This window comes from Pogonomyrmex barbatus, unplaced genomic scaffold, assembly GCF_055798465.1.
Source record: "Pogonomyrmex barbatus isolate J1 unplaced genomic scaffold, ASM5579846v1 scaffold12, whole genome shotgun sequence".
Classification (NCBI taxonomy): Eukaryota; Metazoa; Arthropoda; class Insecta; order Hymenoptera; family Formicidae; genus Pogonomyrmex; species Pogonomyrmex barbatus.
In genome coordinates this window covers 7392527-7536705 of record NW_028297108.1, presented here as the reverse complement: position 1 = coordinate 7536705, position 144179 = coordinate 7392527, and the positions used below count along the sequence as shown (strand labels likewise).

Genomic DNA, 144179 nt, shown 5'->3' with positions numbered 1-144179 from the left:
CCATGATCTAGGGTACCATCGCGTAACGTCCATCTTAACTCAACGCATGGGTGCAGACGCCAATAGGCACTCTCCGAGCGTTGCGGTGCGCGCGCACGAGATATCCGTCGTTAGATTTGATTCGGCGGACCATCTCAGGAGAGTAGGAGAGAGCCGAGTGCGTCGGCGCCGCCGTCAGAATCGCTCTCTATTGGTTCCTCTCTTCTAGGAAAGAGGCGAGGTTCCCGTTTCTCGCCCGCCGTATCCTAGACGCGAGAACGCGAGAAGTTTGGGGCTCTCCGCGACGACCTTGGGCTTAAACGCAGGGATAATCGCTGATGCCGATGTTGTCGCTGTTACAGCCATCAACCCCAGAATTATTGGATGTAGGTCAAGATTGTATCGCCACTTGTCAATCGACATGGCGCGTTCTTTCTTCTTTTCATATATATATATATATATATATATATATATATATATATATATATTTATTTTATATAAGAGTCAAACGGATTGTTTACTTCGGTTTACGTTGTTTAATCTACTATCTACTGCGAAAAAGATTGCGAGCAAAATATTATTTTCGTCTTAATCAACCGATTATATCAAACGTAGTGTAGTAATTTCTGTAGATTGAATTTCTAGGTCATTATGAAGCAGACGATACGACATAGAACGAAGATCAGTAAGAAATTAAATGTGTAATAATCGGGAACGCGCGTGTGCCGGAGTACTTTAATTACTCTACCTCGGCGATATGGCAAAAAGTGCCGTAATTGTCGTGCCACTGTCTGTGGATGCAATTTTACGCGGCAGAAAATTATGATGACTTCGAAAAGTGGACTCATTATTTTCGCAATTCTGGATCATTAGACAGCTCATCAGAAGCTTTTGAAAGTCATGACTGTTTAAAAAGATTAATCACCGTTAGCTAACGGCTAATGTTGGTCATATCGTGTGCAGTTGATCTAGTTATTGCTGAATATTGGAAGACTTTTAAAATATTCAACATCTTCAAGGTTTCATTAATCTCTATCGGTCCTGAATAATGCTCAACATATCTCGAGATTTCGATCGCATGTTTATATCAAAGATTTGACGCCCCTCCAGCTCGCGATGAAGCTTCCAAGACGCCATATATTTGCATTTCGCAACGACATTTTTGCATATATTTGGGGCGTATCATCCAGGATGATTTACGTATTGCACACCTTGCGGAGATAACGTTTGCGATTAGCTTATGGTGAGTTTCCGAATGAGTGCGGTTAATCACGATCGACCGATCGAGTCATCAACTGCACAAGAGCTCTCATTAGCCACTTCGTTATCGTCACTTTCGCCTTGTTATACATACGAATAGATAATTTGTGAAGCATCTCGATATAATTTGTGATGCACAACGTGCAATATAAAATTGACAAGGCAGATTGCAAATCGTATTAAATGCGTCGGCTTAACAAGCTGAAAATATGGCGATTTATTGTCACGAAAATAATCACAAAAATTTCTTTCAAGACGTATTATATTTTTAATACAAAGAAAGAAAATAAATTATAGAAAAAAACGTAGTATAATTGTACACAATTGTTAAGCAAAGATTATTTATAAAAATTTATAAATAATCTTTGCTTAACAATTGTGGGGCCTAAAGGAAATGTGTGTAAATTTTTTTGGAGCATTTTAATCAACTGAGAAACAGCAGTTATTATCGAATTCCAGTTGATTCAATTAAATTCGATTGACTGTTTACCATGATCACATTCTCGTGATACAAACACGAAGTTAGTTCGCCTGGTGACGTAAATCATCACATAGATCACGATCGAGACATTATTATTCCTCTCGTTTATTGTTCCTTTCCCCTCCGCGTTTCCCGACTCACCGCGACGAACGTATGCGCGTATATCGTCGCACAATGCAGACAAAATTAGCATCGCAATGTGTCGGCTGTTGTTGCTGGAAAACTGGGTAAACAGCTGTGTGAACAATGCGAACGCTACGACTTCCTTTACCCTGCCTCGCTCTTCCCTCTTCATTTTCTTCATTTCGCTCTCCGCGTCTCCCCGATCACCTGCACTATGAGGTCTGCATGACGACGATTACATCGAGGTTACAAGTGTAGCTTGAAAAGCAGATCGTTTTTATTCACGTAGAGAACTTGAATTTTCTGCAAGGGATTTCAGGAATAATCAAGAATTATCGATAATTTGTCACTTTAATTTCTTATTAATTATAAAGTTATGCATGAAAAATTGCATGAATGTTGTAAGCTTTCTAATATACATTTCTTGCTTTGTTCAAACGACTCTGAGCTATTGCAGAAAGATAAAAATATCGCATAGTAATAAAATTGATAAAATACTCGTTACTGGTCGCGATATAGTGCAATTTGTAGCAAGACGATAATTATAGATATAATGATATATGAGAAATTTGCAATTAGATAGTTCTGCAAATAGAGTCAAAGTGACTACTTATTATTTAAATAAAAGGTCCCATAATGCATTACTTTTTCCTTAAGGTGATTAGAAGATTAAATTGTTTAAATTTTGTATTTTTGCCAATTTTTTTATTTAAACTGAAAGGATATATAAAAATAAAATTTAGATAATATATGTATATCAGATGTACATCATATGGAAAAATCTTTTTTATTGTAAAATTATTAAGTTATAAGCATAGAAAATATAGCAAAGAAAAATCCATTTTTTAAATCATTTTGAAGAAATAACTTAACCTTCTTTTGTCTGATGTTTACAAATTTTATTGTAAAATATGCAAAATATTTTGTAGTTATCATATAAATATCTATGTAAAATAGAATAAATAAAAATTAATAAAATAGCGCCTATTATTAATAAAACTTGATTTTTTTAACATTTCTCAGACTAAAAGATTAATATCTCAAAATGAAAAGTTGTGATAGAGTTTTCCGTGATTTAAGGTGAAAATCAAATGTATAAACAATATTTAGCTTTAACATTTCAATATAATTTGATATTAATACTTATGCTTTCAAAATATTATTGCAAACAATTGAAAGATTAAGAAAGAGTGTGAATAAGAAAGAGTGAATTTTAAAATATTATCTTTTAGAGTATTAATTTTCAGTTAAAGTTATTAGAATATGACTGAATTACTTTTTAATATGTACAGCTTTTTATCGATTTATTGGTTTACTAAATATACATTTGATTAAAATATACATTTGAAGCCAGCGCTTTTATTTTTATTAAACTGTAACTCCAGAGCATTTAAACTACTTATAATAAACTGTAATAGTTGGCCGATGGAAGCAAACAGTGGTACAACTCAATTTGCATCTTCAATTTGCAATAAATTAGCTAGAAGAAACTGTTAATCAAGGAAGGTGCTAACGAAACAATTTTGTCACACACAGGTGCGGAAGCTACTTGAATATTAACATTAGTTATTCGAGAAACACGTGAATAATATCTTAATTATCAGAGAATGGAGAAAAATGTATATGGCATATTAATAATATAATTGTCTTTATAACAACTGAAGTATAAGGATGCAATTGCAATTGAGTGTCTCGTGATAAATAAATAAATATACGAGGGCACGCTTAATTACGCGCTTATGAGAAATCGTGATTCCTTTCAGTATCGTGCAAGGCCATAGAATGGCTTTAGTCCAAATTGGATCGCGATAAGATGCGCTAATTATAATTTGCAATTAACGCTGCGTCCTTCGTCAATCGTATTCAGATACGACTTAATTTAGCGTGCACAATTCCTGAGAATTGAAATAATAAGTTCATTCAAATTAATATTGTGTCAGATGTATCGCGTTAATTGTTGTATTTTGAAGGGGAAACGCAACTGCAAGAAATATTGTTGTAATTGCAACTTGGAATCGCAATTGTCTCATATCACCTGCGGCAGAAGAGAGGTTTCAGACTTTCTAATAATATAAAAAGATATGAATATCGAATATGCGGGTTTTTGACAATGCGCGATGTTCATTTAGTCACGGCGCGATTAAATGAAGCAGCAAAAATATTTATTTAATATTAATTACAAAAGATAATCCCCATAATATAAAAGAAGCTTAGACGCAAGATGTACACAAAGGCTGCATAATTTTTTTATTAAGAAAATACGCAAGTCAGAAGACAAAGAATATATTTCCGGTTAACGGAACAATACAATATATAAACACACATGCGTATAACACAATGAATATAAAGTAAAGCGAAGACTGTTGTGGAATCGCTCATGGTAGAAGAGAGATCATGGAGGAAGAGGCCGAGAGGTTAAAGTAACGAATATCATCCTGATCCGTTAGGAAAACGGGTAACGATCATTCGCAAAATTTCTCTTCACACGATCGTCCCGTTATCGCGTCCCGTTCTCACTTCGAACATCCGCACAATGTGCAAATAGTTCGCCATTCATATCTGCGAAGTGACAACTACCGGGAATGATGTTCGGAAGGAAGAAGGCGTCTCCTCGATGGGAAGTATCGACGAAGTGACGGGAAAGTGATGTCAAGTGTCGGGCCGCGGGAAATTTCGGGAGACGCCCACTCCTTTAAGAGGACACCATCGTTGCAACATTCTCCTTCTCCTAAAGAAGAAAAAAATAAAAACAGAAATAACATGTCTCTGTCACGTTAACCAATATCAATGCGACTGTCCGTCTTTGTGACGACGCGGAAGCATGAATGAAGGTCCACGCCGCAGACTTTCCCGCCATATCGGTCGACGAGGATGCGCGAAATCTCTCTCCTCGGAAACCTCGAAAGAAATCCGAAATCGAAAGAACGAAAGCGGGCAAAATTGCACGCGATCCCGCGATCTCGGGTACAGTGAATTGAAGAAGTGAGAAATTCGTTGTGGCAAATAGGCTTGCCGTGATGATCGGTTTTTGCTTTAACGTCGTCTCGATTATTTCATTATTACGTAACGCTCATATCGGGATAGGAAGTTATTATGCAAAGTTTTCTTTTTATTATGTGATTTTAAGGAATACTATTTATTTTTCTTAAGAATAAAAAAGATGTTGAAGGACAAATGTATGATATTTCTGTTGATACATTAAAGAGTATGTTATTATAGAATATGAATTGAAAATTTAAGTACAACATTAAACATTAAGATTTCATTTATACGATGACACTTTGCCTTGTTTTAAAATAAAATTTATAATTTCTTTTACACGACGTTTACCGTGACAACCATGTTTGTCGTACAAAGAATCTGATATAATCTATTTCTTTGTAACGATTCACTTTGCTTTTCTGTCGCTTGCTCTTGCAGAGTCCATTTGTTAGGGATACGAAAAGACTATCCCCTTCAGAAATATTTAAAAACGTTCTTGGGCTGGAGTGTACGCGACCTGTCTTTTTCAACCTGGAGGACGAGGACGTCCTTTGTTGCGCGTAAGTGCCGGTACTTGCGGCCTGATGCGTGATGCGTGATCTTCTCGCGTCAATGGCAAAGCGACGACGCAGCCGGATCGCATCCACGTTCCATGCCGTTGCGAATCCACATCGCTTTCGCAACTCACGGGAAGTTTCGCAATTTCACCATTGCCCAGACGAGCCAGAACGATTTGAGCTACGCCCATCGCGCCAATTTCGGACGCCCTCGTTTCCCTCGTGTGTGAACGGAAATCTTAAGGGGAGCGTCTCCTCTTTGCTTTCCCAAGATGAGATGTATCTCGGATAGGGGAGAGATTATTCGCGATTGTTCGCCGGCTTTGCACGTCGTGTTCGATTTTACGCGGTTTCTGCGGTTTCGCTCTCGATAGGCTCTCGAGATGTAAAGCGAAGCCTTTGGCAAATTGGGTTACTCGTCCAAAATTCATCGTCGACACGTCTTATCGAATTGCAAATTATTAAATATGCTTTCTAAAAAGTTTATATTTACATGGAGCGTATCTCAGAATTGATAGTACAAGGAGGAAAGAGATAAAATTCTGTAAAAAAAGAAATAGATCGAAAATGTAGAATGAAACTTTTACACGAAACCTTGTTTTCCAAAAAAAAAAAAAAAAAGAGAAAAATAATTTTGAATATTTGTGCGTGTGAATCTAATACAAATTTGTATCTACAAACATTTTCAAAAGGCAAAATGTATTTCTCAAAATCTTATTTTATTATCTTAAGAATTATTTAAGCCGTTGAGGAATATCAATTGCATTAATTTTTTATCTTCATATTATTTCTTTTTTTTTTTAATTATTAATTCTGACAATTTTTTATTTTGATTTTATGTAATTGCGTCATTAGCAAATATATATGTATTTCAGATTCGATAAGTTAATCAGCTTATTGTGGAGGTGGAGGTTTATTAATTAATTTCTTTGGAAAGCATAACAGCGGCGTTCGGGCCGGTCTTGCGAAAAGAAGCGCAACGAACGGACCGGACAGCGATTCCGATGATAATTGCCGCTCGTTAACGCAACGGCATTCCGTAATAAAATTTCGTGGCCCGGCGCAGATCGAGATTTGTCTCGGGTTGTAGTCCTTAATCTCTCTCGTCGCGATCCGCTGGATTGCTCTGGGACGAAACTCCCGTTGCAGGTGCAAAAGGGGAATGGAATAACAAGCCCGGCGGGCGGTAGCGGGGTGAAAATGCCAAGCGGTAGGGGAATAATTAACAAGTGCGGCATAATTATCGATCACGCGCGCTCCGCGCGTGTTCGTAACGTCCAGTTTCAATTTCTCAATTAATTTAATCTGATGGATTATATCGCGCGTAATTGCAATTCGACGAATTCTCGTCCCTTTGAGGGCAACGCCTTGCTTTTGAATATGCTAATACGACGAGCATATGTAATAAATCCGTGGGAAAATTTAAATTGATTATGGAACTAGCAAACAGAGGCGTATGGCATACGTATGATTTATATCTAATAATTTCTTATTAATTTGATTTTTATCAATTTAATAATTTGATTTTATTAATTTATTAATTTGATGTTAAACAATAAAATTAAAATTATATTAACGATATTATTATTAAATTATATTAAAAAAGTATATTATACAAACATTAGCATTAAATGAAAGTTTGAACGACATATCTTTGTCATAAAATATTAGCAACAATTATTGAATACAAACATGTTAATTTATATGAGTGAGTAAAAAGATATATATTTGTATCCTTTATTCGTTATAGGATAATTTTGTACAAAAGAGAACGTCTTGCCAAAATAATTGATTATTTGACACATTATTAACTATAATAAAAATAAAAATAATAATAATTTTGATGAAAATATTTTGATGACAATATCTTCCTGCTTCGTATAAAATTATTCCATGCAAGTTTGAGTGAAATATTTTTTTATTCGCTATACATTTCTTCCATATTCCGTGGTGCTAAATTAGTTTATGATACATATTTATGTAATTTTATAATTTGAATATCCTCAAAAATGTGCAATAACGATTAAAGTATCGAAAATATGTATAATCATGAGATTGTTGAGTGCTATAATTGCGGCGCTAAAATCACAAATAAAATTTATCATTACGTTTTACGACATAACAACCGTTAATTCCCAAAACGGAGGATGTAACCATCGGTAATGACTGGTTTCCCGTTCGGTCATCACGGAAGAGAAGCCGCTATCGTGAATTTCAATTCTTATCCTTTGTCGTACGAAGCGTCTCAAAGTACAAATTACATTCCCGTTCTTATCTCGGCGTTACACGTTTACTATAAACGCGAGGGAACGGCATTTTTATAGCAGGTGTATATTAAATCATACGTCATATATACGGTCAGTGGAAGATTTAAGGGGAAAATAAGGGAGGGAAGGCCGCGAGGACGGAGTGAGGCAGCAATTAACCAGATATGAGTAATTACGAGGATACGCGGAACGAGGGATGAGGGCATGAGGGAGACGTAAGGGGGGAAGGGTGAAACAGAATACCGATACGTGTGTCCAGAACGTACGGATGACACGCTGTAGTTCGGTGTGTCGTCTCGTCGATTCCCGTTAGCTTCCAGGACCTGCTCAGGAGTTAACTCAACCTCGTCGCACTGCTTGTCGCGTGTCTACCCGTACGTACACGCGCAAGGTTGCAAGGCGAGGCAGTTGCAGATTTCGCATGTTCCTCTGACAAGCTCCTCCCGACAAAGCGTTCTGCCGCATGCGATATGAAATTTGATCGCGCGAAGAGCAGGTTTCGCTCTTCCGCTCTTTCGCTCGCAACCAGCGCTAGCATCATAATTTTTGTTTCTCATTCTTTTTTGTAAAGTAGATATATATTTGATATGTATTATGTAATTATACCAATGTTTTTAAACACAAACACAAGTTAGTAATTATATTACTTATTATCCTTATTTATCTAGTGTTACATACAAGTACAAATAATGATACAGATCTGTGTCAGTTTGTGTCTCTTGTTGTGTCACTCTATATTGATATATGAAAATCGCGTATATTTCTCGAGTTACAAATGTAGATTAATTCTATGATGAAAAATATTTATACAGAGAAGAAACATCTTACTAAAATGTGTATTTTATTCGATACATTATATTATTAAGTAATAAGAATAAAGCATTTTGGTGAAAATATTTTGTAATATCTTTCGACTTTGTATACAATTATTCCATATAAGATTGAGTATAAAATATTTTTTTTATTTATTAAATAAGTCTTCCATATTCTAATATTAAATTAATTTGATACATATTTATATAATTTTATAATTTGAATATTCTCATGTTAAAAATATACAATAATGATTAAAGTAATGTATGTAACTTTAATTGAAATTTGCATAGAAATTAATTAAGCTAAAAAGTGCAGCGTTATATTTCACTAAAATTAAATATAAATTGTAATAAATTGTAATAATTTATTATATCATAAAATTTATTAATCATCCAATTATTCGTCGCACTGGTAAATTAGAGAAACATTATAATATTCCAAATTGTCTGATAAAAAATTAGAGTGATTTATAAACACAAAATGAAACGGCATAAGCTATAAAATAACGATTTTAGCGTATTGCGGGTTTCGAATTCGCGTACACGGTTCATAAAGGGATGAACCAATCGTAGGATTCGTTGCCGATAAAATGCCTCCCTCTCTCATTTGAATTTGTAATCTTGTATTCGCGCACGAAACCAACGGGGGCTGCGCCACCTGCGCTCATCATTTGCCGTCAAGATTAAGTAAGTGGTTTCGTTACGCTTAAAGAGTCGTGCAACGCGCAAAATTGTCGAAAGAATGTAGAGTGTTGATAATTTAGACGAAATCTTTCTTTATGAAAAGAAAATTCAACAAAAGGATTTGTAAATGTTTTTTTGTTAAACTTTTACGAATATCTGGAAAGCTCGAAATGAAAGAAATTTCAGTTCAGTTCAGGATATGTTAATTACAGGATATGTAGAGAAGATGATCTGATCGATCACCTTTTAGATTCACCGAAAGAATAGATGATTCGAGTTGTTCTTGAAATCCACTAGTCACGCTCGGTCAAAGACGCGTGCACGAAGGATGCACCCAAGGATGCACCAACCGGAACGAACACCCGACATACGTTCGCGCGCGAACACAACCGACTTCCCTTCCCTCCGAACAAAAAAGGTAAGCGGATCCGTCATTGGCGTACGATTAATAATTTTCTACACGACAATAATATAATGTAAATTCTAAAGAATTATTGAGTATTATGACGAGTAATTTTGCTAAAAAAATTTTAATAGTCCTTTAAAGCCGTTCTTTTAATATGTTCTTTTTGTTAAAAAAATGTTTATAGTTTTTTTTCTTAATAAGATTTTATTTCTGATGTACATGATAAATTCAACTTTAATGAAATAAAATTATACAATAATTTATAAAAATATTATTAGAATATATATATTCGAATATTAAAATTATATATCGAGAGAAATGTTACGGAAAACCATTTGTAGAAGTATTTAATTGTAAAAAGATGAATTGTTTCAAGAAAGAGACATGTAAAAAGAAAAATGACGTGATATTATGTAATAATTCTACTATTTATTGCAATCAAAAGGGTTTGTATTAACAACAAGGAATTTTACCTGTGTATCGGAATAAGAGATGATTACGCCAATGTTTGGTGAGCACGTGACTCGGGCACACGCCGGCACGCGCCACGTTTCTCACGGAGAGCACGCGCCTCTCACTTACTTCGCATCTCGCTTCCTTCTTCGATTTCTTACTCCCGCACTTCGTTTCTTTCCTCTCCCTCTCATTCTTCTTTCTCTTTCTTTCTCACACAATTTTTTTCGTTCTTACGTTTCTTTCTATTAAGTTTATGTGTATCTTGCTCTTATTCGCTTCTATTTTGCATTTCTCTCTCTCTCTCTCTCTCTCTCTCTCTCTCTCTCTCTGTCAATATGATTATTAAAATTATTTTAATAAATAAGATGCGTAATCATTATAAACAATAGTGGCAAAACGATGATAAATAAAATGTTTGAGAGAAAGCAATGCTCGAGATAAAAATGTTAAACCCCGGAAAGAGTGAACAATAAGTCGCCTTATAAATGACATCAAAAATGATACGTAAAAATGCGCTACAGGTTCTAACGAACGCTTGTCGGATTCGATACAGGAGTGTCATTGTCATATGAAAATCCTCGCCTTGCGGCATGCATTATTCAATAGGCGGATTCGCGAGAGACGCGCGTGACTTGGTTTTCATACCACTTACACATATGACGGTACCTGCCGAGTGTATGCAGAATTTTTAAAAGAGACATTTTTAATCAATCTTCTTTACAGAATTAGTGGATTAACGGTACAATATATTAACATTCATCCAATTTTGAAAACTCGTATGCATATTTGTTTATCAATACATGTTTATAAATATAAATGAGCTGAGTTAATTACAACTTGATCAAGCTAACATGCAAACTTATAAAATCTGTTTTCTGCTATTTCAGGCTCTAAAAGTGTCAAAAATTTAAATTTTAAATTATGCATATTAATCATATATGTAATAAATATAAATACATATTATATTACATATTTACATTATTAGGTATTATTATATCTATAAAAAATATTATATTATATCTAAAAAATTATACGTAAGATATTACGTTTTGTAAATTTATTTAAGATTATTGAAATGGAAAACGCTTGATGCTAGCTTAGTAAACCGATTTTTACGGGTTCTCTATGTAGAACGGTTTATATTGCTTTGACGTCACGATGTCGTATACACGTACACTTGTATGCGTGTGCGAAGCGAAGAAGCAGCTGCGCCAACGGTCGTACGCCCGCACACGCTTCGCGTGGAATGGCGATTAAATAAAACGAAAAGCGGAAAACGAGAAAGAACGGAGTGTGAAGGCGGGTTAATGTCTTCCCGGCAGCCCGGAAGCTCCTCACGATATGCTACATCTTACGATACTTTGATACAATGTCAAAACATCTATATTGTACTTTCGACGCCGAGTACTTTAAAGATTAATGTTTTATGTCTTTGCTGGATATCGATATATCGCGGTGCAAAAATTTGTACAAAAATTATTTGTATATAACAAATGTACATATTCACATGATAAAATAACGTTTGTTTCGAAAATAAAAGTGTTCTCTGTGAATGATGCTTTTGATCGATTAAAATGTTGCCTTTAAGAATCTTTTACTTAGAATGTGAGAGAAATTATTTTCTGGCTACATATGATATATTTTTTAATATTATAAATTGAAAAACGCATGCTTGTGGGATATGTCATACAATCGCGAAAACAATCGGACGGATTCAAACGGGCTGAAAGTCTGTCGAGTTAAACCACTTACATCAGGACGAGAGAGCCAGTTAAAAGTCGATGCGTCGTATTCGGAAACACCTGGTTTAGGGACTGTTATAGGTGGAGGTCTGTGAGCGCGTGTATGGTGGCCATTCATCCCCTGCAGGGTGATTAAATGAAGTAACACGATTCATGAAGGAAACCAACCATGAAACGCTGTTGCGCCCTTACACCGCGTCCAGAAACTTTAGACAAAGGGCAGGTTGCTCTGTCAGGTCGGGGAGTTAATCGCCCAAGTAAATAATAACATCGCATCCTTTAGGAATAAGTACATCGTTATTCAACTGAGAAATGTGTTCATTTGTGTGATCTAAGAAGAAAATTACGTATAGAAAATTTTATATATACGTATATATATACACACACACACACACATATATATATATATATATATATATATTATATATATATATATTATATATATTATATATTATATATATTATATATATATATATATTATATATATATATATATATATATTATATATAATATATGAATTTTATATTTATATATATATATATATATATATATATATATATATATAAAATTCAAAAAAATGAAAAGCTAAATGAGAAGTTTGAAGACAAACTTGAAAACATTTTGTATGCGTTAATGAATGCAATTTAAGTAATCAACGCGTGTAATTACATCGTGGATTAACGTAGTTAAGCAAGCGAGCGAGATATGACGGTATCAAGGTGACGAGTTTTAACGCATCAATATTAATCTGAATAATTGTTAGAAAAATTGTATGAGATCCACGCGAGGCTATAAAAGAGTAATTATCATCTGGGCATCACTTTTGCTTACTTGGCAGAGCCAAGTTCTTCATATACGTGTGTCATCACTTTATGGCCGGTCTCGCTAAAATATGATATTATCTTTACATTTGTCCACCCGTGGCCCGAGTGGCTTTATTGCCACTAGAAAACGCCAGCCTCGAGGAACAATATAACGTGTACACACATTGAATGATTTGTGCCTCGTAAACCGTGTGTCTACTCTTAACATTTACACCTGCGCCGGCATCTACATCGTACATCGTACATTTGTTAACATTCGTTAAATCAAGCGTGTATCGCACATTTAAAATTAATTGATAATGATTTTCATTATTTTAGCAGTAAAACTAAAAGTTTCAAAGTCAACATTATAAATATATACAGCATTTAATGTTTAAATTTTTTTGGATTGTAATTGTTAAAAATCAAAACAGATAAATATTAATTTGGTCTCGTTTAAAATTAGATTGCTCTTTATAAGATTACAGAATAATAAAAATGAAGAATTATGTTTTTCATCCTAAAGTAAAAGGGTCAAGTAGATTAATATATATACGTTAATATTTTGCTTGCGAGAAATTTACGATTAATTTATTTCTTTGAATAACCGCGATACATTAATACTTCTCCAAATAAATATCAACAAAATTCCGATCGTCCGACTAATTTTTTGGTTGCCAGTAATCTTAATCGCCTTCTCGAAATCCCGCAAAGTTTCGCTCGTTTTTCGCGGAGTAGCCCAGATTCCAAGCCGTGGACTGAAGCAAACGAGTACAAATACGTGATAAGAAAGATGATTCCCCCCCCCCTCTCTCTCTCTCTCTCTCTCTCTCTCTCTCTCGATTTGCAAAAAAGTGTAATTATAGCGTTTAATAACGAAATGACATACGAGGCGCGGTATTCGGGCTGTATCATCGACATACTCGCGTTTTGCACGCGCACACAAACGCGCGCGGGCTGGCTCCGAATTTACGAGCGCGTGCTGTCGCCAGATCCAGAAGGGAAAATTAGTCACCGGTGGCCACCCGGTCAGGGTGAGGAGAGGTCCGTCGTGCCCGTCGTAATTAATGTCCACCTTCACTTTTTGCGCGATCTGCGCTCTCGTTTTGCGTAACTTCTCCTCTCGTTGTTGTAATGTATCTCTACAACGTGTACGCACCGCACGTGTTGATTTTATGTTTGTGCGACACAGACGAGATAGATTGATGCTTCAATCCGTGCTTCAGATCCCAAGTGGAGATCCCAAGTGCAGCGACATGCCTTTTAATTAGTAAAGACATTCGCCACCGGAATATCTGGAGCCGAAAATTTACTACCGGGCCTTTCCTGCGACATTGTCGGTTTTGAATTATTCCATTCTGCATGCGCCATTACTTTGTCTCGCAGCCACTTTATTCACATGTGACAAGACACATTACTAAGAAAAAGACTGATGAGTTTGATATTAAAAATATTTTCCTTGGGATGGGATGTAATAAAATTGAGGGGTGCACGCGGATGGAATTCATTATAATAACGGAGCGATAGAGAGCGATCGAGAAAATCCCGAAAGGGTGAATCCCGGAATGCCCATCAGGGGCACGCGACTGGCACACGACGGGCCAACAAGGGGGTGCGCATAAGGTACCCTCTTTTTTCGGACCGCCCTTTGCGTATGCGTGCCTGTGTGCTTGGTGTGTGTTCGGCCACGCTCGAGGAACCGTGGTGGATCCGGAGAGTGGTTACTCGATGTCATCTGGCAAGCAGAGGAGCCGGCGGACCTCGAAAACACATGGATGTTTCGCGTCGTCGTGTGCGCTCCTACTTATAGCGCCCGTGCACGCCGACATAACGGTCGGATCGGTCGATTCGAGCCAATACAGCCGGTGTACAGATCTGCGTGGCAGACAGAACGTTACGAATGCGAAGGAGATTCCGTCCACGCCGCAGTTTAAATTTAACTGGATTTTGACTCGCGCGTTAATTGCGAGTCCGCTCGATGCGTCGTCCGACCGACGAGTTTTGACAGGTCAATTTAAAATTGTCATCGTGGATTTCGTTGCATCGTTAAGATTAACGTCGAGGACTTTGAGAAACAACACGATACTTCGTGGTTTGATGTTACCTACGTTAATTAAAAAAAAATAGTTAACTCTCTTTTAAGTAAAATATATAATTACTTTTAATTATTGTACTTTTAATTACAACGGTAATTTTCCATAAATTATCAAGCATGCACTTTTTTTATATACATATTTTTTTTGGACAATGGACATTTTTTTACAAACATTATTTGTGATTATCAAGATAACATATTGTACGTTCGCGATATGATTTGCTTCGCCAATATGGAACGGTTAATCAATTACCGCACACATATACGAGCACAAACCGAAACGCCCAATGGTTTTTAATGCCCTAATTGAAAGAAGCTGATGAGCCACAGCATTCTCGACCAGGGAATTGGGATAATCATATAACCTGCCGAAACGATGAAAAAGGTACAAATGAGGAAACGAAATGGCCAGCATGGAACCTCATTTCATTTGACTGCATTCGATTTAACTTTTTTTAATTAACATTGCCATATGTTGTACTCTGATTCAGACATGCGTGATTGTTGGCTGCGATTTTAAAGCATGTGCCCAAAGTAATTAGCACTTAATTTAAGTTGTAATATTATTCAATTTTAGTATGTATATTTATTTTGTACATATTTTGTATATATTATATACATATAAAACAAAAAATATTTAAAACTATTAGAACTATTTTCCTTTTCCATTGTTTTTTTTTTCTATATACTACGTTTTAGTATTATAATTTTCAATTGATGTTGATATTTCAAATGTATGGGTAAAAAATAATATTTTTACCAATTATTATAAAATCTTTTTTACAAAAGTCTATCTTAAAAAAAATTTTCTTTACAAAAATCTACATCTTAAAGAAAATTACCAAAATTTGACATACATTTTACTATATAATATGTGTTTTATATCAAATTTCTTTTTGCAAGACCCACCACAAATTAACAATAATATAAGATAAAATAAAAAATGAGCACACACACACACACACACACACACACACACACACACACACACACACACACACACACACACACACACACACACACATTAAGGTGGGAAAAAGAAATAAAGATATGCGTTTGGCAGGTTGAAAAAAGGAAATTGAAAAGACATACGCCGATATAAATACGGAAGTCTGACGTTGCCACTCAGGAAACGATATTAAGGATTCGATTATGCTTTCTCTTTGCCTCTCTTTTCTTCTCTTTTCTTTTCTTCTCTTCTCTCTCTCTCTCTCTCTCTCTCTCTCTCTCTCTCTCTCTCTCTCTCTCGTCGATCTGCCGCGTCGTGGGTGGTTCTGCAGCTTCCACGCAACATACGCATATAATACATCGTATACGTACACATATATACGACCAGCAATATGTCTAGATGCATGTGTATGTTCTAGATTTATCAGATTGTCTTTCAACCATTGTATTCTTTGACCGTTTTCAAAGCGAAAAGAATTCATCTCGAAAAGAATTTGATAGAGGTTTGAGGCTTTTTATCTTCCGCCACTAATCATCGTAATAATTTAGCGTTAGATTGAATTTTTATTTGAAGAAAATATATATGACGAAATAATAAGAGACAAGATTTCGCGGTATATGTGTATTGTATTTGGCGCAATTTTTAATATAAAGTAATTATATAATTATATAATTATATTATTTTTTGCAATTTTGATAAAATCGATAAGATTAAACAAATTTTATTGATTAATTTTTAACTTTAATATTCGCAATAGAGTATCCGTTGCGTAAATTAATAAACCTTAAAGGCCGCTTTAAGTTCGCGCACACTCGCCATGTATGACAATGATTATACAATATTGAGGACCAGTTTTTCATCGGTGTGACTTTCGCGATACCAAGCGCGACTTATATTTTTCACAAAAAATTCTCGTACCTTAATTGGATACAATCGTTTCGTTTCACGATGTTGCGGCGGTTAATGAGCACATGAGCACATTGAAGGAAGTATGTTGCGCTTCAAATGCAATAACTCAATAAACAATGTCGAATCATCTGTAAATGTCTTGATGAAATCTTGGCGACGTTACTGGAATTAAAGATGCGAGAAACAGTTTACAGTCTTTGCTAATTTTAACATTTATAAACTAAGGACAAAGTTAAGATAGTTATAATTAAATTTAAATGATAATATATTCTCAAAATTAATTTGAGTGAAAAATTCTCATAGCATAAAACATAAAAAAGTCATGATAATTGATTTGAGTTATACATTGGTTGAATGAGACAGAGTTGTCGCTTACATTTTCCGCTCATGGATATGTTTATGGAAGCCATTCTATTTGACAACAGAAACAAATTTGGCAAGGAATAAATGTGAAGAGAACTATTTGAAGTGAAAAGTGGGTAAAATATATAAACGGTTTTTATCTTAAATGTTAGAAAAATCCCAAAATAATTGATATCTTTTTACGAATATATCATGCGTCTTTAGCTTCAAGAGCTAAATTACATAATGGCTAGGCATTTTAATTGTATGCAGTTGTAAAATAAGTTTTCTCTTTTAAACAAAATATTTTTCTCAGTAATGTAAATTTAACAAAAACTTTTTACTCTCGAAGATACCGAAACATTCTCTACGGCTTTAATTATGAGAATAATTGATTTATTTCCGATTGGTCCGGGAAGCGCGATTTATAATAAAATTTACGAGTGTGTAAGATCGTCATTTATCACTTCTCCGCAACACCTGCTACACGCCATTTTTACATATAGCATAATAATCGGCCGCTATATGGTCTGGCATGACGACGATACGTTCGCTTTATTTGGACGTAAATCAGCGAGAAGAGTGAAAGGACAGCGATCAAGAGAACGGTTTTGCGATGCAAATCGCGTTTGCGTCGCCGCTTTTAATTTGACATCTGCGCGAAATTAAATGGAGACATCTCCGTAACGATGTCATCTCGTTTCCATATGTTTGAATGGTTATTCGATTGAGAGAATCGAGAGAAAGGTACTCACCCAGAAAAATTGCGTAAAAATAACATTTTCCGCTTATTCGCATGTTTTTCTGGCGTTACATAAGTTAATTTAATTTTGTCACACACACACACACACACACACACACACACGCACACACACACACACACACACACACACACACACACACAAACACGATGACATTTGCGATGACAAATATAATTGTCCGTTTCTTTATTAAATAACCTGATGTAATATCTCGTCTCATTTTTTCCCTGTTTTACATTATAATTTTTACATTATAATTTACTCAAATAAGCAAAAAAAAATTCTAATATTTAATGCATAGAGAAGGACTTTAGTAATATCCAAATAAAACGATCTTTATCAGTTTTGTCGTTCATTTCGCTTGCTCACATTCCATGGTATCCGGATGGCGCACGTACGTAAACGGCAAAATTATTATATCTGGCCAGTTTTTCGCTGCGTACGTATATATATATATATATATATATATATATATATATATATATATATATATATACATATATCGAATCTTGGACGCGCGAGTGCGCAAATACATGGTTTGAAATTATATGGAAATTGGCCAGCCACATCGGAGTGTTGCGACGGTGTTCCCGGTGCCGATGCCGATGATCGGCGCGAGACCATCGGGAAGGCACTGGGAACACGCCCGAGGACCACACCGGGTATCATTTGCCATTCCGCGCCATTACGTCGACCGAAAACGCGGAAACCGCGTTGCACGGACGTCTACTTAAGTGATTTCACCGGCGATTAAAGCCGCGCGTCCCTTCGGCCGATCGCCGGTGCCGGTACCGTTTCCTCGTGTTTCGTCAGAGGCGAAATTAGAAATTCCAAAATTCCCGGCCTCTCGGAACATTTTTCTTATTCGCCGCGAGAAGAGGAGTAAGGGAAACACGACCGTTTTTCAGACTTTTTGGAGATTTTTTCGGGATTTGCACCATTGTCATCGATATTCGGATATTGGTATCGATATCGGATTTGCGTGCAATTATAATGTAATTTCGTTGTAATTTTGGTGTTATACGCGACTAAAATTATTGGGATTTTGTAACTTACTCTCGCGCGATTATTCAGTAGACGTAACTCGAGCCATACGGAATAATTAATCAATTGTTAGATTGTCTATTATTTGTTGTATATCTTTTTAATTGAGATAGTCGCAAATATTTCATTGACGTTTCGTTCTGTTTCGAACTATTAAAATCTCGGAATTTTCTTTTAAAAGGAAGAGTAAGAAAAAGCTTAATGGCATATTGAAGGATAAGAGGAAAATAGGAGGAAGCGAAGGAGGAAGCGAAGGAGAAGTAAAGGTATAATATTGCCAGCTGCATGCCCATGCTCTTCGTGGTTGCACCTGACCATTGAGCTTCTTTTCCAAGCACGAGCGGACACTCCATCCATGCGGTTCTGATAGAGGGGTTGTTGTAATAAGGCGCTTCCCAGCTCTAATAAGAGGTTTTCCTTTTTCGTTCAGGGTTACGGGTAGATTGTGATCTATGCCGTATGCAGATATTGAGATATGAGTAAGCAAGAAAGTCATGTACATGTCTATGTGCAAACTTAACTCTGAAAGGCGTCACAATTCATATTTATGACAAAATCGATATTATATCGCGCCTCGCGCGATTGTTACTGTCGTTTGTAAAATATACTTCCAAACATTCCATTTTTAGCAACCGTGAATATGAGTAACGTATGGATTTTATCTTCTGGATACACGTTCGTTCGTGCTTGTTTGTTAATTTTTTATTCATTATTGAGACAAATGTGAAATAATACAAAACTAAAACAATTGCATTCTAAATTTTGATTACATTAAATTAAGACTAAAATATTAAAATATAAAAATAATATTGTTGCTTTATTAATCACTGAACTTGATGTAAAAGTTGATACACGTAAAATTGTTTAATAATAATATTAATAAAACAGAAATTCTATAAGAAAGAAATTGTTATAAAATTAATATTAAAATTCTTATAATAAAAAACAATAATTGACAATGATTGATTGACAAATTTCTATTCTTAAAGATATTTAATAAAATATTGTAATTAAGTATGTTTAATCAAAACATCTATATGTATATCCAAATAAATTTATTAATGAGTACAAAGATATTTATAATTAATGAATACAAAGATATTTACAAGGTAAATAATATATAATTATTGACAGATAATTATATATTATATAATTTAAATTATTGTCATATACAAAATCATCTAAGAATAACTAAGAAATTTAAACAACATATTTTTGTTATATATCTTTATATATATAATTTTAAATTTTGTTGGATACGGTATTATTTAACACAGTATTATTCAAAACTTACAGTTTTGAGTTTCTATATTTTAATGTAGGAATATTCAGAATTGGTAATTTTGAGATTAAAATTGATATTGTTGATACTTATTTCTCATTTTACATAGTTACATAGTTATTTCATAGTTATCTTTTTGTAGCTTGAGATGATCTCAGAACTGAAATTAATAAAAAATTGATAGGATATTTGACGTGTATATATGTATATTTAAACATATATATAAAATACTTTTAATTACTTTTATACGTATTATCAAACATACTTCTAATAACTATTCTAAAATACATTATATGTAAAGCTAATAGTTTATAATAACAATAATAATGTATTTTTAAATACGAATATTGATATATATATATATATATATATATATGTGTCAAAAATATTTAACAATTATGTAATCTAGTCTTGCCTTAGAGATCGATCATCAATGTCTCGTTACAAAAAGATAGCAACGAAGTGAATAGAAAAAAGAAAATAATAGGAAAGATGAGGACATAAATAACCGATAAGTATCAATTTTAAACGCAAAATTATAATTTTAGACAATACTATTAATACCAGTAGATATCTGTTATTTGATTGATTTAAATTAAGAAAAAAAGAAACTCTATATATATGCATATGTATTAGCGTAAGAAGATATGTGATTCTTGATTTCAAGCGAGCGTAAGTTTATTTTCTCTTCAATATCATTAAAAAAATTAACCATCAAATATAATGAAGAGTCGTTTTGTAGCCATTCTGTTATCTACAAAATTAGTATTAGCAATATTAAATACATCTTATAGAATCATTAATTTTTGAATAAAAAATTATAAATGTAATATTAAATAATTTCGTTATGATATTACATTATGTAAATTTGTTTATATGTGTACTTTTATAGAATGTCTAACAATTATTGGCATAGCTTTCGTGTGTAGAATAAATAAAAATATTTATATGAATTTATGTAAATTTGGCAATTACTTGAGAATTATAAATTAATAAAAATTTACAAATGAGCATTCATGCAAAGAGACAGTCTGCTGTTATACGTATTTACAATTGTTGAAAACAAAAGAAATTTGAAGATTTAATTTATAAATGATAGATTACTCGCTACTTATAGTAGCATCTTCAAACATCTCGACATGCTCTTAGGAGTTGCCTATAAAATTGGGTTGCCTCTTTGTATGGATTTATATTAATTCGCTATTTTATTATAATTAAGTCATTATAATTAAGTCATCTGAGAAACATGCGAAATAATATAAGAATTTTCTTTACAGTTTTTGTTTATTTTATCTGTATAAAAAACGTTATATTTATAGTTATCAGAGTTTCTGTATATCATAAACAGAATTACATAAACTTATAAAAAAATTTTGTTATTCGATTGTTCTTTCTGAATGAAATAATTTCTTTGAATTTGTATAGGTACATTGCTTGTCATAAATATTAATATACATTCATAACACACGTCCAAATTAATTTTAAAAATAAATAATCTTATTGTTTCTTATCGTTATCTTCTCTATATAACTTTCAGATAAAATATTATATGTTTAATTTATATATTTGTGTTCTTTATATATAATATTTTGTTTCTAGCGTTATTGAAATATTTCTAATATGACAATATGCAACATATAATAAAAAAGGATGAGAAAGTTTAATAAGAAAATAAGAAAATAACAAAAAATATTACGTTTGAAGAAATTTACCTGAACAAGGGACTGATCAGAATAGACGTTATTTATGATACAAACTAATGCTACAAGTGTATCAATTATTCTAAAAAATGCAAAATATATAATTTTTAATAAAATAATACAACAAATATCTGATTGTATACAAGTTAAAGATATTAATGAAAACACATTATTACCTGGGTTTGATGGAGTCAATATTAGTTAATATCAGGTGAATTGAATCATTTGCATGTCTCTGAACAAAATTAAAGAATATACTAATGTGATTTCTAATATAATTCGTTCGTGAAGCATATTCTGAAAATCTAGAATTACTAATAAGAAAATCTAGATGTTTTAGATCTTTTGTATCTGTTACACCGATAAGGAAAGATATCATGCTAGATGTTTTATTAGAGCAAGATAAAAATTCTGGTAATTTGGTATCTTTGGTGATTAAAATTTTGTCAAATTTATGGTCTAAAACACCATCTGCTATCGACAAACCATTACAATAGGTCCATTTTCTCCACCATGGTAAAAGTTTATAATTTCTGAAAAATTTGATTATAATAATATCCAATTATATCTTTTTATACATTTTAATTCTAAGATATATCAAGTTTTGCAAAAACTACAAAAATACATTAGAACTTTATACAAATAATTACGTCTGATCTTCTAAATGCCATTTCAAGTTATCTAAAGCTTTCTTCTTGCATTCGTCGTCGCCAAGAAGGCATGCCCATTTTGCAGCTTCTTGCCTTAAACATTTAGTAAAATCGTTCTCGTCAGGATCTTCCCTGTATCCAATTTTTTGAAGAAGTGAACGTAGTGGCTTCAGTATATTCTAATAACATAAATTTTGTACTAATTAGTTGATTAGAAAATTTTATTATTTGATTTCTTGAGCAAATATCATTCTTTAAATTATTTAAACAATTATTAAAAATGTAGTTAATGTTTTGAATGCATTGTCAAAAATTTCTTTATCAAAGTCACTTTTACCTTGAAATTAATGTTTACGAAAGAGCCATGAAATGGTATAATATATGACATGCGTTCAATAGCTTTAAACATAGGATACCATGCTACATAGTCTGTTTCCTGCGACAGATAGCTTATAAGTTCCCGAAATACAGAAGATTGTAGTTGATCTGATGTCACGAAATGAAACGCGTCATCGATGATTTGAGCACGATTGAGAACAGGAATTTTTGTATAGTTCTCGGACTTCAGATAGCGTGCGATTCTTAACCAATTTTCTTTATTATAATTTACACGGTAATATCCTATGATACAGTAAACAAATATTATTTACCACTAAATAGTTATTACATATGAAGTAAAATGTTTTTAAACGTTTTTTCGTTATTTTATATTATGAACATGAGAAGTACTTTTAGTAAATAACATTCATATCAAATAATAAGAAATATATAAATTGATATTTATAAAATAAGTAATTTTGAATTTTGAAGTTAATGTCGTGAATGTCATTGACATGGCCATTTACAATTTTAAAATATTTTTTTCAAATTTTTTACAAGATTATTATTTATTTATATATAATATTGACATCGCAATAAAAGTAATGTCAAACAACTGAATCATATACAAGTTATCTGATTGGAAATAGCTGTGTACAGTTCGCTTGCCCGATTATTTTCAAGATTCAAGAAGGGAAGATGCGTCCACTATGAAAAACGATCTAAAGTTGCATAGTCCGTTAAGCGCTGACATAAAGCAAGCAAATTAATGTAATCTATTTTAAAGAAATATTTAATTTTATCATTTACCAGTCTGTAGTAGATTGACTATTATCCACATAGTTTCCAAATCATCTTTATTAAGTTCAGTTAAACCTTTGATATCCGATCGCTTGTCTAGCCAAAACTGTGGTTGATAGTATGAGTAATTAAACCTGTTCTCAAAATGTGATATAATATATGTCACAGGTATATTCCATTTCTTTCTATCTCTTTCTATTTTAAATTGGAGAAATTTCAATTTGTAATTTATAGTCACGTTAATAACAGGATATTGTTCTTCTTCTATCCAAGAATCCATCTTGTATTTCACATTCATTGCCTTACTTTTCAATGTTATTTTTGATTCATACGTTAATTGTATAACATCCCAGAAATCATTCAGATCACCTGTCCTACAGAGAATTATAAAAATTAATTTTATTGTAAGCATGGTGTAAGTAATTTATTCAATTACAAAAGGCCTACTAATGTTTCAACGACAAGTTCGCGCATAATTAAGTTCGTACGGAATATCAGAGGAATGTTCATGGCTCAACGCGATAAGGAAGTCATATTTTTCATAGTCATAGATTTCAGCAACAGCTGAAATAATTGAGTTCTGAGTTCAATCGATAGAAGATATTTAATTTTTAATAACAATGATATTTTCTCTATCCTGTAAACGAAGCTATCGCTATAAACGTAATACCAAATACGTATATTTTTAATATAAAATTTAGATTTTTTTTGGTTGTTCAATTATTATGATTACAGGTATAATGTCAGCGATATAACATCATCAAAGAATGAAATTCTTAAAAAATTATTAGTTTAAAAAAAGCAGAAAAGAAAAATAAAAAAAAAAATAGAAAAATATGGTACTTACTGTTTTCTCAAGTATTCAAAAATACTCTCTTGAAAAATTTGTTCGCCTAATACATGCTGTAGCATACGCAATATACAAGGTGCTATAAAAATGTGAGCAATGTGAGTTATGTATCAACATAAATTAATAGTCATAATAAATTTGCCGAAATTTTCAGGAATACTGTTAAGATACTATTTGTTCAAAAGAATTACGATTCTTAATTTTATTTATATACTTATTATATTTAAATTTTTTTTAGTGAATTAGGAAAAGAAAATACAATAAAATAAAATTTATTTTTTTAAAACAGAATCTAAATAATTTTACAATTGTATTAATATTGCATCCAGTATTGCATACCTTTCATGTAATAGGCAAAAGAGAAGTGGACATAACTTATGTCATTTCTTGTTATTTCTTGAAGAGAAGATATAATATGTTGATCGTCAAAACGGAGAGATTCTTGTTGAATTTGAACCACAAACAAATCTAACGGTCGAGCATTTGGAAGAGTCTAGATGTTAAAAATATGCAATATATAATAAATTTGTTTCATTAAAGAGAATATCATAATAAAACTAATAGAGCACAAGAATTATATTAATTTAAAATATTATAAACACTATTGGGTTTTAAAATAATGTATGCGTAATGATATTATTTAGTTACAATATTAAATTATTATATTATTATTATAGTTATACATTAACCCTCCAATGATTCATTTAAAATATTATTTTTTTAATAAAAACTAATTTTTTTTCCTGTAGAAAACGGAAATATTAACGGAATCGAATCAGAATTCGAACTCGGATTTTTCATTTACAAATCGCGACTTTAGTCTGCATGATCGCAACGGCTCCGAGTCTTTATATCCCGAATCACCTTCGCACTTAAAGACCGCTTAATTGCTTGCATTCCCTTTTATTATCTTTTCTTCTATTTTTTTATAAAATTGCTAATTTTCCGCTTACCTAAATAATATAATTTAATAATTATAGTTTTTTAAAGCAGGTATCATTACACTACTTTTTCTCGTAAGTGCTAAAGTCACGACTATTTAAAGCTAAAAGGATTTTCTTTGTGCACGTATAAAGAAATTATAAATTTTTTATTGCAGCATTACATTTTATGTCTATCTTAAATTCGGATTTGTACAAATAAAATAAAAAGAACGTAAAATAACTGTCAAAATAACTGTACAATCGTTGAAAAAGTATCACAATTTCTTCAGATTTTTAGAGTTCAAAAACCTTTTGAAAAATATAACCGCTCTCAGTAATCCAGTTGTGCCGCATAAAACAATGAAAAACATGTTGTATCTCGGAGGGTCAAATAACATAGGTTAAATGTTAAAATAAAATACATTTGTTTTTCTCGTATCTCTTAAATATTGTAAATATTTGATCTGTTTAAATCATTTAAACAGATCACAACGGACATGAGGAAATACCTTATTGAGCATATACATTCCAAATAGCATAGCAAGACCGTTGTTTATCCACATGTAAGCCCAACTTGATGGATTGATCTTACTGAAGAATTTACTAACTATTTTACGTCCTATTAAACGCGATATTTCCATTTTATGCGCAACGGGATCTATCTTTTTATTATAAATGATATCTTCTTCTCTGAAAAACCGTTTATAAACATCGTCATTACATGTCCAACATTTATGTTACAAATGTGCACAGTTTACCATCTTCTACTACTAATTATTTACTAATTATTTGTATATTACATTATTTAATAGCTTTTTCTATTCTGTGACGACAATTTTACTGTAAAAATATTGACATTTATTTTTTTAATTACGTATACTACCTGTGAATTACAACATCGAATTTATCCACACCATCACTTTTCAAACCTGGGATCGCAAAGTGAATTCCTGATAAAGATCCTTGTTGTAGTTGCGATTGCTTCTCAATGCTATATGTAATATTGTTAATTAAATTAAATGCAAAAGTTTGATCTGTTATCACCCGTCTCCTACTCAACAATTTGAATTGGCTGTCTGGAGAACAAATAAAGAAATAGTCGTTCATATCGAATAAGATAATTGTTATGAGGTAAGGGGCTATTTCAAAAGTTGTCTCAAAGTGTGACTCGATTATATCCATGTGTTCATTTAATGTAGATGTAGGAGAATAAGCCATATTAGAAAAAGCTTTGTAATTTTTTTTATGCTTTATGGTAATGCTAAAATTAGCCTTTTGTCCTGGCTTATCCCAACATGGAAATAGGCGTCGTATTCCAGTCGCCGAGTTATGTGTTGTGATAAACCATCTAAAACATTTTCACAATTTTAATAGTATAATATTTAATAGTAAATTTTTAATGTGTATGATTATTTAAAATTGATATAAAAACTGTAGAAAAAATATTTTAATGAAAACCTTTCTCTTCGATCTTTACATTTATTGGTGCAAGTCTTATTTTGTTTTTCTTTCTGTTTTATTACAATATTTATAATTAAATATTTATTTTATTAGCTACTGATGACTATAAGATATAAGTAACATATATATTTAAAAATAGGCATTTTTTAATACAATCAAGTTAAATTTTTTCTTATGTTCTCTAAATTATTATAAAATACTTCTATACTTTCTATATATTTAACGAAATTTTATTGCATATTATGCAACGTATGAGTCATTAATTTTGAGTAGTTAATGGTTCTAGTTTATTAATTTATTTAAAGTATTACTACTTATACGAATATAATGTAATGAATATGTTTCTACTCACTTTTTATCTCCTTCTTCATTTTGATATGGGATTTTGACAAAGCCTCCGATGTCATTGTCGATATTAGCAATGTCACCTTTAAATGTTATGTATAAAATATAATCACTAGGTAATAATATATAATTATGGAAAAATATATATAGTTTCTTCATAGTTCTTAGAAGATTATATGAAGCATCACGTATCACATATATTTTTGAATAATCATCAATGGTAATCAGTTGAATTGATTCTATATTTAAATTCATTGAATGCAATTTTATTTCTTGTATTATTTTATGAACTGTAATGCTAATATTACATATTCCATAAAAAATATTTCTTTCTGTATCTAATGTTAGCTCAACAGAGTATTTTGTTGGCACTACTTTAGGTAAAGAGTGATTAGACTTAAGATCGATTATATGTTCATCATACGTAATGTAGAACGTCGAGTTTTTATCTCCATCAAACGAAAAAGTCAAATCGAAATTAAATATTAGATTTCCATAAAATAGCAATATAATGAATTTTATGACACGCATCTTGTTCACGGGCAAAAGGAAAGAATTGAAAATGAAAAGACTTGAGCCGACGACTTTCAGCCTCGACGATGGTATGTCTTACACTGACACAGGCGAACGAGTTAAAAGAAAAAAAAGAAAAGAAAAACAGTCACGCGGAGTGTATCCCCATATATCAAATCAGCACAACAAATCACGCAAATCGCACGACTCAGCCTGCCAATCGGACGACCCAAACTTCACCGAGCACGCGAGAAGCCCAGAATCGCAAACGCGCGAAACTAGAATTTGCCACTCGCGATTCAACACATCTAAATAGATATTTGGATTTTCTAAATTTATATAAATATATGTTTGATAAGAAGTAGAAACATGAGATCAAATTCTATCGCACAAACTCGATTTCTTAAGAAAATTAAGAAACAAAAAATTGTAAATTCTTTTATTGAAAGCTTAATAACCGTAAGAAAAAATAGAATTTTTCATTATGACTGTGGAAACATATTTTTTAATTTTTATTATATAGTAAATATTTTTATATTGCGATATTAAATTTAAATATTTAATATTGCAACATCTAGTGTAATAAACTGAAATTTCTTAAAAAATATTTTTAACGTTAAAATTAATTTTAAAAGGAGTATTATAAAGAAATATTTATAAATTACTCTTGCGTTCTATGTATTTATTTATATGTTCAAAGATTTATTTACATGTTATATAATAGTATATATAGGTCTAGTTTTTAGTGATTAAATTTGTATATTGATATTTAAAAATGATAATCCATGAGCGAGCATGGCATAGTAGACAGTGCATTGGTCTTGCCATCAAATCGTACATTCATCGTATAGTATCGGGTTAACTATTGCTGTAAATTTCACTTAGTCATAAACCACACTGTTTTAAAATAATTTATTCTCTCGTTAGAATGGCTCTTAATTAAAGCTTTATGCATATCGTCGCCCGTTGTTTCTTATCGCCGCTATGTCTCTCTCGCCCGCTTACCGATAAAGTTAAAATGTGATTTATAAGCTGCCTGCGTCGTGCAGCTCTCAGCTTTCCATCATATCGCCCTATGCGGGTTATTAATCGCGGAAAGTCAGAATCACATCTAGCAACCGATGTGATCACATTATTATTATAGTATATGAATCATCATATAATTTAATCCCCCATCATCGCGTTCGTCATTTATTCGCTCTCATACATTTTTTTTTCAAACTTTATTCATTGAAAAAGATTCTATTGTTTATCTCACAATTCTTTAGTTTCATAGATGTATTTTTGAACAAAATAGTTAAAAAAAATTTTTTTTTTAAATGTATCTGTGATCGATAAAAACAAAATGTCCAATGAATGATACTAAATGAATACTTACATGTTGCGTATAAATAAATTATTTTATGGATTGTTTAATTACGTACATCTTTGCAAATATAAAAGTGAATTTATTATAACATGCATAGAAAACAAGATTGTCAAGATAATTTAAAAATTAATCTATTGTTTTCTTTTCAATTTATTAAATAAGTTTGCTTTCCACTAAAGCAATTAAGAAGTTAATAAAAGGGACAATTCACGATGGCGACGGCGAGTGAAATTACAGACCGGTTTTCTCCGAAGAGGATAATTGAAAGGGCGAGAAGTAACCCGTTGCCTTAGGGTTGAATGAAGAGGGTAAAAGGAGGAAACAACTCATGCTTCCGTTTATGGTACCTTAAGGTACTGTAAGGATATGAATGAGCTTGTAGAAGACCCTTCCCTCTCTTTTGGCCAATGAATGAAGTCGCAAAACTTTTCGACCCCTGACATGGAGACACGTTTCTCTTCAATGGACGATGAAAGGTGATTATCGCTAGCACGAGCTAGCACGAACATTTTATTTATTCGATCGATTATCGCTCTCAAGAAACAACGTGAAAGAATCACAACAACTCTAAATAAATCGCGTCGCGATAATAAATCTCCGCGGGAAGCCGTTTGGCGGTCAAGAATGATAATAAGGGACGGTGCTTTTATTAATAGAGGAATGCGGGAACCAGGGCTATTAACCCCTCCTCCTTCCCCTTACTTGGGTTGGATCAGCTGTTCTTCGGGGTCCTTCCTGATGGTTGCGCGTACACGCCCCTTTAAATCTCAGTGGAGAACCGTAAAAGCTGAGACCGCAAGATACGACAATGAGCCGCAGGCCCGTTAATGTATCGTCGGTCTTATGTTCTTAAAAATAAAACATTATGAGTGTCGCTAACGTTTTCACAATTTAAATGCATCTCAAAAACATTTAGTGACAAAAACGTGACTGCACATTGCTTTGCGATTTAAATCCCTTTAAATTCTTTTTTTGGAAAATTTAATCGTATAAATGTTGAAGTGATTGCATATTATTTAAAATCAAGAATTCTGAAAAGTTCTGAAGAATTTTAAATTCTTCCGCAAAAGTATCTGAATATTTGAAACTTTTAAAGATAAAATTGAGACAGTCTTTAATTATATTGTCTTTTAGTAATGACACTCTTAATTTGCTCTGTTAAATATAATATTTTTAATTTTATTGGTAGCAATAATAATAAAAAAATTATTTTAAATATATGTATATATACAATAAATATTTCAAAGCATGAAATAAGCTTAAGTAAGTAATGAGAAGTAACGGTGATCGAATCAGATCGTCGTAAAACCGAGGCAAATCTGGTAAACGCGCAATAACGATATGCGCGATCGTTTCGCGAGAGGATCAAAACGAAATTGCTCCCGATCGTCTCGTCTGATCTTTTTGATCACCGCGCGATACAGCGCGGTATCCTTTACGATCGAGATCGTCCCGAAAGTGGGAAGGCGCGCATACCGGTAACAAAGCAGCGGGAACAGAATTTAGGTTGGGCCCGCGGTTAAAAGGCATGGTTACGATCGCGAAGAGCCCAGACGCGTAATTGAATGCAGCGAGGCGTATGATTTTGCCGATTTATCCCCCGGGGGCGCGAGTAAGCTGCGCTTAATTTAAACTAAATGCCGGCGGTAAATGCCGCGCGCGCGGGCGCGCTGATAAGCTCCCTTGATTTAAGCCGGCCGTATGTATATATATATATATATATATATATATATATATATACACTCGCAGGCCCTCTCTGTACTTTAGTGTCGTTAAGAGAAATAATTAAATTGCCGCAACGGCCACCATCGTCGACCGGGAGACTTTTTCGAATTCCCGAGACACGAGGGAGAGACGATGCGCACTCCTATGACTAATTATTAACTCGCGTATCCATTCGATGTGCATTCGCGCTTATGCTTCGCGGATAATTATCCGCAAAAATATTATCCAACATATATTGTTAGGTTAAAAGGTAAAATATGAAGTCTGGGTTAATTATGCATTCATGAACGTGTAGGAAACAAATTACACCATTAAAGATTTTCAGATTCTGCAGAGAATGGGTAATTAAATTTATGTTCATCTCAATCTTTATTTGTTTCTTTTCTTTTTATGCTATTTTTCATATCATCAGTGCGAGTGTTTATTCTTGTTTTCCTTCGAGGATTTTTTACTAAATTTTAACGCGAAATAAAGTCGCGAAATACTTATTCCGTTTTTTTTTTTGGAGATTAAGAGAAAAGTAATACTTTATTACATTCGGTTAAGCAGAAACGAAAAAGAAAAAGGGTCGGACGGGATTCGCACGCGAAATTAATGGCACGCCCGAATTGTATACGGGAATCAAGTTACGTAAGCACCGCCGAAATTTTAGGGAGGGAAGCCAATTTTCTGACATCTTGCAACGTATCTGCGCGCGGAAGTGGTATAAGATGATAAAGGGCGTGCACTCATCTTAAGAGGAGCATAAAATCACTAAGCATGTAACGGGGCATTCAGATGCGAAGCCAAATTGCGATCGTGTTACGAGCATGTAAGAAAAACAGCTGCCAACTCGCTCGATTCCTCCTTCTGGAAGCTTAATTGTCATTTGATCGCCTTAACCGCGCACCCAAGAAGCCAGTGCGCGTTGCCAATATTTCATTTAACATTAGGTAGTAAGATATAAAAACACAAGAAATCTTTTTTATATTCCCTTAACAAAGCGCAAAATTTAAGTAAGATCGTAAAAAGCAGTACGTTTATTTCTGAGGATTGTAAGACTAAAACCTTTGTAAAAGTTTTGTAATACATATTATACAATAAAATGTTGTAGCAAAAATACTAAATGATATTTATCACAAATTAAATAATACCTTGTAATCTCGAAAAATCGTAAAAAGTAAAATTTGAAATATTACGCAATTGCAATTTATTCGCACAAAATTGGAATCTACAAGAGTATTAGATTAATGTTTTACTAATTTGTTTTTATTTTAAAATACATCATATTATTAAACTTTACATTAATTATCAGATCGATACAGATCTTCTGTTTATTCGACGAAGAGAAAAGAAGTTGATTAAGACATCAATATAATTATAGAGAAAGTTTATCAATTTTCTCATATTTTGTATGCTAATTTTTCCTGTCTGTAGAGTATTGTTTTATCTCTGCAAAATTACACGTATATTACACGACATACTGGATTCGTATACCGTAATTAACGAGTTGTTGACGTGATCTTACCATAAAAGTGGCCATGAATCTCTTGTGGATCATCAGCTATGAGAAATTTCAGCCTTAAATGTATTTCATTATTCGACACGATTATGTGGGCCAATAAGGACCACCGGTGCATAAATATATTATCTCTCGTGTCCAGTTTATCGCTTAAAGATCTTCAGTTTACCAATGACATGCTAATTTTCATTAATGTATATTCCTCATTAACTTTCATTAATGACAAGATCATGTAGCTTAGAATTAATCGATACGAAATACCTCGACGAAATCTTTTAATGCTCAAGTGAACGGCGCGCAAATTATTAAATGTAAATGTAAATTTGCAAGAAAGCGTCGCGTCCTAATTCGACGCTGAGAAGTTCGTGTTTCAGCTTTCTTTATGTGTATCATATAAATTAAACGTACAACCAGGTCGAACATTTATAAATGTTACTACGTGCAGGTACAAGGTGACGCGTGTTTGCAAGAAACGTAACACTGTACAGCAATTTAATGGTACCGGGCGTGCGAGCCTCTGCTTTCACAAGATGCGAGAACAAGGTGTGTGAATGTTGAAGGTCAACATGCAGTTCTCCTCATTCAATTATCGATTACGTAAATACTTTTCGCGAAACCAGCGCCCACTTACAAAACTCTCGTCCTTCCGCATTTATTTGCAATTTTAATTTTTGGCGACTCCCACGCAGCTTTGTTTGATACAATTTTATGTTTTAAAAAATGTTAATTGTTGTTGATTACATTTAACATGCTTTTAATTATTAATATAATTTATATTATTAGTGTAATTAAACGATAAATTTATGTAATTTATGTAATTTATGTTTTTATTGAAATTGTGCAAATACGTTACGTTAAAACGAATTTATTATGAGATTTGTTAATTTTGGATATTTTATTTTCCCATTTTTAATATTTTTCATATATTGGAACTCTCTTTCTACAGAGATAAAAAATTTACCATCGTTATTTGCAGTTATAATTTATATAAAGATCCACCACCAACATTTGCAATCAAACATAGTCCATTGTGTCTCCTATAATTTGCATTACAAATGTATATAAATCTCTCTACAATTTATCATCCAATTTGAGGCATAGACGTTCACAATTATCTTTACGTTGCAAAACTCGCCATTCTGTATTGACGAGTAACAAGATGACTTTTTTCTCACAAATATTCGCGTGCTCTCTTTGAATTGAGTAAAATTCGATTTTGTTTTGTTCTCACAAGAGACACAACTAAAGAATAATACAACCTTGTATATTTATTTTCAAATTATAAAACGGCATCTCTTTCCGACAGGTGGAACATAGTGCTTTATCGCGATTTTAATCCTGGTCGCATCATCACTACCGCGACCGCTGCCATCGCCGCTGACCGACCTCGTTCTTAATTTGACATTAATCTCCGAACCGGTACTGTTTACGATAATTAATATTCAAAAGCCCGATTGTCGCTCGCGGCGCATGTTTTTTTTCTCTCGACGCAATGTTTCGTCGCAACGTTTCGACGCTCGTGGATAATCCTTTTACAGGATTACGCTACGATTTCTCTCGCGCAAAGCAAATGTTCGTAATTGTCAACAAGATACAATTTTACAAGTGCAAGTATAATTATATCGTGAACGGTAAAGTGCAGTATTACAGTTAATCATCGTGAATACTAACATGTATAATTTTCCCCAGAAAGTCTTTTCAGAAGAAACGCATCGTCGTATGTCTCCCCCCTCTCCCTCTTCTCCGTGATACGTTGGATATCGCAAGTAATCAGAAGTAATTGCCGAGTTAGTAATTGCGTAAGCAGCTTTTGTCGTGCGCTCACGTAGTAGTTTGGTGATGCGAATAATAATGATGATTGCCTCCCGTTTTACATGCTCTGTTCTTACGAACTGTCGCTTATTAAATACGAGAAGTCGTACGTCTGAATGAGACATACTGTCCCGGTGAAACGTAATTATAACTTGCGATTAATTGCAAGTAAATGAGAAATGTGATGTGTATTTAATACAAGGATTAAATTATAACTTTTCTCTCCTCCTTGCGCTGTACCTACCTTTTCATGATTCTTTTTTTTTAAATTTTTTTCTCTCTAGCTTTTGGTATATAATTTTTTGGCAACTAAATAACGTGCAGTTTTATTGTGTAAATAAATGAAATAATTCTCTTGGCTTTCGGTCGTCGTAATTCAACAAAAGCGTGCATAATATCCGATACATCTTACGAGACGAACGAATAACGGATCCTTACAATCTATTTTTAGGTAACGTCATTTTTTTGCCGTTCGGGCGTGAACGAGAGACGACAGTGACAAAAGAGGATTACACAAACCCCGAAACCTAGTAGAAACCCCCGTAATCCCCGATCGAGAAAGAAAAGAGGAGGAAAAGAATAAATTGGTCAGTTAATCCCCGCGCCGCGTTTCTCTGGCGAACGGCTGTTCGTTCGTTTCCTTCTCCTTCTCTTCCTGCTTACACACGTGCGCAGAAGCGCATCCTGGAGTTTCGATGTGCCAGATGATAACATTACGGATAGTAAAGGCAAATATTGTTGAAGATATCGCATAACGCTGTGAAATTAATATCATCGAACGAAGTTTCAAAATTTTGCAAAGCGCGACTTTTTAAGCGAGAAATTTCAATTCGCGGATTTTCGCGATTATTATCATTATAAATAATAATAAATAATGTATAATAAGTAATACCAAACAATATAATTAATAGAAATAGCAAAGCAATAATAAACAATAGTATAGCATAAAACTTTTGTAAGCTTTTTACTACATTATACAAAATAGCATTTGTAACTGAATTATTTTTTACACACACGCACACAACACTTTATTAAAAAAAAAAAAAAAAAAAAGAAAAAAATTTCAGACATCTATCCAATTACTTCTTAATTTTGATAAAAAACGAAAAGATTCATGAATACGGGAGATACGAAACGATGTATGTCGCAACCGACGACTGGTACCATTTGGCCGAATCGCCGATCGCGAGGTCCTCATTTAAATTTGAACATCGGTGAATTATCTTGCTGTTTAATGCTTAGATGGGACCGAAACAAAACGAAGCGGATTATGTTGAAGGTTCTCTACACCTGGAAGTGACTGCCGGTTAGGATCACCCTGAAGGTCCATTCGAGAGTTTGCCATCTTCGTGGTGGAATGTACCAGGTTGAGTTACGAGATAGCAGAATGGAGGGAGGGGGAGGGAGAAGGGGGCACCTGTGCGGCAGGTGACCGCTCTACCACGTAGAATACAACGAAACTCCAATACTCACGCAGTACATTCGCGGCGCACACGCGTACAATCAGGTCAAATGTCTATATATATGAGATTCATATCGCCTACTTTTATCGACGTTCATCTAAACTGTCGACGGGCCAAGTTAAAACATTGTATCCCCGCCATGAAAGAATCGTTTGGTATTCGCGTACTTCGCGTTTTCATTAAAGTTATTGTGAGTTTTTTATTAATATTATTAATATCTAAACATTTTAAAACGACAGTAACAGGAATAATATAAATAAAAATAATTATTTTCATGTATGTGCATGTGTCGTATGTACTTTCTAAAGAAATTTTCGAAATTTCTTTAGAATAAAGTAATATTATAACATAATATAATCCTTTTTTTAATAGAATGAAGTAAAATGTCTCACAATTATATTAATTAAATTTGTTATAATTCAATTCAATTCTTTAAAAATTTTACATGTAAAAAATCGAACTTAATTTTAGTTTTATTATCAAAATTAAATTATATTTTTAATAGTTTACTTTATATCTTAATATATATATATATACATAATTTATTACATTTATTATTTAATTTATATGTATTAATATATACATATATATTAATTTATTATTAATTTACAATTTTCTTATTTAATTTTTATAATTGCGCGAAGATTTATAATAAAAATTAATAGCAAAGAAAACACTTTTACATAATAATTATGACATATTAAGTATGAAGTGTAGTTTACAAAATGGATTTACCACAATATCCATAAAAAGCACCATCGACTTTACCGCAAATTGAATCGTTTCTTTCCCTTGATCCATTCGTAATGTCCAAAAAATGGTCGTTTCATTTATGAACAAACTTACGACCATTTGAACTCTTCTTTATAACTGAATTTATAAAACTGACTATTCGAGCGATATTTTATAGTGGCAAAATCGATGTATCATAATTAATTGACGATTCATTTCATTCTAAAATTTTATATTTAGCCCATCATTTGATAAATAATCTTGCAAATAAATATACTGAAATTTTTCGATGATTATACTCTTATATAATGCTTTAATTTTTTGTCAAGATCAAGAAATTGTAATAAGAAATTGTAGGAAAAAATTAGAGGAAAAGAGAACGAGTTAAATATATTTATTATATTTATTCTGAGATGTTATCAGGAAAAACATACTACAAAATAATATAAATATTAAAATAAGACAATTAATTAAGTTGATCAATCGTCTTATTAATATTGTTATTTAAATTATTACATACATCATATCTTTCTGGTATGATTTTTGGTATGATTTATTATTCTCTTCTCAATATTCTATATACTCTATATATATTTATATCTCTACATATTTTCCATTGATTTTTAAGAGTGCAACTTTAGTAAGTGTGAAATTTACTGAGCGACGATTGCGAAGGATTCACACGCTGCGATTCAACGGAAGCAATCGTGACGACGAAGTGCCTCATGTATTTCGATCAAATATCAATTACGGCACGCTGAGAGGGCAATAAACGGCGCATCCGTACTAATTAGAAGGCGCGGCAGTGGCCGCTTATGTTTCGATCCCAACGAATCCGCGCGTAATTTAGCGGCGCAGTACGGTGGAGCAATTAAAAAAAAAAAAGAACGATCGGTCGATCGGGAAAGGCGAACCTGGTCAGATATACAAAAGGGCTTTCGCCGACTGCGTTCTGTTCGTTAAGGGCGCCGTGATTGGCTTCGTGACGGGACAGGTGCATATCGTGAAACGAAGGGAGACTCCACTCGCTCTCTCAATCTCTATCGATATTACGGCCTTTTGTTACGCAAAGTACCTCAAATCTTTTATACATGTATACAGTCGTATTTGTGCAAGTCAAGTTACTTTATTCTCCTTTTTCGTTATAAAATAAACTAACGAAAAGACGTGGTGTGCTGCAAAGCAGCCTCATTTTCCATTCGCAGTTGTTTGATTAATGGACGAACGTGGAAAAAAATGATTAATATCGTTCGCTCTTGATATATATCGTAAGCGATATATTAAATCCCAATTTACAAGCGAGATTATCAGGGAACGGACGAACGACGCATCCAAATTGGATGAAAGCAGGGAAAAAATGAATGAAGATGAACAGCGCGTTTTTGCGACACGCAAATGCGCCGTGTAAACACGACGTGTGATTAAATTTTCAAATATCAGTCCAGATGCCTCTGAATTCTCATGAATATTGAAATTTCTTATGTTGGTACTATGCATGTAAAATAAAAAATTTTTATCGAAATTATTCAATTATTGCAACATCTAGGTGTTTACTCATTTTTTATTCAAATCGCTATTAAAGCCACCCATATTAAAAAGATTATTTATTAAATAATAAATTCTATAAATGATTTTTTGTCTTATTAAATTTCCATTTTTATTATATATCGAGACATTTAAAAAAATTTTTAAATAATTAATAATATACATATATAATAACATTTTTAATCAAATTTTTGTTTATCCTTAAAAATAAATGTGTGCATTTATATGTTTTTAATTAAAAAAGAATGCAACAATAATATAATATTAAAATATTTGATACATAATTGCTGCCATAAATCGCTTTTTTAATGAACGCCTATGTATTATTTACATATATAATATTATTCCAATTGTGTGTGTTCGGAAATCAAGTCCGTGTAGCGCATTTGCATATCAGTAGAAAATTCTCAACAAATAGTGCTCTCATTGCAGGTAATCGTCGGATTAACGAGCGGACGACAAGCGAAGTGGCGATGTTTTGATCGCAAATTGTACGCACGAGCAGGAGAGAATCGTCGTCATAAAATACAAAAGAAAGAAGAACGCTGGCTGGTATTTGACATTAACTGGCGCGTAACAAGTTAACGTACAATTTCGTGACATGTATATTTTCATACTAAACTAAAGCTGAACTGTTTTAATCGATAACTGTACATCACGATGTATGAGCATATAAACGAGACATTATGTGACGAAAAATACTTTCTCTTTCGCAGTTTACAAAAATTGAAATTTCGAGATCTTCAACTTAATCTAAATTATTCGTACACTCGGAATTCCGGATGTAACAAGACGTCCGATCAGAATATTATTAACGAACAGATATATACTTTTTACGTAAAAAATAAAAAATTAAGAATCGAAGAGATAAAGAGGTCTACGTGCGGCGAGATTCATATATCATCCCGACGAAAACGGTGTGCGACGTCCGAGATTGCAAATTGGCTAATTAAAAGAAGCGCAGGAGAGGCAAACGCGATGCCGGATATCTGATGGGAAGGACAAGAGTTAGGAATAACTTAAGAGGACATAGGAAAAGAGGCAGCGTGAAGCCGAGCCCGCATGTTTGACCGATGTTACGAAATGTTTCGACGTGGTGTGTCTTGTGTGTTTAATTACGAATCAAGAAATATAATCATCTAATCGTGCTCGATCTATACGAAAAATTGGTTGTCCATGCGGACGCAATTCTGGCCTTGATTCTGGCACACGAAATTAGCACTGTGTTCCGCAAACTCGCGATTTGCATAGCTAATGTGTGATATAATTAAAGCTAAAGCACGTTTCTTTCACGAAGAATATAAATTAAGGCTGTGCGTCTTGCTACGAAAGAAAGTTAAATAGTGTAACACTTTAATAGGATAATAAAAATAACACTTGACGATATGTGACGTGATTATTATAAAAATAAAAAAATAAAAAACGAAGAGAAGAATCTTAGACTCTGAAGAAATGTAACCTTCCAACAAGAAAGAAATATAAGGACGAAGTAAAGATTAATGTACTTTATTAATATCGTTTCTTAAAAATCATCATTTCTTACTCTTGATTTATGACCGTTGGTGAACGTTTGTAAATGCAATGGTTTTTCAAATCGTCTTCCAGAGAGATGACTTTCTGCGCACCCGGTGTGCAGACATCATCTGCGGACAAACATGTGGATCGAAAATCTCGTGTGCCGAAAGCCGGATGGTACGTGAGCCTTGACTTCGTCTTCCCTCCCTTTATCTCTTCACATTTTTTTTTTCGCCTCGCCGCGCTTCGCGGTCGATATCCGGTGCCCGAAGTCTGCCATCCTTCGATCTTCATTCGCGCAGAAGCGCTTTCGGAACATTAACCGCGCAACTGCTGTTTAAACTCGCTCATCGGGTCCGACGCGATCGAATCTCGCTCGCTCGCTCGCCTCCTACCTTCCCTCCCCCCCCTCCCCCTCCTCCCCCTCCCCCTTCCCCCGGCTCGATTAATCATCCAATTTATGAGCCTTGATAGAAAGCAGTGTCGATTCGTCGACGGCGCGCCGACGATGAACACGTATACACTTCCGATGATCGGACGTGCATAGAGAGATTTGGGCGCCGATCGCTCGCGATAATGAAACGTGCATTCCGACACACACACACACACACACACACACACACACACACACACACACACACACACACACACACACACATACACACACGCGCGCGCGCGCGCGCGTGGATACGTCACGTACAGACTCGTGTTTCGTATCTTGTAATTTTCGAGATAAGCTCCCGTCGTCGAAAGGTTCAAAGTGCACGATTTCTCATCTCCTCCGTTTCTCCATTCGGACGCACCAATCACGTCGGCGTTAACAAACATTAACAAGACAAATAACATCGTATCTTTAAATCTTGCGGACGATTTAAAAAGAAAGGATTCTCGTGTATACTCTTGTTTCCTTTGAAATTAAAGGACAGCTACATAGTACACACGTACGACGTACGAAACGCGTGTAATTCATTTCTGTACAACAATCTTCCTTTTCCATAAGACCATAAGACCTAAGACATCGCATCTGTATACGGCGCACGTCGGCGTTGATGATTACACCATCACGGATGAACGGGTCAGGTACATATGATAAAAGGGGCGTGTAACTAATCCGGTGTCGACGACATCATTACCAGCCTGACGCGGTGCGCGCCTCGAGCGTGTAATTAATATACACAGCTCGCTCGTAACTCAATCAACAAGAATCCCCCTGTCCCGCCTCTCTCTCTCTCTCTCTCTCTCTCTCTCTCTCTCTCTCTCTTCCTCTTCTCTACGTATCCCTTCGCAACTCACTTTCTCTCTCATTCGCTCACGCTCTCTCTCTCCCTCTTTTTCTCTCTCTTTTTCCTTCCCGTGCGTTGCACTTTCCGCCTTCTATGGCTGCCTCGATCGTTGCGGCTGCGAGAAGATATCGCCTCTCGATTCCTCTGCCGACGCGATACCGAACGTGATATAAAGCGCAACCGAACACCACCGGAGCCGCTCTGGGCCTGGCACGCGCCGAAAGCCGATTCGTCCACGTTTCCACGGCCGGTTGCTCGGCAATTTGCCGGCTCGCTACCCCCCTGCAAAAAAATTACACTCGGAGGCCCCACCTTGTACCTCGTACGGCTTTACTTTACTTTACTTTACTTTCTTCGCAACGGCGGTTTTTGCGCGCGCGAAAGCAAACCCGCGTTCCCGATACAGACCGCTCATGACAGACGCGGGAGATACAGCGGAAGTCGGAATTCCTCTTCAAGAATTTGTTTTTACATTACGACGAACGATCGCATTGTGAACATCACAGTGTCACAGAAATTATCACGAAATATTTAGAAAAATACATCTACCGTGTCTTTGTACTTAATCATCTTTACAAATTTATTGAACGGAGTGGCATACGTGTCTCTCTGACTCGCGGCGACAATTCTGATAATTAAGGAATCATGTAATTTTAATTTAAAAACAAACCACTAGCGCGTAGTAACATCAATTTCGTACTTTCTCCGAGAGATCGGTACAGTTCCTTTTATTGCGAAAAGATGCCCGACAACCTTTTCAAACAGGTTGATTAATTCTTTTATAAACCTTACAAATACATTCGCCATGCGGTACATTAAGCGAACGTTACGCAGCGATGCGCGACCTCGGTGAAGAGTAATGTGCAAACGTATTACGGAAGTAATTCGATACGCGAGTATTTTTAAACGAGGATAGGAGGGGAGGGAGGGGTCTTTTAAACGCGAGTATCTCGGCCATCGCCATTGCCACCGTCACCACGCCAAGATAATTAATCGGTCGCGGCGCTGATAAATCAAAAATGCGTATACGAGAGGTTCGCAGCGTTAAGTACGCGCGAATCCTTTTCGTCCGCGTATGGGGAAGGAACTGATTCGAGATACGAATCCAAGTACCGTTACGCACGCAGACATCAAATGATGATCCGGTTCATAAAGTGCGCGCGACGCTCTATAAATCGATGCAACTTTAATAAATGAGAGTGCAGCGCCGCGTTTATCGATCATTTCCGGTCTGTCGATTGGATTATTTTGCCGAAGACAGGCACATGTACACATTTACATCGCGATGATAATTTTTCGCTTTTAACTTTTTTAACGATCAAAGTATGCATATATGCAATAATTTTGATCATGTGGCATATTAATTTTTCAATCGCTAATTTCTTCAAAGTCAATTTTTTCTCACGAAAGATTCCAAGGAAAATAAATTTCTCGTTTACAGATTTATGATTTTCCATATTAAATAATTGTTCTACATTTACAATTATGTGCAAGTAATTATTTTTTAAGAGAAAAATGAGCTATATATGTCTAGAATAATTTATTAGAAATTCGAGTGCGCAGATTAAATATTTTAATAATAGTTTTAATATTAATAATTTTTTGCATATATATATATATATAAAAATGACTAATAAATCTATATATATATATATATATATATATATATATATATAAATTTTCAAAATTGACTGTGATATATATATATATATATATATATATATATATCACAGTCAATTTTGAAAATTTTATCGACAAATTAATATCAGAGTTCAAGTAGCCTAATATAAGAGAAAATTTCCAAGAAATCTGCTTGAATTAAATTATGAGTTCAATTATGAAGTAACTTTCGCATGGTTCTGAGGATTAATTTTGTACGATGTCTTTGGTGACAATAATATATGTACGCTAATGACACAGACACTACTTCTCTTGATGGGTTTGATAGTACTTTTGAAATTTCCAATATTGTACTTGTATAAATAAATTATAATTTGTATTTGGAAAAATATTTTATAATTTTTAAATATATACACAGATACTAGATATATACAGATTACAATTAAGATTCATTATTTTAAAAATAATTTATTTTTTTTTAATAAATGTGAGAAATATCTACCACTATATACAATAACAATTTTATCTGCGTTTTTAAGTATACAAAAATCGATGAAAGATATATAAAATGAAGAAACGCTTCTCCATATATTTCCTTCAAACAACTTTTTTGTTTGAGATTTACAAAATCAGTGCAATTATTGATCAATTAATTAAATCTGATAAATATTTCATGAAGTATCAAACTTTCCATACTTTTTGTAGCATTGGCACACTGTGAAATCGTGAAATCACATAAAAAGTAGCAGGATACGACGAATGAATATTAAGCTTCGTCGTAATGCAATTTAAAGAGTGCAAGTTTTTTTTTTCGTTGCTGATCAGTGATTGATCAGCGACGTGATACTAAAATGGCGATATTAAGAAAGAGACGATTCAGTGTTATACAACACTGTCCTGTTTAGATGAATTTAAGCGTGAAATTTGAATCTGACGCACCTGTCTTTCGAAGGAATTTCTTGTTGGAAATTTTCTCATTTGCATGAAATACCTTTATCTAAGATTAACAATTATTCGACGATTTCGTGGATAATCGTTAATTTTAAGCATTTAAAAAGCAAAGTTTAATCTTTATATTAAGTTTGCTCGACATTCTTTACAGATTAATTTCCTTTAATAACAAAATTAATAATAAATTGTATCGAACGAATACTCTTAATTTTCCTTACGTTTTATCAGAGTTATTTATTGAATTGTTCTCATGCGTGGTACGTAGAGGTTAGAAGGCTGATTTCTGATTGGTTATATCGATGGCTGAATATTGAATACGCGATTGCTTCTCCATTAGGCGGAACGATACGTTTTTCAAGGAGACACGTGTAGCCTTCAGGTGGCATATGGGTCCCCATCCTACTAAGCCGGACCATCCCGCGCGACTTTACAGCTTATTCAAAGCAGCGGTCAAATTTTACGTTCTATTAATCTTCGCGTTGAATTTTTAAGGAATCGCTGGAGCCGACCATATGACACGGCAACCTGGTGATCTCTCATCGTGTAAGACTTGGCGCGTCAAACATGACTTCGAGTCAAACGTGCGAAATATGTATAAATTGTAAAATGCATGTTAACGGAACATTTTCGAATCGAAAAGAAATTAAATGATCGATTTCTTCAAATAAAAGATTGTAATTGAATCTACCTCCGTTAATTCGAATTCAAAAGATTTTTTTAAATTTTAAGATAGATTTACAATTACGTCGCTGCAAAATGCATTTATTGTTACTACTTTTTTGTGGATATATAAGAAGAAAGATTATAATGTTACAGTTTAACAAAAGATGTATAGATGTATAGATGTATCTTGAGCAAAGCACGAGGAATTATATGAGGTAATAATCAATCCAATCACAAGGCACCTGCCATGAAACATGACTGATTTTTATTATTGCGATTCATTCACTTCTTCGCTCCTGAGTAATTGCATCCATAAAAATGTACACAGTGGTATTTCCTACTCGCGACATGGCAATTAAAATCGGTTAGTTAATAAGTCCGTGAGTTAATAAAAGTTAAAGTAACGAATATATATCAAAATAATCATAAAAGCGAGTTATTGCTTTGCTTTATGACTGTGTGCTATACGAACATAATTAAATACGCTAACATAATTAAATAATTTATATAATTAATAAGCATAAAAGAACAAATGTATCTTTACGCATTCGTAAAGTGCTTAATCCATTCAATTCTTACATTTAAAATGCTTACTTTATGTTACTTTTGTAAATAGATATATTTTATTGCATAAATTGTAATATTAAAGTTATAATTATCTAAAGTTTTGTGTATCACCTACCATTTTTGTTTATTCGAAAAAATAATATTCAATGAAGTATTGGGAAGGAAGAAGAAAGAAGGAATGCGGTAGAGAATATTGTAGAATTGATTGACTCATTTTCTCGCAGATGAAAGCACAGGCCAAATTACGTAACTTAATTTGCGAAGCTCCGAGTGTCAGAATTATTGTGCACAAATTAATCCGACGTCGTCATTATTCTTGATCAAACGATGCCGTCGCGCATCAACAACATAATTTTCATCATCGTACATTAATTTGTGCCTTTTTTACAATTAACTAAATTTCAATTCGTTAAAAATTCGTTTTTCTAAACAAAAAAAATTTAATTCAAATCAATAATACTTTTTTTTCTAACTTTGTTATATGTGAAAACATCCATGCGATTATATGAATGAATATGAATAAGAAAAGTCATAAAGTATCTATCTCTCGTAATTATAATATATAATGCAAAATATGAGGAATAATGTCCATTTCTTCGCCATGTCGACACGACGTGCGCCGAATACAGAGAAAAACACTGCGCGATGTAGGTTAATAAAAGAGACGCGAGAAGAAACGTCAGTAAATTTTCGAAAATCGAGTATAGGACGTTAACGCGCTCTCACCATGATTAACACTCACCATGATTAACATTAGTGTTGTATCAGCGTGCCCTGTGCGGATCCCGCGAGGAATAATAAAAAGCGCAAATCGCGCAGGGTACAGTTTTAAGTGCTCGTTAGCGATGTGAGTGTTGGAGGTAGGCCCTCCTTACTTCGTATAAGTAAGGCCCCCGCGAGCCGAGCGAGTGGTTCACTAATTACGTGACGGAGTTGAAATTGCTAATTATGGTCGGATGCGATGGATCGATCCGAATGCGTATGGTTCACCGGAAATTTTCACGAGCGAAGAGAGGAGACGTGAAGACGTGAGGAGATTGCACAATCGTAAACGCATAGCCGATTCGAGTCAATCGTTTCGCCGATTTAACGCTCTACATTCTCTCGTCGGCGGTGCAGCATTTCGTGCGCATCGCGCGATAACCGCTCGTAACGGTTTTTGGTTAGCGTGTATAATTATATCATACGTATAAAAAGTTAGAAATATATCTGGAAATCGTGAAACCGACGAAAAAAGGTGCACACAAATACTGAGATTATGATAGCTATTTCTAACAGTATCAGACTTGCTTCGCGAAGGTTTAATTAATTATGCTGTTGGATGAACGTCGTTCAGCAGCATGCGGAACATTAATTCAGAAATTCGGATCGGATTATGCGAGGCGAGAAGGCACTCACGTGAGGCAGCTCATGGCAGGAAGCATAGATTATGGCCTCATCTAATTCGGAACAGGATGCTTGTATTTGCATGCGATTACTTTTTAAATCCGACAAGCCGGATCCACGATCGAATGTAGAATGCGATGATGGTAGAAAAATAGTAATTAAAAAATCGTAAAAGAAATAATTAAAAAGTAATACTTTCTTAAAACGGAAACACGTCTTTAGCCACTTATCGTTGTGAAATAGTACGGCACTGCGTTAAGAAATATCTTACTGGGAGAAATCAATTAGTGGCACACTTATTTTAATTAATAAATAATTCATTAGATTGCTGAAAACGGTCGTGTGCGCCAAAAAATATTGCCAAATCACATAAATTACAATATATCTTTTGTTCTAAACACGCGTTATTGTTCTGACACGATGAAATGTAAATGTCTTACCCTTACGAAAGAAAGAACGAAAGCTAGTTTTCGTTTGTGAAGAATTGTGACAATTGTGATATCTCTCTTCCACTGTATCTGTCTTCTCGACAGATCTCCGTTATGCCGCCCGTCATAATTTTCACCAAAGGTGCAAAAAAACGCGAGCATCTCCTCTGCGGCATCCGGACGCGGGCATCTGGATACGTCGCCGATATAAAACGCGAGTTTCGCTGGAGACTAATGCGGGAAGGTGGGGAACGGCGATGCGAGATGAAAGAGGCGCGGCGGCAATTATCCTGCGAGTTATTCTCTTCGCGGTGGCATTGTAAGAATCGCTGCCAGAACAGCAGCTGCTCGCGCGCGGTTGGTTGCATTCCCGGCTTCAGTTCCTGCTCGCGTGTGGCAACGTGCTCACGCGCGAAGACGCGCGTGAAAGAGAGACGACGAGTACGAGGAAAAAAGAAGAAAGAGGAACAGAGAGAGAGAGAGCGCATAGGTGGATGCGAGAAGAAAAGTTTGATGTGCGGCAACATCAATCACGGCATCATCGCGCTCGCTTACGCACGTATCCACGCATACGCGTTCTCCACGACCAAATTCCCGGCACAACACGGCGCGTACGCGTCGTAATTTGTCGAGCATCGCGTCCCGTGTTTTGAGTTTTTTCTTTGCGGGGTATAAGCCCGATATAATATTTTCCCCCTCGCGGAGAGCAGAGCGGCGTCGACGTAATAAGTCTTCCCGGACGAAACGACGAGATAATTTATCGTTAAGTCCTCCAGCCTTCTTCTAATTATCACGTCGCGCGCGTAGTTCGTCTCGAGAGGGCTTGATGGCGAAGGGGAGATATTTTTTAATGGACTCTTGCTCATTACAATTGCAATGTCATTTGCGCACGATTAATCTTTATGTTAATTATTTTTTTTGTTTTTTTTTTTTTTTTTTTTTTTTTTTTTCAATATTTCGATAGGGTGCGAGGAAAAAAATTGGGAGAAAAGTACCGGTCTCGTAAATTATTGCCGAGAGATGTTAATCCTATATTTATCAAAGAGTCTGTGAAAAGAAAAAAAAAATGAAACGCACAACGTCTCGTGCGGTCATCGGTTAATAATATACGGTTTGATCCATCATCTCCAATATTGAATGAGAAGTTCATCGTCGCCAAGAGAGTTTCACGACTGATTTAAGATAACCGGCGGGAATTGACGCAAAAAAAGACAGATTATGAGGACAGATCGAGGGACGTTCTCTCGTTGCTCGCGGTCTCTCCGTTATGTTCGCCTTTTCGAGTGAAACGAAAAAAATTGATGGTCCGCAGTTTTCAGGTGGGTCCGCCCGAAAAACGGTCGTCGCGAGTCGCGCTTGCGGCGCGGTCCTGCGCGGCGCCGTAATCTCAACGAAATCTTCCTCCGTTCATCCATCACTGTCACCGACGGTTACCGTCCGCGATCGTGCATGAATTTCACAGGTATGGACAGCTTCTCCCGAACGGCAAAACATGTCCGCCGGACTGACCGGTCGAGGCGATATACGTTAATCGTGAATGACGACTAAATGCAAACGCAGCCGCGGGTTAAAACGTGCGTCTTCATCTTGACGAGCTACTTGAGAAAAACGTGCGATGATGCGTGTTAAAATATCTCTCGCCACAAATCTCCATACCGTTGCGCTGAAACGTCGTAAACAGAAGCACGATTGCAACAAACATGCGTTCTTGCTCCGGTCAAATGCATTCTTCTTTCGATTTCCACATCTTCATATATGTACAATATTATTAATGTTGAGATATTTCTTTGTTAAATATTCCAGGAGTAAGGACACGTTATACTTTTTTAATATTTAATAATATTTAAATAATATTTTTTTATACATCATTTTTAATTGCATTCTAAAAATTTGTATATCATTTCTTAATTTCCTTATTCATTTTAATTTAACTTATTATTATTACGAATATTATTAATTCTAGACGAATGTCCACTGCTCGATAAAAATTCTACGAGACATGCATGTCAAGTTATACATTGTAACTATAATTCCATTTTGCCGATGGCACACATAAGATGTATCACGTCGCGCTGGATGTTGCCGAGCTCCCGCTAGGGGCGATCGATGAGATTCGCGGCACGATGTTATTCGGCAGCCCCGCTGCGTTTTTCACAAGATACATATGCAGGAGATGTGGTATCTCCGGTACACGCGATGCATCCCCGTTAGCGACCGATAATCGGCGGCTTCGTAAATTCGATAGAAAGTGAAACTCACCCAGCAGCAGTGGCGGCGGCGGCGGCGGCGGCGGCGATCATCGCGACGGCAACGAACAGTTATGGCCGACAAACGGGGATTGTGGGTGGAGAACGCTGTCTTCAGGAACGATGATTACCGGGTTAATTCCCTTCGTTAGCCGGAAGACTGACCCATATCCTCGGGGTTTATGCTTTCGGAGAAGATGACTGGAGTCGGAACCACAGTTGGGTGGGGTCCATGATTTTAAACTGCATCCTAAACTGTGTTCCGATTCGGGAATACCTCGAGCGATGCACCGAAACCTGCATCGGTCGGTTCTTCGGGACGTTAGCTTTAAAAAATATAGTATATTTTGTTTATCGTATAGTTATATAAAAAAAAAAATTTTAGTTTCGTTTATCGCGCGTTCAACCGTCAGTCAATTAACGTAATGTAACATACGCTATACTAGGCTATCTCAAACTTGTATCTCACTTTTTAACATATTTTACCATCCATTCTTTTTAATTCATCTTAACGTCTTCTCGTTTGAGTAACGCAACGAAAGCGCATTATTGGCTCATTCGAGAAATATCCCACTTGACGAACGAGAAATTTGTAGCTTCTTCTCTTACATCTTAATCATCTACAAGTATACAAAATTACTATACTTATGCTATACGTACATGCATTTTGCATCGCATCACGTAAAGCAGTGCGAACGAACGCGCAATCCGGCAACAGCTTTCATTAATAACATTCCCACCCTATTATGATATAAATATATAGAATAAAGGATAAGGAGAGAGAGAGAGAGAGAGAGAGAGAGAGAGAGAGAGAGAAAGAGAGTATTATACGCGGATTAAAATGCCATCAGCGTCGGACATCTGAGAACCCCTCTTTATCAATTATTGCGTGCTTATCGTGGAAATGTGGACATAAAGACATTGCCGTTAATTGCGCATTAAGTATATCGGGGCTGCAACATACGCCGTAAAGGAAACGTTATGGGGACCCGGGTTTGTGAAACTGGCCAACGAGATCGCACGTTCTTTCCCGCGGCGGTCAATATGCGGTAGAAATTTCACTGCAATATGCGCGGAAAGAGCGAGGTGGATCGCAGTCGATTATCGGAGCTAACGAACGACCGGCTTTAACGAACTCGCACACACGGTCGAAAATCGATAAAAATTTGCCGTTCCTCGGCTGCGATCGGACGAATAATATTCCGTAGCCGGAATAGTTGGCCCGAGGCGACGTGCCGCATATTTACGGGCGGTGACGATGCGCGAGCATGCTTACTAATTGACACGTAAAAGTTGGACGCTATCGTAATAAAATTGGGCGACAAAAATCGGGAAAACAGTTGAGCAAACGGATCGCGTCCGCAAGTGCGAGAGTCATAAAAACTTTGGCGTTTCCAATTCCGGGCAATTCCAATTATATAACGTAAGCAAATGGCAGCGGTTACAAATATTTGCGCACGAATGCGTAGTGACCATTTTTTTAATGATGACAATTTATTTTGTTTACGTTCCCTAAATTTGCATAAGCTACAAACTAAATATAACACAAACAAATGATTTTAAATTGCATTTTATCGATACGTTTTTATATATAGGACCAATTTTTCTTTAATACACATTCAAGCGAATCTCTTTCTAAGTAATTCTTCTTAAGAAGAAAAATTTATCTCAAAGTAACAAGGAATGAACGAAAATTATAATGATCCCATTCGATGTGCCCCAGAGCGTGTTTGATTATCGTGTAGCTTCGCAATGTACGTATTTTTTATGTAATTGGGCAATCGGCAGCTGGGTGCAAAGTTAGCACGCGTGTGACACAGGCCAGTGGGTAGCGTGGTGTGGTGTATCGCGATCGCGAGCACCTTAAACGCAACGTTAATGAATTCCATCCACACCCCCGGAGGAGCGGCAACAGCGGCCACGCCGCGTGCACGCGCCGCTTCGTACACCGGCGCAATTCCGATTTCTCCTCTCGGCGCGATGTCGCGAAAAACGCCTGACACTTTCACGGCGCGCGGTGGGTATGCGTGTGCGTGCAGCTGTCGCAGCGGCGAAAGAGGCAAAGTGGTAGGTACTCGTTACACCCGATTCGCATCGCGACGGAGAGGGATTCGATTCGCGTGTGTTGCCGCCGCCGCGGGCAATGGGAGACGCGGATATCGAGTCTCGATATCCGAGCGCGTTTCGCTACTCGCTACTCGTGATGCGCGCAACGCGGTCTCGCTCGATGTAAATTACGCATTAAAATTAATGCGCGCGCTAAATATACTCGCGCGCGCGATTTTTTTCTTTTCGAAAATCGTCGGATTTCGGAAGCGATTTAACGGAACGTCCGTCCCTGCGGATTTCCCCTTACCGCTCTCGCCGGACCGCTCACGTCAATTAAGGCGTCGATAATTTTGTTAATGTTTAATTTACGAGCGCGACTCCGGCACGTAAAGATTATACGAGCGATCGTAATAACAATAAACGTGCGAATTTAATACTCGCGCGACTCGGCGGACCATGGCGTTTTCGACTCGGATTAATCTCGGACAGTTTCTCGCTCTCGTAAGTTTCGTCGGCGTGTTAATGTTTTCCATGATGTTATACGGAGATGGCTTTTACTTCCGGTGACGACCATTTTATGATTTTTATACGCGATATCCGTGTGTGATATGTGTCGAACATAAATTCTCGACAACATATGATAAATTCGGTCATAGTTTTGCGTTTGCATGGTTTACGAACCTCCCGACGCCTTTCACCATGTTTAATAGATAGGAGAAAAGTATCTATACGGGCTTTACGGTATATTTGCGATTATCGCTATTTATATGTTGCGTATATTACCTGCTTGTATTCCCCTTTCTAAATCTATGTGTACAAGATAATTGATCTCTATATACGAGCATAAAATATAAATTTTATAATTCTATAACTTATGCTTTGCATTTGTTTATTCTTATATACATATAAGTTGTATTTTTATTTTACATCTAAATAATGCAACAAATGCACCGTATCAAGATGCTGGTGTTAAAGGAAATTGTATTATTTCTTTTTTAATAGAATTGATAAATAAATTTGAGATTCTGTCCTTTTTTGAAGTTTTCTTAACATTAAATTTATGAACAAATAAAAGTTTCTCTTTATCTTTGTACTAAAAAAACCCTTGACATGGTCCCGATCGCGCATCTTATAAATGCAACATATTATATTATTATTTCACAGATGTGGATTTTCAATTTGTTACATTCCGCAAAAGTAGGTCACAGCCATTTGCATTTTATTTTCCACCTGTTCATAATTCGTTTTATCGTTTCTGATAATTTTTCACATTTCCCTTAAGTGCGAATTAGCACTCCGCCGCTTAGAGCAGAGGAAAACAGGAACTCGCGATTTTTTTTTTCAGCCTCTCCGTTGATGTTATTATCATTAGTTATCGTTGATTCTCGATCTTTTTCACGGCAATCAAGCGTATAGCGATGTATAGTTTCCGAGACTCGATATCATCGGCACTTTGCAACGTAATTCGCCATTCTTACATGTTTCTCGTATTACGAGTTTCACGGCACGCGCGAGTCCGGGCACGTAAACGGCATTAGCCTAATTGCGTCGTTGCGCGCGAAGGCGATAAATCGTTGCGCCGCGCGAATATAAAGGCGGCTACATCTGAATAATGAGGTTATCACAATTATCGGCCGCGCATCGACATTATTACGAGAGAGTCCGAGCGCGATTCGAAAAAAAAAAAAAAAAAAAAAAACGGTTTTCTTCTTTCCCTTTTCCTTTCCTTTCCTTCCCTTTCTTCTTTTTTTTTTTTCCCCCTTTTCATCCGGGAGACTCGCCAAAAGAGAAAATGAGCCCGCAGCTACGAGGACAACCACGCGTGTAACCGCGTTTCGAGAGAGCTTTTGAGGCGCGATCGAGCCGCCTGACAATTTGTGAGCAAATAATGTTGCAAACTCGAGCCCGAGAACGGGGCAGGCCTCGGCGGATCTGCCTCGCGGGACGCTGAGGCAGCCGAGGAGAAAATCTGCTCGGAGCTATGGAATCGCGTGCGGAGAGCGAGTGGCGTTCGCCGAATCGGCGGCGCATGTGCTCCACGCCGTGGTCGCGGCGTGCAACTCCCCGGCTTGTCTACCCGCAACTCGCATCTGCGGGCGCGAGTTGCGCGAGTTGCGGTGGAACACACATGGCCAGAAAATATTATTCGACGCGTTGCCCGACAAAGTTGCGCAACGCGTATTCCGCGATACCATCGATTACCGACCGACGTGGTCTCAAGGTGGCCACAAGCCACACGATTGCGAAACGCGTATTAAATACCGCGCGTATATCATAGGAGCGTTGAAGTCACTCTTCTCGCATCTCGTTACATACGCGATACGTCCGCAAGGTGCACGTTATATCGCACGTTGGGATCGATATTTCAGTTGTAGAAAAAAAATACAACTTTCTCTTTATTTCTCGAATACGGATATATTTATTTAATTTAGCTCCTACAAAATATGTTTGTATGTATCTGTTGTTGAATGATAAAGAGAGCCGCGGAATAATAAATTTTGCTCGCCATGCAACTCTAAAAGAGTATTATCTTTATTTTTGGTTTTTATTTTAATTTATAATAACATCAAGAATTGATCATAATTAAATATCATAATAGCGTACCTCTCCAGGCACAAAGGTACGACTTTAAAAGGAAAGCTTGCACTTTTCTCACCAAGATCAAATGGAAAGTCCGAGCAAAGTGTTACACCGTAAGCGAGCAAGGTGTCCCATTCTTTATAAGCTTTATATGCGAGTCGCGAATCGAAAGTGGATAGCAGGTCCGATTGAAACAAGAAAAAAAAGAGAGGCAGATGGGAAGAGGGGCATGAAATAGATTGGAAAAAAACGAGAATGAATTCCGCGTCATGCGAACGCGACGCGCATGTACACGCGTATGTACGATCGCGCGAATACGTTCGATAGATATATCGCTTCATTAAAAAAGAGCATGCCTCGAAATCGCGTGTATCGAAAGAGAAATTTCAACGACGGCAGCAACGGCTGCTGCATCGTGGCGCGTGCGTAAGTGCGCGTGCAACAAGTGGCGCACGCGGTAACAGTGCACGCGCGTGCCGATAGTAATCTCACCCACTTTAATGGTCTCTCGTGAAGGAGAAGGATGTTTAAGAGAAAGAAATTCGGGAGACCCGTGAAAGATAGACTTGCGTGATTGACGGCAGCCGAACGACCGAATAACGCTCGTATTGTATTGTAACTGCGCGTTCGTCCATTCGTTTCACTTGGCCCGATACAGGAGAGGGTTGTCAAATGCGTGCTACTTAAACTACTTTTTATTATATTTTTTATTCGTCATAAGCTTTTTTGCGAAAACATTTTGCGAAAAGTATGATTTAGATGATGTACGTAGATCTTTTAAATTGTATCTTCTTTAAAAGTATCGTATTTATGAACGAAAATAATTACAAAAATAAGATTAATAGAAGAAATCGTTAACTAATATCTATTCCAATAATAAAAAAATGAATGAATATTTAAGAATAATGTTGTAAATTTATAACTTTATAGAAAGATTAATATATATATATATATATATATATATACACTTAAATATTAAATATATAATTAATATCATTATTAATCAATCATTAATTTGGAATAGTTATTCTCTTGTCTAAATATGATGTAGTGATAAATATACAAGTTTGCAGTACAGTTACACAATAATAAATTGTTCTCTGATATCAAATCTTTGCATTCTTATTTAAAGATTGAATTGCTCAGATACGAGGATCCAACTGCGATCCACGAATCATCGCATAGCGATCACGCGGTGCAAACAATTTAGAGTGTTGTTAACGTCATCCGTCAATCGGCGAGGAAGCGGGTCATCGCGTGGCAATCGTTACAAGTACGGCACGTGTTTCTCGACGTCCTCGGAAGCCGGGCGAGGGTACAAGACGAATCGAAGTGGGCGGCACTCGTGCCTCCACGGCGGCAGCTGTCTCTCGATTCGCGCGCGACCAACCTTCTCCTTATTAATTAAACCGGTACACACGCGAGCGTGTGGTATCGGTACCGGCGCGGTTAACGCGGTTAAGCCGCTCCCCCTGGCTTACGATCGGCAGCCCCGCATCTAATTAGGAGTCGTCCTCGCGGAGACCGAAGGCCGCAGAGACGATTTCTGCGTCTCGCCGCAGAAAAGCGACGTAACCGAAGTACCGACTTCGCCGTCTGCTTCTGCAACGCGATCATCAGCGTTTTGGATTAACCGCTGCCAATCGCGAACCGGTGCCAGGTTTGCGTGTTACGCGCGTCGCGCTTTAATTCGATTGGCGTAACGGTAATGGAGAGAACGTTACGGGCCTTTTATTCGTCTCGCATCTGCATAATCCGCTCGTAAATTACCGCCCGTGTACGCGCGAGTCTCGTTTGTCAGGCTGCCGCGAAAGATGGCATTGTCATTAAGAATGAGAGACGTTGAAACAATGATACGCCGAAAGAGACAGCGAGGCGAATGTATAAAAATTATGCACTCAGCTGATATTCAATCGGTATTATCGATCAATCTTTTTGGACTTTGTAAAAAAATTATAAAATTATAATCGTTCACGAGTTACAAAGGTATATTTTATAGAAAATCGTCTGGAAAGATAAAGAAATATAAAGATATTCCGGACTTATATTTTCAAAAGAAGAGAAAAGACTTGACATTCCCCCATATAAGAATTCAAGATTTCGCAAAAAATTAATCGCGGTAATTTCTGATCGGTCAACGTTCTTTTAAGAGTTACGAAAAGATACAATCCTCGTGGCACATATAGGCCCGGACGTAATATAGAAAAGTCGGCTTGTTTATACATCGTTACAACATAAAGAAGTAGGGAAGAAGAGAGGTATAAATCGGCCGAATAATCGGCGTTGTTCGTCAAAAGTGGACACGACGTTGTCGTTGTCTTGTAAAAACATGTACCACGTGCTGTAGCGGAGGAGCCGTAAATGGCATTACAGCTGCAAGTGCGTGCTACGGATGCACGAGAGAAAAGGAAAGAAAAAGAGGAGGAAGAAGAAGCCACGAAGGTTCAAGTCGCAAATCAGATATTTCTCGGTTGCTCGATTGGTCGATTCGACTCTCGAGTCGCTTTTGGACATACTTTAGCACCGACCCAATCGGAATCGCGAGTCTTTTACGTCGTCGGTTCTCGGAATATCCGAACGTAATTAAACGTTTCGTCAGTGTCTCTTAAATATTAATTGTACGAACGGTTGAAATTGGTGCTCATTTGTAGTTTAATTTATTATATGTAATTTTTTTTTAATAATTTATTTATGCAATAAAATAATTATATTTTATACGCTATTATCGTACACTCTGTGGCGTTTAACATTGAATATAAAATTCAGCTTGACGAAAAGTGCATCTTTCACTTGAAATAATCGTCCGCGGTAAGTCTCGGAGAGACGTTTACTTTATTAATTTGGAGAAAACACGCACAAAACGTTTGACATTCGTGAGTAAGTCGGAAGCAATGCGATAAAATGCGAGCGCAAAAAACGCTCGTTACACACGAAATTATCGGCACACAAGATATCTCTGCGATCAACACCTCGCACAAATTGTAATAATTCGAGAGTATTAGCGCAATTGGGATTTCCTTAAATTTCTCTCGTCCTTGAAATTGCGAAAATTGCACGCGACGGTGGCGTAACTATACCTGACAATTATTACCGAATGCCATTGCTGATCATGGCTCGCTTGTGTGACGATTACGGAGTTATCTGAATCGAAAGGGGGTCGGAAAGATGGAGCGGGGGCGGGAGAGAGGACCGTCGGAAAGATTGCCTGGAGCAGCCGGAAATCAGAGAATCATCGAATGCGTAGGTATTATTTAGTCCGAGTCCCCGTAAAGCTGTTATTACGTGCAAGTTGTGACCGCGCGCGATTCGGTGCCTTCGATTTTCAGGTGAGAAAGTGTCCACCCAAGAGAGTTAATAATAATTTTTTTCCCTTCGTGAGACACATATAGCTTGGCGGAGAGTATGTCGATTGCGACTGTAACAAATTGCTGGAACGACGAGCGAAATTTGCTCGATAACGGGTGTCGCTGATTTCGCTCCGGTTAATTATCGTCGAGGTTGGAATTCTCGATACAAACAGAGAAATTACAACGGTAGAAATTACAACGTCAATTTCTACGTTTTGATTACACTGTAGGAACGAGAAATAATTTTTCATCATGTACATTCGATAAAAGTTCAAATTCTACGTTTGATAAAAATGTAAAAAGATGTTAAGATTTCATTAATGATATACAGAAGAATAATTTGCAAATGTGACAAAATTTTTATAATATCATACACTCTGATTTTATTTCTCATCTTACAAAGAGAAAGAAAATTCTTTTTATTCAAGGAGCGTTCCGAAACTTTAATACTTCCTAATTCAAACACAATTTTTATAGAATATTTTGTATTATATAAAAAGAAGATTTCCAATAGAAAGAGATAATTAAATAAACGCGCTCCAAAAGAAGTGTGTTTTCGAAATGAATAATATTCATCGTGCAAGGTTTCCATCTTGGAACTTGAGGAGCTTTCTCGGAGCTGTTTCTTGTTTAAAAATGCATTTTGCAAGTCTCAATGCATTTGTGTTCTCCGCCTGAACGGTTGCATTGTACTATATCACGAGAGTGACAGTTTCGAATTAAGGCAACATCGCTGGAGATGTTATCGACGCATCTTCACTGACCCGGAAACGTTATTCTGCCGATCGAAGAGTCAGGCCTGAGTAGTAAGTTTTATCGGCTCGCGCGGTCCGTGCCTGCGAGCAAAATGGAGCAGGGGAGTGAGTAATTGTAACTGAGCGAGCTCGATATTGCTCTCACGAGAGAGCGATTTCGGGAGCACCTGTTGATGCCTCGTCCCAGTTAGAGGCTGGATATGTTGTACATGGAATGCTCTCTCAAAATCGTCCTCATCAATTTATCGATTATTATTCTTGCATTGTTGCACAAAATCGGAATTGCATTAAGAAAGTTTTCTTTCGATCGGTACATTCGATGTATTTCGAGCTGACCGAAAGCGATGACAGCGATGTTAGAATATTAGCATGTAATTATAATATACGGAATATCTAGTTTTTTTTTATCAAGGAGTCAAGGAAAAAGAAGATTAGAAAGAGAGATATATAATTTACGCAAACTCTATTAATTTTATGTAGGATTTTATAAGAGCAATTTGCATTTGTCTCCTGATATAATATATCGGAGATTTCTTTCTTATTCTTTCGCGGGGGGTTAATTAGGTATGGATACAGATACTTGAAATATTACAACTTCTTTTCGGCTCTCAGCATGTATGCCTCGGATACCCTGCCGCGCGTGATTTCCTCTTTTTGTTGTCGAGCGGAGTTTTCGGATGCCCGAAATTTTAATTTGTCTTCCGTAATTTCGCTTTAATTTATCCCACCGCACACATACGGCAAACGGAAAGATAATGACAACTCATTGCTCGCACATGTTCATTTCGCTCGCGAATGATACGGGTAAGAGCAACGGCAGATCGCCGAATAATAAATGATTCCTACTGCGCGCCGCCATGTCGAGAAATAGGCTGGCAACAGTTGAGGAGTCAGCCAGCTGCGACTCATCAATTTCTATCAAAAGGAAGCCCACCAGGAAGTTGACGCCGAATTTCCAACGCATATTTTTACAGTCATGCGCGAAGGACGGGGTTGTCGCGAAGAGATTCAGCGCCGATCCTTCATTCCGCTTTGGCAAACACACGCGAAATCCACATCCGAGAAATACTCTCTCTCTCTCTCTCTCTCTTTCTCTCTTGCCATAATATGGCGTATATATACGCAAAATATATGATTATGATTATCTTACGACCGGTAAACTCGTACGCAGAGTAAATTATCAGTCGATGATTGAAACAGTAAAATTTACGATGGCGTAATAAATTTACGATGGCGATATAAATTAATTCGTACAATCATTTCCCCTATGTTGCGTTTTGAATCATTAGTTAACTGTCCACGGGAGCGAGGTACGTAATTTAAGAATTGTACGATCGTGGTTTAGATATACCCCGGGGAATCGATGGAAACGATTGATTGTCGTTAAGAGCTCGTTAAGGACTTTTGTGCGGGCCGATGATCCTTGAAACCGGAAACTCCTAGGCGCTCTCACGTGTACTCGTGTCTTAAGCCCAAGTCGCAGGTGCTTATTCTTAAGAGACTAAGGGTGATGACTTCTTTCCCGAGCACGTGCGCGATGAAAATTTCCTGTCAAAGTCTCGGTTTATTTCTTTAAACACGTCCTTGATGTTACTCGCAAAGGAAGAAAGGGGATGAACCACCTGTAATGCAAACGGATGCGGGAAGAAGAGTCGTAACGTATTTTTGGTGCAATATCGAGCCTCAGGTGATACGTCTGCGTGGATAGTTCGATATACCTGATGATTAATATTCGGACGGTTACTTCTCGTTCCGTGGAGGAAAAATAATATATGCTGGAAACGCGAACGCATAACATCACTCAATATAGATCGTCTTGTCAGAAGTACTGAAAGTTCACAATTTTGTAATGCAGATTACTTATTACAATATATATATATATATATATATATATATATATATATACTCATTTCCTGGGATTATTTAATTTTTACACTTTGCAATCACAATAATTGTAACTTTGTACTTCGTATTGCGCTAAAATCCGTAAGGCGTGCTACGGTAAGGCTTTTATGTCGTAGTAAAGCTAATTTTTTACGATTTATCTCGGAAACACAGATCGGTATACATTGTCAATCTACATTGTAACGTTCGGGCTTTTATGTTTCATGCCCCGTATCTAACATTAAGTAGTTAGCTTAATTCCAAGGCAAACGTCGCGATCGTCGAGAGAATAAATTATTGAAGTCGGAGGAAGGAAGGAAAACGGCGACGTTTGAGAACAGGAAACGACGCCGACTACTATCGGCGCCATCGTCCGCCCCATTGGACAACCTGCATACGTACCGGAATACGATGGTACTCCGCACAAGTGACGCGGTACAAAGCGGTTGAGTACCGAAGAGTATTCAACGACAACGATCTATTTAATTACATGTGAGGCTCCGCAGGTGTACCCTTCGTGGGGCTACTCCCCCTTGTCTCTCGCTGCCTCCTTGTCTTTTTCCTCATTTTAATTCGCCGCCTCACATATCACATCCGTATGGTCGATCGTGCGTGAGAACTGTTCCTGGAAACGATATATCGAGGCGGAAAAGAAATGTCGCCGAAGTGCCCGCATCAAGGACTCTTGCTAATTCACTGTGGGAACAATAATCAAGTATATCACATGCACAAAGTATTCCGCTGAGAAACGCGCGCGATCGACCGTGTGAAATGCCGATCGTCTCTTTGTGATAAGTCCTTCCATTAGAATTGAGTCATTCGATATGAGATATTGATGATTTGTAGAGAGCGAGCGATTTACTATTAAAAAAATAAAATGCCTTCATTCGGATTAATTAGAATTATATTATTTGCATTTATTTATAGAACGATCTAACAAAATTTTAACATCGTTATGGCTTATATGAAAAATGTTTGTTGATTCGAAGGAACATTTTGGCGAATTCTTTTTCATGCGGCGAGTTACGTTTTTTTTACATTCTATAGAGTCCTAAACACTGTCGTCGCGACTGTTCGAGATATGAGATAACCCAGTTAATTCATTCAATGGTGGAACCGAAATGGTTGAATTTTCATACGGAGCATATGTCGCGCGTGCTTGAGTAACAACCGGCAGCCTCGAAAGGCGTTAATACGGAAAGAAATATTAGAGTTATCCGAACTACGGGCAGGAAAGAGAACTGATACAATACGCATGAAAGGAACCGAAGGAACCGAACGATCGACGAGAAACCGCATTGGGCGCGACAGGTGGTCTTACATTGTAATACGTCGAATTGCAACAATGTATGATAATTATTGCCTTGCATGCAATAGGAAGGCGTAGAAAGGTAACGAATAAGAAGGGTTATTATCCGCCAATATTGTCCGCGAAATTGGATGGTGGGGTAAGAAAGTCCTCTCGTCACGGAAGAGGGTTGCTTGTTGCTCAATCACACATGCCCGCCTGTTCGAAAGGAAGTTCGATTTTTTTTTTTCGAGCATTTCCACCGGCGAATCGCGTAAAAAGTTGGAGTGAAAAACGAGGATAGAGACGATAAGGTGAAACTTACACTTGATAATGTATTCAACGTGATAACCGTATGATATCAAATTTATATTTTGGAAAAGAAGAAATATTTTTAAAGCTTAAGTGATAGCGCCACTCATAATTTCTTCATTTTATTACCTTCATTATATTCTTCGTTTACTTTACACTTTACTTTCTGCTGTTGAGTCCTGTTGTGAATAATTTTTAATAAATTAAACCGGCTTGCTTCAGGCTGAGATGCCGAACAAAAGTATATCATAGGATATTCGTAAATTAAATAAATAAAACTAAAGGTGATTATTCAGTCAAGCGGGGAAATCCTCCCTCAGAATTGTGTAAAGATACTTGGGAACTTTAATTATGCGTATTTTGCGTATATTATAGAATGACAAATACCATCGATATACGAGTTCACTGGCAGATGGTCTGGACTCCTGCGAAAAAATTAATCATTCGAAACGATAAAAGGGTATCGGATAAAGAAATACAGAGAGAGAGAGAGAGAGAGAGAGAGAGAGAGAGAGAGAGAGAGAGGAAGGAGGCGGGGCGAGAGGAGGGAATAGGATGGTCAGAGACAGTAAGAAACGATATTCTTGCAAAATCTTGCCGCACGCACGACCGCAAACCGGCACACGCGGTAAAGTGACGCGCGCGGCACGAGGTACCGCGACGGTTGCCCGCATTTTTATTTCTCCCTCGTCTTGCCACCCTTCCTCCCTCTCCATCTTCTTCCCTCTCCCTCCGCTTACTTTTACGCGCCGCGCGACCGTTTTAGAGAACGGTGCAAATAAAGCAGGTAAAAACGAGAGAATGGAATGAGGAGGGCGAATGGAACGAGAGATGAGGCAGGGAAGACGGTGGAAGAAAAAGGTGGGGTGTAGCACGAGCCATTCGCCCCCTGCACCATCTGTTGCACCGTTGCATCGAAGACGTTGCGCCCGGGCTTCGCAGGGACACCATATGCTTGCTGTATGCCGCGCCGATATTACAGGAGACTACGGCGTTTTTATTGTTTTAAATATCGTACCTCGTCGCGCGTGCTGATTACAATCCGAACGTAAACGATCTCTTCTCCGAGCGTAGATAGTAATTCCATCCAGGTCGACCGATATGCAGATGATCTGAGAATGTATATGAAAGATAAAATATTAGAGGATGCATTCGTGACGGATTAGATATCAAAATACAGTTGAGGGTTGAAGTTAAGAGTCGTAAAATATCATCGACATTAGAGATTTGATTTTGTTTACTTCGAGTTTTAAAAACGTACAAACTCAGGTTTTACAAAATCAAATTGCTTCGTTAGTACATTATCGAGCACCTGATGAATCGCGTTACGGGACGTAAAAAGCCTGTGACCTCATTTTTTTCGAAAAACCAACTGTTCAGCTTTTATCCTCGTTTGACACGACACCGCGGCAATCATGCACGTTAACGGAGAACATAATGAATATTTATAAATGAAAGATGCAAGATCGGTATCGTGTTGTTCCACATAGAAACCATGTTTTCTTTGAAGGGGAAGTCAATTACGCATATGTGTAATTATTCAAAATAAAATCCAATTGATTATCTTATCGATTCCCTCATTATGTTGCAAGTTGGATAAATATGTAGCACAATTTATATAAAATAAAGTTTGTAATATCTAACGAAAACTACAATCTTTCATTTTTATTTGACCTTATGCTGACTTATCATTTTATAATGTTTTTATTATATTAAGGTTATTTTATTCTAAAATAATTACATTTATACTAAATCAATAAATAAAATATCAATCAATAGAAAGTTAATGAGAAATAATACAAAGTAAATAATGTGTGTGTGTGTGTGTGTGTGTGTGTGTGTGTGTGTGTGTGTGTGTGTGTGTGTGTGTGTGTGCGTGCGTGCGTGCGTGTGTGTGTGTGTGTACACAACTACGGTTTTTTTCTTACTTATATTGTACGTATTACGCTTATTTTTAATACTACATTTATTTTTAGCCTTGGACTGTACGAAAAGTAATCAAAGCAGATAAGTAAAAATCCGTAGCACAGATGTATGGAATAATTACGATCGTACGAAACGCCTGCTCCTTCGTTCCTTCTTAGAGAGACTTAAATTGGAAGCGGATCATCGCAGGTAATCTCACGAAATGAGTTTGTGAAATCGCATTCCTATTCGCGTCATGGAACGACGCGCGTCGACATCAAAGGCGTCGCTGTTCGTTCCGCGGAGCGGAACGAGGACGTTGATAAACGCATACGTGGCACACGCACGAGTCTACGCACGAGCGAGTCCGAGGATGGCTTTTAACTTCCCTCCGTCCATTTCTTTCCCTCTCTTTTTTCTCCCCTTTTTTTTTTACCTGTGCCACGTGGCGACGCGTGCTGACTCCGGGGGACAGTTGCGAGGGCTCATCGGCCGCTGCATCGTTCATCGTGTGTGATTCAGAGCTACCTTTTGGACAAAGGAGGAGAAGATAAAAAAGAAAGGAGAGCTGCTTATCGACGAGAGAATCTCGCGAATTTCCAGCAGAACGAGATCGCCACTTCGATGACGCCCTTCTTTTTTATCCTCGACTGTAGCTAAGGATCGCGGCCGTTGATCCATGGATCTTCGGGAAACACGATTTAGCCATATGGGCTTATCTTTTTAATCTTCTTTCTTTGCATCTTATTAACACGCTGTCTCGAATCTTCCTCTTTGCCACAAATGTCAGATAATTGAAAGTTCCTTTTTTGAAAGTATAACAAAAGTATAACAAATTATCTAGGATATATATATATATGAAAAATCTATATTCTATTAATTATGAATAACTCAATAATTTTATGCGGAATGGGAGAAAATACTTTAACTGAAGCGCTGAAAAACAATATAAAATTAACGTTCTATGATCGACCATCTGCCCCGTATATATTGGTTTTAAAATCGTACATCTAACCCCATATAACCAGTCACGTGTTTCCTCCGATGTTTTATAATACCATTTGGTATTTGCTGTGGATCGCGTGCATGGGAACTCATAACAAGAAAGATACTCACACTCTTTTTATATCAATCATGAAATACGATCTGTGTCCTGATCATTCTTCAGTGCCCGAAATGTATCCTTCTTCATGCGTCTTTTACAGTTATAATAATATGTTACATTATATTATTATAATATGTTAATTAATTCTTTTAGATCATTTACAAAATAACTTAAACACGTACTGATTATTATATATATATTTTTTTAAATATTTTGATTAACTGTATCTGTCTAATTTTTAGTAAAATGATATCACGAGATAAACGTGTAACCGTACGTGAAAACCGTACAAAGACCGTTAGAGAGAGAATCATCGTACCGGAAACGTTTAACTTTATATGATCCTATCCAATTAATCCCTGGAAAATCGACTCTATTCCTCCGAGGTGTGAAATTTCGTTAGCCACATGGCACGCGTGTGTGTATTTACGTGAGCTATTCGAGACATGGACATTGCAAACTGCTAATTTTATGTCTGGTGGCCTTCTCCTAAAAAATATTTAGAAAAATTTTAGTAGTTATAGATTAATTGTATAAATATATTTAAAAATATGAAAAGAAAATTATAGCTTACATACAGACGTTATAAAATACTTTCCTTTCATTATTTAAATATGAATCATTCTCGGTGAGAGCATCTCGAATTCGAAAAATCGCAGGGAACAGCAGACGTTGGTGATCGACACCGTCCCCGTAAGGGTGGATTTAGTGATTAGCAATTAACTTTGACCCTCCTGCTGGCCACCGATGTCCGAGCGAGTGCCTCTTCTCCTCAACTATTTTTCTACCCTCGACTCACCGGCCGCCGATTTCCGTTCGTCGGAAACGTCATGTGGCACATTAATTGGATCCGCGTAGAATAAAAGGAGGCTCCTACACAACGGATCTAAAAACGAACTGTTCTCATTGAGATATAAATAGCGAGAACATGATAGTGACTGACATCGATAAATGGAACTTCAAAAGTCAGCGTGTGTACATTTTCATGTGTTGTAATTAAAATATGAAAATATTGTGTGTGTGTGTGTGTGTGTGTGTGTGTGTGTGTGTGTGTGTGTGTGTGTGTGTGTGTGTGTAGATATTATAGAATTATTTATTGCATTGCAACTGCGTAATCACTAAATTAATAATACAAGATATTTTCATAATGCGATATATTGGTGACGTTAATTGATGCAATATACAAATCCATGATCTTGATAACGCTATCAGTTCGAAAAATTATTTTCTCTAAATGAATAATTAAAGTGATATCATCGGCAAATGCAACAATATTGTTTACAATATTGTTACATTGTCTATTGCCTTTATTTTATCTTCATTTATATATAAAGCTAAATATTAAACGGTATATTTTCCAAACTTTTGCAATTTTTTAAGAAAAATATTAAATTTTTTAATTATTCTATTATATTTTTCAAATTTATTTTCTGATTTCTATTTTTCGCTTAAATAAACTTAAATTTAATAAATTTAAGTTTCCTCCATACTAAATTTATAAATAATAATAAGCTTTATTTCGTTAACAAGATCTAGAATATATTATGTGTTTTCTTTCATCTCATCATACATGTTGAAAAAAAAAGTTATAATTGATTATATATTAAATCGCAGTGTCGTGTCATATTATCGTTAATCTTTCAACGGTACGTGATTAACCGAACGATTGATGAATTTGGAAACTTTGAAAAGACATAATGGAGAGATGTAATGCCAACGTGTCAGAAAAGAAGACAGAGAAAGTTGGTACTCCTTTATCTTCTCTGACGATGGCAGTGTGGTGACAAATTAAAATGGCTGAGAGAAGCAGGTGATATCAACTTGGTAGCCCATTTATCACGTTGGTCAGTTTTTAAATGTGGTTGCGCGAGACTTCAACGCGTGAGCATGAGTAAAGCCGATACTTTGTTCTTATTTGATGGAAATTCTGCGATATTATAATAAATATGATGTATACATGTAATAAGAGATACATCGTTTCAATATGAAAGTGCTGCCTTCGCTTCGTCTTTATCCCGTTTCACCATTTTTGACATATCTTTAACAGTTTCATTTTCTTGACATTCACATTTTCTAAATAATTCTAATAGTATATAATATGATATTAAAAACAAGAGAATGCGTAATAAGATAATTTTGAATCACAATGTTTTATATATTTTGTTTTCGACTACACGCATTAAAATTAATAACGATGGAATAATTGAAATTAGCGATTGCATATGTTTTTTCGGATAAAAAATATAAATATAGTTTTATCTATTTTATATATCTACATACATAAAAATAAGTATAGATAATAGCCACTTACTTACGTGTTATATTCTAATTAAATATTAGTTATAAAATGAAATATTAAATAAAATAATATAATAAAAATATACGTAACATCGATGCTAAGAAATTAATCAATTTTTTCCGATTGCATTATCATTATTATCGCATCAATTCAGATTCGCATTAAGCAACGCATATGCCTGGGAACCAAAGCAATCATCGACAACATTGCTACAATAACAGCCGTCCAGATCGTCCGAAGATTCACCCGTGTTCGCGTTAGCAGAGGGTGAATCACCCCAGGGATTTGGGTGGTGTTTAGCACGCTTCGGCGAATCGAGGCGTCGCCGTGGTTGAAACGAGAAATTCCGGCAATATCCAAAAGTTGAAGAGAGATGGATCAAAGGTGGAGGACCAACGGTGCGTGACCCCCTCTAGAAGGGTCAAGTACCGGAAGTAGGCACCGAACGCAATGCCCCCCGAAAGCAGTGGGTCACGTGGATGAACAACAAATTAACCGGCGTCGAAGCATCGCGGCTCGTCTGCCCCACCAACGGCCAAAAACCTATCCACCCCTCTGATAGGCATCCCTCAACATCCCCCGACTTGCATATTCTGCCGCCATATGCTGCGCAGGTGAAGAGACTGTTCAGGCTGACATGATGGCGGAACGACTCTGCTATATTATCGGAATCCTTGATATTGCCTCGAAATAACAACACGTGCGTGATACGGTGATTTCAAATAACATTGACAAATGTCATCAACTAAGTTTGCAATGATCTATCTGTTATATCTTCCTAACGAATTAGATATCGTTTTTTTTTTTCTGTCGTTAGAGCTTTCGATATCTGGTTGCATAAATTAAATTAAAAGTTGTATCATAAAGTACAATTCATGTAAAATCAATAAGAAAAACAAAATGAAAAGATTCGTTTATGATTTAATATTCAATTTAAGATTAATTATTTTAACTTCAAATGTATGTGTTTTTATATCATGCATGGCTTTCTCATTTTCTTTTTCTTTTTAAATAAAACTTTAACTTATCTACGATGTTCGGTAAGGATAATTGACCAGGAAGATAAATCACAACAAACAACAAAGATTTAAGATATAAAAGAGAAATAAAAGAGAATTTACATAATCGCTGACCAGATCCGCACATCTGATTTACGTTACATATCTTCGTTTATCATTCTGGTGCATTAATTCAGTGTCCCTTCGTGTCCTGTTCCATTTCGATAATACTAAATATTCGCTTCTGTATGCAGGAATCTATTTATGCCTCCTATCGCATCTACGAAACAAGGACTTTGAATAAATTTCTATATTGGTATTAGGAGGCGTGTGGAGTGCGTGTCATCGTGGGAAGTTTAATTTGAACGGCTTTGTTCGAACGGTTGATACAGCTGCGGGGAGGACGAGCCCCGTGTGTGATTAGATCGAGAATTACGTCCGAAAGGAGGAAACTTTTCGTTACGCGGCCGCCGTTTACGGCCGAATTTGTAACGCCCGATGTGCAGAATGATGCGGCCTGGGTTTACGTGCTCTTTGACAAATCTCTTACGGGGGAGGGGGGGGGAAGTAAACGCGAGACACCGCGCGCCACGTCAATCGAGTACGCGGAAACCCATTTGTAATCCCGGTCCATTCGACCGACAACGCGTCGCGTTCCGCTTCTTATGCAAATGAACCCACATGCACGTCGTCGCTATGGGCCGTATGAATACATACCTGCGACGAGGTCACGGAGGAGCCGGTAAAATACTCAGTGAAAAAGAAATACACCGCGCTTCATCAAGGCTGAATTAACAAGGCGGAAATACACTTTAATATCGTAGATTTTCAAGAAGCGTGCGTACCAATCAATTTGATTGATTGATTCTTATCATACGCCGCAGAGAATCACCGTATATATATATATATATATATATATATATATAATGTAATGTAAAAATGAAAGAGATAATAAGTATCCTAACGTCAAAATATTAATAATGTTGTAAGTGAGGTGTTAGTGAATTTTTTTTCTAATCGTTAATTCGTCGAAAATAATCTTATAAATATACGATATGATACTTCAATTTCTGAGCGTTATATGTGATACCTATTATTTAAATGCTAATACGAATCAATATTATTTCAAACAAGAAATTTATAAAATCTGTCTTAAAATAAGAAATTTTTTTCACACATGTGTGAAGAGCATTCGACAACTTACCATATGCTATTAATTAACATATGGTGCAAATATATCGGCAAAAGGATATCGAATGTTCCCACGCGATAAATCAATACCTCTTTGTAATAATCTGCTCATTTAGTGACGTAAGCAAAGACAGATGGCTCGTACTTGTGTCATCGCGAGGCTTTCGATAAAAGAAATTAGTTTGCTTTTCACCGAATATGCCAGATTACCGGCGCAAATCACATCGTATCACATTTTTATAGCGAATCGCACATCGTTACATTTCTTCAAACGCAATCGTAATACATGCGTTATAAAAAAAATATCACGTAAGAATTGTTCGTAAATGTTTAAACATATGTAATAATTTTACATAAATATTTAATCCGGTCTTATAATGTATATAACTGATGAAAAATAATTATTCTCAGGCCAAATAAACTTACAAGTTGCTTTTTTCTAATGATTGATATCTCTTTTATTTAATTAAAAGATAATCTGTCCTGATCGATTTTATTCATAAGAGTGACGATATAGAAGGCGATTCACAAATGTTACAACTGTAAAATGTGAACTGTTACCGACGACATCCGTAATGTTCGTTCAAAAGTTTTTTTCTGCGGGACCGCAACGGGAAAGTATGTGAAGATGAAACGCACCGCACAGGTGGCACTGCAAAAGAACCACCTGCATTTACCGCGACTATGTACAGAGCAAACGCGTTTATGTGTACATTTATAATGCTACAATAATAAATAACACAAATTTATTGAAATTTGCTAAATCTATCGACAAATTTTAATGCTTTTTACAATGAATGACTAGATTGGAAAACCGAACTTTTACAAGAGATAATGATTACAAAAATGACTGGATTATAGTCAATCTATAATAAACCGATAAATAACAATATCGAATATATTGTTGCACAATTGAATATCGTTAATTTAATTCAATGTAATAAGTCGAGAAGATGTGTATAAAAGAATACAGTAAGTAACAATATTTGATAGGATCACAGACGCCAAATAATTTAAATTCTCTTTTAAATTTTTTTAATATATATGCAACATAAAATTTAAAATATAGTATATGCTACTTTTATAAACAGCACCATATACATTTTTTTATTTACTACACATGATAATTATTTTATGATAAAAATACGAAAAATATACGAAAAATTGCCTTCTTCTTTCTGTAATTTTATTTAATATCGTTTTCCTAAAATTTTATTTTACAAATAATTACAAAAAAGTTTTATAATAAACATTGTTTGATCTAATGAACAACTATATTAATAAATTTATGATCAATAATGATGATATAAAAAATTAATTTTATTCACCATAGCTTTCAGTGCATAAACCGACATCTATTGGCAATTTTCGAAAATGTTTACTGCGATCTCGATTAACGACTAATGTTTACTTATGCTATCACTAGCATACGCTTTTTAAATATTTATTGCAATGCTACGTCTTAAAATTTTTTATTTTACAACGTATATTTTAATCTTCCCATAAATTGCATGTACTGCTGTTTGATTTCTTATCACCCTTTGCTGCACAGATGATATTCTGATTTTATGACGCTTGCGCAGAATGATAGCAAATAAGAAACGGGCACAGTAATATGGCGAATTTTACTTCCGCTTCCTCCCACACTGGCTTCCCCCCCGATATGCTTGGTCCCTGTATTTTCCTATGCCTATGATCGTGCCGTAGTAGGAAAACACATAGAGCGACACTGTGTTACACCGTGTCAACTGTGTTGCTGGGAAGCACCACAGCAATTAGTGATCGCAACCGGAAATAGTACTTTGTAACTAGTAGTCGCTGATAGTCGCCATCTTTCGCAACTAGTGATGGGAGTTTGCAGCGCATTGTAGAATGGCAACCAAATATAAATTATGAAAACATTTCCCTTCTGATAAAATGCTATCTAATTTTTGGAAAATAATGATCGAATTAATTTAATTAATTAACTTGTCCAAAAATTAATAAGAGATCCTAATGTTCTAGAACGTGATCTATGATGCGAGCGTTGGAAAAATGAGAAAAGCGAGTGTAGGAAGTGTACTGCGACGTCATAACCCAGACGAAAGCCCACTGCAATCGAAAGCGTTATTAATTTTGAACATTTTTACGAATAACAGATTGCGAATTACCGATTACATATAGCAGCCACGGAAAGCCGAACATATCCGAATGCTTACGAAAACAATCGAAAATCAGATGAATGCCTCTCTTACAATAATTATCAGCTACTTCTCGTGCAAAAGCTCGGTCTACGTATTTCATATCTATAGTTTGTACCCTGTGGTAACTCGACTTGAATTTGTAAGTTCATGAACGGTTGAGGTATACTCGGGGTATATACTCGTGTCGTGATGTGACAATCACCACGGAAAACCGTCAAAATGAGAGCACCCTCATGATAGCTCGCAGTGCAATGCGCAAGTGTGCGATAGCGTTTTAGCTACGACAGAAAGCGTAAACAGTAACCATCGATGTTCGGATGTTATGCCATGTTATTCGATAGGACAATCGCACTGATGCTATAACGCTACGTCAAGTCAGAATCGCGTTCGCGCGAGCACAGCTTTCTGACAAGTCTCCTTTTCTCTTTTTCTCATTGATATTGCCTGGCGGTTACGAGGAAAGCGAACGAAAGTGAGTATTATAAATTGTCGATCAGCTGCGTATTCTTTGCAGACGAAATGTGTGTTCCTGCGATTTATTTATTATCTATTCCTTATACCTGCGTGCCTCGTGATTTTGTTTATGACAAGGTGCGAGAGTACTCCTACGATATTGCATGAAGTTTGTGTTGATATTTACAAGCTATTCGCAGCTTGCTCCAATTATGATCGCGACATAATTTAATCTCTCACACATTGTTGTCTATTTTTTCTGGGATTTTAATTCTGGGAAGATCCACATCTTTCTTTATATTTGTTGAAGTTTGAATGTGTAGAGTTAATATATGCTTGGAAATATATATAATATGTTAAAAGCACAAAAAAGTGATAAGACAGCAAGGTTCTGTTTGTTGGTATATTATAAAGAATCTCTTTTTACTCATTTTTAAAAATTTATATCTGATTTATTTACTTAAAAATGTATATTTCATATGACATTACTTATAAATCATGTTGTTACTATAGGAAGATCACAACATTAGGGGATCTGCAGGCACATTTGAGACCTGCAGTGGTTGGTGAATGGTGTTGCAGATAGATTCCGTGTGGGGCTGGGCGTCACCCCCATTGCGCCTCCAGCTAGCTGGGGGGACCAGGGGCGCCTCGGGGAGAGTGGCTACAGGTGCCCCATCCTCGCAGAGGATGGGTGAAATAGTTGTAGAACGTGCACCATCCCCGGCACGTCTTAGTCATACCTCTGAGAAGCATCCTCGTGCAACACTAACTGAGCTTAATGTTCTTCGCCGTCATCGGGAACTGTGCGATGTTGTTCTCAATGTTGGTTCCAGAAAAATATTCGCGCATCGTGTCATCCTTTCAGCATGTAGTCCATATTTCAGGTATAATTACATGATTATTTTTAACTTAAATATCATACAATTGTATTAGCTTACAAATAAATTCTATGTTCTTTCAGGGCAATGTTTACTGGGGAGCTGGCGGAATCTAGACAGACTGAAGTAACGATACGTGACATAGATGAAATGGCTATGGAGTTACTTATAGACTTTTGTTATACTTCTCACATTATTGTCGAAGAAGCAAATGTTCAAACTCTCCTTCCAGCAGCGTGCCTTCTTCAATTAGCAGAAATTCAAGATATATGTTGCGAATTTCTCAAACGCCAATTAGATCCATCAAATTGCTTGGGTATCCGAGCATTCGCAGATACCCATTCGTGCCGCGAACTTTTGCGTATCGCTGATAAATTTACTCAACATAATTTCCAAGAGGTATATTCAATGAGAAATAAATTAACTAACTTTTCGATTTAACATTTATTATTTTTATTTTACTTAATTCTCATAGGTTTATTTTAATTTTCATAGGTAATGGAGAGCGAGGAATTTTTGTTATTACCCGTCAGCCAACTAGTAGACATTATTTCATCAGATGAGTTAAATGTACGTACGGAAGAGCAGGTTTTTAGCGCCGTGATGAATTGGGTAAAATATAATGTCACGGAAAGGCGACAACATCTGGCTCAAGTTCTACAACATGTTCGACTGCCGTTACTTAGTCCAAAATTTTTAGTTGGTACTGTCGGATCGGATCTGTTGGTTCGTTCTGACGACGCTTGCAGAGATCTTGTGGATGAAGCCAAGAATTATTTACTTTTGCCACAAGAGAGACCATTGATGCAGGGACCTAGAACGAGACCCAGGAAACCCACGAGACGAGGAGAAGTATTGTTTGCCGTTGGTGGGTGGTGTTCGGGTGACGCTATCGCTAGTGTCGAGAGATTTGATCCTAACACTGCTGATTGGAAAATGGTTGCGCCGATGAGCAAACGGAGATGTGGAGTAGGTGTAGCAGTGTTAAATGATTTATTATACGCGGTTGGCGGACACGATGGACAAAGCTATTTGAATAGTATCGAGCGATATGATCCACAAACAAATCAGTGGTCTTGCGATGTTGCTCCTACTACTTCCTGCAGGACTAGTGTAGGTGTAGCTGTGCTGGATGGATTTCTATATGCGGTTGGTGGTCAGGATGGAGTACAATGCCTTAATCATGTGGAAAGGCAAGCATATTAATAATTTTCCGATAAATATAGTACTAATATAAATAATTTGCTTATAGCATAACGTTACACGTATAACTCCACAGATATGATCCAAAAGAAAATAAATGGTCTAAAGTGTCGCCAATGACTACTAGAAGATTGGGAGTAGCGGTTGCTGTGCTTGGAGGTTATTTATATGCCATCGGCGGGTCTGATGGACAGTCACCTCTCAATACGGTAGAAAGATACGATCCAAGACAGAACAAATGGTCTCAAGTGTCCCCAATGTCTACAAGACGTAAACATCTAGGCTGTGCTGTATTTAATAATCTAATTTATGCTGTGGGAGGACGAGACGATTGTATGGAACTCTCCAGTGCAGAACGTTATAATCCCCATACAAATTCTTGGAGTCCTATAGTAGCGATGACATCTAGGAGAAGTGGAGTAAGTTTGTTTCTTTTTTTGTGGGGATTGTGGGAGGGGGGGAGAGATGCGCGAATTATATGAAAAATAATATAAATTGAAAAATTTTTCTGCATGTAAATAAATTATTAATACTTAAGTCATTTCATAATTTAAATGTAATTATAATGCTGAATTCTCAGATCATTGATTTAATTATTGATTATTATATTAATTATCGATAATAATTATAGTCATGAATTTCAGGTAGGTCTAGCAGTAGTAAACGGTCAGTTATATGCTGTAGGTGGATTTGATGGAACCGCGTATCTGAAGACAATTGAAGTATACGATCCAGAACAAAATCAATGGAAGCTCTGTGGTTGCATGAATTATAGGAGGCTTGGCGGAGGCGTGGGAGTGATGCGAGCTCCACAAACTGAAAATTACATTTGGTAGCTCAGGCCCCCCTCTTCAGCTCAAATGGCTGAAACTTCTCTAACTCCTCTTACACCGGTGACGCCAGTTACACCCGTAACCCCTCCCGCTCCCGTATCAGCTCCTATTATAACTAATACTAGAAAACGTTACCGCCGATCTATGAGCATTATATAATCAATGTGCATTTTGTGTAAGTGTAAAGACTTTGCCTTTCTTTGAAATTCCATGAGAGTATCCTACTCTGATCTTTAATATTTAATTTATTAACGATTTTTTCAAATATGTTTCCTCGTTCAATTTAGTGCACAGATCATGTTATAAATTGCGCTAAAAAGAAAAAAGATGCGATTATTCTACCGCTTTACTGCCATTATTTTATATTTTTATTATATAATATTTTATAAGGTTCTTCATCAACATTATTTATATTTTATTTATATATGAACTGCAGCTGTCTTAGATTTAAATATTTATATAAAGCATTTTTAAAGAAATGCTTCATTATTATGTATTATATATACGAAGTTTAAAATAGCGTCTTTTTTATTATAAAAAAGAAAGGCAAATGCTAATGATATTCTTTAAGAAAAAAAAAAAAAAACATTTTCTTTTAAGGATATAAAAAGAATATTAAAAAAATTATAGCGTAACATAATAAAATAAAAAAGATCATATTGTAATTTTGTATTCCAATACAATCTTTCCTATTTTTTGAATCAAAGGTACTGCGGGTAGAGAATTCATGTTTGGGAAGTTCTAAAAATTCCCTATTCCTGAACCAATCAATAGATTCCACATATGGCAGATGATAATACTATTGCAAATCGCATAAGCAACTCTCAGGCATCACGCACACAAGCATTGCTCGAGTATTCAAATTCGTTTTGATATTGTGAGCAGTTGTAAGTTGCTTTCCATTTTTACTTTTAATGTGAATTAATAAGACTTATCAAAGTATATAGTCTTGAGCGTGTGCAAATTGTAGGTTAAAACTCAGTTCAATCTTCAAACTTGTCGAAATGAAAAGAAACATGCATTCAACTGAGATATGACATTACAAATAACAATTATCTGAGTTTCTAGGTAAATGGAAAGCAACGATTGTTACAGAATTATTGCCGGTTGCATTATATGACATGGTGTATCTTTAGTGACATTCCAGTGATTCCATAATCAATTGATAGACTTCTTTTATTTGACATATAAGCTACGATGCTGCCAGTGACTCGTGCTATTTTATTAAATTTATTGTTGGCGTATTTTGCTTTCGGTGGTCCCGAAGAGGAACAAGGAGTGAAGTACGCTGATAAATGCGAAGGTAATTAATTTGGAATAACATACGAATTTTAAGATGGAAATGTAGAAAAATTTAGAACCATCTTAGAATCTCGTGCAGAAAGTTTTGTATAATAATTTTAAATATTAATGGAGATTCCTCTAATATTAACAATAAATCTGTTACAGTGTGTAAAGTTTTAGCTACAGAACTTGAGGCCAGGTTAGATGAGACAGGAAAAACACGTGATGTGTTAGAGATTGGATATTCAGTAGACGATATCATGCCAAAGAAGAAGAAAGAATATAGGAAGTCGTAAGTATCATATTACGACAGTATATGAGGTTCTTCTGATGAAGTTAATGTAATTCTTATTTTTCCAGAGAGCTGCGATTAGTAGAATCTATGGAAAATGTTTGTGAACGCATATTAGAATATAATATACATAAAGAACGTACGGACAGTACAAGATTTGCAAAAGGAATGAGTCAAACATTCAAAACATTACATAATCTTGTGTAAGATATGCTTTTAATAATGCAATATCATACACTATATGTAATATTCTGAAAATTAACAAAATATATTTGTAATTATAGAGATAGAGGAGTTAACGTAGATTTAGGTATTCCCTATGAGTTGTGGGATAAGCCTTCTGTAGAGATAACTACTCTAAAAACACAATGTGAAGATTTGCTGGAAAATCATGAAGCTGACATTGAAAATTGGTATCATAATTATCAGGGAAAGATTTCTTTAATTAAGTAAGCATTCCAGGATGTATTTATGTCAACTGTATTAATATTATTTTCGAAATTAATATCAATTTTTGTAATTTATTATCTAGATATTTATGTACTGAACGCGCATTAAAAGGGCAAAATGATTCCTGCCTGTATGAAAAGATTGACACTAGCAAAGATAATAAGAAACAAGAAAAAAAGAAATTGTCCAAAGACGATGTAAATAATAAAAAAAATACGAAGATTAATCCTCAAAATGTGAAGCAAGAATTATAAAACTATTAGGAATAAACGAATAAATTCTCATACTTTTTATTAATTGATTAAACGAAATGTGATCCTATATCATATAGCAATATATGCAACAAACTTCCAATATTGTATGTACAAGTAATTTGTAAATATTAGTAATATTATCTTGTAATATTATCTTTAATACATACTTGGATATATATTAAATGCCATATCTATTGTATTGTTAGAAATTTTGTAATAAAACTTATTTTATATATAAGATTCGTTTATGTGTTTAGAATAAAAGTATCATAAGTTCATATGTTAATCTGTATTAAAATATGTTAAAAAGTTTGTAATATTTGTAATGTTAATATTAATCTAATCTAACAAATCTATCATTTAGAAAAAGTATGTGGAGATATCATTTTTAGAAGTGAAAAAAAATCATGTATCATGAAAAGGGAGAATACTTAATTCCATTAAGCTGCATGATTTATAGTATATTTGTTATTTACAAATTAAAATATATTCTTTAAATTTATCATACTTATTCAAATTCAAATATAGATGAATTCTAGGATGTATTGTTTGAATCCTTGGATTTGTTTCTAAAAGGAGGTGGTATCCATTTGACTTTACCACGAAGTTCTCGCAAACGCTGGTATTCCTCTTTAAAATCTTTATGTTCATCCCTGAAGAGACCGTAATCACGCAAGTATGTCATCAGCTTTTCCGTCTCTTTGTATCTCGGATAATATTCTACGATCTCCGGCCGTTTGTTCACCGGCTTCTCACTGAATAGCTTCACAACTTTCATCGATTTCTGATTAGTCGTCCTGACTACTTCACCAAAGATTCGGTTACTCAAACGATTCATGCGTATGGCATAATTAGTGCCTACATTTGCCAAGTTCACATATTTATTCATATTGATTAAACGATATTAGTCCTCTCTACTAATTAAATTTGCTATAAAAAAAAAGAAAAGTAAGGTTAGAACTAGCTTTAAGTTAACGTGAAACTTTATACATTTAAAACTAATGAATTCTGAAAAAAATCTAACACCGTTTACATACTTATCTTTTTTACTTTGTAAAATTACAGATTAAATTATTTAACTTCAATCTGCAGAGATAATAATATCGTCGTTAATTTTGAGATCGTACACATAGATCATCACAGCTGATTGCATATACTATACAATAAACACGTATCTTCTTTCTACATATCAATAAAGTTATGATACCTAAAATTAATTTTATTGAATCTTAATAATAACTAATAATATTAAATCGCTGCTTAGCAATTGCAAAAATCTCATATTACCTCTATTGAATGTAGTCAATAAACAAATTGTCAACTGCATGAGTTTTAGCGGTAAATTCAAACATTAAATTATTATTCAAATCTATACCGCCAGTACAAAATAGAAACCATTTCTTTACTATCTGATTATTTAAATTTATTCTTTGTATATGTTTGACTATCTGAGAGATGTTTTCCAATAAATCATGTTTTAATTTAACGATATTAAAATCGAGACCTGTAACTTACAATAGATCAAGATAAAATTTCTTTTTTATAACTTTATGTGCACTATATTTTAATGGACGTGTTTATATCTATTTTTGAATATAATCTTTATTCTTTATATATTTTTATACATTATTATAAAAAATATAAAAGAATTCCATTCTGAATTTTGATATAAATAAATCATTTAAATATGAAAATAAGTGGCCCAAAGTAATCTGGAATATTAATTTTTATATCTTAATATATAAAAAAATCACGCAAAAATAATTATTTATATTAGTATACATAACTGAGATTTCTTAATAATTTTCTCCATAAACGACATTTTTAATTCAATAATTATGTTTTAATCCTACATGAAAGTAAAAGTCGGATATTGGAGATAAACGCATTTCTCCTAGATTAAGTTCAATTCGCATTCGTGAGTGATTGCAAATAGACGCATCAGCTAATGATTGAAGATATTGGCGAATATATTGGTGAAATTATCGGTAAATTAGATTGCCCGGATTTGCCGAGGCTTCCATAAGCAAATCGCGAAGCCTGCTAAAAGACACGTTGTTGCAGAATTCCAACGTTCTTCGACCAGGTAAGTACTATACTTGAATTCGTTTTCCACAATAAGTATCTTATAAATTTTAATAGATCAACTAGCACTTGCAAACCGATCGGAGTATAAAAATGATTATTATTATTATTTAACGAAGAGATTTTGATTAATAGCGTAAAAATTAAAAATATCTTTTTTATATTCAGAAGTGTAAAAATTTTATAATTAAATTATAGAGTACAAAACTTTTATTATTATAATTTGCATGTTACAATAACATTTAAATTTTCAGTCTAAAATGCTACATTTTCTCTCAAGATTCTTGTGTGTTAAGTTAAATTCATGTTTCGTTACATTTACGTTTTGAGGAAGATTCGTCCGATTTAGCAACTATCTCATTGCAACTGTAACATCTATTAATAGTGGCAGAACAAAGTTTTTGTTTGGAAATTTTTAGAAATTTGCATTTATACGTTAATTTAAATTTATTCGTTCAAATCTTTAATCTTATGAAAATTAATTTAAAATTTTGAAGATTAATTTTAAAACATGAAAATAAAGAATTGTTTTTGTATTACAAAAATCGTATATTGGATCAATTAGACAATTTAATTTGTGTTACATTTAGCAACATTTATGAGTTACATTTACGAGTAATTTATATGATATTTTGTACAATATATTTTATAATTAATGATTCTAAATTAATGGTGTTATGATAATGATATGTTTATAGGATGGAAATCCCAGTGAGAATTCTGGTTTTTTTTTTGTGATAATTTGATTCAGATAAGTTATTTCCGATTGATAAACCTAATAATAAAGCTCACAAGAATATAAAATTTAAAAGAATTTATCATTATCGTTTATTTAGAATATTTTATGCGAGTATTTTTTATTTAGCCAAAGAAATTTCTATCTGCAAATTTGTAAATATTTTATACACACATATATATATATATATGTACATATAATATATATATATATATATATATATGTACATATTATATATTATGCGCGCGCGGTGTGTGTGTGGTGTGTGTGTGTGTGTGTGTGTGTGTGTGTGTGTGTGTGTGTGTGTGTGTGTGTGTGTGTGTGTGTGTACATATTGAATTTTATAATACAGGATGTTCTCAAAAAGGTGGGCTGGTATATAGAATATGTACAAATTTTTTTGTTTGCATTGATATATTCTACATGATTACATCATAATTATGTCTATCTTTTTGGAAACTCTCTGTATATTAATGTGATATACACAGCATCTTATCAAGGAGACAATGAGAAAATACATCTTCATTATGTGGGTGTAATATCTTATCATCAATTCCTTATCACGTAATATAAATAAGTGTCGAACGTCATTCGTAATATTTGACTCCGAAAATTTATGTTGTTAACATATTAATATAATAATCATGTTGCAATACATATTTGTTGTGTTTTTATATACAATAACATATTGTGCGACATTGGAAAATGCAGATAGTGATACAGTGATTACTGGACTGACAGGTAAAAAAGATTGATAAAAAACTAATTACAATATGTATTTTACTTTGATAATTTAATTGAAATTTAAAAATAGAGACAAATATTTATTATACATTTTAATCGTTATTTTGAATATTAAATTAAGTGTCTCTCAAACATTATGTTAAAATGTTTTAATGTTAAATATTCTCTTTCGTGATAATTATAAAGAGAAATATTTCAATTTATAAAATTTCCTGCTACTTTAGGCAAGACGAATGAAAATTTAAATCCAGTACAACGGATTATTTACATTTACGAACCGCGTCAATGGAAAATGCAAGACACTAACAATCTCATAGAAAAAATAGGAAACGATTACCTTATTACACCTGGCGTGGGTGCTCATAAACTTCATGTCCGTAAGTTGTCGTGGAATAAAGCTCGCAGATCTTGCATTCAGGAAGGTGGTGAGTAGTTCTTAATGATGATTTTGAAATTCTTTGTCATATTTCTTCGAGTAATAACGTGAATTCTATTTGAAAATTTTCTTTAATATTAACGGCAACAAAACTAAAAGTGTTAATGGATATATCTTATTCAATTGATTTGAGTGTTACATTATCAGCCACAAACGAGTTAAATAATAGCAAAGTAACATAACTTCATCGAATTAACGCAAATCTACCTCATCGACACAGGTCGTTTGGCCATCATTAACTCTCAAGCAGAGGAAAAATTGTTGATGCACATCTTAGAAGAGAATAAAGTAAGCCAAGCGTGGCTTGGCGTACACGATCTATATGAAGAGGGCGATTGGAACACGATTATGGACGAATCGTTAGAAGCTACAGGTTACTCAAAATGGACTTCAAAAATTGCAAATCTGCCCGACAACTATAATGGAAAACAGCATTGCGGAGTTCTTCTAAAAGACGGCGGAATGGATGATCTGGAGTGCACCCTGGCACTCGCTTTCTTTTGCGAAATTATGTTCTCGGATCAGCGAATCCTCATAAATCATACGAACGCGAGATCATAATCAGATATCGTAATGTGCGATTTATCAAAAATAATTAAACAATCATTCTAAGATGTGCTGTTAAGATCGAATTAACAATGTCAATAATAATGCAAGTATAGTATCACAATCAATAGGGTCTATAAATCAATATTATGGTGAAGTCAATTATAGGTCGTAAATTCTATTTTTGTACTAACGATTATCTTTAATAACATTGAATAGCCATACCATGAAAAATGCATAAGGTATATTAGAAAGCGACATAAGAAGGTCATTTTCTTTTTATAAAATATAAAAACGATGCTTTAAAATCACTTTGTGTCCTTGTTCTATAAGCAAAGCAGAAAAAGAATATATAAAGACGATTGAGAAAAATAATAATATGAACGCGAAATAAAAGTTAAATTATTATTTATTCCTTCTAGATTAATTATAATATATAGATAAAATTAGGGAAAGATATAAAATGACTCGAATTATAATTATCTCATTGTCTCCTCGTTATTGGAAATACCAAAATTGGAAGATAGAGTGAATTAGGCTCCAAAGATTAAATGACACTTGTATTCGGTCGCAATTGTGCCGGATGAGTAAACAATGTATCCAAAGAGCATATTTAACATTTTCTCAGATCGGTTTGCATATATCATGTTTCACGAAAATGATTCTCTCTCGCCGAGCATCGGTGACTCATTATGAAAGATTTCGAATGTTATTTACTCGCGAGGTCGAGTCTTCTTTTTTTCCTCTCGTTCTCGATGAGAACATTCGCGTTATGGGATGGCGTCCGATAGCTACTCCTCTCAAGCCACCCTTATTGATTTTCCCGTGTAGGCGCACGCGCCATCCCGTTCCCGATTTGCGACAAGGGGGGTGCGGCTATCACCATGGATCCCAGTGTACTCGCCACCATGGACAAGGACGCACTGAAGAAGCAGATAGAGAACATGAAATACCAGGCGTCCATGGAACGGTGGCCCCTGTCGAAGAGCATTGCGGCGTAAGTGCTTCGTGGTGCCAACCTAATCATCAATCTCGACGTCATCGTCATCGTCGTGCACCCGCTAGCTGCTTGTCATTTTTCCTCTTTACCCGCGTATTATTCGTATATACGTCTGTGGACCCGAAGACTGTCGCTTTCACGCACACAAATGCCCCAGAAATTCCACAATTTCCGTCAATCATAGATTTATTAGCAAATTTTTAAAGCGGAGTTTTCCTTGGAGTGTGAGAATTGAATTGAAACTCCTTATTTTTTGTGACTTATTTATTTATTATTAATTAATATCATTCGAGTCTTAATTTTGTAAATTTTTATTAAAATTTATGTAAACACTAATTGCTTACATGTCATACGTATGAATTACATATGTCTATTTCAACATAAATTTAATGTGTTATTTTTTTGTATCGATACCCAATAAAGGAGTGACCATTGATGCACAGATATTGAACAGTCGCCATTTTTCATTTAAAGTTTCATGACCTGTGCGTAATTTCTGGGACACACTCTGCGCGAAAATTTATTTAATATTCTCTTTTATTTAAAACTAGAAAGTCTAAGAAACTAGTTTCTGTTTTTCTCAAATTTCTGCTTCGTCCGAAAATATGTAACTTTTTTCAGCGTCTGTTGTGTGAGAAAGTATAATTGAAGAAAATTGAAAATTTATTTTAACCAGTTGATATTACCAAATTTATACCAGATTTATTTTAACCAGTATCACCTTAAACATATGTGGAGAAAAATGTCTGATTGAAAATGGACAAACAGAAGATTTTGATCATATTAATTAAAATTCTGATTATCTCAACTAAAATTTTAATAGATTTAAAAAGAAAATTCTGATTTGTACATTTCCAATTAATTCAACCAAACATTTTTCTCAGTGTGTATTAATCCTTTTCAGATACGTTAGTTAGTATTGCAATAAGTTGTAGAAATGAATAATTCATTTTGAACTCATTTGTTTTTAAATGAAAGTGATTGAAGTAGAATATAACCACCTACATTTATTTTTTATTTATTATAATTTTATATTTGCTGATGTCATATGTGTATATGTATACGTATGTATTCCTTCTTTATGTGAGTATTTGAGTACTTTTAGATGATACATAACTCAATTTTTCTCCACTTTTTAGCATATTTTCTACTTATTTTGATCTCTCAATCATTGTTTATTTTTAATACAATTGAAGTACACTTACATAAACAATAAACAAAAAGCATGATATTAGGTCTTGTGATCTCGAGTACGTTTAGTTTTTATGACAGGGACTGTGTCTACTTTGTTATAGGGTTTTATACGAATACTTCAGATATCCTTTACATTCCATACACAAGACACATTATATGAAGGCTGTTTAACGGTAATAGCTGTAGTTCCTAGTTCTTTAATAATATAATTTTACAATATAATTTTCTCTGGTGCGTAATCATAGAGTGCTTTTCCAGATGAATTGGTTCGCGCATAAATCTACGTAATATCGTAGCCACGCAGATTGTTGTCGTTCAAGGTTCACTTGTCCCCTTCGGTTTCTGAAGGATAACGTTATTAAAAATAAAGAAAAGTAATAATTTTTATTTGTAATTATTAACTATAATTGCTAATGCGCAAATAGTTTTTCTCGTTTGAGAAAGTACGACAAAAAGAAAGGAAGAAAGATAAAGCACACGATCTATTTAAAATTTACAAATAAGCGATTTTATTAATCACATAACTAAAAAGAGCATGAAAGAGCTAATTGGCGTAACCATTTAAATACATATGTTTAAAACATACGTTTCCCAAATTTATTTAAAAAAATTGAAGTCCTAATCGATATTACATTTTCAGAAAAGGATTGATCGCTGTTTGATTAGGGATTACGTCACGCGTGACAGTTGCAGCTTGGAGAATTTACTCGTAGTGCGCGAAATATGGAAATGTGGAATTGAGTTTTCGCCACGTGTTAAACGGAACAAGTAACGAAAAAAGTAACGTAAGGCCGAAACGCACTGGTCCGCGATCGACCAGGCGTAGGTGTGTTCCGGTGTTTCCGATTCCGGCGTTTTCCTCGCCTCGAAACGAATGAGGCGGCGCCTTTTCCCAAGATAAGTCATCTCGCGCGAGACCATAAAGCGAGACCATGGTGCAGCTCGCGCGCAGACTGCTGGGCACAGTCAAGGCTGAATTGTACACAACGTCCCGGTGTTACGTGGAGGGACAGGATCTCCTTGGACGGCGGTGCGTGTTCGCGTTAATCGCGTTTTCGCGGCGCACGATCACTTTCAGGGAACGCGCGTTATTCGAATACGAGCGAGTACGAATAAACGACAACGAGCGAGACGCGAGACGCGAGAGAATCTTTCATGAGAAATCCTGAATCGACGCGAGCGGCGATTACGATGACTCAATGATCGGACGCGATGATCGGCGATCTAATTAGGCCGCGGTTCCGATTGCGGTGACCGTCGTCTCTCGACTTGCGGCGATTTCGTCACGCGCAAACGAAAGGGATCGGCGCGAGGATTATCCTCGTGTTCCTTCGCGGCTCGTTCGGCCCGAGATAATTATATCCCTCGCGTGTCGCGCTCTCCCTAATGATCGAGCGCGGTGGCTGAGTTATTGCGAGATTAAACCCGCGCAAAACGCGATCGGCTCCATGAATTTAACTCACGTTTCTGCCGATTTAATGGCAGCGTTAACGATCTCTTGCGAATAAAAATGCAGAGAAAATGTTGTTGCATTATAAATTACATTGAGACAACTGCACGGATTACAAAAGTATTTTTTTTTCTTTTAGTATAATCTTTAATCTTTATTTTCAATTGTATATTAATATATAACTTAAATAAATATAAAAATTCTTTTATTATAAAATATAACATTTACACAGTATGGATAAATACATTGTTATTGGCGCGTAAAAGTGATTCGATTTCTGAGAATAAATTTTATCTCTCAGTTTGTGTTATTTTTTTTTTTTTCGTCTAATGCTCATGTGAGTGTGTAATTTATTTTGAATATTTTAATATGCAAATATTTATTTCAATATATATATATATATATATATATATATATATATATATATATGAGATAAAGTAAGGTTTATAGACATATTTTAAAAAGATTCTTTTTTATTTTTATAAGATTCTTGTTTATTTTTATCAATTTATTTGTTTATTTTTATCACTTATTTGAAATACTAGTAATTACTAGTAGTCAAATTTCAATAGTTATTGTCGAACAAACCAAGTTGTATCGACAATTTGTCAAGAGCATCCTGGATCACCTGCTGCGCGGCATTTCGCAAGGTCCGCTATTGCGTCAATATCGCGCGTGACGAAGGGAAAACGGAGGAATCAGGAAACGGGCGTGGAAACGCGGTATCGTCGCGGTATTATCGGGGCACGAGATTAGGCCGATCGCGGCAAGGGATAAAAAGAAAAAAAAAAAGAAGAGAGAGAAAAAAGGGGGTGACGCGCGGAACGGAGGGGATGGAAGCGGGTGCTCTGCCGCCTTTCACCGTTCGAGAAGTCTCGCGAGACCGCGGGAATTTTTTTGCTTTCGCGCGCCTCGGTACTCGCCTCGAAAATTGCCGCGAGAAACGACCGTCGCCGATCTAAACGCGCGCGGTTCCGCGTCGTTCCGCATGCGGGAACACGCGGAAGACCGCGACGTGTGACTTCTCGCCCGCCGGATCGGATCCATTAGCGCCCCACGAAAGGTTTCGCGATTTAATTTCGATTTAATTAACAGAGGCGGATCATGGTGATACGCGACAAATCGAAATCGCTAAACGCGAAATATCAACGTTGGCGGCCGCCGATGTCGCGTCTCAGTTCCTGAATTTAGGATGACCTCCTTTAAACTCGGCTGAACCCGACGCCACTCGCCTGTTGCATTCATCGGAACGCAATGTGGGTCGTGCTCTTCCGATACGCTCTCATTTTCACAACATGCCGAGGACGTCCCACTATTCGCGATATCTTAGCACTGTTATTAATAAATTGTTATTAATAAATGATTTTTATTAATCAATAATCAGGTAAAATTTATTCACAAAATATTTTCGAGAAATTGTGCTATTACGCCTACAGAAAAATTAAATAATATATATAAATTTCTGTATCTATAACATAAAACAGTTTAGTCTCGAAAAATCTCTCTTTCTATCTCCTCGTTTGATTTTTCTTTTAATTTCTTTAAAAAAATTGGTTTATAGGTTCAGTGTGTTTTGTATATTACATTTACTGAAAGTGAGCTCTCTCTTTTTCTTTTTTTTTAAATTAATCTCACGAAATATACCGTTAACGCGCATATTTCTCTTAAATTTTGCGGCCTTTTTCCTCTGAAATAAATTCCGGTAGTGCGCGAGTGTTTAGTGAAACTGGAAATACTGGAAATATCCTCGATATTTTTGTCAACCGATAGTTTCACTCGATCTTCGTGCCTTGAACTGCGACTTCCATCCGCCAGGCCGTAAACATAGACAACACGAAAGTGAGACAAACCGTGAATTCGAGCGTGAAGTGGACAGAATCGCATTCATTTCGTTTCTATAACAGATCCGCTTGACGACTCCGCTTTGACATCGCGGTTCGAGAATTACTCCGATTTCGACGATTGCCGCTCATTATATAAACGATGGCCGCTAAATAATAGACAGTCGTCAGAAACGTGAATCGATAACATTACGACACGGGTATCGGAGAAGGTCGTTCACCCTCACTTAAAAATTGCACGACGGACTCTGATAAGTGAAAGTTCGCGATTCCTACACGAACTCTAATAAATCAATATCGATCAAGCGCGAAGTGCGATTATTGTTGACCAAATAAAATTTAAACCCGTAACAATATAAGAATTAGAGAATACGATATAAAAAAATTCTTTATTTTACATTTTATTTTATTTTTTTTTTTACTTTACAATTTGTAATAAAATAATCACGTGTGTTTCTTTCCCGCACTGTAATTGCCTAATTTTTCTACTTGAATTTAAAACATTTATTATTAAATGACGATTTTATTTGGATCGATATAAAAGAACTTATATCCTCGGGTTATTTATCGAAAAATACCTCGAATTCCTTCGCGCAGCTGTAAAATATAACTGTTATACATTTACTTCGCCACTCATGCGTATAAACGCTGCTGCTGTCACTTAAAACAAAATACTGCATACTTATTCAAGTACGCGAGATACTGGAAGAGGCTTAAATAACAATACCAGACAGAATTTTCGGTCGTCGCTCGTCGCAACGAGACGCCGTGAAACCGCGCGCGTGCACAGCCGACCGTCTCTTGTATCCCGCGGGAAGGAATTCCACGGACATTTCGCATTTGGCGAACGCCTAGCGGCAACAAAGTCCGAAAGCTTCTCGACATGTTGCCGTTGCCGTTGTCGCTTGCGCGCGACTCTCCTTGAACGCAAAATCGGCCGCGCGAGCGAGAAACCGAGAACCGGGAGTTTCCTTTCACCGACTTCCTCGCGAAACGAACGTTCGGCCGACCGGTCGGTCGGCGGCTCGCATCGGCCGCGAGCTGTCCGTTGCTCTACATCGCGGAGGCGCGAACTTATCTCTATCGATCTACTAAATCCGGGGGTGGCATAATATATCGTAGCGCGCATAAACGCCTCGCGGGACATTCTCCGGGAGGTCTTGGAAAACGCTCGTCGGATCTGTCGCCTCCGGCGAGTTTCCGCGCGCGAGCGGGGCGCCGGCCGTCGCCGGGAAAAATGCAAGATTGAGAATGAAAATAGGTGATTTTATCGAGAGCGAAATGTAATATCGACAATCTGACGTGTTTTTTTTTATTCTCCGAATAAAAAAATGCTCTTTTTTAGAACGGTCATACGCAAACGTTACAAGTTGATGAATAAAAAGAATATTATTTTTCTAAGTTAAACGCCCATTAAATATTTTATATGTGTACACAATTTATATTACTTGCACGATAATACGACGACGAGATTAGTCTGACTTACTCCATGAAAGCGTATTTCATTTACTGGAAACCGGATTTATCTTTTCTCTTGTATCTGCATGTGTCATAATGTGAAATAAAAAGTACGAGTTTACAAAGAGATAAAGGGTCGCGTAATGAAGAATTAATTCCACTAGAACGAATCACAATCGCACGTTTATTACGCCATAGGTATCTTAGGTAAGCTGTGCGCCGGAGTAGTAACGCCAGGTTGCCAGGTTGCAATTTCAGCATTACGCGAGATTGGCGCACCGAGTTTGACCCTCTTATTCTTCTTCTCGGCAGGATGCGGGAATACGTGGAAGAGAACGAGAAGAATGACCCACTGATACACGCGCCCGACAAGAAGAACAATCCCTGGGCCGAGAAAGGCAAGTGCATAATCATGTAATCGGGGCCGGAGCGGTGGAAGGGCAACGGAAGAAGAAGGAAGCGTGCATTCGAACCGAGAAGGAGAGGAGTCGGTCGTTCATCCGCGGCAAAAGGAATCTCAGGCGGAGATCGGGCAGCGAAGAGAGGAGGTGGAGGAGGAGATGATGGAGAAGGAAGAGGAAGAGACGCCGGTAGACGTTCGAGTTGAGTTGCGGTTCGATCGGTTCGCGGTTCGCGGATCTACCCGGATCGTGGAAATACCGGCACCGCCGAAAATAGGAATACGTGCGTACGATCGATCCCGTACGGTAGATCGGAGATCTGGACTGAAACAAATCGTTTGCCGGACCGTTCCGTTTCCTTCGGGGCTATTCTACGATCGCGCGCGGCATGCGGTTTCGCTGGCCCAAATCCCAATTCGCGTCGTCTCGTGAGGTATATATATATATATATATATATATATATATCGTTATCTTTCGCTGATCGTGCCACTTGAAACGTAATCGAAAAACATCCTGTAGTAACTCGAAATCTGCACATCAAGCGAAGCTAAAAAAAAAAAGCTATTATGAGATACAAACGAAAGGAAGATACGAAAACGACATCGTTATTCGCGCGATCGATTTTATGAAGAAATCACCATTAACAATTTGCGTCGAACTTAAACATTCTTCGTTCGGCAAAGTACCAAGGGAGAAAACACAGACGAGAGACGAGAGAAAAGGAAAAGGAAAAGGAGGAAACTCGGAAAAATCTATAAACCATCCCCTGGATCGAACGACGTTAAATGGACCGCCGCATGCCGCGCGATGTCACCTTCTGCACATCTCATTCGCCGATGGCGCACTTGCCGTGTAAAACTCTCTCCATTCACCGAATCAACCTATAAACGCAATTTATTCTCAACGTCACGTGTATACATAAATATCGTATATATATATATATATACGAGAACATACAATTACTACTGTAATAATTATAATTACTCTTGTATTTATCTCTGCGTGAATTTCTTACGAAAATATATAACATGCGACCAGCGACTGAAATCCTAATCCTGTCTTCTACATTTGTTATTCGTCTCAGGGAAATGCACGTACGTCAACATACGTTACATTCAATTCGATTCGAATTCTCAATTTAATGGAATCATCTCAAACACGACTGAAATCGCTCTGCCACGGCATGCCATTCTCTCTCTTTCTCTTGTTCTCCTTCGTTGTTGTCTGATTAGTTACTAGTCGTTTCTACTGACACGATGCGCGTGCGAGATTCTGGAATTGCTACACTCTCCGATCTAATTTCTAATTAACTTGCTTATTAAGATATAACGAGATATTCCACCACTGACATTCATAATGTGCGCGTGATGCGTAATGAGATTCTTAAATTGCTTGAAATTTCTCACAACATTTTAAAGTCTCTCTCTCTCATTTATATATAACTTATTAGTAAATGATGAAGTGTCCGCATTATATTGTCGCATTTTTATATATAACACTGTATAAATATGTTTGACTTAATATTTAGTCACTGTTATAAAAAAAGAAAAACGATAAATGCAATATTCTAATTTATAAAAGTGTTATAAATTTGTGAGGCAATTTGTAAAGAGAATGCATATAATACTATATTTGTAAAAATCTTGAATTTTATTGATATTTTTTAAGTGAGAAAAATAAAATGTGATATATGACGTAATACTGCAAAAATAAAACTGATTGGAATGCAAATGTAAAAACTAACAAACGTTTGACTCACATAATTTTTTATATTAAAAAAAAAAAATTTAACTCTTTTGAAATTATTTAAGTAAAATTATTTTATTTATTTATAAATAATATACACATATATATATATATATAAATGTTTAGAAATTCGTGTTTTATAAATTTTTAATTAAATATTTTTTTTGTGTAAAAGAGTTCTATAGAATTTGATATTTTTCCAAGCTCGCCGTTCAGCGTGTTTTGTTACTGGTTCCAATTTCGTAACACAATATTCAATAGGGTAATAATTTTAAACAAACCATGCTACGACTGCTCTTGTTTCACACGACGCAAAACCTAAGTGTAAATGAGAGCTACGTGAAATCACGGACAAAACCGCGCGCTATGAGAGTTTACGGACTTTAGAGACGGACACTTGATACATTCGGTTTTGTCCGGTTGCGTTCGACTGTCTTGAGAGGCTGTCGAAATTATCTTATATAAAATCTCATTTAAACGATAGAAGAAGCCTTCAATTTGTTGCGCACTATGATAGCATTAGATACTTGAAGTCGAGGGTTTCCAGTCACGAGAGTATTGAGTAATTCGACACGCGGAAAAGAACACGGAGGAATATAACGTATAACAAATAAACCCCTCCTCCCCCCCTCTCCCCCTCCTCTGCGGAGAGGCAATTTTCGAAATCCGATAGAGTCGCGTTTGTTATAAACCGCGAACGGCGAGGGTTCGAGGGAAAAAGGTTAACGACCGTTTCGATAAATTACAGCACGCGCGAGAGTTGCTGTCCGAGCAACTTTTCTGTAACGTTAATTATGCAGATACTTAGATTATCGTTAGGGCGGCGGAGAGAAAGGAAACGGGGAAGGTATTTTCATAGCGACATAGATGTATTAAAATTCCTATCCGTAAACAGCAAAGAGGATTGGAAAAGGTAAGAAAGGTAATGAAGAGCGAGAGATATCCGCGAAGGAAGAATCGCGAGAGTCACTTTCGCCTGTTAAATGAACGAGAAGGTCTAAAAACGGACGGACGTCTGCGTGACGATTACGAAGCGAATTAGGATTCTTCTTAGGTTCTCCGGTGTCCTCTTGTCAGGAGTCATCGTGTGTGAAATGATTTAACGCGAAGGCAGGCTCGTTATAGCCGCGGGTGTTATAGCGTGTATAATTAAATTCATCGTTTGATCGAAGTGTAAGTGATTAAGTGTCAGATCTTGGATTGTTTGCGTTTAAAGTACGTAATTGATTATTAGCATTACGATACCGATTTGTAGATCATAGATCAAGATCACAAAGGAAATAGCACAGGTTTTTTAGGTTGATGGAATATTTAAAGTGGTTCATTTACAAAGGTAGCAAAGATTCTATAGAACGTCTGGGAAAAATGGCATTTAAGAAAGAATGTACTCTGGAAGTAATTTGCCGCTGATTTTTTTTTTTTTAGCGAAAGTCTAACTTTGGCCAGTCTTAATTATACTGGCTTTTTGGAATAGATAATTAGAGCGATACGATCAAAGTAGTAATCAACTGTACTTACACAGAAGATCATTAAACATAGGTTTCTTCCTTATATGATACATTTTATTATAATTAAAAATTTTATTATTACATATATTCTTTTATAAACTACGTAATGTATTAATATATGCATAATATCACTTTATTTTATTTAAAAGAATAAAAGATACGCAGAAAAAATGCTGTAAATACTTTGATAATTAACGGAAAAATTTCTAATATGGTTAAATTAAAATTATATCTGTGATGTATTTGATAGAAATAAGAGAAAATTTCGAAATAAGAGAAAATAACAAAAATATAATTGCTAATTTCTCGTTAATCTTTATGTTATCTTATAGAAACGAAAGGATATTTAATCAATTCAGTGATAGGATAATGTCAGATCGCCTTCTCTATTATTATTTTGCTATTAATAAGATTTTTACAACGAGAAATAACTTGCGCATTTATAATTTCAGGATGCAAATTTGATTATCGACTTTCTACTTATTTATGAAAATCATTAATAATGAATGTTTAAATTCTTCTTTTGAAAGTTTCAAGATGATTTAATCAGATCGGATGTTATGATTAGATGATGTTTAAAACAATTTGAGATTTTTGATACGTCTTTAAATAGACGTTTCGAGTTCGTAGAGAAAATTTAGCGTCGCCGTAAACATCGATCGATCTAAATTGATTTCGGATTATTAACTCGTAAACGCTCCGCCATATGGATTATCTATCATAGCACAACTGTTATATAGAATAATCGCACGATCGCCATCGACAATTTGCCAGAACATTTCCCCAATTATATTGAGAGTGTTGCAATATTTAAATAACCGATCGATTACGTATACCAGTCGCATTATGCAGCCATTATGCTTTACATTAAAGTGCATTTGTGCCATGCAGTAACAGAGTTCATTGACTTCTTGTTACATTCTGTATTATTTTTCGTTTCGCTTCCTCGCCGATCAGTATCGCGCTCCAAACAATCGCGGAAGTGTCACATGTTTTTTTTTTCTATTAAAATTCCATAACATAATTAACTTCAATTATTATATTTACATTTATAATATAAAAAGCAGAAATTTTAATTAAATAATACTGGAGCCATATACACATATTATATATCGTTACGTTACATATCTGCCTTAATTAATAATTAAACTATGTAAAAAAGAATTTTAGTAACTTATTTATGGTCTATAAATATCAATTAAAATTTGCTTTAATTTAATAATCAATTGCCTGGTTTTTTTTTTTTTTTTTTTTTTTCTATAAGTGACCACCGACGAAGGCAATACTTTTGCCAGTGCCGATCTTTCGCGCCATCCCGCGCGACCGATTTCAGCTATAGCGCATGCCATCGCTTACTATACGCAAAATGAAAGGTGAATTTAATTGCCGGCGTGGTTACACCAAAAGCGTTAAAATATATAATGTTAACGTTTTCATCGCAGAACATTATCATCGCCTTTATTGTAGCCGCGATGTCTTTGTCATAATTACCATCGTCGTTGTCGCCGATTGAAGGTGTGCTGTAAAATTGTACATAGCGTGCAAAGAAGAGAGAGTGTACTCTCCATTCAAGGAAGAAGAGGGAGGTAGGTAAAAAAAAAGAGAGAGAAAGAGAAAGAGAGAGACAAAGAGAGAGCAATACGACTAGAGAGAGGGAAAATGAAAGAGCTCAAGAGAGCAAGAGAGCGAGAGAGAGAGAGAGAGAGAGAGAGAGAGAGAGAGAGAGAGACAGAGAGAGAGAAAGAGAATGACAGTAGGCTTGTTCGCTATACCAGTCAGTGTTTCCCGAACTGCTGTCAGTGACAGTTCCCCGATCATGCGGCGGCGGATCCTCGATCATTGATCCGTATCAATAACGAGATCTTCTTTTTCTTCTCTCTCTTTCCGATCTGCCGGCAATATCATCGCGTTGTTTGAGTTTTCTCTCGGTTTATATTGTTTTTTTCATTAATAAGACGCTATCCGGAGAATTTCTGCTCACGTGCGGTGCTACAAGTCACGGATCGTTATTGTTGTTATTGTTTTGAATAATTGGAGCAATCATGGTGAGTAGAACTTTGTTACATGTTAGTCATTATTCGCTTTACATTTTTATCCTTTTTTTTTTATATTATAGCATCATTTTTAATAAATATAATATATTCTAAAAACGAAACAAGTTAAGAGGTATTAAATTAACATTGGTTAATATTGTCTTTATAACTTGCAAGTTATAAGCGAAAAATTATTAGCTGTAATCTACAAAAAATCTATTAAATTTGACATAATTATTTACTAAATTTACATTATTTAGTTTACAAATTTTTTAATTAAAACAATTACGGTAAAATTTAGTTAGTGGAGTTTTTATTAATTAGGGGCAGCAATTCTTTAAAACCAATTATATTTATAACTCCCGATTTGTGTGCGTTAGGTAAGAAACAGTTTCTTCAGCGATCCGCTTTGATCTGTCAGAGATCTTGACGGAGAAACATATCCACAGAGAGAGAGAGAGAGAGAGAGAGAGCCCCCGTTTAAAGTTTTGCTCCAATTTCGCGCTCGCTAATCGAGAAAAAGAGAGAAAGGGAAGAGAGAGAGAGACAGACTATGAAAGTCATGCTCGCGCACGGCGGAAGTCATATTCGCGGTCGAATATTCTGTATCTGATGTGCTTTTTTTTTTTTCTACGCGGTTCCATTTCCGAGTCGTCTGATCTTTCTTGTACGACAGAGTTATTACATCACGCGATTTATGCGAGACCACCGTGGAACCGGTCCCGAAAAGAGTTCGTTACGAGTGTAGAATTAAAACAGCCGCGTGAGAACGATTGCCGGCTTGTGTCATTTACCAAAACGCCGATTTGATGGATCAGGTGTTCGCCACAGAATACATTAAAATTATTCTCAATGTCTCTCTGTCGAATCTAAAAGAAATCCCAAACCGATTTTGAAATCGGTGAATACACCCTTTATGTCGATCGAACATATTATGAATATAACAGTATCGATGAAAATACTGTTGATAAGATCTAGCAATTTAACGATTTCCACATCATTCGTTTTTAACAGCGCATGTTTCTGTCGCATTATTATTAATTAATTATTAATTATATATTGAAATAATGGATTTTAATCAAAGGAGACTTCTTTATAGTATACAGATTATTTTTATATTTAAATTAAATTAGAAAGAAAGGAGTATCGATCTATTGATAAATTAATAATGCAATTTAAGAAGATTCTAAGATTAGAAACTTCGAAGTTTCGATATTCTGCTATTGTATCGTGTCTATCTACGTTAAAATATAATGACGATATAATATCGCGTTCTGCGACAGGTATCTCCGCGTTCATATTACACACGGTGGTCTCGCACACGTATAACCGTAAGGACTTTCGGTGAGAACTCGTTTTGTTCTTCCGGGTTGTACTTACGAATCCTCTCACTTTCGTCGTGCGACGACCTCGTCAACGTATTTTTGTCTTGTCGTTTTTTTTCGACGTAAGGACATAAGTCTTTGCCGAGCAAACGGCGATCGATAAATTACCGAGTGATATCGCGTGACACCTTCGTCGCGCGGCTTCGTGGGCGGCGGACCTTCTCGCTGGATTTACGCGAAGGGACGCATAAAAAATGGATGTATCTCATCGTAACTTCATTTACCGTTACGTTTTGTACCGTTACTTTGTATAGGATGCACCTGTTCACACGTTGTGAAAGCGCAACCCTCTGCGAGGGTTGTATTTCAATCGCTCGCTTTTTCACTTTTTCTTTTCATTCTCAGTGAACAGTTTTCGGTTTCAAGTAAACATGCAATTAAGTTAAGATTGCATTGAATCGAGTTAAACAATTTACATTTAATTATGGCATGATATTAGTATGCGATGCTTCACACAATTTTTATTATTCTGCTTCGAAACAGGAATTAATGCAAATCGCGATTGATTTGCTTGAAGCTGTGTGAAAATTTTTACTCTTAATTGTCCCAATCATCTTTTGTCAATTTATAGAGAAATATGTCGTGGAAAGATGTAACAATTTTTCAGGAAAATTTTTCTTATAATTAAATTCTTTATCGAAATAAGCTTCATTTTACAATGTCAATATTAAGTGGTTTCAATATCAAGCAAATGATTCCAATTACAGTTCTAAATCGTGCAATCTTTGTAATCATTGCTACGAAGCTAATGATAAATGAAACTGCTGTAACTAAGCTTTAAGCTTAAGCGTTTCAGAAAAATATATTATTTACATTTTATTTACAAGATTGTGACAAGGTAACCGTCAAGTATTTGCCAAAGTTTGGTCATTTCTTTTATTTATTTTTTATAAAAAAAGAAATGATTTTCTATTGTATTATTTAAAATAACGCGCTTACATCTCCGTCGCAAATGACGGGATGCAATGGATTGCACTGAATTATTAATGAACGTCGCTAATTGTGACCAACAGATATAACGGTGAGGAGAGAAAAAAAAGAACGAACCTGCTTTTTTTTCTGTTACATCCATTGGTGAAACTTCCGAGGATCGGGTTTTACAACATTTTGTCGCCGCAACACTTTGACATTCACTTCTTCACTTATTACGACGACGCTTATTCTGAAATCATTCCGTACAGTTTGACGTATGCGAGACGTAGATTCCGTATGGAACAGAGGAATTTATAGAACTCTTTTACAAGCTAGCCACGATTAACATTAACGTTGTTGGAATTAAACGCGACTCTCGCGTTTGCTATTTGCAATTACAAGCACCGACGACGTTAATGAGAGAAAATCCTTATCTCGGAAATTTAAAAAAATTACGAAAACTTCGACAACAGGACGTAAAAATAGATATCTCGATATGTGATACGCTAGTTTTATTTGCTGCTTGGAATTTACCCTGAAAGGAATGAAATAAAATCATAAAACGGTTGATTCATTTTTATTTTCATTTTATCATGCGTCGCGGCAAGACTTCGCGAGACATTTGTAGGCATTTTGCGTGCATACGTGCGATATCTCGATACACAGATTCGAGAGATAGGGGATTCGGCGAAATCCTTACGAAAAAATTCTCTCGCCGTCTAAGAAACCGGGAATGTGCGAGCTCGAAGTCGCCGGCGGTGTAAAATATAATTTAGTCACGCGGCAAAGAACCGGGCGACGCGCGGTTTTGCACCGTCAGCGAGTGAACGGACCTCGGGGTGGGCTTCGATAGAAATTCGACCGGATTCCACTGGCTTTCTATCGCGATTCTTTTCCGCGGGATTACGACGCCGCATCGCCACGACGTCGTTTATCTCTAAATTGCCGGAGCCGGACGGCGCGACGCGCAACCTAAAACGGCTGCTTGAAACGACATCGAGAGGAAAGTAAGGATGACAATGACGACGTTAATGAATCTGGACGGAACTTACGTGTGTTCTCAGTTTTTTTCTGTTCTTTCGTTACTAGTTTTCGAAGAAAATTGTGAGAATATACATGATAATCGATCAGCAGTTAATAGCAAGTTTTTAAATATTCTTATAAATATATTAAGTATTCTTTGAGATAAGTTTCTAAGTTTCATTAAAAAAATGAACTTTCCATCTCTTCTGTCTATCCATGTAATATCTATAAACTTCATAGAAAAACTTTTGTTGAACCTTAAAAATGTTTGCTAGATACGGAAACCTGAAAATAAATTTGTTAGATCATCAAAATAATTATATAGAACACTTAAGCATGACGATAGTCATGCAAGAATTTTTTATATTCTAGCAATCAAATTCAAAATTTGAATGTCCCACATAATTATTTTAATAGCTCAACAATTTTTTTTAGATCTAGCTAACTTTTTAACACTTTAGTTAAATTATTTTTATTGTATTGTTATCTTGTCAATTATTATCAAACTAAGTTCTTATTACAAAAATATATGATGATATGTATATGATGATATAATATTTTTATTTTTTTTTCTTACCTTGTCTGTCAGTTAAGTTTATGTTGCAAACGCGCATGCACGTTTAAAATCTCTTCCGCCGGAAATGAGATGAGAGGATGGGTATAGAGATTGTCTCTAGAATATAAAGTTGCATTGAAGGAAGAATGCTAGCGTGAGGACATGAAAAAAGGAAGTGTATCCAGGCCAGCCACGTACAATTTATCGTGTTTTTCACACGGGAAGCCGAAAATTTCATAAATGTAAATACGAACAACATATAAAATCCAGTAGAAGGCTGAAAGGACGATAGATGGGAATTGAAATGAACAGAAATTGGAAGAACAAAGGAAGAAACTCTAAATAACATATATTTAAAAAATAATAACAAAAAAATTTTTAAAGAAAAAGAATAATATTTTGTTAAAAACAATAAATTTTGTTAAAATATTTAAAAATTTAATTAAAATAATTGAGACATTTTATGTAATTATTTTAACGGACCAATAAAATTATTTTTAAACCTGATCAAATTTTTATATATCTTAGCAAAATCATTCTTTCCGTGCTTCGTGAAAAGAAATATGTGTATATATATATATATATATATATATATATATATATATATATATATATATGCAAATAATATTTTCTCTTAAATTAACAGAACATAAGCTAAAAATTTTATTAATTAATTTAAATTTTGTAGCTAATTTAGTGTTAAATGGGAAATACTAAGAAACAGTAGCTTTAATGCAGAAAAAACAACTTAACGTCCACTCGCTTCTCTGAAATTATAGGAACGAGAGGCCTCCATGATAACAACGGAATTATAATGACAAGTAGAGAAAGAACAATAATATCTGCGATGAGAGAAAAGATATAAAACAACGTGGAAACGGCGGTTCAATTACGCAGCCCGCACGTTCAACTCGGCTGCTTTCCAACATAACCTACATACGCTTATATTTCTGCCTAAAGAAAATGAAACCCTTTTATATAAATCTTCTTATTAACGTACGCGCGTACAAAATATTTTTAAAAAAAATTGCAGTTGATTAGCTAAAATTTTTTTGTACAAGATATCGTACGATTTGTTTTTTAGCATTCATATTAAAAAAAAAAGAACGCTAAGTACCAATTATGAGTAGCAAAATGTTTAGAAATTATTTTATAACTGTAACTTTCAAATGATTTGAAAAGATGATGAAATGGAACAGAATAATTAAATTATAAATTAAGTAACCGATAGACTGTTCTTCGATAGTAAATACACACGTATAATTATACGCAGCTGTGAAAATTAATGTCATTCGCAGCAAGTCATCGCGAGTCTCGACTCGATAGATCGAGGGAAGGAAGAGAAGGAAGAGAGGTAGGAAGTCGACAAGCTGTCTTCCATAAATCAGCAATATGTTCCGTAGCAGGAAATCAGTGGAAGTTTCATAAGCGCGCGACAACCGTGCGCGGATCGCCGAAAGACCCTCAGGCGGAAGTTAGGTGAAAACGCTTCGCGAACGTGCGTAGCCTGGAAACGAATCGATACTCATGTATCGAGACATGGCGTATAGCGACGGCTCGATTTGCTTCTTTAAAATAAACCAATTACTAGGCGAACTAGTAGCTAATTAACGATGAAAAATGGAGGCATGATGAGTACCGAGTGATACGAACGATCGGAAATACTTATATTATATAATTACTATAATTTATGATGGAACCGTAACTATGTCGTCTTGTGTAATTAACCAAATTAATTATAACGTCCAAACCGATTATTGCAAACGCATAATAGTTGGTTTTGTGAAGAGATTCTGTTCACATAACAGATGTAGTTTATGAGACGCTCTCGTCTCGGCATATATCGGCGAAAGTTTCGGTCCCATCGCTATCTGGACACACGCGGCGAGTTTGCTCCGACAAGAGTCGATTTTTTGCTCGGTCGTTTCCAGGTTAAAAGCGAGGCGCGACATGTTTAACAGGTTGCCTTTATGTAAGTCTTCAACACACCGTGTATTGTGTAGATTACCGTCCACCATCGCGATTCTAAAATCGGGATTCTTGAGATAGCAAAAGCTTGTTTAGATTTCCAATGTCCAAGGATGGGAATAGGAATTAGTGAGGGAGAACGAAATGTTTTGAAATGTGCAAGATAGATTTGAGAAGTAGCGAGTGCGTGCGAAGGATAGCGACTGACAGCAATCCAGTCGTTTTGACGTCAAAAGCATTATCAATTGCTAAGTATATGCAAAACAAGAAATTGTCTGAATATTCGCCGACAAGATGTATGAATTTTACAGGTAATCCATCCGTAAAGAAATCGATTGGCTTTAACCGATGAAGATACGAGTCGCAGAAGCGATCGCTTGGAAAATGTGTAATTCGCGCGTATACATTTCCTAATGAGTTCTAGAAAAGAAGAAATTGTGTGTACTCGAATGAATTTTCTTACGAAAGTACCATACACAGATTGATATCTCATACGTCATTCAAGGTTAATTAACTTGGAAAGTGAAATTCGTCGCTACGTGCTGTTTTTTTTTTAGGTTGCTCAATGTACCGCACCTTCCAGGCGTTGTTTTCTTCATTATTCTCGTAGTGTCGCGTCGCAAACTTTGCGCATCGAATAACGAATATATATTTCCATTTTTATAATATACACATGTTAACGTAAAAAATGAAAAGTTATATCTATTGGATGTGCAAAATCAAATTTATGATTGTATGTGTGTAGGATGTGTTTCTAAAAATTTACCCATAACTATTTACTCGTGGAAAACATAGCTGAGAGATATTTAATATCAATCTCAATTATTTTGTTATAACGTTTTTAAAAAGAAGATTTAAATTTTACATAAAAAAAATTAAACATACAAAAATTAAATTATGTATACTGTATACATACACAAAATAATTACAGTAAGATCAATGTATATATTGTATTACCAACAAACAAACACACACAAATATGCCTATTTAATATAAAAATAAATTTTTATATAAATATACAATAGCTTACATAAAGAAATATATAATAATAATAATTTATATAAACACTTTTATAGTTATGAAATCTTGAAGTTATTCCAAAAATTTATCTTATTGTAGGATGTAGGCGATCTCGAAGATTGAAAACGCTCTATATAAATGTTACACGAGCACACGCATGTCGGAACAAAGCGTACGCTTTACCCATGGGAAAAATGAAAATTGCTAGTTGCCTCGAATCGCAAGAGATAGGATTGCGATCATCACTATGAGCAAATATCGTGAGATGAGAAAGGAAGATTGATCTTCAACTGATAAGTGAATAATTGCTTTAATGCGTCGTGAAACAATGTGTTTTTATTCTAATAAGATGTAATAACGGGCCACGAGCGAGCGATTAGAGAAGTTCCGCTTACGGAATGGAAAACGGAACGAAATTGTATGCGGAATAATGTTATATGCAGAGGCAAGCATTGCAACTGTAAGCAATGCAGCCGTGACGAAGGTACAAAATCATAAAAAAAGGCTAATATATTATTAATTTGCTTAACATTTTTGTTATTAATCTAATTGCTTTAATTATTATTTTATTTTAATTCTAATAATTATTTTAATAAGATCAATTACATAAGAATATAATTATAATATAATTATTTAACGTAAAGGAATAAACGTGAATGAATAATCTGAAACATGGCAATTTATATAAATTGTACAAAAATTGTTTAAATAAAATTGTGCTTACATTATATTTTTTTTCTGTAAACGCAAATTGAGAATAATTTAAAGTTTAAAATAATTTATATATATATAAATTTAAAAAGATTATAAAATAGATTAGATATCTACGTAAGATCATTGCCCATTTATTGTTTAATAATAAGTGTTTTTTATTTGTATTTTATCTGTCGTACATGTTGCCTAGAAATTTTTTAATTGGTGAATTTTATAATTATCGGCCTTCTTGTTATGTTAAGAGGCGTGCGATTTTTGTAAATAATATTTAAACGCTGCTAAAATTTTAGCATGTCAGTGGAATACCATTTAATTAGAAAGTTTCTGAAAGAAAAAACGGGGAACAAATTGTTGAACCGTGAGAAACGTTAAGAATATGGATTGTACTTTGGGAAAGTTCGGCGTAACCATTGAACGTACGAACTAACGGAAATGATTAGACGAATAATAGATAGTTTCTTTTTTTTTTTCATCGTCAGTACTTTCACCTGAACTGCGGGTTAAACGTTAATTGGCTGTTAATGAGTGCGATTCCCTCCCCTTTACCGTGTGCAAAAAGTTTACCGCGTGCCCGTAATCTATATATTGTTGCGCCGAACGACAAACATGGCATTACCGGCTGCATTATGTCGAATTGCATGGGGAATCCTCGTATCCTTCTAATTACACGATAGGACGAGCGGTAAAACGGGGAATGAGGAAACCGTGTGCGGAAAAACGGGCGATCGCGCATCGATGCGGATGTAATCGAAACTCAGAATGATGCGGAATGTTTACACGTTGTAGCTACAAAAGGCGTGAATCGATACTTTGCAATACAAAATGTTTATAATTTGATAATTCGATGTGCTTATAGTCATATAATTCGGCATAATTTATTAATCTTCAGATATACGTTTTTCCCTTCTAACAACATAATCTTTGCAAATGTAATCTTTGCAATTGTCTAATGTAATATAACGAAAAATTTACAAGGTTTTTGGTTTTAAAAAATATTATGATTTATCTTATTGTATGTGCTAATAAAAGGATTAAAAAAATTTTAGATTTTTATTTAAGATTTAATATAATGTACTTGACAATGTGTAATTTATGTTGCATAATGGAAGTAACATGATTTTATTTTACTTTTCACGGTTCAAATCTTCAATTTTTATCCCATTAAAAATTAAACGCCAATCACTAGCTAAGGAATTTATAACCTCGTTTTAAAATTAAAAAATTTACACTATGCATAAGATTCAAATTTAAGTGAAAGTAGGAAGAATTGATGGGCGCTGAGATTATCGCTAATTAAGCGCAGACTGATTTACAGATCAAATTCCAAATGAAATTGCAAATAAAATAGCTATGACCTCGTTGGAGGTTGTTTAATTAAGTTACGAATAAATAATGTTCTTATCGTGAGAAAAGATGCTTTCACATATAAGAAATATAATCTATCTGTCTTAAAATAATAATAAATATAGTTACCAAATATACCAAGTAATATTTATAGAAATCACAAATATCACAAAAAGACATTGCTAAAATAAAAAAATAACAATATTTAGCTTCTTAATTGTTTCAATATTTTCATAGATAGAATAATGAGAGAAATCGATTCATTTATAAGAAGATATAATTTTATGCAAAAATTCAAATAAATCATCTATCTTATTAACATAAACTGTTTTTTAAAAAGATTAATTCTTTATTCATATTAATCATTTTTCTATTCTTCAACTTGAGGAATATCAATTTCATAAATTCTTTTTATATCTTGTACATCACAAACGTTATTTGCAGTTTTTTTTTTTTTTACAAAAATACATATCTATATCGAGCACAAAGTAATTTTATATTGTAAACAAGGATTGTAACATTTTGTGGAACTATAAGACGTAAAATTACAAGATATATGATATGTAACTGACAATCTTAGTTCAACTTTACAAGATTATTTACATAAATTAATACCAACAAACAATAAATAAATAATAATAAATTAATACAAACACACACACACACACACACACCACACACACACACACACACACACACACACACACACACACACACACACACACACACACTACACACACGTGTAAAGAAAGATAATAATGCGTAATCATAAGCTACGTGTCATTGTATGCCAAAAAGAAAATAAAGATTGAAGGTAAGCGTTCTAAGGTCGTAGTGAGTGAAAAAGAAGAATAGGAAAAGTATCATTACAGTACGCGTATATGGCACTCGCATATGGCACTTCTAGTAATTGTTACATCAGCGCGTGCAGCGTACAAATTACCGTTAATGCATCGGGGGTACGTATGCATCGCGGCGGGAGAGCCTCGCCTTTCAAGTTTTCATAATCGGCCTGACGCACCGCGACGAGAATTATTACTCGGCACGATTGTAAAACACCATGAACGGCTCGCTATTCTGTCATCCCGACGAATCAGGCAGCGATTTACATTTAATAATTGTCGCGAGTCTTCGCAGCTCTCCTCTCGATTAATTTTTTTTTTTTAACCGTTCACATTCTCCACGTTGATATTGATAAAATACCATATAAACAATATTACGTGCATATAAGGACGTCGAGAAGTCGGCATAAAATTTTGTGATTTGCATGATTTATACAGATTGTAAAATGCAGAACGAGAGCATAAGCCTTCGTAAGAAGGAAATACATAATGCAATAGTATAATGATGTTTTTCTTTCCAAGACATCCTTGAAAAGATTAAAGAAAAATGCTTTTTTATCTTCCAGAAGTACCAAATACTTTTTTTAAATATTAAGAAAAGGAGCGTTTATTTCAATAACAAATACTTATGATAAAAGCTATTGAATATTATTATTAAAACAATTCTATCAAATTAAATAAACAATAATCCTTTACGCTTTTTAATAATTTAACATTATTTATATAATTTTAGAAAATATTTTCTTCATTTTTGTAGAGTTATTGTATTCTTATCTTGCTCTTCTTTTGCTTTTCTTTTTTATTAAAGAGATTAATTATAGAGAGATTAATGATAAGATGATCTTGAGATATTAATTATAAATAAGAGTCTATTATAATATTGATCTAAGGAAAAATTAGCTTCAGAAATCGCGAAGAAAAGAATGTCAATATTCAAATAATACGTGATTATACGCGATACGTACGTTGCATGTACGCATGAGAAATAATTTTGCATGACTTTGATTTCTACTGAGTCGCAATCGTTGCCTAGAAAGTTTAACAGGCCGGCGTTGAATCTCTGCAACGAAAAAAAAATTATTTACAACCGGTAAGAAGAAACGCGCCGGTTGAAAATCGTATTTTAGCTTTACGCATCGAGTGAATATAAGCTTTCGCTCGATTCTTGCCATACAGCGGTAACCGTGTCATCTCTGCAGACCTACATTCTACAAGATAAACAGATTAAAATATCTCGCGTTTATTTGAATATATTTTAATACCCGCTTTCAATCGACAATTTATTTGTTTACCCTATTATAAGTATACATAACAATATTTATAACATACTGCGTTGCGTTTCGCGAAAATAATTTTAATTTTATGGTATAATATAAGATAAACAATCAATTTCTTTTCTTCTTAATTAAACCAAATTTGCATTTTATATGTTATTACGGAGATACTAACTCAACTTTCCTGAAAAGATACATCAAATAAATATTGATTTTGGCTGGACATATTTATTGATAAAATTTTTGCTTCAATCCATTAAACAAATTATTTAAAAAAAAAATTAATATAATGTGAAAATTTAGTATTAAAATTATGAGAGAGAAAAAGAGAAAATAAGAGGAAAAAAATATGGAAAGTTAGAAATAATACATTAATAGAATTTTTTAATATATTACTTTTAAAATATACAGAAAAAGATATATATTAGAGTAGAAATAAAATATTTTGAAATTAGTGAGATAAATTAAAATTGTACAGATATTATTAATGATATTTGTCAGATTCAAATAAAGTTCATTATCTTTATCAATAATTATCTTTATTAATGATGTGACCGACATGTTTATCTCTTTCTTCGTTTCATTATTTTAGCCTTTTTGGCTAAATTTCGATAAATTCTGAGTCTCTGGTTTCAACAGAAAATAGATAATTCAGGCATTATTCGGTTGAGCAAGATTCTTAATGCCTATTAATTTCTGATTTTAATCTTCGGTCAATTGTGTAAAAACTACAGTAGCGGTAAATCGTGCAACGAAACTGGAAAATGTGGCGGGTATAGTGAAAAAAATAGAGAGCGCGAAGAAGAAAAAGGAGAGCAAGGCTTTCGAGAGTCGTGTAAAGGAGGTAAAACATAAATGCGGCGAAACGTATAAAGAAGAGAAGTCGGAAACCGACGAGAGTAATTTAATATGGAATGCACTTTGGGATGTAGGATATATGTTTGATAGCAAGCAAGAAAGTAACGCTTGAAAGTAGGAAATAAACAAGAAATAGTAAGCATGAAAATTTACAGATAGATTTTTAATTCTTGCATTTACGATCTATGAAGAAATATATCTTCATGAGAGGAAAGATATTTTCTTATCCGAGATCTAGACTTTATTAAAATCCAATCAAACGCATAAGAATGTGTTATGGCAGATAAAAGGCATTTTACTTTATTATTATTTACGCGTAGATAAGTTACATAAAGACGTAACTAAATTCAGTTATGTTTATATTTCGTAAAAATGTTATATAAAACTGTGCGCAAGTAAGATCATAAATTACTTTTATAATTTTTATAATTTACTTTATATTTGCAACATGATTTATTTTGCTTTCGCTTTGATATAAAAAGATATTTGTAATTAGAACGAAGGCAACACTTAGATGAAATCGTCTCGGATTTACAATCGATCGCTGATGAAGCGATCGTATTAATAGCTGTATCGTGCTTATGATTGTATAGCGGAAACATTTCTATTCTGTGCGAGAGGTCGACGACAGTAATTCAATAAGGAATGTGCTCGGAACGTTCCGGAATTCGAGCAGAAATAAGAAAGCTTGACGCCACGGAAAAACAATATTAAGATATAACAGAAAGCCGCTATTACGAGAGAAATTTGCTCATTATATAAAATATATGCAATATATGTAAAGTGTGAAATATTTGAATCAAAATGTAGAAAACTGTCATAATATAAGATAAATTGACTCGCTGATTCTCAAAGCAAAGTGATTATAATACAAATTAAGATTACTATTTACTAAATCATCAGATTTTTAAAATAATTTCAAGAAATTGCAGTTCAATTCAATATTTAATATTTCTGTCTGTTTTAATCTGTATGCAAATGATTGGATTACACAAACAATTACATTAAATAATGTTAATCAAAGATTTCTTAAGATTGACTAAAATTATAAAAATGTAACTCGAAGAGTTAAGTGGATTATATTAAATTTAATAAAATCGCTAAGGGCAATGGAGTTAAGCGTTTGCGAAATTAACTAAACGAGAGCGCTCAAGTATAAATCAGATAAATGTAACGAGATAGCGTGGCACAGTCGAAAAGAAAGCCTAGCACGATAGATAAACTGGTAGAAATAGATTCGTTGCATCTCAATATTTCTCTGTCACTTCTACGCGCAAGATTGCATGATTCATACGTCAAATTCTGGATTATCTAATTTTAAGCAGAATAATTTTCGGTATTTTCATGCCAGAAAATAAATAAATTTAATATTTATGTTAAACGCACCACGTTTAATAGGACATTACATATTCAATAATTAGCTTATTATAATAATAATAATTATAATAATTATAAAAGCACTGATTCTGACCGCAAGCTGTTTATTATCGAGTCACTACTAGTCGTCGAAGATGCAAGTTCCTTTGCTGATCTTTGTTGATAATAAACTATTACACAATTGCCATTGTAATAAAAATTATAGATGCACATATTCAGCACGGCAAAGTCGCGACGACGATGCGCGACTTCGTCGTCGAGTCAGGCGAGACGAGCAAAAGGGAAAACGCGCATTGTGGCCGGTCGCGGTGCATAATCGTCAGCATAATTGCATTTCCCTCTTAATAGGCGACGCTGAGAATCGATTTCTCTCGTTGGCGTTGGTGAATCGACAATTAGACGGGTCGTATCTTTACGGCGGGTAACTTTCGAAAATCCCAAACTGTGTACGCGTACGTGCTGAGATGCGTACCTACATACATACACCGTAGAATCGCGTATAGGCGCGAAGAAACGTCAGTGAAATTTTCACGGATGGACGGCCCCGCTGATCTAGAATCTAGATCTGCATCCGCAAATTCGACCAACAGGACACGTATCCCGCATCCTGCACACTTGGTTGGCTGGTTGCTGATCAGCATATCGAATCTCTCAAACGAAACCAAACGGAACGAGGACGATTCGCGACGTAATGCGAACCTCGTCGGTTTTTTACAACAATTTCAGATGCTAATCGGAGAAATAACCGGGGGGAAAATCTGAATCCGGTGTAATTCGCGGCGGTGTAATTCAACCTTCTGTGATCAACGAAAGTTTACTTTACGCCAATCTCATCACCGTTTTTACGATCGCAAATAATTCTCAAGGATCACTTACGGCATGGAAATCTCAACGTAAACAAAATTATATATCCAATTCACTTTTTTTATAAAAAAAATTCTAGTTCGCAAGTATGAAATATATTGTAGGTAAGAAACGACGTTAATTGAGTTATAAAATCAATTATAAACGGAGGCATAGCAAATTAGAACACATTTAGTAGCTAGCTAAAGAAATATCTTTTAAGAACATATTTTTCCTATTATTTTATATTCTTGGAAAAATAATGCATTTTTATTTTGCATAAGTTTTTGATTCTGAAACTTTATCAATTTTTTGGAATTGACATATTAATAATAAATACATCAATATGCTTATTTCCATAAATTCTAGATTTCTTGTTAGTTTATATTTTTTATATTTTACCATTAGAATCTAGATATTATGCAAAATAAACGCAAATAAGGAATTTTTTGGAATAGCTAAAATTTTATTAATTTCTTGGAATTATAATTTGGCAGCTATAAATCGGAGCTGAGTGTAAGCGCTTGCGTTCTGCTTGAAACTTTTACTCTCACCAATCATCTAGTACAAGGCAAATCGAGTATTTGAAGAAGTAGTTGAAGATTATCGGGCTACTGGAAAGATTGAGGAATCCGATCATGCGTGACGAAATGACATTGAAGCCTAGTCTCTCAACTTGGGTTTGCTTGACTTACACTTACACTAAAATTTTTATGTAAAAGCAAATCCATCGCAAGAAATTAAGAAATTTGCAGCGTCATATAACACCATTGAATTGAAGAGGATCAAAGATGAAGATAGTGAAAATTTAAATCTGTTTGTATAGTCGACCCACACGTTTAACAATCACCAAGAAGTTTATATCGGATAAAATTTATCATATCATTGAGATACTTATGAAAATTATAGATATAATACAAAGATAAAAGAGATGGGAGCTTTAGAAATAGAAAGAAGATAAAAACTTGTCAGAAATAGAAAGAAGATAAAAACGGATCAAATTTACTTTAACCGTTGTGACGTGTATACATAATTGGAAGAGAGGATTTTCTTGCAATTTACTGTGTTGATTACCAAAAATAATTGATAAAACTTTCTGGAGCGCTTTCATTCTGTGAAATAATAAGTTTCTTTTCCACGAAACGCTATGATCTGAAAAAAATAAATTACGAATATTATACATTATGACAATAAATATCTATTTAATTCTCTCTCTAAAAATGTAAAAAATAAAAAATTTCTCCACGTTTAAATCTCTGTTTACCCGCGGAATAGATTTTATTACAAGAGAAGATAGATCGGTAGAATAAGGACTTAACTGGAAATACACTTCTGGTCACAATGAATCTAATAAGAGTCTCGCAAGTATCGTGCTTTCTCGAGAGGAGGTCAAAAGAAACCCGATACCGCGATTCAAACATCTCGGGCATATCCCTCAAGATTTACGTCGGATTGCCTCGCGTCCGCCGACGTACGGCGAATGCGCGCACGCGGACAGACGAGTAGGGAGAACGTTGGAAATTATCATCCTGCCAAGTCACGGATACTTGACTGGCTATATAACACGAGGGAGTCGTGCACCGTGGCAATAGGAGCCGCTCGTTCTAAAAGTCCGGCATAGAAATCTCTCGCTCTCTCCACGAGCGCGAACGTGCATAGCCAGCCAGCCAGCCAGCCAGCCAGCCAGCCACCGACGACGACACGACGACGCAATGCAGCAACGGGACAACGTTGCAACGTGAGAGTTCCAGCCAGCGATGGTCTCAAGACACTTGGAATCACCTCGTTGAAAACCTCGAATTGTTCCGAACATTTGCTCGAACGTATTTGAGAGGCTTGAGAAGGCAAATTCAAATTTAATAAAGAATCTCATACGGCAAGATGTGCCTGGAAAAAAATATTTGCAAGATTTTTATAAATTATTTAACAATTTGAAATTACTCTGTCGTATATCTAAAGTTACTTGAGTCCGTCTACTATTCATCGCTAGTTGCAACGACGCGACGGCTACAATCAAAACGCATGAGCCGCACTTGTATGCAAATTATAGCTAGCTGCGCGAGATGCAAAGAGAGAGAGAGAGAGAGAGAGAGAGAGAGAGGGGGGGGACATCTCTTTCTGAGATTAGATGCGCGACGTTAATCTTCATCGTGCATCTGGTTAATTAATAACCGAGTTAATGACAAGGCGGTCGGGCTAGAAGTATAACGTGGAGTTGCTCCCACGTTAAAAGCGAACGAGCGCATTTTGCGATGCTCGACGATAATACACAGACAATGAGCAATGAAGCGAAAAAAAAAAAAATGAGAAAGGAGGCGGACACGGATAATTTTTCGTTCGATGATGCATTGTGTAGCATGCGTCGGGAAATACGAGTAAATGAAGCGAATGTAGAGCGCGAGCTCTCGTTGTCCGCTCACGTTTGCAGTGACATTCATAGAAGATAAATGATGCTAAGAAACGTCTTCGAAATGTATAAAATGTTCTCAGATAAGATTTTCACTCCAATTATAATTGTTAGTAATAATTAAGTGAAGATTAATAATGTAACACTACAGATCTTCAGTAATCAATTTGATATGCAATTATTCCGAAATTATACGTTATTAAAAATAGAAAATTTTTCTCAAATTGAATTTGGACATTACGGTTAAATAAGAGCGTTATCTCGTTTACTTTTAAAAATTCATTATTTAATAGGAAAGGAACTTTATCGATAATTCTCGACCCAAAATCATGCATATATTAATAAGTTATGATCTACACAGGTTTATAACAATACGGTAGATTTAATCCAATTCTGTTCTGTACGACATAAATCTTCATGCGAAGTGAAATCGGAACAGAAAGATTAAAGGCATAATTGCGTTTTCACTTTATCGACGTCGCGAATTAAAAACTCGTTGCAAACGTCTCGAGGAGGTGACGATCTCTCGCGTAGCGGTGCGGAATATTTTCGCCTAGATTCGCCTAGATCTGATCGAGTTGCATCTTAAAATCGGGGAAAGGCAAGGCCACATTGACTTGGGAATGGAAATTCCAAATGACACGAGCGATTTGTAAGAGGCGTAAAAAAAACGTCGCCGCGGCCCCCGCTCGTCCCCGATAAAATCACTCTCGATAAACCGCATCGCGCGGAACAGCCGCTTTGCGGAACGTAGGAAAGAGAAGTTTCACTTCGCTTCGTTATATCGGCGGCTCGGTTCGATATAAAGGGTGAAGGGGGGGGAGGGAGGAAGGGATCGCGCACCGCGCTGAATATCATTAAGTCGCGTGTGTCCCGTAATGATATTCAACGACAATCTCCATGGGTCTCCTGATGGGAGGTTCATGAGGTTAAGAACTTTCCAGGCTCGTGGCTGGAATACAAAGTCGGACGGAAAAGAAAAAAAAAAGATCCGCTCGTTGCGGAGAGTCCCGGTCGGCCATGGCCTCGAAAGAAGGATCGACTCGGTTCGCCGACTTTCTTGCCGTTTGCAATAATAATTAATACGAGCGAGGACGACGAGCTCCGCGGTATTTTATCCTAGCCCTAGGATCTTTGTCCTGCGAAAAAACGCGATGGAGCGTGACTTCCATCTCGATCTCACGCGAGCCGGGAGTGAAAACGCGATTAGCGTGCGAACAATCCATTGTTGCGGCATTGTTTCAACGGACGTGTATCGGAGATGACTGTTTTAACGCTTTTAAATACTTTATATCTCAAGAATCTAAAATTGCAGAACAATCTAACTGTACGATATTAAATATTGACAAAAATAATATTATTTACTTAGCCTTCGACCGCAATAAAAAAAAATTATAAAAACTATTTTCAATTATAAAGCATCAATCAATTTTCTTACAAGACACATTCGGTATAATTTTAAAAAAATTTATATCCTTCCCTTGTCCCAAATAGAATATAATTTTAAGCAGAATATATTCACATGATTATTTTCTTCTGGCTGATTATTTTCACTTTTCTTTCAAGAAAGTTCTAATATACGCGAACGATTCCTATTTTTCTGGAAATGGATCACTTAAACCGCAAACTTTCGCATCTCTGGGATGAAAACTGCCTCATGTTGAATCTTTCCTCGATATAGATATATATCATTGTGACTGAAATATCATCGTTATATCTGACTTGGATGCAATTTTCTATGCAATTTTCGAGAATATTACGCGTTGCGTTATCTACATATTGTGAAATATTTCTTAACGAAAAACAAATCGACTTGTAAATCATGCGGTCGGTCAACCGTTCTAATCCGTGCTAATAGAACAAATTACAATTTCATCATGAAACCTGCGTGTAAAATTGAAGAACGCGATTGAAAACTGAACACAGTTGTATTGCGGGAGGAAAAGTGCAAAGTGTGAAATATATCTTTGGCACTGTATTTGCTTCGTATCCAGCACTTTCAATCCTGTAATCTCGAATTATCCTCGAGAGGAATAAGTTCGCAATCGGTTCATTACACTCCTACGTCACCGTTCGATCGCCAATTCATTGTTTCTTCAACGGGGAGGCTGGCTAATCCTTCGTCACGGATGTTGTAAAACAATCCGCGATTGCTTAGTAATTGATTGTCAGAACCGCGAACGACTGTTGCATTTATCGCAGGCATCGCAGATACTAACGAGCGCGAATACGATATTCTAAATTTCTCTCCCCCCCTCCCCCCCTCCAATCGTTGACGTCGACATGAATAATAGTACGCCAACTAATACTGCAGAATCGTATCTCGGGTCTTTAACCTTATCGTGCATGACTAGTTATGCGCCAAAGGGAAGAAATGTACAACGTGTATCAATGACAGCCAACAAAAGTAAAAGGAATAAACGAAGGAACTCTCCGTTTCAACGAGGCTGAATTTTTTATTAATATTCTGCAGTAAAAATATATCTCTGCATAATACAAGGAGATAAAAAAATTAAATAATGCTATCTTGAGTCAGTAGTCTATGAACTATTTTGTGATTTCATCTCTATGAATAGACCGAGTGTCTGGAAAAAGTTTATTACCGGCTTAATTTACAGAAATCATAATTATAGATTTAACCATGTAAGGTTGCTTTTATATGCACAACTGATTTTACATGGAGGATTCTCCATGTAAAGTTGATTTATAGTAGCATTAGCGGGTGCATTAAACTCATTAAACGTTTATTGTACTTGTACGTTTCTGTTGCGCTATCTCCGTTTTTACTTTCTTTTCAGGTGTCGACCAGCAGAGCTACTTGGAGGCTGCTGCTCGTCTGTTGCGCGATATTGCTTCTGGGCCTCCTCCAGAACGTCGAAGGTAGTTCACGAGAGATTTCTGCATTCCTTCTGCACTCCCGGCGTCTAGTTTCGTTACGATCTCTCTGGAAATCGTGACGATAATCTGCATTATTAGAACACACAAGTGGGAATCGGGGTTATCGTTGCATCGAGCCCTACCGATGATTCATTGTCGAGCGGTTATTGACGAATGATCGGTAACGTAACGCGTCCTTTCATACGGAATAATTTAATCCTCAATGACACGGCAAAAATAATTTCTCCACCGACGCTTTGATTACATAAATTTTTTTTCATCGATCGAAACGACAACCTATCGACGGCGCGCAAATGGCGGGCGGTCTATCAAAAGCACAAAAGCGAGGAAATGTGGCCTTCCGGTTACGCAAACTCTGTACAGGCTGTTCCAAAAAAAAAAAAAAAAAAAAAAAAAAAAAAAAACGATAAAAGAGTCCCCGTGTCATCGTCATCATCGACGATATTGCATCACATATATATGCAAAACGATTGCAGAGTAATCGATTCTAACGGGTGAAAGGCACCTGCCTTTCGAAGTTTCGTGTCGTATGCGCGTGTGTGAGCGCGAAATCTTACGCAATACTGAAATGCATATTCGTTACGTAACCACCCGTAGGAAGAATCGGAGCGAATTTACGTAATTACACGGCGATTGTGTATGTGTGTATCGTCAGGTACGAGAAAGAGATTCCGTAGGCCGACGACTTCCGCCCCGTCGATCTCGAGTGATCAGGAGGTCTCAGCCAGTGTCAACAGGTTCAAAGTCACGCGAAATCGTGTTAGCAACAAGAACACGAAGAACGAGCTTCAGCCTGGGAAGACGAACGACTATAAGGTAGACATAACAACGTTTGCCAAATTGACGATGATGTTATAATCAGACAGTATAAGTCGTTTCTTCCACGTGGTTATTTCAGCGTGGTTATTTAATTACATTTCTTTTCGAAATTAACGATTGCAGGCTTGAGGTTGCTCAACGCTCGTCGTTTTCATCCGCGTAAAAAAAATGATTAATAAACTTAAAACTTAAAGTTAACGAGCTACATTTTCTTCTCTTCAATTCTTAGCGATGAAGATGGTTTGAAATAAACAAGATATCCTTTTTGTTTTAGTATTATTGATATTTGTATACTTTTTACTTTTATAAAACAGTGTTTCAAGAAATACCATAATTTTTATCATAATTTTTAATCTAATTGTAATTGAAACTTTTGATAATTCATGAAATAGAAAACTTGTAGAATTACATACATTCTGTACTAAGTTTACATCCTCTTCGTCCGCAGCTCGTATGCTATTACACGAATTGGTCCCAGTATCGCACGAAGATCGGTAAGTTCCTGCCGGAGGACATTCAACCTGACCTCTGCACCCACGTTATCTTCGCCTTCGGATGGCTGAAGAAGAACAAACTAACCAGTTTCGAATCGAATGACGAAACGAAGGACGGCAAGATCGGCCTATACGAGAGGGTGGTAAATCTTAAAAAAGCCAATCCGTCCCTGAAAGTCCTGCTTGCGATCGGTAAGTCTATTTAATATAAGTCCATTTCGTGATCTGTCCGATTTCCAAGATTACCGCTAAATTATTAACGTAATTGGTAAGCGATGTAAAAATAACAGCATTATTTTCTGTTTTACCTGTTACGAACAGGCGGTTGGTCCTTTGGCACGCAGAAGTTCAAGGATGTGTCCTCGACGAGATACGCTCGGCAGACCTTCATCTATAGCGCCATACCGTATTTGCGAGATAGGAACTTCGATGGTCTTGACATCGACTGGGAATACCCGAAGGGTGGGGACGATAAGAAGAACTACGTTTTATTGCTGAAGGGTAAGGACTCGCCTCGGAAAGGGCAGCAACAATGCGAAATTTCCGAGACTGGAAATGTCAGCGCACGCCGATCTTGATAAGACGATTATTACCTATTGTTTTATCTTATATAGACTTACACGAGTTCAACATGCGAAACGGCACTTGACATTTTCATTCTTCGTGTACGTCGCCTATGTTCGTCACGTTGCGGCTTAAATTCATTTTTCATCATTTTCCCGCAGAACTGCGAGAGGCTTTCGAAGCGGAGGCGCAGGAGAGGAAAAAAATACGTCTCTTGCTAACCGCTGCGGTACCAGTTGGACCGGACAACGTCAAGAGCGGATATGACGTGCCGGCTGTGGCCAGGTATAATAAAAGGGTTTTCAATTAAAAATGTAGAATAAATTTACAAAAAACGGTACACGCGTTAACAAGGAGCTAAATAAGTTAAAATAATTAATTAAGTTACTTAATAAAGAAATAAAGTCGAATTAGCGTGATTACAGTATCAAATTAATATAAAATTAAATAAAAATTGGATGTCACAAATATCTTGGATTTTCTACACAATCAAAAGTATCAAAAGTAAATAATATTTTTTATTATTATTTTATGATAAGTTGGAAAAACTTGTAATATTTAATTTTATCTTATTCAAGAAACATATAATTTTATTCAAATGTAATTTAAATGCAAAGTGTGACACACTTTACTTTATCATTTACTTTATCTGTATTTGTAATAACTCAATCAAATGATAGAGAAATATTTGGACAAAAATATCATCTTTTCATCTACTTAGTTACTTGGACTTCATCAATCTCATGGCTTATGACTTCCACGGGAAATGGGAGAGAGAAACCGGTCACAACGCCCCATTGTACGCCTCGTCATTGGACTCGGAATGGCAGAAACAATTGAGCGTCGACAATGCGGCCGTCATGTGGGTCAAACTGGGAGCACCGAAAGAAAAATTGATCATAGGCATGCCTACGTACGGCCGGTCCTTCACCCTTTCGAATTCCGCCAATTTCCGCGTACACGCCCCGGCTAATGGTGGTGGAAAGGCGGGCGAATACACCAAGGAATCCGGTTTCCTTGCATATTACGAGGTGCTCAATTTGCATTTGCGATAAATTCAAATCTAGATCTCGAATATCTAAACTAACAGTCCAGATATTAATTTATTTATTTTATCAGCAATTAAAATTGCATTGTCGTTTATTTAATTTCTTTTTTATATAAATTATACAAGATACTTATAAATCCCTATTATAATCCCCAAGAAATATCATAAACATTTACATGAAACAAAAATTGTCTTTTAATCAAGATAAATTCTGCCTTCAAGTGAAAACAGGGATTACGATTAAATTTATCTTGTTATTTCAGATCTGTGAGATGCTGCATAATGGTGCCGCTTATGTTTGGGATGATGAGATGAAAGTACCTTATCTGGTGTATAACGATCAATGGGTTGGCTTCGACGATGAAAAGTCTATCAGAAATAAAATGCACTGGCTGAAGAGCAAAGGCTATGGAGGTGCAATGGTATGGACGGTCGACATGGACGACTTCAATGGTACCGTTTGCGGCGGAAATGTTCGGTATCCTCTGATTGGCGCGATGAGGGAGGAACTTAGAGGTATTTCGCGAGGATCTAACGCCAAGGATGTCGACTGGACAGCGGTTGCCACTACTATCACAGAAACAATCGTGAAGAAACCGGAACCCTACAAGATTGCCGTTTCAGAGGTGCTCAGCAAGTCGAAGAAGCTTCAGAAATCCACGCAACTAGTTATTAATACTCCAATTCAGGGTAAACTTTTCAAATTAAATTGTTACTAAAATTATAAAGTTACATTTCTGTTAACTTATATAAATTCTTGATACAATGGCACTACTTCCTTGATATTTATATGATTATTGGAAGATTATTTTGCCACATAACAATTTCTATAATCAGAGGTGAACTATCTCGTAGTGAAAGTCTTTTTACACGTTGGCAGAGAGAGAAGCACAAACCATTTGTTACCTAACAAATTGGTCGCACAAGAGGCCGGGAATGGGACGGTTCAATCCGGAAGATATCGATCCGACTCTCTGCACTCACGTGGTATACGCGTTTGCCACTTTGAAAGATCACCTACTTACTGAAGGAAGCGATAAAGATGCTGAAATGTACCAGAGACTGATCGCACTCCGTGACAAGAATCCAGACATTAAGGTACGTTGCCAAATTGCTGGTGAATAATCTTATGTTTAAAAATTCAAAATTCAAACTTTTACTTCTGTTATACATTAAATAAATTCTTATAAATTATTATCTTGATAAAAGTCACTTTTTGTAAAAATTATTTTAGTTGAAACATTCAACACTCACTTATTAATTTCTCCCAATTTTAAATCATTTTAAAAAGAAACCAATTGATTGAAACTTAAAGCACAATATTATTTAAATAAAGCGATTATTGTAATTAAACGCAAATACTTATTTATAATTTGTAATGATATTTTTAGATTCTACTTGCAATCGGAGGATGGGCATTCGGTTCAACGCCCTTCAAAGAGCTCACTAGTAATACGTTCCGGATGAACCAATTCGTCTACGAGGCTATCGATTTCTTGCGAGAATATAAATTCGACGGATTGGATGTTGATTGGGAATATCCAAGGTTTCCTTTATTACACACACATACATATATATATATTTTGTATCTCGTTAGAAATATAACGTATATAATGTTTTCTGAATTATTTACAGAGGAGCCGATGATCGAACGGCCTACGTTAATCTTTTAAAGGAACTCAGACTGGCTTTCGAGGGCGAAGCAAAGAGCTCCGGCCAACCGAAATTAATTCTGTCAGCTGCGGTGCCTGCGAGTTTTGAAGCCATTGCTGCAGGGTAAATATCATAAATATCGTGACTAATATTGACAAAAATTAACGTAAGCGCAACATAAAGAAAGGAGTAAAAAAAATATGCTCTTGCTCTCTATATTTTTACTCTATTATTTTTAATACAAAGATTTTTAGTTTGTCAGATAATTACAGTACTCTTCTTCAGGTACGATGTCCCTGAGATATCTAAATATTTGGACTTCATCAACGTGATGGCGTATGACTTCCATGGTCAGTGGGAAAGACAAGTTGGTCACAACAGTCCACTGTATCCCTTAGAAAGTGCTACGAGCTATCAGAAAAAGTTGACAGTGGTAAGTACAAAAATGTCACGTTAAAATATTAATCTTTTTAGACTGCTATAAAATTTTTATTTGATTTTTAGGATTACAGCGCACGAGAATGGATGAAGCAAGGAGCGCCAAAGGAAAAACTCATGATTGGAATGCCTACGTACGGTAGATCTTTCACGCTGGTTGACAAGGATAAATTTGATATTGGTGCACCAGCATCTGGTGGCGGAGTGGCAGGAAATTTCACCAACGAATCTGGCTTCTTGTCTTATTACGAGGTATGCTGCAATATCGTTTCTAATATATAATATAATATTCAACGGTGTGTTGCGCTTTAATTTTTAACAATATTTAAACAAATTATAAAACAACATTTATATTTTATGTTTTATGAATTTTTTATGCAAAATTACACAGTAAACTTTATGTTTAAAAAATAAATGATAAAATAGTTATTATGATCGATCAAGAAAAATTATTGAATTATTTCTTTACATATATGTTAACATAATTTTTTTTATTAGAATAAATATAACACAGTCTTCAATAAATTAAAATTTTTTATATCAATTATATTGCTCGATCTAATCTAAATAAGTGTTTCATAGGTTTGCAGCTTCTTAAACGAAGACAATACGACTCTAGTATGGGATAGTGAGCAGCAAGTACCATTTGCGTACAGGGATGATCAATGGGTTGGATTCGATGACGAAAGGAGTCTTATTAACAAGGTACGCATATCTTTGAATCTTTCAATAAAAACTTTTTATTTTTTATTTGTTCGAAGATTGAAGAATATTTAATATTATCTTTTTAATACAAGTTATTATGTATATATCTCGTATATTTACGTATATTTTTGAAACTGAAGTTATATCCTACTTACAGATGACTTGGCTTAAGGAAGAAGGTTTTGGTGGCGTGATGATCTGGTCAGTCGATATGGATGACTTCAGAGGATCCTGCGGAGCAGGAAGATATCCATTGATTAAAGCGATGAAGAAGGAGCTGCAAGACTATAAGGTCAAACTAGAATACGATGGTCCTTATGAAACTACTGGGAGAAATGGAAAATATACCACTAAAGATCGTAAGTGAATCACGTGTCGTAAATTTTAACCAAAGGACATAACATGAAGATAATATCACAAAAATAAAACACTCTAAACTCTCTAAAATTAAGGAAATTTATGAAACATATTACAAGTGATTGCAAAAATAAATTTTGCAGCGAACGAGGTGTCGTGTGATGAGGAGGACAATCATATATCCTATCATGCGGACAAGAATGATTGCACAATGTACTATATGTGCGAGGGCGAACGCAAACATCACATGCCCTGCCCTGTGAACCTGGTCTTTAATCCTAACGAGAATGTTTGCGACTGGCCGGAGAACGTCGAAGGCTGTTTACAACACACGCAAGCACCACCTGTGTAAAAGCGAGAAACAATAACAAAGTAAAATTCTCCGCGGTATGCAAAACTGTAAAAAATAAGAAACGAAAGCAAGAGGAAGTCTAGAGAAAGTAATTTTATTGAAAGTGTTCATCAATTCGCGAACGATAAGTATATGACCATCGCGCATCGACGAGTTTTATCCTTTTTACAAATTTCTTCTTCCATTATACATTCTCCTACAAGTACCTTATTGTCTACATTTCTTTATTTCTATTTTTAAGGATTTTTTTTCCATTCTCGTGTATTTTTACCCTCGCCATTTGTATAAAGCACAAGTGAAATCATGACAATTACGTTTGTAAATAAAAATAAATTCTTGAAATTGTTATTTTTATTATTCAATTTTTTTCTTTTTTAACGTGTGCATTTTTTTATTTTTTTTTTATATAAATATGGAAACATAACAAAAAATGCATTTATTTATTTAACTACTTTTATTGATAAATCTTACATTATAGAAAAGATCACATTGTGAACTTTGAAGACTAGGCCCAAGAAAATTTGTGATATAAATTCTCTTCAGTTAATTGGCGATGAAAATGAGGATGAAGAATTTGACAATGGCTAACCAAGCTGTCGCCAGCCGCTCATAATTTCCCGAGCTAAGAGCGGACGCTTGGCAAGCGGTGTGCGGTGTGCCCAGAGTTAGCAGGACTTTGTCGGAGGAGTATGATGGAGTTGTTTCCGTGCACACAGCACGGCCAGCTATAGTTCTGAGTTGTCTAGCATCGGATTGCGATGCCGTGTGGATCTGTCGGGATTCTCTGAGCCACCTACGCAGCCACAGACTCAGCCACGCAATCTCGCAATCGCATTCGAGCGGATTGCCAGACACTTGTAATCCACCTGAAGAAAAATTTATTATTAATGTCTATTAATACATATATATATATATATTTTTTTTTAATTATTATAAAAAATTTCATTATTACAAAAAATGTTATTTAAAATTTTATTACAAAATTTGATTTTATTTTGTTGGTATTGTATGTTACAATCTTACCGGCCACCATGTTGGTCCCTACAGTCTCCCAGGAAAGATTCCCGTAAATTATCGACGGACTCAATTCGTTGATATGATTGTTTCTTAGGTCCAAAGTAAGCTGCGACAATCTCTTCGTTAACGATAGAAAAATATCTGATTGTAATCGTTGAACGTGAGTGTCTTTTATTCTCAATACTAATTCTCCGCCTTCGATAGTGGAGAATGCTTCGGAAGAGATCAGTTCAAGATTATTTCCGGTGATCGTCAATTCTCTCAATTGCTTTGTGAAGACGTTTTGTATCTGGTTTTTCAACAGGTGCTCTGTCACCTGAATCTCGACCGTTCGAAGCGGTAAACCAGACAGTAATTGACGCAGATGAAACCCGTCGGCCTGCGGCCACGTTTGAATTCGCAGATGTTTTAAATATTTTAAGGGTTGCAGACAATCCTTGTCTACTGATCTGGTGCGATTTAGATTTCGTAAGTTTAATTTTTCTAATCTTGGGTAGCCCAGGAAGCTCTCTTTCGTCAGTTCCTGTAAAATTATTAAGCATATTATTGTTCTCAGTGTTTTCTTCTAAAAAATTTTTAAGTAGAAGAAAAATGCTTTTTTTCAAATATTTTAAATTTTACTAACCTCGATTGGATTGCCAGAAACATCGAGTTCTCTCAAAAGACTCAATCTAACACCAGGCATCGATGTCAACGAATTATTCACCAGTAAAAGAATCTTCAAGCCTTCTAAATATTGAAACTGCTTTTCAGTAGTCTCGTCGACATTGTTGAAAGACAAATCCAAGATATTTAGATTCGTCAATGGCAGTAACGGTATGCTCCTAAGGCCGCAGTTAGCTAAGTAGAGTTGTCTAAGATCAGGCAAGTAATGAAATAACTCTTTAAAGTTTGCCTGGAGAGTGTTTTGAGATACATTCAGGCTCAGTAATTTCCCCAGGGAAACGAATGAATTATCTGGCAGAATAGTCAGACGATTTTGCGCCAGATTCAGGGATACCAGCTGAGAAGTCGGGAAAGCAGTCGAGTCAAGGTGATCCAGGAAATTTTCCGCCATGTTGAGGTCCCTTAGAGTATAGCCGACTTCCAAGAATGACGACGATGGCACGACGGTAAATTTATTGTGGCTGAGATCGAGGATTTCTAATCTGGTGCCCTCAAAAACGTCTTTCGGTAACGAACGAATCTTGTTGTTTGAGAGAATTAGGATCCTGAGATTTTTTAAATTTCTAAACTGCTCCGTCGACAATTGCGTTATTTCGTTTCCACCGAGATTTAACCACTGAAGGGATTCTAAACCGTGAAAGGATTGCTTGCGCAATGTGTCTATCCTGTTATTGCTTAGATCTAGTGTTTCCAAATGAGGAAACGCAAATGTTCCTGGAATAATGTATACACGTTGTTTCAAAAATTGTATGTGTTTGGAAAAAAATCTACTTTGCATTATAAAACATCTAAATCTATTGTATTTTTTTTAAGAAAAGACCGCATTTGCTCACCAGAATCAATCGTTGAGAGAAAATTGTTTTGCAAATGCAAGTTCTTTAAATCGGGTGTTCCATAAAATGTATCTGCCGATAAATGGCTAATATTGTTAAATCCAAGGTCCAATCTGGTAAGATTATTCATCATAGATCCCGAGTCGACGAAGGCGATCGCATTGTAGGAAACATTTAAAGCAAAATCGGGACCGCCGATCTCCGCGATAGCACCCAAATCCAGTACGGTCAATTTATTAAACTCTAAATGGAGGAAACGCAAGCTGGACAAACCGTACAACGCGGTTCTCTCCATCTTTTGTATCCGATTGTAAGCCAAAGATATGGTCACGAGCTTTGGACAATCCACGATGGAGTCGGATGTCAAGACTCTTATGCGATTGCCGGTCAAGTCGAGAGACAACAACTCTGTTAGATTATGGAAACTTGATTCTGGAATTGCCTCCAGAAAATTGTATCCCAACTTGACGTCCCTTAACTCCGGATGCACGCTTGAGAGAAATATTCTTTCAGGCAAGTAGTGTAGCCTATTTGATTCCATGTTGATATAACGCAGCTGTTGGAAGGAGTAAAAAGCTGTCGCCTCGATTGTCTGGAAGTTGTTATTATCTAAGACCAGCCATCGAAGATTCGAGAGTGGTCTGAGTGCACGCTGAGGAAAGACGTCTGTAGCGAAGGCAAAACTCAATTCGAGAATATCCAGACTCTCTTCGAGACCAACAAAGCAGTCGTCGTCGAGTTCCGTCAAGTGATTGAAGGACAGGCTGAGCTCCTTTAATTTGCCTAAAAAAAAAAAAAAGAGTTCTATTAAAGATGGATTCGCATACGTATAATTATAACATTTGCACATGAAAAGTCATACTGGTTCTTATGACACCGTATAAATCAAAGCAATTTGATTTATATCGTTGGCTCGGTGTTGTGTCGGTGACACAATGTATCGATTATTTCAGACGATATGCTATACTTTCGCAACAGAAATATATTACAGACGCACCGGCTCCCTTGAAGGTCTCGGCTTTCAGTTTCGTCAGGATATTGTTCCTGAGCAATAGGATCTCAAGGTCCTCGGCCCACTCGAAATCACCCGACTCGACGTGAGAGATCTTGTTGTAACCGAGATTCAGGTGCAGTAGCCTCTGGCATCTGTTTCGAAAATTGATCGTCAGATACATCGCATCGAACTTTCTTCCCGCTATTAGGATCTCATATTATTAGCTCGTACTGTGTGATTTATTTTGACCTTTCACGGTCTATCTATAGAATATTACGCACACATTCACGCGAACATAATGTAAAAACATACGTATCAATCAGCTACTTGCTTTTGCGTTTTATAAATAGATTTTTATAGAAACGGAACAATAATAATGGATTGATTTTTTTATTTGTGCCTCTGCCTTTTTTCTCAATTTGGATTTATAATAAATTTAATTAATAAGTTTAATTAATTTTATTAAATTAAATTTTAATATTTCACATCTTTTACGTTTTTTTTTAACTTTTGTAACTTGTAAATGATAAAGACACCTGTTATAAATGTTTTGTTATCATAATACGTGTGCTCAAAAATTTTATTTAAAAAATTTTATTTTGTAAAAAGCTTCTTTTTAAGATACATTTCATTGCGTGTTAGAAATTAATTGTTATGAAAAAACTCTCTAAAAATATCAAAATTTAAAAGCAAAACACATTTTATGTAAAACATACAAAACATACAAAACAAAAATACCTGGATAAAGCAGCCACAGGTACTGCATCCAGACTGTTGGTTGCAAGAGAAAGAGCTTTTAGATGTTCCGCAAATTCTTGAAAAGCTTCGCCAGAAATATTTCTAATCTCATTGTTAGCCAAATAGAGATACGACAATGTTCTCAATTGGCTGACAGCGCTCGGTACCGCCGGCAGATCATTATTTTCCAAATTCAAATATTCGAGAATATCTTCCAAACCACGAAATGCTTCTTTGTCAACGTTTCTAATACTATTCGACGACAAGTGGATTCTTCTAGCCTCAAGACGATCGAACATTCTGCTTGGCAACGAGATCAGTTTGTTCCCAGCTAGATTAAAATCTCTGACCTTCATAGTATGATTGCTCAAGATGGGTGTCTTCATCCATTCGATGGAATTTTCGCTGATGTCAATCAGTTCTAAATTGGAACTACGAAAATCTGGTAGTTCTAGATATTTAAGGTCATTTCCTCTCATATAGAGCCAGGTTAATTCTTTCAGATCTCCCAAGGACTGTGGAAATTCTTTCAAGAGATTATTATTAATGCTCAAAGTGTGCATGTTCGGTGGCAAACAATCTTTGGAAAGTTCCTCAATGTTATTACTGTCCAGATTCAACCATACCAGGGAAGCGAAGTTTGAGAAAATCTTGGGCACTTCAGTGATCGAATTATCGCCGAAAAATGCGTTTGTCAAAGTTTCCTTAGTGCGACCCCAGTCACCATCCAACGACGTTAGATGATTACTAGAAGAGAGAGAATTAAGAATTAATAATAAAGTTCACAATTAAAATATACTTTATTTTTAAAACAATTTTTCCCAAAATAAATAATACCATTCTTTTTGTATGTAACTTTTCTTATAGAAGTTATAAAATAATAAAATAATAATAGTGAATTGATTTTCTATAAATAAGCTTAAAAATAAAAATACAGGAAATAAAAGAATTTGCAATTATTGTTGTAACAAGAATGTTTTGTTTATTAATAAAAATTTTAAATTTTAGTTTTTAAAACAAGGAATTTTATTATAGGCTAGATAATAAATTTGATAAATATATAAAAATACAACAGCGTTAAAATAAAAGATTTCAAGTTGTCGCATACCTATGCATATTAAGCCAGTTTAATTTCCTTAAATCACGAAAAACCTTGAAAGGCACATCCTCGAGAGAGTTGTAGCTTAGGTCCAAGGAACGTAGACTGTCCGTAACACCTCTTACAAAAAGATATAATAAAAGTATTAATCTGTTAATCATTTTTTTTAATTTGACTTAAAAAAAATGCAATAATGAATTAAATTACACAGAAATATGTTTATTTTTTATTAAAAAGTTTGAAATAAAGTTTGAAATAACTTGGCTTAAAACATTTTATAATAAATACTTTATGTAAAAAATAAACATTTTTATTATGGAGAATTATGTCAGAGTATAATCAAAGAAAGAAGAAAATAAACTTACAATAGAGATTTATCACCTATGCTGGATAATCGATTGCTCATTAGTCCAAGAGCCTCGACACCTGCGGAACTTGCAAGTGCGTCATTGTCCAACATTTGTATCCCGGAACCAGCGATGTCTAATTGTGCCACATAGCTCACCGATACATCTAAAATGTTTTCGTATTTTATTTAACTTAATTATATTTTGAAATTTTTTTCTACATATATACATATACATGTACTTTGTAATAAAAAGAGAAAAATATATAAATTTATGTATATATAAAAAAAAAAGAATAAAAAGATAAAAGAAATAAAAATAAAAATATAAATCCATTTATAAAATAATTATAAGCATAATGTAAATAATGATAACAAAACCGTATATAAGAATACAAAGTATATATACTGTTATAATAAAATAATCAAGAAGAATTTTTCTCACGTATAATAGTGATGATAAATCTTTTATTGCATACCGGGAAATCGCGCAAATGGAACCCCCATACAACTAATGTCCATCTTCGTGAAATCATCATCATCGTCCTGAACCCAGCACATGCACATAGTATTAAATGTGCAAGGAACATTGTAACATTTTATCACACCGGCGTTCCAAAGAAAGAAGAATAATATATTCATAAATCGTATCACGTCGAACGTCATCTATAAGTGCGCAAATAAAAAATAAATTTTTTGTTGCAATACAATATTTTTTAAATAATTGAAAATAAGAAGGCAATAAGAGTTTTATTCAATATTTGTATTTTTCTCGCTGAAGATGGCTCAATATAGAGCCGAAACGATCGAACTACCGTCAATGTTATATTAAGGAATTTGTTTACCACGTAATAAGTATTTTTTAAATAAATTAATACGCGTTTTGATTCTTATTGCCTTCTTATTTGCAATTATTGTAATTTTCAAGAGTCAGTTAGATATAAATTTTGTTAATAATATTTTTTAGACATAATTTACATTAACTTTTAGTGTATTCAAATTTCCGAATTTATTTCAATATTAATACTTCTTTTAATTTTTTTTTTAAATTTACATCTTACAATTTTAAAACAAATATTTTTTGAAACAATATAATAAAAATACTTTAAAAATGTTAAGATCGTTTTTATTAGATTAGGCTTTTACTTTTAAATTTGCATAACTATTTTTATGAGATACAAGAATGTTTACCTTTACTCAAAATTCTAAACTAAATAGTATCCTATTTCAGAAAATTATTATACTGCCAATTATAATGATATTTGACCAAACCTTGTCAAAAACTAGATCCTGGGTATTAAGAAATCCTTTTCCAGAAACTAACGTATGTCCAAGGTTTGAAAGACGAGAGACTCATCTCAAAGCTTTTCAGGACACTTTCATAGCTTCTACCCTGTCCGAGTGATCAGGAGGCAAACAAAACCTGTCGAAGACTCGGCTCGTGGACGACTTCCAAAGCGCAAGTGCTAATCTCCGGGAGGCGCAAGCGCATTTCCAGATGAGCTTTATGGATCGAACGTGGTCGCAATAATGCAAAAACAAAAACTACAATGTTTGATATTGTCGTGCACATTGTCGTTTAGAATAAGCAACTAATCATTTAATTAGTGGCGAGTTTAATGTGATTCCATTTTTCTATTTATCATTTATTATGTAAAGCTACAAGCACAGTTTAAAATTAAATTATTATTACTAATAAAAACTTTGTGCATTCACGCGCGCGTGAAATTTTGCAATTACAATCGATAATGATTTGCCGGCAAATATTTGAAAAAGTTTGATGTATCGAATCGATGTCGTAATTTTTTTTCAAACATCTGATGCAAAGTAAAATGTCCGTAATATTTAAAACTGATATTTTTTAGACAAACATATACCTAAAACGACCTTAATAATTAATCTCTGACACATACATCGACAAATAAATATCGTCAACGAATAAATCTTGTTTTTTTTTTTATAAAAAATATGTTATTATTATACGTTGTTATAATATATCATGTGCGTGAAAAAGAAAAATATTAATCTTATCTCAAAACTTGTCGCAACATCTGGCATTTATAATAATGACCAATTCACCATTAATAAAATGCAACTTACGCACACAAATACATACATATATATGAAAGAATATTTACATAAAAAATGATTTTGAATGATACGTAATGATAAATATTTTTTTTGCAATCAAATTTACTTATTACCTAATTCTGGTAATCTCAAATTACTTGCAAGTATAGATTTTCAGATCTTAATATATCTGAAGGAACTTTTATATATAATTAGAACGCATGCAACGTAATTACGGGCTATCAAATAAATTAAATACGCATAAATATCAAAAAGTTAATAAAATGTTAAAAATAATCTGATAAGTTAGTAAGACCATTCATGCATATTAATGCGAGAGATCAAGAAATCTGAAGATAGCATCTGTAAAATATTTGCCGTCGAAGAAAAACGTCAAGGAGAATGCAAGGAGATGTTGTAATAAGACGAAACAAGGAAGCAGAGAAATCCTGTAAATCGAGCATTTCGAGAAAACGTGGAATGCCATCCGGATTAAAACTCGTTCCTCCGCAAGTTTATACAAGACGGAACCCGGCACATTATCGATAGGAGTTTGCGTTGCACCTGTTAGCATGGATCCAACTCGAGGTAGAAAGAGGAAGAAAAAAATATAATGACAGAAAACAAAGAAGTAAAAATAACAAGGAGGACCACGAGGAGGGGGAGGGGGGGGGGGGAGGGAATCCAGAATATGTCAAAAAGTGAAAGGTTGTCCGTCTCCTCTACGTCCCCCCCACACGATCTGTATCTGCCAGCAAAACCGATCTCTGTCTCCCTTCCTCGCTCTGTCTTCCTTTCTCTTTCCCTCACTGTGTCGTCCTGGGATCCAATACGAGCGTTTGACACCAACATTTTCAGCCAGCCGACGACACTCGCGCGAACGTCGTTTCGTTGATGCCCCGAGGATGATTTTCATTCAGGACTTCTCTCAGTGACTCCGAAGCGCGTTAACGCGGATGATCTCGCTTTGTTGATACGCGACGATAAAGTGAATTTTCGTACGTACGTTGAACTCGAGATCTCGGTTCCCGAAAGGTAGAGATTACATTTACACGCGAATTACTTATCATATTATTCATAACTGTCGCCGAATCCTAATCCGTACATAAGGAAATGCGACGAGAATCAACAAATTTCTCCCGGACTTTGAGCCTTCAAAAGTGAAACTTCGACAAAGAAAAGAAAGAAGACGTTCTTCTTTTTTCTTTCTTTAATTGATACAGGTTACTATTTCATTCGATAAGAAAAATTTATAAAACAATAGTTGCAATTTATGTTTCATAGTTGCAAGGAATAAATGTATTTATGTTGTTTGTACATTAATGCTATCTATGTTTTTAAATTATTTATGAAACTAAGGTAAATAAAATAGAAATTGTAGTGATTGTAGCGTTTGTTGAGAGTTTTCATATTTGTTCATAATGAATTTCTTATTAAAAGTTCTTCCTATTCTTTTAATCCAAATCAAGTGCTAAGACTAAAATAGGAATAAAAAGGGGGATGAAAAAGTCAAATTAAATCTATAAAATTTATAAAAATAATTAAAAATGAAATATTTTCTAAAAGTATAATATCCTCTTTTCTCGTTATATTTCCTCGGTCAACTTACTTTTATAAATTTGTAAAAGAAAGCTGTGTGAAAACATTGAAACTTCTCGATCATTTACAGAACTGTAAAGAAAAAGACACTAATTTTTTTTTAGCTTTTTGTAATACTAATTATAACTTAAACTGGTTACACAATAAATGTAGTCTTTTGGACTGAACACAGTGAAAATTGATAAATATAACCTTCCATTCAAGTATCACAACTCAGTCGTTGAATCATTTGTGTCCAAAACAAGAACGAGCGAGTGACGAGAAATGCCAGGAATCTTGTTGATCTCGTGATGAATTGCCAAAGTAACTGTGATCTTGTTTTTTTGGTGACACTCTTGTTCCTCACACATACCGCGAAGAGTACTTAGTAACATGGAAGAGAATATCTGTATGGAGGAAGAATGCCTGATCGAAAGGAGAAGGACGACCGCCCTAAAGGAGTGCAAAGAAATAGTACAGGAAGAAAGATCCGGCCGCTACAACAAGGAGGCCTTTAGGAAACTTTTTCACGATCAGGTGTGCATAATTGCAACTAAATAAATTAATTATAATTAATTAATTAAATAAATAAATTATTTACATAATTTATTTAACTTATTTAATAATTTAACTAATAAATTTATTTAAGTAATAAATTAAATATTACATATAATATTCATTTTAATAGACTACATTTTTTTGTTTTATATAACTTGTTCACATTTCTGATAACCCTTTTTATAAAAAATAATACTTTGAAAATAAATAAATTTTAAAGAACTTTAATAAAATAAAAGGATAATATTAATGAAACTTACATGTTTGTACAATTCTAAGTTTTCGCAAATATAAATAAATTCTGTAAATGTAAATATAAATATAAGCAATATAGTAATATAACTTGTTCAAAATATATGAAAATATCGGATAAAGTTGTCACAAAATTACCGCTTTTATTTATAAAATACGAGAGTAATATACCAGCGTTTTATGACGGATTAATTTTACGATGACTTTTTTAAGAGTTTCGAAACAACTTCATATGCGTTTTATATAAAATAAGTAAAACGTAAATCTTTCGGAAAGAAATCATAAAACTTGGTATAAAATATTTCATAAAAAACAATTCTTGTTAAATGCAAAAATTGGAAAAGATTGAAGACAGTGATATAAAAAAATATAGTCAGACAGTTTAATTTTTTACGTTCATCGAAATATATATCTGTATTATTCTTTGCGCGACAGGTAATTTATCTCAAAATTTTTTAGGAAGAAGGTTGTACAAAAAGCTAATTGCGTCAGCAAATATTTTAATTTTTTTTTGTCATAATTAAATCAAATCGCAAATAAATTTTAACTAGTGATTCTAATAATGGATATATAAATTATGATGTGCATTCGCAAAACCAGATGATGTTAAAATTTCTAGACTAAAAAATATATAGAAAATTAAAGACAAAAAAATAAAAATATAGAATAAATTTTATAAATTTTATTTTATAGATTGTTTATAAAATTAAAGCGTACTTTCAACTTCACTCGTTTTTTTCTGTAATATCAAACAAAATAAAAGACTAAATAATACAGGAAATACATAATTACATAATTACAAATTTGTAATCTAATTAACTCTTTAATAAATCAGCACAAATTTATAACAAGAAGGTAGAGCGTCCTCGCAATTGTAATCCGATACTTTCTTAAAGCGGCCATGAAGAATTGCAATTATTGTAATTATTGGCTTGCCGCCTCACTTTCTTTCGTGAGAAAAAAGAAGGTTCGTGTGGCACTAAACATGAAACTTCAACATTACGTCACCAGGGGATATTGGCTTGTCGAGCAATTATGGTTCTTTTAAAAACCATTTACAGATTTTTTTCATTTGTCCTTTTTACGTGATTTATTTGCATTTAGATATTGAAATAATATATTTTCGATATTAAATATTTTCGATATTACATTTTAATTAATTATTACGAATAATTGAATATAAAATTGATTAGATAATAAATATATTGCATAAATAAATAAATTTATCAGTTTTATCTTTTAGTTTAATATTAAATTTTGCTTATTTAAAACAAGTTCTGGAGTTGAATAATCAAATGATCCTGAAATTAAACTTAATTTAATAATCTCTCCCTCTCTCTCTTTCTCTCTCTTCTCTTTGCATATTTCAAATAATATAAATAGAAAGATTATTTAAAAACAAGAAAATATATATATTCTCTGTTTTTTTTAGGAATAATGTAAGTTAAGGTTTCTCAAAAATTTTTTCAGAAATTAAATTCTACTTAATAAATTATCTTGTAACCTTAAAAAAAATTTTATCGAAATATGGAAAAGAAGTTTTTGCCTTTATATTCTGAATTTTTAAGTACCTTCTTTTTAAACTGTCACTCATAATATGATAAAAAAAGAAAACAAAACACGCATCCGCACACACGTTGCGGCACTTTCGAATTACAATCGTCTACCCAGTCAATCATTTCACACTCCGCCGGAATATGCTGTCATTATACCGTTTAAGATTGCGCAATGCTTTTTGACAAGCGTGACGTATACTTATCACCTGTATTAATAAGGCGTAGAATTTCAATTTTATTTAGCCAATGAAAAAATTTATCTGGCGCCTGAATCTACAAAGACTCGTGGTAAATGGATAAAACAGCACTGCCTTTTCAGATTTGAAGTTTGTCTCTCCCCGCACAAACAAAATCTATTTGTTTTATCTCTAGAATAAAAAGACTAAATTCCATTCGTGCGCGGAATCGCTCTTCCAATTATATGTAAGAAGATACTTTGCCCGAATAAGGAGAGCCACGAGGCACGACGAGATTTCCTTATCGGAACTGAAATACTTTCGACTGAGATTTGCGATCTCGAACCGTGGACCCATTTGTCGGACAATCGTCTCCTTTGTAGAAGATCGCGTTCGTTCGGCGGGCAATGAGTCCACTCTCGAGAATCCGCGTAGGAAAAGGAGACCTGAGGCGACGGTGACGATATGATCGAAGTAAACGAGGGTCTATCGAGGGCCTCCGGTTTTCGATCAAGGTGGCCGATCACCTCGGGCGCAAGGCCTTGATGCCCCGAGCGCCTCCCGGCCGGTCGCCTGGGACCGATCGATCGATCGTGGGGACCAATCGTAGAGCAAAGCGTAGAGTCGGCCGGGGCCGATACCTCGATTACCAGCCATCTATTAACCCTTTAACCGCTCTCGGCGCTAATCTCGCCAAAGCGCAATTGTCATTATCGATCGAGCATCGTTAAATATACATTTACAGTTTACAATATTAACATAAATACTGCATTAATAAAATTATCTTTTCTCTTATTTTTCTAGTGAAAGTTAGAAATGGAGAATTGATTTGATTGATTGGAGACATCAACACTTTTCCTTCATATCGCTTATTTTAGAAGCCGAACACGAATTAGTCGTAGGATTGTAATTGCAATTGGAAAATCTTTTTCTTTGTTCTTTGTATATGCAGTTTCTTAATTAATCCATATTAAAGTTTTTAGTTGGACAGGTTTAATCGTCGTAAATTTAATCCAATCTGTTCTATTAATCTTTTTTATTATTACTCGCAATACAATAAAAAATAAATTCTTATATATTTAATTAATAAATTACATAAACTCTCACTTTCTTATTTTAAATAACAAATTTTTCTCTACGAATCATCTTTCAATTTTTCTAGTAAATTCTGTTTTATTTATTTTTTATAATACTAAATGTTTCTTCAAAATGTATATAGTCGTAATTCTAAATTATTATTGATTAACGTTAAAATTATTTTTTAAAAATGTTGAAAAAATTATTTCAAATATATATATATTGCTATTTAGATGCAGTTTATATACTCACTAACTATTCCACGAGGCTGGGACACGTTTCTGGATCTCGTATGTAACGAGGGAGCATGCGGTGTAATCTCTCATGACATTGACCCATTTCTTAACGATTACGAGTGAAATATATGTACAACCGGCCGTCGAGATCCACGCCGATGGTGATCGATACGCGTCATATCGATGTTAACGTTGACACCGTCATACTCACCTGAGGCTAGAATTTTAATAAATACACCTCCATTATCACATATTAACTTTGTCCCAGATTACACGCGTGTAATAAATATGAGAAAGAGAGAAAGAGAGGGAGAGAGAAAGAAAGAGATTTTAGACGATTTGCAGCAAATCTCCAAATCTGTTTCTCAATGATCTCACTATCAATCTTCTAAGAGTGATGATAAGCACATACCATCGTATTCAAGCCGGATAGTACGAAATGAAATGGAATTCATGGAAGCTTTGTTATTCCAGGAATTTGCGACATCTATCTTTTTCACTCGATCTTTAAATAGAAAATTAACATTTGTCACTTATAATTTATCAACGTTTTTTTCAGGTTCTTCTTGGCAAATTATTTATACTATTCGATCAAGACCGTGACGGATTACTAAAGCAGGATGAATGGCTTGAATTTCTCAAGGGGAGACTGACGTAAGAATCAATTCCCATTATTCACATAACATCTTTACGTTATTTATCGTCTAAACGGTACTTTAGATATATTTATATACGTTCCGTTCAATGTTGTCTTTATTTATTTATTAGAAACGAGAAGCAAAATGATTTCATTGATCAAATCGAAAGTGTGGCATATGTGCTATGCGGAGAGAATCCAATAAATCTCTCCAATTTTCAGCAGATCTTTTATACCAAAGGGGTAAGTTGTACTATTCTTATATATCTAAAACAATAATCTAAAACAAATAAGCTAAAAAAAATTAAACTTTATAATTATCTAGATAAATAATTGTTAAACTAAAACAAAAAAAAAATTGAAAAAATAAAATTTTCACGTAAGTGAAAGTAATTTATATCTAAAATAATTCTTTATTTAAATTTATAAAATACTTAAACAATTTTAGTAAAACAAATGTCATCATTACATGAAACAATGTAATTAGATGTTAGACGAATTAATAAATACTGATCGAACAGACGATCGAAAGAGATTCAATACATCACTGTCGCGAGAGAATGTAAAGTAAGACATGAGCAGCACGGCGAGACACGACAATTCAATATATTCTCTAATTGAATTCTCTAATTGCTTATGAATATGTTTATTTTTTTATACATATAAATATTTTCAGATACATTTTATATTTAAGTATCTTTTTGTCAATATCACAGATTGTCGATAAATTATTTCGATTAATTGATCAAGAGAATTCAGGATACGTAACGTCTGCCCAAATCATGGAGACCATAACTGGCGTGAGTAATCCCAGGTAACGCGTTTATTGCAAAGCTATAAAGATTTGTTGTTATTATTTTTTATACCAAGCTTACGTTCTCATTAAAAATTTTTAGTTTTATTAGTCTTCGAATTGTCGTTGTATATTAACTAATTAAAATCTTGTATCAGACCGCGTGCTGGTTTCGATAAAGGGAATCTCGAGTGGCTGGAAAAAATATTTAAGCAGACTGTTGGAAACGAGAGGGAAATACGTCGAGAGGAATTCAACACGATCGTCATTTCGAAAAACGTAAGCAGGAGACATAACTATTCTTCATCTCTCAAACACGAAAAATTCTAATTTCTTACTTTTCTAATATTCGTAATTCATAGTTTATTTCCTTTTCTCGCTGTTATTTTTATTTCTTCTCCCATATTTACCAATTCCAATTATTTATACAAACTCATGTATTGAGTGCGTGTATTGAATGCAAAATTTACATCAAGTAGAAACAAATATATCAATTTTACTCAAAGAAATAAGTCAAATATCAAGTTTGTTTTATTATTTTTAGCCATTTTTTACTGAGAGAGTCTTCCAAATATTTGATAAGGATAACTCTGGCACAATTTCACTACAGGAATTTTTAGACGCTATGCATCAATTCGCTGGAAAGTCTCCAAACGATAAGATTAGATTTCTCTTTAAAGTTTATGATATCGATGGTAATATATATTGATACCTATGATTTATATTATGTATTATATGTTTATGAAAGTTAAATTTTTGTAAATTTTTGAGAAATTAAAATATATTTATGGAAAATTAGGATGATATTTAAATTTTTTAATATTTTTATTTGAACATGAATCATTTTTATTATACTTCCATGCTTTCCAAATGATTAAAGGCGATGGATTAATACAACTTCGCGAGTTGGAACACGTGATGAGAGCTTGTATGGAAGAAAACGGAATGAAGTTTAGCGACGAACAAATTGAAGATCTGACACTTGCACTTTTTGAGGATGCTGATCAAGGCAACAGAGGAGCAATTACTTTTGAAGCTTTAAAAAAGCAATTAGAAAAACACGATGGTTTATTGGAAAATCTCTCCATTAGGTTAGATAAAAAAGCATACAAGATAAGCAAGATATATATAAATATTAAAGTTCATACCATTAGAAATCATTTTTAAAAGAATTTTTTCAGTTTTTATGAAATCTAAAGCCTTGATATTCTTGTTGATATTCTTAACTATAATATTAAATTTTCAAATTTAGTACATTCTTTTAATTTTTAAAAAAATATCCAACGTAAGAAATAAGAATATAATAATCACAGCATAGATCGATGGTTGGTACCACCGCAGCCACAACCAAAGCAAAAATCCATTTTGAAAGAATTTTCATCCTTTCTTCCATATCAACTTACAAAGCCATACATGAAGAACAATTATATGTATATTGCCTTTATTTCGATATTTATGCTTATCAATATGGCTCTTTTTGTTTCTCGTCTCTATGAGTATCGACAGAACCATGTCTATGTGATGTTCGCACGTGCATGCGGTAAGAAAAATATAAGCCTATAATATTCAGTTTTTTATTACATTTACATATATTATACATATTATAAACATATTATTACAATTTCATTTTTATTTTAGCTAAAAACGTTTTAAAAAATTTGGGATTAATTTAGCAAATATTGTTAAAGCTTAGATTAAGTTATTGCTAAATTAATGTCTAAAAGCCAAAATCTAAAACATTAATGAATTAATGATTTATTTTGAAAAGACATTTATTTTGACAGAATTAACGAATGTGTTTCAAATATATATTTTAGGACAATGCCTGAACTTTGATTGCACGTTTATTTTGGTTCTGATGCTACGCCAATGTATCACATTCTTGCGAACGCATAGCTTCAATTCTATATTGCCCTTAGATCATCACATATATCTTCATAAAATGACGGGAATATTAATCGGAATCTTCAGCATTATACACACTTTAGCTCATATTATTTACTGCGGTATGTTAAACGAATATTATTGTAAATGTGTTCCTTAATTTAATCATGAAGTCTTATACTTTATATTTATATTAACATAGAAGTATTGAAAATTTTTTGCTAAAATTTTAATGAAGACTATATTACATATGTGTGTGTGTGTGTGTGTGTGTGTGTGTGTGTGCGCGCGCGCGCGTGTATAATTATGTTTCTAATATATTATTTTAATTTAATTTAATATTCTTACATTATATTTAATTATGTTGAAAAATTATAATTAATAATATTTAATATAATTAATAATGATATATTTGTAGGTACGGTAATGATAAAGGATGAGAAAATAAATAGCGGAAATTATAGCATGTCTGAATGGTTATTGACGACTCGACCTGGACGTTTCGGTCTAGTGGCAGGCACTGCTTATCCAACTGGGGTAGTTTTGCTTATTATACTCACCATTATGATTGTTTGTTCTATGCCATTTGTACGACGTGGAGGTTGCTTTGAGGTACGAATATTTCTTACATTATTATTTTTAATTTTAAAGATTGCATGGCATTGATTTTTAAAATCGAATATATTCAGGAGCAAGAATGTCTTCATCTTTTTAATTAAAATAATTTTTTGTCGCAAGGTATTTTATTGGTCTCATCTGCTATACATACCATTCTGGATTCTAATGATATTCCATGGTCCTAATTTTTGGAAGTGGTTTGTCGGCCCGGGGGTTATATACATGTTCGAAAAGATTCGTCGATGGACATGGTTACGTTCTAAGAGCGGAAAGACGTATATAAGTTCCGGTCTTCTTTTACCTTCGAAGGTGACTCACTTGGTCATCAAGAGACCACCCCACTTTCACTTTCATCCCGGCGATTATGTGTTTGTTAATATTCCGATAATAGCAAAATACGAATGGCATCCTTTTACCATTAGCAGTGCTCCCGAACAAGAAGGTAAGTTATTGAATTTTTACATTCTATTGATGTTGCCTTTTGTTACTGAATAGATATTATATAAATATATATTTTTAATAAAATCTAAGAGTAAAAAAATTAATTAATCGTTTTAAAATTAATATATTATTTTTTTATATAGATTACATGTGGCTGCACATTCGTGCGGTCGGTGAATGGACCAATAGTTTGTACTCATACTTTGAAAGAGAACAAATGAAACTTCACCATAGTGATATTTTGCCTGTCGAAAACTGTGACGCTATGAGTATTCCCCGAAAGAAACCGTAAGTTTGTCGTGATTTAATTAAAAATTTTTGCAAGAACTATACAAATAATAATTTTGTAATTAACATATAAATAATTAAAGATTATAATTTCTAATTACTATTAAATTGTATTCTCAATTGATTATTGTATATCACATAGCATTTTTAATAATTGTCATTGTGTAGATTCCTTAGTGGTAGAAAGACACCACTTATCATGACACAAAAAGGTTCAATGGAATCTATATCTGCTCATGGTCTAGGCAATCCTTCCTTCGTATCTGATTTATCGAGCCCCATGCCACCTGCACATACATCTATTAATAATCAATCTGCATATTTAAAAACTGCAGAACGTAAGATTTAAAAAAATATATATTTAATGTAATGTATATGTAAATAAGAAAATTATAATATATCCAAACTTGTATCAATTTAATTAATTAAAATTACATCATTATATATACAAAAAATTTATTTCTACAGTTAATAAATATTAAAAATTTATGTTATTTATATAATAGATACGTTGGAATCAAATAAAATATGGTCAGAAATGTCTACAAAGAAAGACAGGAGACTCCATCAGTTACTTCTTGGTCATAAAATACCACTCGAAAAATCACACTCGATGCCTGATATGCAAACGAAAAGCAAGAAGAAAGAACGACTTAGAGCGTGAGTTGAAATTGACATTATATAAAAGACGTATTTGCTCTTGAAAAGTTATCCTTGTCGCGGTTTCTTTTTTTACAGGTTCTATTTCCTAATTAAGTTTTCCAAGATTTTATTAACAATATAACATTGCTAAAATAATTAAAATAAATATTTTAAATATATGATCAAACTCGTTTTAATATAATTTTTAATATAATAGACTTCGAGATTACGCGAGATCGGAATCCGAGAGGAGTTTTGATGAGTGTCAGCTGAGACGAGCGCGGTTGAAATCATTGGGTTTAGCTTACTTGAGCCCACAGAACAAGTCGTTGGCCCAAAGTTTTCGTTTCATGCGAACGAAACCGACCATCATCGCTTTCAAAACACCGAGTCTTGAAACATATGATTATGAGATCAGTGCATCGTCGAACATTGGTAAGAATTAAAACTTGATAATATTTATCTGAAAATATTTTATTAAAAAAATTTTTTTATCAAATAATATGTATATATTGTAATTATATTGTAATAATAATAAATAAACGGAAGAAATCGTTTAATTTAATAGTTTAAAGTAGTTTAAAGTTTAATTTAAAATATACATATAGAAAATGATTACATCGAAAGGTGCAAATTTATTTCACATAATATTTTTATTTGTTGTATCCATGTTTGTACATTTTTATGTGGTTGTTTGCAGTAACAAATGTGAATATAGGGGGAGATGAAACGATGCAGATTACACCAGTAGCGATGCAAATTGCGGCGGAGGAAGGAAGAGTGAGACAAGCATCTAGTGATATTACAGATAGTTCAGAAAGTCTAGATTTGAAATCCGAATGTTCTTCTCATCAACTTATAACTTATCCTGTAGGAAAACCATTGGAAGTAAAGATCTTTTAATAATTTCTATTACAGATTTTTACCACCACGTTCTCGAAATTGTCAATTGTTTCACTAAATTGTTCCGAATGAATAATGTATCGTCGTCATAGATTTTTTTAGATGGTCCTTATGGAGCACCATCAAGCCACATTTTCCGAGCGCAGCATGCTGTTCTAATCGGCACAGGAATCGGAGTTACACCCTTCGCCTCTATACTTCAATCGATTATGCATCGATATTGGAAAGCGAGACATACATGTCCGAAATGCTCATTCTCTTGGTCCAGTGAGATCCCACCTACTGTAATGAATTTACGAAAGGCAAATAAACTCACATTTTCTAATTTTTGATCTCATTTTATTATAATAAAAATTGTCATTATTAATAGTTATTACTTTGTTATTAGTAAGATTATTAGTTGTTATTAAAATTCTTATTAATATTCAATAATACTTATTTTGCTAAAGCTAAAGGATAGCACAGCATAGCGATGCAAATTAATATTCAAATAAGTAAAACAAGTTTCATTTTAAATAATTTCATAAGTTGAAGTACTAAATATTATCATTTAGTAGTATTGCATTATAGAAAATATTTCCTATGCTATGTTTGTTATATGTAATCTTTAAATTTAGCAAAAAATGTTTTAGGTGGACTTTTTCTGGATTAATCGCGATCAACGTTCGTTCGAATGGTTTGTAAACTTGCTGTCTCAACTCGAGATGGAACAAGCTGAATTAGGTATCACCATGGAACGCTTTTTGGAGATGCATATGTATATCACAAGTGCATTACAAAAAAATGACATGAAAGCAGTCGGCTTACAACTGGCGATGGATCTGTTACATGAAAAGGTATATCAGATATCTTCGTAATTATTCAAATGTCTTCAATTACTTATATAATTTGCAAATGTATGCTGATAAAAGGAATGAAAAAATTTTTAATGTTAGTTTAATCTTCCACTTTTTTACTTCTCATTTATTAGGAAAAGCGAGATCTCATCACAGGTTTGAAAACCAGAACAAACGCAGGTCGTCCTAATTGGGACAAGGTATTCAAGCAGCTCCAGGATAAGAAGAAAGGAAAAATTACAGTTTTTTATTGTGGACCACCACAACTTGCTAGGATCCTTCGATATAAATGCGATCAGTTTGGGTTTTGCTTTAAAAAGGAGTCCTTCTAATATCAAACAGAAACGAATTTGATAATTACCGTGTTAAAAATCGTATAAAGCATCTTAACATAACAATTCGCAACTTGTCGTACATATATTTCTGTATTATTTTTTTGCGAATTATAGATATAATAATTGTTCTTTAAATTATTTTTTGTAATTTTATTATGTACTTACGAATAATCTTTCTGTTTCTCTTTGGACATAATTTTTAATGTTTAACATATTTCATTTTATTGCAAATTGTCTTTATCACACTTCATTTCGTTTTTTTTTTAATTTTTAATACATGTTAATCAATATCCTTCATCACTTTAGCCATTTCATGCAAAATCCAAATAGTCATTAAAATTAATAAAAAATGTATCTGTCGTTCCGTCATAATTTATTAAAATTAGTTTTTGTTATTCTCGTTTCATCATCAGAAAGAAGTTACTAAAATTTTGTCTTTACATCATTTTTAATATTTTAGATTACATAGACAGATTAAAATTATGAAGTATTGCAACAAATGAATTTTTAAATTATCTGAAGTTAGTTACTAATGTATTGCACATGCGTTTGATAGAAATTACAAAAACGTCATTAATTAAATGTAAGGATTAAGAAAAAGACAAATTAAAATATTATTTAAAATAGAGTTATTAAGATTGTTAAGATTGTTAAGATTGTTAAGAAAAGATTTTCGTAAACATCAAATTTTCTTTATTCTTGTTCCATTTTGTTAATGTATTTATATATTATTATAAATATAGCATCAATAAATAAAATTACGAAACAGCTAATTCATAAAAGATAAATAATATATTTTTTTATATGGAATAACATTGACTAGAGTTTTTTGTCTCCTTCGAAATTTTCATCACCGTTATCAAGAAGCTATATTATTAACGGATTATTTGGCAACTATTAGTCAATATTCGCACAATATGAATAAATGCATTTGTGCAATATGCAATAAATGCCTATAAGGTCACGCGACACATTTAATTTAAAAATCGTTGCTCATCAACATAGTAGCTTGATTGCAATATGTTATGTTGAATTCGCATGGATGTTGGTACCAAGGTTCGCCGTCCACTTGCATAGCGCATGGCCGTGATAATTTTATCTAAACATAATTGTAATAATTGTAATTGTAATGTATTATTGTATACAAATACATATAGTCAAACAGACTTTTTTGAGAATTGTTGAGACAATTTTAATACCTTCACATTATTAGCTTGACCAATCCTGTGTGGTTTCGAGAGGCCTATTTGTAGCTGAGCCATATGGAATGAAGAATAGAGTGCTACGACTTCTAATTTGCCATCGTTAATACTTTGCACTTCGGAATTCTCATCGTCTGTCAAACAACACGTACGATTATTATTAAGCTAAATTTAAATCAATTATTATTAAGTATATGGACCTTCCATTTTCCATAAATCAACTCCAGCGGCCCAAGAAGGAATGTTGAGTATCACTACGCTCTCAATGGAAGGTAATTCTATCTTTTTGTCGTCTAAATAGACTTCTAAACTTTTATCGAGATCTTTGCACTCCCTTTCCACAACTTGTTGAGTGCCAAAGCATAAGTACAACAGCTACCGATATACAAGACATATATAAATCATTGTATTCACTTGCAGAAATTTCTATCTATACATAAATTTACAAAGAGATAAAGAGACCTTGTTAAATATTCTATGGCTGAACAAATAAAATCGACTCTCTCTTGTGCGATGAAAATCCAAAGTCACTTGTGCGTCCACGCCCACACTTATATAATTGTACATGAATAAAGAATGATGCGAACCTCTGAATCCTAATCCGCCGAGTGGTTTTATCATCACGGACCATCTGAAGTTCATAAATTGTACATAAAAACAAATCTAATTAATCGGTAAATTAGAAAAATTGCACAGGTTTTTATCACGCGTACCTATCAAGCTTCACCTTCTCCGCCGCTTGCACCTTCCGCAATAGTTCCATGGGATCCATGTGTGAATCATGTTCCTTTCCCCATCCTAATATTCTGGATAAATCGTTGCCTGTCCCCAAAGGAATTATTGCTACAGATGGAACAGGCTGTACCGTGTAAAAATTTGTTTGTTACTTGTGCTCCATGCGCATTTAATAGTGCTGCTATTAAAAAGGATTCACCTCCAAGTCGAGCTTGTTGATAGTATTCAATAACCATGCGACAGTTCCATCGCCGCCGGCTACGAGAATAGTGGATGGGGTTTTCCCTAGCAAACGGCACCATTCGAGAGCGGCAACTGGATCGCGTTCTGCTAAATCTACGATTTGTGCAGGATTTAACAATCTTCTGAACAGAGACAAAATTTGACCTCCATCGTTGTTCCCTGATTTTCTATTTCCTGCACAAAAAGGAGAATAATAAAAAAATGTATTCAAATATTATTATTTTATCTTTTACATACATTTGAAGCATGATATTTATTTATTTATTTTTTTCTCTTACCTACAACAATAATCGGGTTCCAATCAGGCCAGTTTGGTGGTATAACAGAACGGAGATGTAATCTACGTCTCATTGTGCTACGTCGATTTATTACTTCTAAACTTCCCGGTGGAATGATCATTAATTTAAATTTTCCAAAATCACATATCTGAAAAGAGCACACTTTTTTCATTTTCTCGGAGCAGAAAAGTAGAAACATTGCTACACTGTTACACTTCAAAAAATTATACAGACTAAATATAATTTTAGAATATATTTGGCAAAAATTTTCAAACTATCATGGTAATTTTTGCAACAAAAAAGAAAAATATATAAGAATGTAAATAAAAAGAATGAGAAAATGAATAAAAAGTATATAAAAAAGAATGTAATCAATATATTATTACTTCAGAAAGAGCAGATTTACATGTTTCGTGAACACATCTCTGACACCAACAACACCACCAGTCAATGAGGCCAGGTTCTACATCGCACTCTTCTTCACAAATATAACACATGGCAACAAGTGGCAAATTGCCTTGAAACACAGCAATATTTAAAGAGCATATTTAAGATAATATGTATGTATGTATGTATGTATGTATGTATGTATGTATGTATATATATGTGTGTGTGTGTGTGTGTGTGTGTGTGTGTGTGTGTGTGTGTGTGTGTGTGTGTGTGTGTGTGTGTGTGTGTGTGTGTGTGTACATATATATATATATATATATAAAGTGGCGAGCAATATAATATACCTTTAACCCAATGATGTTTCATTGACTGATTATTACTGAGAGTTATAGCCTTGCATTTTAGCTGTTTATCAGCGAGTTTCACGCATCCTCGATCCGCACACACGCCACAAGAATCACAGAAAAGAGCATCAAGGTTCAATAATAGTGCCTCACAAATACTGCAGTAATACGCCTGTGTATATATAGAGCAATTTCATATATTTGGTTAATTAAACTTATTATTACTTTCACTTAATCTTGATAAAAATATGCAATTTTTTATAAAAGTAGATAATTAATTCTTTTATTATAAAAATATTTTATTCTATTGTAAAAAAAATAATATATTAAAGCAATTCTATAAATTCTGAAAAAGCACCTTGGTTGTTCCTCTAATTGCTTTCCAATTATGTTCCTTTGTAACGTCTCTTATTTGAATATGAGGACTACCTATGAGGTATCGGAAGAAATTGATCGTGAATACAAAGAAAATCATAGTAGATAATGTAGGCAGAATAACAGTATTCATATCTTCATTCCACATAATGTTGAATAATTAATTCCGCAGGATTCCAAAAATTTATGATTTTCTGAAATTAATGTAGCATTAATTATAATGACACTCTCTCGTTTCTTAAAAAGATATTTTTATATTATACTAAAAATACAAAAAGATATCCACAATTTGTATGAAAATATTATTTCCAATACGTATTATTACATGTTAAAAATAATACGCAAATTGGCATTAAAATAAATAATGCAACAATAAATTATTTCACAAATTAATAAAAATCATATTCGTTATTTATAATAAATTAAAAACAAATCAATATTACATATAAAAACAGCATGAATTAAACTAATACAATTTTTAAATTACTTGTAACCAATAGCATAATTAATACTTCGTACACGCAATGTCTAACGCGCAAAACAATTATGTGGGAATAATTTAAATTTTGAAAAATTGCGATTCATGCTGTTTTCGTAATAAACTGACTCAATTGTATGTGTTGACATAAAATATTAATTGAGAAAACATAAAATAAATTTAATTTAATTTAAATTTAACGATTTATAAACTTACGTTTCGTGACTACTATTTACTTATCAAGTTGTTTGCATCTTGTATGTCGTACGTGTGTTTTCTGATATTGTCTAACCTTTACAACTGTTTCTGCTTATCATCAGGAATAAATAGCAGTCGATCTTCCTAGATTAATCGACTAACAGACATTCGAACCTTTTTTGAACTAAAAGTCGATGTTCCTTTCGATACTTTTTGAATTCGATTAATCGATCTCGATCTAACGATATTACAGATCTTGAAATTCTATTATTTTTATCGATATCAATTTTAATAAAGTTTTGTGTTTAAAATTCGATATTCGCCAATCAATAGTTTTAAAATTTACTAGATTTCAATAGAAACATATCTTAATAATCGAATACAATTTGAAGAAAATAAAAATTAAATATTTGTAATTTCCATTTTTATTCAATATTCTAATCTAGGAATAATCAATTTCATTTGCAACTTTGCAATTTTTTTC

At 34.7% G+C, this 144179-nt stretch overlaps 10 protein-coding genes across 23 annotated transcripts; 6 read left to right on the top strand and 4 right to left on the bottom strand.

Moving 5' to 3' along the window:
• Positions 1 to 20459: 20459 nt before the first annotated feature.
• LOC105427188 (aminopeptidase N-like) lies at positions 20460 to 27626 on the bottom strand. Its single transcript, XM_011638833.3, has 11 exons — positions 26993 to 27626; positions 26063 to 26527; positions 25689 to 25869; positions 24596 to 24749; positions 24254 to 24335; positions 23416 to 23780; positions 22625 to 22908; positions 22288 to 22466; positions 21814 to 22170; positions 21650 to 21719; positions 20460 to 20691 (listed from the first exon to the last, which is right to left on the bottom strand). Exons 1-11 carry the CDS (start codon positions 27514 to 27516, stop codon positions 20551 to 20553), a joined length of 2802 nt encoding a protein of 933 aa, XP_011637135.2. The 5' UTR covers positions 27517 to 27626; the 3' UTR covers positions 20460 to 20550.
• Positions 27627 to 69740: 42114 nt separating this feature from the next.
• Positions 69741 to 74235, top strand: dbo (Kelch-like protein diablo). Of its 2 annotated transcripts, none has more exons than XM_089071962.1 (6): positions 69741 to 70672; positions 71167 to 71540; positions 71618 to 71933; positions 72030 to 72727; positions 72814 to 73156; positions 73422 to 74235. In XM_089071962.1, the coding sequence occupies exons 2-6, from the start codon at positions 71224 to 71226 to the stop codon at positions 73446 to 73448; spliced, it is 1701 nt and encodes a 566-aa protein (XP_088928088.1). In that variant the 5' UTR covers positions 69741 to 70672; positions 71167 to 71223; the 3' UTR covers positions 73449 to 74235. The 2 variants fall into 2 exon arrangements, with proteins under 2 accessions (XP_088928088.1, XP_088928087.1); XM_089071961.1 differs by having other exon boundaries at positions 69745 to 70672; positions 73382 to 74235.
• Positions 74236 to 74320: 85 nt separating this feature from the next.
• On the top strand, positions 74321 to 76090 carry CNPYb (FGF signaling regulator protein canopy b). Of its 4 annotated transcripts, none has more exons than XM_011638838.3 (6): positions 74321 to 74457; positions 74639 to 74873; positions 75020 to 75146; positions 75215 to 75349; positions 75431 to 75595; positions 75679 to 76090. In XM_011638838.3, exons 2-6 carry the CDS (start codon positions 74768 to 74770, stop codon positions 75848 to 75850), a joined length of 705 nt encoding a protein of 234 aa, XP_011637140.2. In that variant the 5' UTR covers positions 74321 to 74457; positions 74639 to 74767; the 3' UTR covers positions 75851 to 76090. The 4 variants fall into 4 exon arrangements, with proteins under 4 accessions (XP_011637140.2, XP_011637141.2, XP_088928095.1 ...); XM_011638839.3 differs by having other exon boundaries at positions 74341 to 74457; positions 74666 to 74873; XM_089071969.1 differs by having other exon boundaries at positions 74367 to 74638; positions 74707 to 74873.
• Positions 76091 to 76290: 200 nt separating this feature from the next.
• On the bottom strand, positions 76291 to 77113 carry mRpS33 (mitochondrial ribosomal protein S33). Its single transcript, XM_089071970.1, has 2 exons — positions 76888 to 77113; positions 76291 to 76780 (listed from the first exon to the last, which is right to left on the bottom strand). The coding sequence occupies exon 2, from the start codon at positions 76737 to 76739 to the stop codon at positions 76386 to 76388; it is 354 nt and encodes a 117-aa protein (XP_088928096.1). The 5' UTR covers positions 76740 to 76780; positions 76888 to 77113; the 3' UTR covers positions 76291 to 76385.
• Positions 77114 to 79245: 2132 nt separating this feature from the next.
• On the top strand, positions 79246 to 80793 carry LOC105427192 (hemolymph lipopolysaccharide-binding protein-like). The gene is made up of 3 exons (XM_011638841.3): positions 79246 to 79412; positions 79640 to 79840; positions 80072 to 80793. Exons 1-3 carry the CDS (start codon positions 79316 to 79318, stop codon positions 80410 to 80412), a joined length of 639 nt encoding a protein of 212 aa, XP_011637143.2. The 5' UTR covers positions 79246 to 79315; the 3' UTR covers positions 80413 to 80793.
• A 441-nt stretch (positions 80794 to 81234) lies between these two features.
• On the top strand, positions 81235 to 88794 carry Ggamma30A (guanine nucleotide-binding protein subunit gamma-e). The gene is made up of 2 exons (XM_011638842.3): positions 81235 to 81394; positions 87653 to 88794. The coding sequence occupies exons 1-2, from the start codon at positions 81282 to 81284 to the stop codon at positions 87756 to 87758; spliced, it is 219 nt and encodes a 72-aa protein (XP_011637144.1). The 5' UTR covers positions 81235 to 81281; the 3' UTR covers positions 87759 to 88794.
• A 3492-nt stretch (positions 88795 to 92286) lies between these two features.
• On the top strand, positions 92287 to 119231 carry Cht7 (chitinase 7). The gene is made up of 16 exons (XM_011638844.3): positions 92287 to 93040; positions 112350 to 112431; positions 113105 to 113265; positions 113717 to 113954; positions 114084 to 114263; positions 114488 to 114611; positions 115048 to 115357; positions 115638 to 116064; positions 116255 to 116472; positions 116766 to 116920; positions 117010 to 117150; positions 117313 to 117460; positions 117532 to 117717; positions 118048 to 118170; positions 118328 to 118529; positions 118671 to 119231. The coding sequence occupies exons 1-16, from the start codon at positions 93038 to 93040 to the stop codon at positions 118877 to 118879; spliced, it is 2907 nt and encodes a 968-aa protein (XP_011637146.2). The 5' UTR covers positions 92287 to 93037; the 3' UTR covers positions 118880 to 119231.
• On the bottom strand, positions 118268 to 126035 carry LOC105427194 (uncharacterized). 4 transcript variants are annotated; one of them, XM_089071955.1, is made up of 11 exons: positions 125845 to 126035; positions 125052 to 125238; positions 124592 to 124739; positions 124236 to 124346; positions 123128 to 123874; positions 122393 to 122541; positions 121396 to 122178; positions 120522 to 121276; positions 119903 to 120419; positions 119351 to 119745; positions 118268 to 118871 (listed from the first exon to the last, which is right to left on the bottom strand). In XM_089071955.1, exons 2-10 carry the CDS (start codon positions 125236 to 125238, stop codon positions 119423 to 119425), a joined length of 3720 nt encoding a protein of 1239 aa, XP_088928081.1. In that variant the 5' UTR covers positions 125845 to 126035; the 3' UTR covers positions 118268 to 118871; positions 119351 to 119422. The 4 variants fall into 4 exon arrangements, with proteins under 4 accessions (XP_088928081.1, XP_088928082.1, XP_088928083.1 ...); XM_089071956.1 differs by having other exon boundaries at positions 118268 to 118401; XM_089071957.1 differs by having other exon boundaries at positions 119469 to 119745.
• Positions 126036 to 127508: 1473 nt separating this feature from the next.
• On the top strand, positions 127509 to 140618 carry Nox (NADPH oxidase). 4 transcript variants are annotated; one of them, XM_089071960.1, is made up of 20 exons: positions 127509 to 127677; positions 128446 to 128757; positions 132635 to 132729; positions 132844 to 132955; positions 133429 to 133526; positions 133664 to 133784; positions 134050 to 134200; positions 134386 to 134596; positions 134819 to 135045; positions 135323 to 135511; positions 135808 to 136001; positions 136128 to 136449; positions 136592 to 136736; positions 136905 to 137074; positions 137243 to 137396; positions 137596 to 137813; positions 138079 to 138266; positions 138374 to 138583; positions 138914 to 139117; positions 139252 to 140618. In XM_089071960.1, exons 2-20 carry the CDS (start codon positions 128614 to 128616, stop codon positions 139447 to 139449), a joined length of 3351 nt encoding a protein of 1116 aa, XP_088928086.1. In that variant the 5' UTR covers positions 127509 to 127677; positions 128446 to 128613; the 3' UTR covers positions 139450 to 140618. The 4 variants fall into 4 exon arrangements, with proteins under 4 accessions (XP_088928086.1, XP_011637150.2, XP_011637149.2 ...); XM_011638848.3 differs by having other exon boundaries at positions 127509 to 127865; positions 128601 to 128757; XM_011638847.3 differs by having other exon boundaries at positions 127509 to 127865; positions 128487 to 128757.
• Dgkepsilon (diacylglycerol kinase epsilon) lies at positions 140123 to 143858 on the bottom strand. 4 transcript variants are annotated; one of them, XM_089071963.1, is made up of 11 exons: positions 143714 to 143858; positions 143003 to 143213; positions 142645 to 142816; positions 142297 to 142427; positions 141911 to 142058; positions 141589 to 141806; positions 141368 to 141513; positions 141117 to 141285; positions 140855 to 141029; positions 140652 to 140788; positions 140123 to 140551 (listed from the first exon to the last, which is right to left on the bottom strand). In XM_089071963.1, exons 2-11 carry the CDS (start codon positions 143165 to 143167, stop codon positions 140432 to 140434), a joined length of 1581 nt encoding a protein of 526 aa, XP_088928089.1. In that variant the 5' UTR covers positions 143168 to 143213; positions 143714 to 143858; the 3' UTR covers positions 140123 to 140431. The 4 variants fall into 4 exon arrangements, with proteins under 4 accessions (XP_088928089.1, XP_088928090.1, XP_088928092.1 ...); XM_089071964.1 differs by having other exon boundaries at positions 141911 to 142072; positions 142317 to 142427; XM_089071966.1 differs by having other exon boundaries at positions 142297 to 142388.
• Between the last annotated feature and the right edge of the window lie 321 nt (positions 143859 to 144179).

Coding starts and splice junctions, on each gene's coding strand:
- dbo (XM_089071961.1), top strand. CDS start 71,224: ATGGTGTTGCAGATAGATTCCGTGTGGGGCTGGGCGTCACCCCCATTG. Junction 71,541..71,617: donor GCATGTAGTCCATATTTCAG/GTATAATTACAT, acceptor ATGTTCTTTCAG/GGCAATGTTTACTGGGGAGC. Junction 71,934..72,029: donor CTCAACATAATTTCCAAGAG/GTATATTCAATG, acceptor TAATTTTCATAG/GTAATGGAGAGCGAGGAATT.
- Dgkepsilon (XM_089071963.1), bottom strand. CDS start 143,167: ATGTGGAATGAAGATATGAATACTGTTATTCTGCCTACATTATCTACT. Junction 141,807..141,910: donor GAACCCGATTATTGTTGTAG/GTAAGAGAAAAA, acceptor CTTTTTGTGCAG/GAAATAGAAAATCAGGGAAC. Junction 141,514..141,588: donor TCAACAAGCTCGACTTGGAG/GTGAATCCTTTT, acceptor TACACGGTACAG/CCTGTTCCATCTGTAGCAAT.
- mRpS33 (XM_089071970.1), bottom strand. CDS start 76,739: ATGAATAAATATGTGAACTTGGCAAATGTAGGCACTAATTATGCCATA.
- Cht7 (XM_011638844.3), top strand. Junction 114,264..114,487: donor CTACGTTTTATTGCTGAAGG/GTAAGGACTCGC, acceptor ATTTTCCCGCAG/AACTGCGAGAGGCTTTCGAA. Junction 116,065..116,254: donor TATTAATACTCCAATTCAGG/GTAAACTTTTCA, acceptor ACACGTTGGCAG/AGAGAGAAGCACAAACCATT.
- CNPYb (XM_011638838.3), top strand. CDS start 74,768: ATGCTGCCAGTGACTCGTGCTATTTTATTAAATTTATTGTTGGCGTAT. Junction 74,874..75,019: donor GTACGCTGATAAATGCGAAG/GTAATTAATTTG, acceptor AATCTGTTACAG/TGTGTAAAGTTTTAGCTACA. Junction 75,596..75,678: donor GGAAAGATTTCTTTAATTAA/GTAAGCATTCCA, acceptor TTTATTATCTAG/ATATTTATGTACTGAACGCG.
- Ggamma30A (XM_011638842.3), top strand. CDS start 81,282: ATGGATCCCAGTGTACTCGCCACCATGGACAAGGACGCACTGAAGAAG. Junction 81,395..87,652: donor CTGTCGAAGAGCATTGCGGC/GTAAGTGCTTCG, acceptor TCTTCTCGGCAG/GATGCGGGAATACGTGGAAG.
- Nox (XM_089071960.1), top strand. CDS start 128,614: ATGGAAGAGAATATCTGTATGGAGGAAGAATGCCTGATCGAAAGGAGA. Junction 132,956..133,428: donor AGATCTTTTATACCAAAGGG/GTAAGTTGTACT, acceptor TCAATATCACAG/ATTGTCGATAAATTATTTCG. Junction 138,267..138,373: donor CTGTAGGAAAACCATTGGAA/GTAAAGATCTTT, acceptor TCGTCGTCATAG/ATTTTTTTAGATGGTCCTTA.
- LOC105427192 (XM_011638841.3), top strand. CDS start 79,316: ATGTTGCAATACATATTTGTTGTGTTTTTATATACAATAACATATTGT. Junction 79,413..79,639: donor AGTGATTACTGGACTGACAG/GTAAAAAAGATT, acceptor CTGCTACTTTAG/GCAAGACGAATGAAAATTTA. Junction 79,841..80,071: donor ATCTTGCATTCAGGAAGGTG/GTGAGTAGTTCT, acceptor TCATCGACACAG/GTCGTTTGGCCATCATTAAC.
- LOC105427194 (XM_089071955.1), bottom strand. CDS start 125,238: ATGACGTTCGACGTGATACGATTTATGAATATATTATTCTTCTTTCTT. Junction 122,542..123,127: donor CCTGTGGCTGCTTTATCCAG/GTATTTTTGTTT, acceptor TTTTCGAAACAG/ATGCCAGAGGCTACTGCACC. Junction 120,420..120,521: donor TTTCTGGCAATCCAATCGAG/GTTAGTAAAATT, acceptor ATAATTTTACAG/GAACTGACGAAAGAGAGCTT.
- LOC105427188 (XM_011638833.3), bottom strand. CDS start 27,516: ATGCGTGTCATAAAATTCATTATATTGCTATTTTATGGAAATCTAATA. Junction 25,870..26,062: donor TTCGATGTTGTAATTCACAG/GTAGTATACGTA, acceptor ACGGTTTTTCAG/AGAAGAAGATATCATTTATA. Junction 20,692..21,649: donor CTGATCAGTCCCTTGTTCAG/GTAAATTTCTTC, acceptor CTAATTTTGTAG/ATAACAGAATGGCTACAAAA.